This window comes from Dama dama, chromosome 2 (genome assembly GCF_033118175.1).
Source record: "Dama dama isolate Ldn47 chromosome 2, ASM3311817v1, whole genome shotgun sequence".
NCBI lineage: Eukaryota > Metazoa > Chordata > Mammalia > Artiodactyla > Cervidae > Dama > Dama dama.
The window spans coordinates 40,815,009-40,959,187 of record NC_083682.1 but is presented as its reverse complement, the minus strand read 5'-3'; the positions used below and the strand labels follow the sequence as shown (position 1 = coordinate 40,959,187).

Genomic DNA, 144,179 nt, shown 5'->3' with positions numbered 1-144,179 from the left:
AATTTATGTAGGTAACGGGATGTCCATGCAGAGCAATAAACACTTTTTCTACATTAAAAAAAAACTTTTTAGTGTCTGATTGTGTTAAGCCTATAAAACAGTACCTTTGCTAAAGACAAATGGGAGTATACAGATAGAAGGTTTGAGGGGTGAACTTTGTCTGGGTTTATAATGAGCTTGAAATGATTAATAAATGTCTTAAAACTATTGACAAAGTTGGTTTAATATGAGTGTATTCACAAGGCTAGGCTCATGAAACCATTACTAGATGCTGTTACACAGAGAATAAATAAAAGTGAAATTATAGTTTTTTTGTAAGACAGCAAAGCTATCTGTGCTGAGACAGTTTTCTTCTATCATGATTAAAGAATACCCCTGTAATATTTTGATATACTCAAATCATTTTTGAAAAAAATTCCCCACTTTTGAAAATACTGAAGTTCCTAATAGTCTCAATCACATATTCTTTGATCTTTTATGCTTGTGCACCAAAATTAACAAAAGTAGGCTATGTTTCAACAAATAGTTTTGGGACAATTGGATATCCACAGGCAAAAGAATGAAGGTGGAGCCCTACCTCACACCATTCACAGAAATCAACTCAAAATAAATCAAAGACCTAAATGTAAGAGCTAAAACTATACAACTCTTAAAAGAAAACACAGGAATAAATCATCACAGATTGATAGGATGTCTTTTTTTTGGATATGACACCAAAAAAGAAAAAAAGTGGCAAAAGAAAAAAGATAAATTAGACTACACCAAAATTAGAAACTTTTGTGCTACAACTATTACTCTTATCAAGAAAATGAAGACAATTCACTGAATGGAAAAAATATTTGCATAATCATGCATCTGATAAGGGATTTGTATCCAGAATATATAATGAACTATTATAACTCAACAATAAAAAGACAAATAACCAAACTAAACAAGGAGCAAAGGATCTGAACAGATATTTTTCCAAAGAACATAAAAATATGGCCAAGAAGCACATGAAAAGATACTCTGATTAGTCATTGCATGCACACCTGTGTGCTAAGTTACTTCAATCATGTCTGACTCTTTGTGACCCTGTGGACTATAGTCCCCCAGGCTCCTCTGTCCATGGGATTCTCCAGGCAAGAATACTGGAGTGGCTTGCCATTTCTGTCTCCAGGAGATCTTCCTGACCCAGGGATCAGACCCTCATCTCTTATGTCTCGTGCATTGACAGGCAGGTTCTAGCACCACATGAGAAGTGTGTATTAGTCATTAGAAAAGAAATTATTAGTCATTAGAAAACTGCAAATCAAACAGGAGATACCACTTCACATCCATTAGAATGGTTACAATCAAAAGACACAATAACTAGTCTTGTCAAGGGCATGGAGATATTGAAATCCTCATATACTGCTCATGAGAAAGTATAATAAAAGCTTTGGGAAACAGTTTAGCAATTCTTTAAAAAGTTAAACATAGTTACCATGTAACTCAGTGGGGCTTCCCTGATAACTGATAACACAGCTGCCTGCAATGCAGGAGATTCCAGCTCAATTCCTGGGTTGAGAAGATCCCCTGGAGAAGGGAATGGCTATCCACTCCAGTATTCTTGCCTGAGAATCCCATGGACAGAGGAGCCTGGTAGGCTACAGTCCATGGAGTTGCAAAGAGTTGGACATAACTGAGCGACTAATCATACATACATATATTGCTCATGGCAAAGTATAATAAAAGCTTTGGAAAACAGTTTAGCAGTTCTTCAAAAAGGTAAACATAGTTACCATAGAATTCAGTAATTCCTCTTTTAGGTAACTGAAAGCAAATATCCACATAAGAATTATACATGAATATTTACATGAGCATTACTTATAATCACCAAAAGCTGGAAATAACCAAAATGCCAACTGACATATGGACAAAATGTGGTATACTCATACAATGTAATATTATCAGCAATAAGAAAGAATAAAGCTCTGAAACATGCTATAATATAGATGAATTCTGAAAAATTATGCTAACTAAAGAAAGTGAGTCACTGAAGACCACACACTATATGATTCCATTTATATATTCAGAAAAGGCAAATCCATGGTGAAAGAAAGTAGATTCATAGTTGCTTAGAGCACTGGGGATCCTGGAGGCTGGAGATTAACCACTAATGGTCATGGAGTTTCTTCTGGGGAGATGAAAATGCTCTAAAATTAGATCATGATTATGGTTGCACAATCCCATTAATATACTAAAAAAAACACATTCAATTATACACTTTTGAGTGAATCTGATGTTATGAGAATTATATATTAATAAGGTTTTTAAGCAGGCAAATGTTGAAAGCAAGTATACACACAAAGGTTATATAGAAAATGCAAAAATGAGTAATTATTTGATCATTCCAATAAACCCATAAATCTAAAAATGAAAATGTCTTTCAACTATGGAGCTACAAAGACAGCCATTCTCCAACAAAATTATTAACTGTCAGTTTTCAATTAATGCTTCATGTATTGCATTTTGATGATGCAGTAACCGGATAGTAGTAAAGTAGAACCTATTAGATATACACCTGAAATCTAGAATCAGCATTTACAAGATGGATATGCCCCAGGTTCATACATGACAGCTAATGTATAGCTAGTTAAATTCAGAAGACAATGCCCTTATTGGGTACAGTTCAGTTCAGTTACTTAGTCGTGTCCAACTCTTTGCGACCCCACGAACTGCAGCACCCCAGGCCTCCCTGTCCATCACCAACTCCTGGAGTTTACTCAAACTCATATCCATTGAGTCGGTGATGCCATCCAACCATCTCATTCTCTGTCGTCCCCTTCTCCTGCCCCCAATCCCTCCCAGCATCAGGGTCTTTTCAAATGAGTCAGCTCTTCGATCAGGAGGCCAAAGTATTGGAGTTTCAGTTTCAACATCAGTCCTTCCAATGAACACCCAGGACTGATCTCCTTTAGGATGGACTGGTTGAATCTCCTTGCAGTCCAAGGGACTCTCAAGAGTCTTCTCCAACACCACAGTTCAAAAGCATAAATTCCTCGGCACTCAGCTTTCTTTATAGTCCAACTCTCACATCCATACATGACTACTAGAAAACCCATAGCCTTGACTAGATGGACCTTTGTTGAAAAAGTAATGTCTCTGCTTTCTACTATGTGTCTAGGTTGGTCATATCTTTCCTTCCAAGGAGTTAGCATCTTTTAATTTCATGGCTGCAATCACCATCTGCAGTGATTTTGGAGCCCAAAAAATAAAGTCAGCCACTGTTTCCACTGTTTTCCCATCTACTTGCCTTGAAGTGATGGGACTGGATGCCAGAATCTTAGTTTTCTGAATGTTGAGCTTTATGCCAATTTTTTCACTCTCCTCTTTCACATTCATCAAGAGGCTCTTTAGTTCTTCACTTTCTGCCATAAGGGTGCTGTCATCTGCATATCTGAGGTTATTGGTATTTCTCCTGGCAATCTTGATTCTAGCTTGTGCTTCTTCCAGCCCAGCATTTCTCATGATGTACTCTGCATATAAGTTAAATAAGCAGGATGACAGTATACAGCCTTGATGTACCCCTTTTCCTATTTGGAACCAGTCTATTGTTCCATGTCCAGTTCTAACTGTTGCTTCCTGACCTGCATACAGATTTCTCAAGAGGCAGGTCAGGTGGTCTGGTATTTCCATCTCTTTCAGAATTTTCCAGTTTACTGTGATCCACACAGTCAAAGGCTTTGGCAGAGTCAATAAAGCAGAAATAGATGTTTTTCTGGAACTCTCTTGCTTGTTCCATGATCCAGCAGATGTTGGCAATTTGATCTCTGGTTCCTCTGCCTTTTCTAAATCCAGCTTGAACATCTGGAAGTTCACGGTTCACTTATTACTGAAACCTGGCTTGGAGAATTTTGAGCATTACTTTACTAGCATGTGAGATGAGTGAAATTGTGTGGTGGTTTGAGCATTCTTTGGCATTGCCTTTCTTTGGGATTGGAATGAAAACTGACCTTTTCCAGTCCTGTGGCCACTGCTGAGTTTTCCAAATTTGCTGACAAATATGTTGAGTGCAGCACTTTCACAGCATCATCTTTCAGGATTTGAAATAGCTCAACTGGAATTCCATCACATCCACTAGCTTTGTTCATAGTGATGCTTCGTAAGGCCCACTTGACTTCACATTCCAGGAAATCTGGCTGTAGGTGAGTGATCACATCGTGATTATCTGGGTCATGAAGATCTTTTTTGTACAGTTCTTCTGTGTATTCTTGCCACCTCTTCTTAATATCTTCTGTCAGGTCCATACCATTTCTGTTCTTTATTGAGCCCATCATTGCATGAAATGTTCCCTTGGTATCTATAATTTTCTTGAAGACATCTCTAGTCTTTCCCATTCTGTCGTTTTCCTCTATTTCTTTGCATTGATAGCTGAGGAAAGTTTTCTTCTCTCTCCTTGCTATTCTTTGGAACTCTGCATTCAAGTGGGTGTATCTTTCCTTTCTCCTTTGCTTTTCACTTCTTTTCTTTTCACAGCTTTTTGTAAGGCTTCCTCAGACAGACATTTTGCTTTTTTGCATTTTTCTTGGGGATGGTCTTGATCCCTGTCTCCTGTACAATGTCACAAACCTCTGTCCATAGTTCATCAGGCACTCTTATCATCAAAGCATGAAAATATTAAACACATATTTGAGTTTGCTATTTTCTAACTATTTAAAATTCTAATAAAGTCCATTACTATCTTTTAAATTTTTTTATTCAGTATCCAGTGACAAGCATTTTAAAAAATGGATCCATTGGGCACAGATGGTAAATTATGTTACTATTTTCCCCTGTAAACCGATATAGATATTGGCTGAGACTACTTCTTGCCTTTGGATATTTTTAACTCAAGTTCGTATCTTGTCTCCTCTGAAAACTCTCTTATGATTTTCCCTTTCCCATATTGAGGCATAAAAACACTGTTGTTTTTCCTGCCTAAACTCTGGGTTGTTTTATGGAAAAATGGTAATAGGCAAAATTAAGTTTGTGTGGCACTCTACAAATTTTAAATAATTCAAAACTATTCTAAAAGCTCTTTTTAAAAATCAAACTTGAAAAAATCAAATCAAGAGTTCAGCTTTCCTAGATTAAACTGTAAGTAAAAATTAATAAAATGTTTCAATGTGTCTTTGTTCCTTCAAGCTGCTATAACAAAATAACCACAGACTCAACACCATGTAATCAATAGAAATTTGTTTCTTATAGTGCTGGAGGCTGGAAGTCCATGATCAAGATGCCAATATGATCAGCTGAGAGCCCTCTTCCAGGTCACAGACATCTCCATATATCCTCACATGGCAGGAAGGACCTTTGGGAGGAAACTGGTCTCCTCAGGAGTTTAAAGGAACAGTTATTTAATCTTTTACTTTGGAATTTGACTCTAAACCTGTCAAATTCCACCGTGAAAGATTTAATAGCTGTTCCTTTAAACTCCTGAGACCAATTTCCTCCCAAAGGCTCCTTCTTATAACTTGAACTTTCCTCATACCATTAGCCCCAATCTTCATTATTGCAAAAGCTGTACTCCAAGTCAGCAAAGTACTTCTGCTGTAATCATTACAGCTTCATCTGCTAAACCAAGCGCACCGGGGTGGAACAAGTGCTGGACTTATTCTCACTGTCCTGGTCATTTTTCCAAGACTTTCCAGACTTCTGTGCAGGAACTAGCTCCAAGAATGTGTCCACCTCAAGGAACAATTATTGGCTTACTCCTGTTATACTCTATTTCTGATATCATCTGTAACTCAGCAGGAATTGCAACATCAATACCAGGCTTTTGCCCACCTCTTACAGGTAAACAATCTGCCTGCCAATGCAGGAGACACAAGAGACAGGTTTGATCCCTGGGTTGGGAAGATCTCCTGGAGGAGGAAACGGCAACCACCCCCGTATTCTTTTGGGGCTTCCGTGATGACTCAGACAGTAAAGAATCTGCCTGCCATGTGGGAGACCTGCATTCAATCCTTGGGTTGGGAAGATCCCCTGGAGAAGGGAATGGCAACCCACTCCAGTATTCCTGCTTGGAGAATCCCATGGACAAAGGCTACAGTCCACGGGGTCACAAAGAGTTGGACATGACTGAGCAACTAACAACACTACACCCAAACTGGGTATGACTACCTATCCCAACAGCAAGAACAATATAATCAGAAAAGTAATCCTAATGCTCTGCTGTGGAAGCCCAACAAACCAGTTTAAATACACTACCCAGGGCTGTCATGGACAATCACATAGTCTTTTCCTCTTGGCAAGCCAAGGGATAGTTTGTATGTAGTTAAAACTTACTGTTATATCTCTGTAAAGATCACCAGACAGGTGAGATCCTGGTGGTATTTGGTCAATGGGAATCACCAGTGTAAGTCAAAGATTTTCCTCTGAATGAGACACAAGGCTTTATCTTCATACATAAAAGTAAGAAATCCTATATTCTGTACAAAAGTGCCTAACACTATCAATATTAAATAAAGCCTGAACAATAATAATTATGGGAGTTTTGTTAAAAATGAATGAATTTGCTGATATAAAAAGTAACAACCAATTTGTTAACTGAAAACGTTTTTTTTTGGCCGCACCATGAGGCTTACAGGATCTTAGTTCCCAGACCAGGGACTGAACTCCAGGCCACAGGAGTGAAGGCTCCTAGTACTAACCACTGGACTGCCAGGCAACTCCCTTGAAAAAACTTTTACTCTTAAGAAATACTAACTGAAAATAATTTCTCCATACGTAAAAATGTAGATTGGGTATCTTTTTCCAAAAATCTCCAAATTTTGGTATGTTTGATTTTCATTAATTATTCTAGCAAATTCCACTGTAAATATAAACAAAAGATTATAAATGCAATGCATTTGGCAGACTATTGTGAATATGCTTTATTTTTAAGTAAAACATGAATCATAGCCCAAACAAAATATTTTACCTCTTGAGTATTTTAAGCTTACGGGAAAGGAGTCATTAATGATGAACATGTTTTCATTTTTCAATGTTTTTAATTTTTTATAAAGATGTTAATTAAACTTCATAGTCACTAAGCAGTTTTTAAACTTAGGCTTCATGGATCCTTTTGACTTCATGCTTTCAAATAGTCATTATCTTCAAAACATGACAAATTTCAGAATCCATTAAAAATTATTTTATTCAAATTATGTTTTCCAAAAGAGAGGGTTCTGTGCTAGTCGTCTTTGAAAGTTTTCATACCTACAAAAGAAAAAACATCTTTATAAGAAATTTAATTAGAATCTTTCATAACCTGACAAATAACTCATCAAAAAGCAAATAACTTTACATGTCACTTCTAAAAAGCCAAGATTAAAAACCTAGAAAGTTAAAAAGTTAATTTGGGAGCTTAATTATTAATGTATAAGAAGACAGCAAGCATAGTGATTTAACTGGCTGTATCACAAAGCACACATCATAATACATTTTATTATCTTTGGCAAATATGAGAGCTAGAAGTGACCTAAGAAAAAATGAAATCTAACTCCCCCACCCTCATTTCATAGATGAGAGTGATTTGCTCAAGGTCACATAGCTACATGATAACAAAGCTCAAACCTAATACATTCCAGACCAGTCCATGCTACACCATGCTACCACTTCTCAACAGCCTCCTTATGTGTCTCCCTAACACTGGGATATTCAAAGTGAAAAGAAACATCTACAAAAGAGAAACAAAGGAAAGCTGAAGAAACAGATTTATTAATCATTTATGTACAGGATACAGTATAAACCACTCTGATGTATTTTATACATGTTTATTTTAGATCAAGGCTTTCTAAACTTAGGAAAAAAGTTTTCATTGATATTTCACGCCTCATATATGGTACTTAAAATTCAAGCATATAGATAGGTAGATAGATAGATAGATAAAAGATACAGACCTTAATTGTGGTCCCTAAAACATAAGTAACAGTATTTTCTTGTGTTTATAAAGCCAAAATGTCTACTGTATAACAGAATATTATTTGGGGCAGAAATTTTTCCTAATCTGAACTCTAAAGCACATACTATTTAATGGCATGCAAATGTTAATGTAGGCTGATATCCACTATAAAAGAAAATGTTTAAATGTCAAAAAAGAAATACATTCACAAGCAAAATATATATATGGTTACTCAAAGCCTTACTATGAGAGCTACATAATGCCCCATACCATTTCAGAACCACATTTGCTGGAATGAACATTTCAGATGGACTTGGTGTCATCTGGGCCTGAGAGACAGCAAATGATGAAGCAAAATTGTAGAAGTTGTCCAGCATCTTTTGTGTGAACTAAAAGTTAATAATAAATAGATTAATGGGTTGTACTAAACACTGCAATATTTTAAAATATTAAACTCTAATATTTTTAATTTAAAACGTTGTTGCACTCACTTGGTTTAAGGACTAGGAGTTGTAAGTCTAACGCTGACCACTGAGGAAGCCATAAAATGACACTAGTGCACAAAAGCATAACCATCTGCCTTTAGTACTATCCTTATATCTCAAAGAATTTCTATGACTTTCAACTGCTTTTAAGTTTCTAACAAATTCATTTTATTAAAAGAAAAAAAGATAAAATTTTTTTCCTTCAAATTATCTTCTTTTATCTCCACCTCTGCAGATTCCCCTCTCCTCAAATACCACCCTGGTCAAATCAACCTGTTTCCTCATCCAAAATAGTAACCATATTTAAAGTCTTTTTCTTGCCAGAAAAATTTTTAAAAAGTATAAAAAAGGAGCAACTGGTTACTTGCCATCAATTGCAAAGATGATACTATTCCACTTCTATCTCCTGGCCCGTTTGCTCTAACTGACCTTCAAATGGGCAAATCCACTAAACACCCTCCAGCTCTCCTTGGTAGAAGCCAGAAGCTCATGGATTTACATTTCTTGAGCATCAAATGGGTTTAAGCACTAAACCCAAAATTAATGAACTACTAACAATAGTAATACCTTTTATTCACTCAAAAATAATCGTCCGAACATCACTTTCTCAGAAACACAAAACTAGCCATGAAGATTCTTGCTGACTCTTTTCTACATGAGAAGAAACATGTTAACAGGGTTTTTGTTTAATAATATCGAGATAATTTAACCCAAGAGACTCTACTGTTAAGGTACTTGAACCAATATGAGAGTTCCGTAAGAACATGGACTAAAAGTTCAGTATCAAGAGAAAAAAAACCAACAGCAACCCTCCACACAAGCAACAAAAAATTTTAAATGTAATTTTAAGAAGATCCGACTCATGACAAAAAGTCTGTAAGATACCTAGGGGAAATGCAAAGACAAGCTGACAGTAAGATATTTGTGGGAAATATTTTAAAGTGTATTGACAGACAAGAAAGAAAACGAATGAAAGGACTTTTTTTTTTTACCACATTGAGTGGAAAGACACTATGTGTTCATGAATGGAAGACATAATGTAATAAAGGCTCATTAAAACCTATAAGTCCAACGTTATTTTCAACTACATTCCAACAAGATTTTTCACAGCACTTGACAAGTCGATGTTAAAATTATTATGAAAAATACTCAGGCTTGTTTTGATGATTATGAGGAAAGTCTTGGCCTACCAGATATAACTGGCAAAGGGACAGGCAAATAAACTAACTGGAATAAAATGGAGAGCCCAGAAACAAACGTAAGTATATGTGACACATGACATACAACAAAGATGCTATTACTGAATTAAAAAAAAAAAAGTATGTAGGGACTTCCCTGGAGGTCCAGTGGTGAGGAATCCGCCTTGCAATGCAAGAGACACAGGTTCAATCCCTGGTCAGGAAACTAAGATCCCAATGCCAAGCAACTAAGCCCACAAACCACAACTAGTGAACCTGCAAGTCTCAAGTGGAGATCCCACAGGTTGCAAGGAAGATCCCACAGGCCACAACTAAGACCAGACACAGCCAAATTAATTAATTAATTTAAAAATAGGGACTGGGCTTCCCTGGTGGTTCAGTAGTAAAGAGTGCACCTGCCAATGCAAGAGACACGGGTTCAATCCCTGATCTGGGATGATGCCACATGCTGCAGAGCAACTATGCTGCAAATGAGCCCACAATCTACAACTACTGAAGCGTGCATGCCCTAGAACCTGTGCTCAGCAACGAGAGGGCACCACAACGAGAAGCCCACGAGCTGCAACTACAGAAGAGCCCACTTAGCAACAAAGAGCCAGCACAGTCCAAGATGAATAAATAAAAAATTTTTTAAAAGATGTATTTGCTTTAAACTAAGAGTTCCAAGAGGAATGTTTCCAAGACAAATTTTAAATTGCTATAAATATATATAAAGATATTGAATGGGAATTTATATTTGGAAGAGTTTGGGCATAAATTATTAGAAATGGAAACATAGAAATCCATGCAAAGGAAAAAATGACAAATTTATTAACCAAGAAAAATAAAAAGTTATATAGGACAAGAAATATAATCATAAACTCATAACACATGGCTCAGCTCTGAAAAATATTTACCAGGTCATAATAATGAAAATTTGGAATCTTAACTTGAAGACCTATATTGGAAAGGAGGGGAGAAAAGATACCTGTATATGCCAGGGAGCAGAAGATTAAGAGAGCTAAACCATGCTGGGCTTCTGCTTATGCTCAGTCACGCAGTCGTGTCCGACTCGGCGACCCCATGGACTGTAGCCCACCAGGCTCCTCTGTCCATGGGATTCTCCAGGCAAGAATACTGGACTGGGTTGCCATGCCCTCCTTCAGGGGATCTTCCCAACCCAGGGATCAAACCCAGGTCTCCCGCATTGCAGGCTGATTCTTTACCATCTGAGCGACCAGGGAAGCCCTTAAATCATGTTATGTATTGATAAGTCAATGGAAAATACCTATAACAAATAAATCAATAAAGACTCAACAAGTTTCTTCTGACACATGGAAGTAAATACAAGAAGAAAAAGTGGGAGGTTGAAAGCGACTGCTGCTGAGGAGCAGAAGAAGAGCAGAATATTAAGAGGCACAACAGAGAACAGCCGTTTTCCATGTAAAACTGACTTTCTCAGTCATGTGCTACTGATAAAAACTAAAATCAAGTAAGAACAATTAAAGGCATAAATTAGAAACATGTTTAAACATACATACAAATTGCACTATACATATTTTGTGAAAAAACAAAATTTTTTAAAGTACTGAAATAGGAAAGATACATAAAGTTAGAAGATTAGCTACTTGGACAGGGAAAAAGAGAAGCAGAGAGCAGTGGATTGTAACACTTTATATAACTTCTTAACTAGTATAAAATATAGCAAAATGTAACAGTTAAACCTAAGTGGACGACTGTGTGCATGTGTGCCTGCTTAGTCCTGTGGGGCTCTTTTTGATCCCATGGACTGTGGCCCGCCAGGCTCCTCTGTCCATCGGATTTTCCAGGCAAGAATACTGGAATGGGCTGTCATTTCCTTCTTCAGGGGATCTTTCCAACCCAGGAAAAGAACTTGGGTCTGCTGCACTGCAGGCAGATTCTTTATCTTTTGAGCCATTAGGGGAGCCCAGGAAGATACATGGAAGTCTTCAAATATGCCCCACTATAAATAGAGCCCTACAAGGTCAGGTACTATTTTATTTTGATACCTGGTTTTATCTATTTGTTCTTTAAAAATGCCTGGCACACAAAATGTACACAATAAATATCTGTGGAATGTACTTTTCTATATATTAAAATATTTCATAAAAAATACATATGCTTAATAAGAAGGTCAAATAATTTATTATAGAGTTAAAATGTCTTCCTGCCTCTCTCCAGGGTTAACATCACTTTGGCATGTATTTTCCAGACATTTTTCACATACAATTTATATGGAATAACTGTTTAGTATTGCTTCGTAACTTGCTTTTTTCAGCACAGTTTTTTTTTTTATAATTGCTGACAAAAATTTTAAAACCCAGACTGTCTTTCCTAACTCGGCCCATTCTCCAGAGACTGAATGACAAGTTGCCTCTTAAATTCACAGCCACAGTTCTTAAGAGTATGCTGTCCAGCAAGCACAGAGGTTTCCTTAGTCCATTCATGCTCCTCCTCTCCTAGAGGACTTATTTAACAATTCTTTTGGTTTAGATTGTACTGGAGTGGGTTTCCATGCCCTCCTCCAGGGGATCTTCCCAACCCAGGGACTGAAACCAGGTCTCCGACATTGCAGGTGGATTTTTCACCATCTGAGCCACCAAGGAAGCCCTTGGTTTACATTTCCAATATTTCCTTTCCCCTCAATCTTGGCTGATGATGATCTTGCTTCCTATTTCACTAGAGAAGGAATTGAGCGAGAACCTGCACAAGTCCTCTTCAGCACGTTTGCTAACCTGCTGCATCTCTCTATCCATACTCTAAACATTGCCCATTATCCTTTCTATTCCTTCCTAATACAGTCTACTTCCTACTCAAGGATACCACTTTCACAAGTCTCCCCACTCTCCTGCATCATCAATTTTTCTCTCACAAATGCTTTACTGCTGTCAAACATGATATAATATCTATTAAAAACAGAAAAAAAAATTTCCTTGTCCCCACAGCCCTCAAGCAACCAGACCACCCATCTGCTGTCCTTTGTAACAACACTCACTAAGAGTCATCTATAGTCACTATTTCCATTTCCTCTTCTCCAAGTCACTCAACCTCACTCCAAACTCCCTTTCCACCTCTGTGAATTCTTGTCAAAGTCTTTAATGACTTCTACCTTGCCAAGTCCAATCGTTAATTCTTACCCTTTTTACTTGATCCATAAGCAGTCAACACTACTGATCACTTCTTCCTTCTTAAAAACCAGTCTTGAAAATTGTATATATCTTATGTTGAATTGGTTTATTGTGTTTTTCAGGTCTACTATATCCTTCTACTTCTCCGTATACCCATTCTATTAAGTTTTGAGTTTGATATTGAAACCCCAACTAAAAATCTTTTATCTACTTAAAAAAAAAAATCGTAATATACAGTGGAATTATATATAACTTTATTGTATGTATTTTCCAAATCTCCTGTAAATGTGCTATCATATCTTAATAATTTAAAGAGGTTAAAAAAAAAAGTACTTCTCTTCCAAAATATCATTCTGGGGGGTCTCCTACTACTTTAGGTGTTCCTTTCCTTTTATTCCTCCTGATCTCTTAAGCATCTCAACTTTGAAATGGCCTCAAGCTCTGTCACTGGCCAATTTTTCTGTTGATAGTTATTTCTCAGTGATCACATTTCCTCTACAACTTTAAATACCACCTCTACACTGAGGGCACCCAAATTTTTCTCTCTCATGAACCTGCCACCTCCAGCTATCTATCTAATAGGCATCCCAAACACAGTACAACCAAAACCCAACTCCTGATTCCACTCCCAACCCACACTTGTTCTTTGCACAATATTCCTGTGTTCTAGCTCCTGGAACCAGCATCCTTACAGCCACAGTTGATGTCTCTACCTCAGACTTTACATGTGATTCACACCGTGAGACAGCATTGGCCCCATATTCAAATTATCTCTAGAAAAGATATCAACTACTTTTCACCACGTCCATTTGTACTCCCCATTAAACTCTCACCGAGATTTTCACAAGAGACTCCTAACCGCCCTTTCTCCTTCCATCTTTGCCTCATTACAGTTTCTCTCCAAAGATGCAAAAGTGATCCTTTAAAAACGTAAGTTAGATCATATTACTCCCCTGCTAGAAATTTTGTTTTGTCCTCCAAAAAGAACTTAAGCCAAAGTCCCTACAAAAGCCAATGAGATTTCATATATGGAATCTCATTATGGGGGAGGCACTTCCCCATAATCTCCCACTTCATCTCCCATCTCTCCCCCTTGCTCACTCTACGCCAGCCACAAAGTTTCACTTTATTTTTCAAACGTAACAGATTTCTACCACTGGGCCTTTGTATTAGCTATAACTCTGCCTAAATTATTCTCCCCTTCAGGCCTTTGCCTTATAGGTTAAAAGTCAACCTTTATGAAATTATGTGATTTTAAGCAACATTAGGACCAGAATCTTCCTTATTATCAGGTTCACAACTGTATACCCACAGTCTAGCATATTAATTGTGGGAGGAAACGGGGGGGAAAGTTAATATTTAAATTCATTTAAAAAAAAAATCACTTTGAGCTATTTTATGACTGTAAAAACTAAGTATCATCAAAGCATTTATGAATTTTAAAATACCTATATAGAAAGGAGACAAACTGAAAATATTCATGGAAGCCAATAATTTATGTCATATGTGTTTACCTTCATTTACATGAATTCTACCACAGGCTGTTTCATGAAGTATAGAATGTGATCTGTAAGCTATTTTAGAAAATGAGAGGTGCACTCCGTTACCTGAGTGAACGAATCAACTGAGGAGACAGCAGCGTTGCCCACAGGAGTCTGCTGAGCCAGGCTGTCCAGCAACTCCACCGAGATCCCAATCTGAGCGACAGACGGAGTCCGGACAATGTTCATGGTTCCAAACGGGTGTTGGCTTCCTTCTCCTGAAAGAAATTAACGTGTGCCACATGTTTCCAACTTAACTTGTATAAATTCCTTCCTAAAGATGTGAAGAACCGCTGATTTATATGCACTAAGAAGTTCTGTCACTTGAAAGTTTGTCTTTTCTCAGATAAATGTAAAAGGATGCGTGTGTGTGTGTGTGTGTGTGTGTGTGTGAGTTGTTCAGTCGTGTCTGACTCTTTGTAACCCCATGGATCATAGACCACCACCAGGCTCCTCTGTCCATGGGATTCTCCAGGCAAGAAAACTGGAGTGGGCCGCCCTTCAAGGGATCTTCTTGACCTAGGCATAGAACCTGGGTCTCCTGCACTGCAGGCAAATTCTTGGCTGTCCGAGCCGCCCGGGAAGCCCAAAAGGATGCCTAGTTTTTAACCATAATAAGAAAACTGAGATTTTCCCCACCAGAAAAACAGCCTAAGTTATTATAGCTAGAAATGGAGATTAACAGAGTAAGACAAAAATAAGTGAGAATTAGATAAAGATTCTCAATGCTGTGACGAAAGGATATCTTTAAAGATTTTTAGAATTAGTTTTAATATTTTCTGATTATTCTACAAAGAAAGAGCTCTCAATTGCCACTATGAACAACAACATGGCATATTTTACTACATGTCATGACTCGCCCCACTCAACACCTGAGGATCTATTATCAAATAGGCAATAAAGAAATTTGCAACTTATTCAGAAAATAATAATTTTCCACTTTACAATATATCATTTATAAATAAATATGTCATAAATACATAAAACAGATTATATGTGTATTTGATATACCTGATCCTCTAAGTGTCAGCTAACTTAAACATGAAAGAATATAGATCAGTTTTATTAATCCACATAAAACAATCATGAAAGAAGAAAAAAATACAATGAATAGATTAGTGGTTTATCTGCTCTTTTAATAGGAATATAAAATGTCTAAACTAATACTACAGAATGAAAATCTGGGACAATATGCATTCCTAATAACCAGAATACTCACTCAAAGTATCAAAACTCTTAAATTTTCAGGTATATGAATACAAAAACCTGCAACTGTATGTTTTTGTGCTTTAAAAATACACATACACACTTCACTAAATGTGACTGGTTTAAGATATTTTTATTTTTCTTAATTTCCTCATATTTGTACATTTTCCAGGTTTACTTCTGTTATTTCTATCAATGTGGTCTGACAATATATTCTGCAATCTTTTAAAATATACTAAGATTTGTTTTGTGGCCTGTAGTGTCAAGGAAATGTTCCAGGGGCACTTGAGAAGAATGCATATTCTGCTGCTATTGAACAGAATGTTCTGCTATGTCTCATCAAGTTTATAGTGTTGTTCAAATCTTCTATTTCTTTGATGATCTTCTGTCTAGCTGTTCTGTCCATATTTAAAGTAAGGTACTGACATTCTCAATTACTGTTGAACTGATTATTTCTCTTTTCCACTCTGTCAATACCTGATTTATGTATTCCCAGGCTCTTTCAGGTACACACAAGTTTGCAACTGTTACATCTTTTTGAAAGACTGACCCTTTGATTTCGGTTTACATATATATTTTTTCATCCTTTACTTCCAACCCATTTATCTCTCTGAATCAATAGTTGAACCATGTCTTTTAATCCATCCTGCATATCTCTGCTTTTTAACTGGAGAGTTGAACTTTGTGTTAGATACTTGCCAGTGTATCATTTTAACTCCTTTTTCATAATTTTTGTTATATTCTTTAAATGACTGCACTATAATTACAATTAACATCTTAATTTATAACAACTCTAATCTGGATTAGTATCAGTTTCAGTATACAAAATTTAAATTTCAGTATACAAAAGAGTTTAATTTCAGTATACAAAATTCAGGATACAAAAACTTTGCTCCTATGTAACTGCTTCTCTTCCTTGTTTATTGTCACTAATTACATCTTCATACATAGTATGTCTATGTTGTGGTGTTGTTAGTCACTAAGTCATGTCCGACTCTTTTGTGACCCCATCAGGCTCCTCTGTCCATGAGATTTCCCAGGCAAGAATACTGGAGTGGGTTGTCATTTCCTTCTCCAGGGGATCTTCCCAACCCACGCATTGAATCCACATTCTCCTGCACTGGCAGGCAGGTTCTTTACCACTGAGTTACCAGGGAAGCCCACTGTATCCATAAGCAGACAATGTTTTATGCCATTATCTTTTATATCAATAGGAAGAGCAGAGTTACAAAGTATGTATTAATACTGACTTTTATAATTACCTGTGTAGTTACCTTTACCTGCGTTTTTACTTAACACGTATTTGAATTACGTCTCAGGTCTCATTTCAGCTTGAAGGACCCCCTTTAGCACTTCCTGTAGGGTTAGTCGTCTAGTCATGATTCTCTCAATTTCCGTTGATCTGGGAGTATCTTTATTTCACCTTCATTTCTGATGGCTACAGAATTCTCGATTGACCTTTTTTCAGTACTTACAATATGTCAGCCTACTGCCTCTGGACTCAATGTTTCTGATGAGAAAACAGCTGTAACTTCATAAGGACCCTTGTACATGATGAGTTGCTTCTCTAGTCAGTTTAACATGTCCTGAAGCTAATCCTACTTGAGTTTGTTGAGCTACTTAAGTGCAGATTAATGTTTTCATCAAATTTAAGAGTTTTCGGGTGGTATTTCTTCAAGTATTCTACCCACCCCTCTGTCTCTCCTCTTCCTCTGGGGCTCCCAACACTGACACGCTTGACAGTGTCTCACATGTCTCTAAAGCTCTGTTCATTTTCCATTCTTCTTTCAGCTCTTCAAACCTGATATTTTATCTATTTTCAAATTCACTGATGGGGGGGGGGGGGGGGCCCTACTCAAATCTGCTACTAAAACCCTCTAGTCAATTTTTCATTTCCATTACTGTACTTTTCCACTCCATAGTTTACTTCCTTTTAAATTTTTTTTTCCAATTTTTACTTCTTTTTTCTATTTGATGATATATCATTCTCCTGATTTCCTTTAGCTCTCTGAGCATGTCTGAGACATTTCCTTAAAGTCTTTGATGATTACGTCCGATGTCTCTACTTCCTAGGTAGTTTCTAGTCATTTCTTCTGTAAAGGGGCTTGTTTCTTGTATGCTTCATAGCTTTTTGTTGAAAACTAGATATTGAATAATTGACAACTCTAGCAATCAGATGTTTCACCCCTTCTTAAGGTTTATTGCCACTGTTTATTGTAGCTGTTTCCTTGTTTAATGGTTTTTCTGAACTAATACTATAAAGTCTTTATTTTTTTTTTTTTTTATCATTTGTGACTACTAAAGTCCCTTTTCAGCTTAATGATCAGCTAGTGAATGGAAAGAGATTGCCTTAGAAGCCTGGAATCAAATTCTCCCAATGTTTTGCAGGTGGGCTCCATGTGTTGAGACTTGACTTCAAAACTCATGCCTTCAAGGTCGGCCAGCAGTGAGACCTTAGGACCTTCTTAGATCTTTCCCAAGCATGTGCATAGCCCTGGACACCCATGTGGTCATTTAGATTCCTAGGAATTCCCAGGTCAGAGAATTTCAAAGCCCTTGTTTCCTAAGTGTCTTATTCCCAGCCTTCCCTTCCAAACTTTTTGATCAGTCTGATGTTTGCCCCAACTGTTGACACTTTCTCAGGCATCAATGACCTGTAAATATTTGTAATATATATTCAAATATTAATTTACCTGTAAACATTTTTGACAAACCCTTGCAAGAAGTCACTTTAGCAGTGGAAGAGTTCCAAGTTAAAGGACATAAAGGCAAGCCTTTTGAATCTGTCTTTCAAAGAATCACATAACTCAATAAGTTAATTACAATTAATTGTGAATGACATCCATTCTGCTCCTTCTGGTATCGGTACCAATACTGAGAACATGGTCTGTTACTTTCAAGGCTACCACTGAGCAGAGGAAAAAGGGCTGAGATCACGGTGGATTAAAATACCAAAAGCTCACTGTTTGCACAGAGATTCAGTGTTTTTTCTTAATAAACGTCCCTCTGGTTGTGACAAGCCTTTGGTTAGTTTCCAGGGGCCTGAAAAAGTTGATTCTGAGAGTTTCTGCCAGTTTTTTTGTTTGTTGTTATCGGTGTTGTTGCTTTTATGGAGGGATAAATTTTGGAATCCCTTTCTCCATCATTTTAACTGTTTTAAGCTGAGAATCATGCTAAGTCCAGAAAATGCACTGCTATTTGTCTGTGTATCAGGCTCAGGAAAATGACTCAATACACTTGCCTTAGTTAAAATCACCCAGGGAGTGATAAGCCCAAGCAGAAAGCCTTGTCATCTCTAATCTCCACCTTTTATTATACACAAGATCTTGGCAAATGAGTGGGGTCCTAACTAAAGCTGTCTAAGCCCCACTGTAAAAACTGGGGCTAAGCAAATATTCTGACTTTTTCATTTTAGAGCTCTCTGGAAACAAGACACTGTAAGGGGGGGAAATAAGCCTCCAAGTCTTCAATAATCTTTAATCAATATTTTCAAAGAAATCTGTAATTAAGCCATAACTGTGTAATTAAGCCATTCCTTTAGTCAATTTTATTCTCAAAACAGGTTTGACACAGTAGTTGATACCCTCCAAGTACAAAAGTTCTTGTTTGCAAACCATAAAATAAAATACTGGGAAGAAACATTGGAACATAAAATACAAACTTACAGTGAATGCTTAATTTTGTATATGAATTCATGATAGCCAAAGTCAAAAGAAAAACATGATCAGTTATATTGAGTCTTATAATAAAAAATTAAAAAGCAAAAACAGCAGGGAAAGTAAAACATCTGGTCTTCAAAAAAAAAAAAAACACACTTTGCATAAAGTCCTCAGTAACATTCCAACACTAAAAGCAGCAGCAAATCTTTTAAGGCTGTTTCTCAAAGTATTCCTCCTCACTAACCTAACAAGGCATAACTCAAGAGGAGAAATCATATAGGAAACTAGTGTTTTACTGTTAGTATACAAGGAAAAGCAGTCATCATCATTTACTATCTGGGTCTAATTGACTCTTTTAAAATATATATACATTTTAAGTCATTTCACAAAAAATGTTTGGAAGAATAGAGAGAGTAAAAAACAACTTTATTGGGATTTTCAGTGAGTAACCAAGCCCAGCAAACTCACATACACACTACAGATTTCCCACAGGTGCCTGTTGTTTAAGTCACAATGAAACAAAATGAGCCACATTCTCTGAATACAACTGTTCATCAAGGGTCACTAATAAATGTGGAATATATCCATTTTATAAACCTGACTCCTGACTTTAAACACATCTGTTAGGTTCCAGCTTATCATTACTTCTGGTCCTTCTTCTAGTAATTGTACTGTCAAAGCACAATACTTGACATTTTTAATGGCTCATAATTTGTTGAAGAACGGCCACCTTCTCTGACTTGTAATTTTCAAATCACTGTCATTTTTAGATTTATGAACATTTAGAAAAATCAATCCAATTAACTTTTCATTTCTACATTTATTTCCTTCTCATCATCTTTGCACTGTGTAGGCAAAAAAAAATCCCTTTAGATTTTTAAGTAAACATAGAAGATATATTTTCATTTTCACCAAGAACTTTATTGAACCATGTATTCACTGTTTTGTCCCACTACCTTCCACCATTTTTCAGGCAACTTCATAATTCTATCTTCCTGAAATTTTTTATCTTTTTGAGCAAGGAACTATTCCAGATGCCTTTTATAGTCTTTCACGGGACTGAAGTTTTTTCCCATTGAGAGAATTTTGTAAAGACAGAAATAAATGGAAATCTGAAGGAGCAATGCCTGTGAATACGGTAGATAAACCAGAATTTCCCAGCCAAGCTGTAACAGTTTTTGCCTGGTCAACAAAAAAAATGAGGTCTTATTATCCTGATGGAAGATTATGCATTTTCTGTTGACAGATTCCATACACTATCCATCCAGTGTTGTTTTCAGTTGTTCTAACTGGGAGCAGTACTCCTTGGAATTAATCGTTTGGTTTTCCTGAAGAAGCTCGTAATAGAGGACTCCCTTCCAATCCCACTATATATACAACATCACCTCCTTTGGATGAAGATGGGCCTTTGATGTGCTTGGTGGTGGTTCATTTCATTTGCCCCACAATCTCTTCCACTCCACATTATTATATAGTATCCACTTTTCATCGCTTGGCACAATTTGTTTAAGAATGGAACACTTTCATATGTCTCAGTAGAGAAATATGCAAAAATATAGTCAAGGTTTTTCTCACTTAAATTGTGTGAAACTCAAACATCAAAGTGATTAACATGACCAAAGCAGGGGCAATGTCCACTTACAAACTGTATTCAGTCAAATTTGGAGCACAAAGGTAAGAATACCAGCACATATCCTTCAACCACACGTCCAAGATTTTGTCACAAAATACATGATTAATTCCTCCTTGCTGAATGACTGAATGAGTAAGAATACCGTATATTCTTTTGGTCCTTAGAAATACACTGTTCAATCATCAACTTTTTAGTTAAGAAAATTCATTGAGATCATCATTCTTTTATTTAATAAGATTCAGTCCTGAGACTTTACTTATATGATCAACTGCACCACCATTATAAGAGTCTAGAATGCTGCTATTTGCCTCTTTGTATTTATTTTCTGATTCATGCAATAAATGCAAAATTTGTTCCTCTGTCAATTTTCTTCTCTTTGCCACTAATAACATAAAAAATTATTAATTCCTAATTCTGTCCAAAAAATCAAAAAGCAGAAAATGAAGATGGTGTCTCCAGTCTCCCTTTATACTTCGTGAAAGATGACTTAATTCTCTGGACAATACAATATGAAAACTGATTGAGGAATAATGCAATAGCAAACTAAGGTATACATGCAAAATCTGGCCCATAACCTAATGTAAGACCTTGAAGGGAAGGACAGTTTTTACATTTTTAAAGCGCTGTTTAAAGAATGTGTCACAGTGACCATTTGTAGTGCACAAAGCCTAGAATATATACTATCTTAAGCTTTACAAAAATGTTTGCCAACCTCAGCTTCAAGTAATTCCATCATTCTTCCTTTCTCTTATCATTTCAGTCTTTTTCCCCCATAGTTGAGAATAACTAATGAATAATGATAAATAATTCCTTGGATGAAATAGCAAAATGTTTCAAAATATAGACAAAATAAGATCATTAATATCCCCAAATGCATATTAGATGTATAAAATGATCCAATGGACCCATATGGTAACTGTAAGATAGAATGAACTTGAAAAACAGAATTAAGTAAAATAAATGCTTTCTCTGTTCTTTGAAAGACCCCTATAAAAAAATAAAACTTATGAAATATCCACCTAAGAGTTACAAGTGTCTCGTAAAAGAAACTAAAAGTGAGTCCAGTAGTTAAGATATTTTTGGTGTGCAAAGAGATGAGGACTGAAGAAAACTTATGGCAGAAATAAGCAATTTACTATGAAGTGACATTTGAAATCTGACATATGTTAAAAAGCTACAGAAAAACAGCCTAATTTTGCTTGTTGAAAATCCTCTTAGTATCGAATAGAAATATTTAGAAATCACAAATATGTATTCCTAAAACTTCTGCTTCATTTCATGGATAGCCTGACAAGCCTGAAATACCATTTTTCCTGAATGCATATTTTAAGAGCTATGTGACTTCCAAAGGTTTATCAACAATAAATCTCTTAAACCAGATAAAAATGTTAATTTACCTGACATTGAAGTATGGCTAGAATTTGGATGTCTGAAATGTATTTAAACAATCACTATTTACCAAGTATCTAAAGTCCATCTCTGTGCTCCTAAACACTCTAAAGAACATAAGGTAAAGGATACAACATTCCCTACTCTCAAGGCACTTTCATTCTCATAAAGCAGTAAAATTACTTAACCTTTCTGAACAGGTTTCATTATCTGGGTGACTTTTAAGATACCTCCCTAGAGCTGTCTATCTATAATATTATAAAAACATAATAATCATTTCTTGCGCACTAACTATGTGCCAGACAGGCACTATTATGCATTATCTCTAATGTTCCCCAAAACACATGCACTGTAGGTATTATTAACCCCATTTTACCTGAATTCTCCTCTAAGGTTAAAGAACCTGGTCACGACTACCCAGCTAGTACTGCCCTGGGATTCAAAGAGGTATAGTAAGCTCCAAGGCTGATACTTATTTCTGTTCACTATCCTGTTTATACCAAATTCTGTAATATGAACTCTATACTGACTTTCACTCATTACTTACTTTACAATAAGCATTCAAGACAGCAAGTCAAGAAGTAAAAGGTTCCATTCTGGCTGTAGCTCCACTGCATATGAGTAGACTGATCCTAGTGGTATCTTGGAGGGGGGGTGGGTAGCTGTCCTTTCTAATCCCCTTAACAAGCTCAATCCAATTTTAAAATGAAAACTAGAATCAGTTTAAACGTTTCTTCTTGGCAACTGAGCTAGATGCAAGAAGCCAAAGCAGTAACATTAAAATATGTCAGCAAGTCCCAAAAGAGAACTATAAAGAAGAAAGTCAAATGATTTATAACAAACTCTAATTTTAACATTCCTTGAAAATTCTTTGGTGCTAAGCCTTTCTTCATGAATGCTAAACCTTTTTTCATGGATATTCTTAGGTGCTAAGCCTAATTTCATGAAAGACAAAGGTTGAGCAGCAGTATAGAAGTGTGACAATTAAATGGAACTCACAATACTGACTGAACCCTAGACAGAGGGAGGAGGAAAGTGCTATAAAAGGCATTACTGGGAAAACTGGCAAAACTTTAATACAGAATACAGACAGGAGTACTGTATTAATGTTAAATTTGCTGAATTTGGTCATTATACTGTGATTATAAAAGAATATCCTTGCTCTAGAAAACATATGCTGATGTATTTAGAGTAAAGGGGTATGATATCTATAACATTTTCAAAATTTTCAGGGAAAAAAATATCCAGAGAATCATAAATAAAACGTTAACAAGATTAATGAACATGGCTCCTCTGTCCATGGAATTCTCCAGGCCAGAATACCAGAGTTGGTAGTTGTTTCCTTCTCCAGGGAAACTCCCCAACCCCAGGATCAAAACCAAAACTGCAGGCAGACTCTTTACTGTCTGAACCACCAGGGAAGCCCAAATGAATACAGAAGAAAAATGTAAAAAATTCTTTACACTATTCTTATAATTTTTCTCTAATTTTGAAATTATTTCAAGATATAGTTGCTTTAAATCTCTTACTGCACATATCTATGGCTGATTCATGTTGATGAATGGCACAAACCAACACAACATTGTAAAGCAATCATACTCCAATTAAAAATAAATTTTAAAAATCCCTACTGCAAAAAAAATTTTTTTAAGTATCAGAAATGATAGTTCCAGAATTTCATTCCAAACACTATCTCACAGCAGGGCCCTAGTCAAAAAAGAAAAAAGGTAAAGCCCCACCATAAGGTGCCTAATTGAGGTGCGTGAAACACAAAATACCAGCCTTCTTTCTCATCAGAGTATTCTAAAAAGCTCTACCACCTTCATTACTCTATTTTATTCACATAAATATATAATTCCTCTTTATAGCACAGGTGAGTTAACCAGCAATTTCTTATTCTATTAAGTACAATCACATATTAAAGTGCTAAACACACAATATAAAACATTTAAGTTCCACGTAAGTGTTCTTATTATATCTGACCTAGTGTCCTACTCCCCCACCTGCTCTTCCAATCTTGGCCTCTTCTGTTTCCCATTCTCCACTGCAGATGTCACTGGAATTCTCCCTGACTGAGGCACTGAGCCACTTCCTCATTGTATCTTGAAACACTTTAAAATAGTTAACCTACAGAAAAAAGGAAGGTTTTAGGTTGAACTTAAGTATGTGTATGAAAGAATATGTAGATGTGGCTTAAACAAACTCTTCAAATAGTATATGAACTCTACAAATATTTACCTTTAACAGACATATGCATATAAACACATATAAATATGCATAATATAAATTTTTCAGTTACATATATTTGGTAAGAGAAACTGTTTCCACCTTCCAAGTTCAGAACTAAAATTTTAAATCTTAAAAGATACTGTACTCATGTTCTTTATATAGCATGAACCAAAACTTCTTAAAGTCAACATTACATGGCATTTCACTATTCATATATTACAAGCTTTAACAGACGTTTACTACAAGTGAACACCAGCATTCAGTTGACTTTTGTATGAATGCTGAGTTTTTCGGTGCATCTCACAGTTTAATAAACGCTACTAAGGCTAGATACCAACTTCAGAACTCTTAAGACATTTTAAGAAAAACTTCCCAAAAGTAATGTAAAAAATATTCAAAAAGTACTGTGAGATCTGATAATCATTATACTGTACAACTAGAAATACTTACATGTATGTGGAAAGTAAATTTCTAATTCTAATTACAGATAGCTTTTGGGTCAATGAGATGGACACACATGACATAGTAGTCTATCTCCCAAAAAACCTCACTTAGAAAATCAGAGATGCAGTCCAGTGAGAAAATCCCCAGTACAGCCTGGACCCGACCATGAGATGCTTCTCTGGACCAGATCTGGTCCAGAGCAAAGGTGAGCAGATAATCCTTTGTCTCTGTATTCAACTTTAAGGATGTGAAAATTCTGAATTTGGGGGGAAAAAATGTAATTAGAGTATTTATAATAGATCTTCTGGCTTCCTATTATCCATATCTGACTCTCTCACATGCTACTAAGAGTTGCAATGGTGAACGTCAGTATGAAGATAATGAGAATGGAGGTAAATATCCTTAATTTAAAATAAATCACCAAAATATGATTTTGCTTTTTCTGAAATGTGATTTTTGCCATAAAGTTTTTGTTGTCATATTCCTAATTTCACTAAGTGGGCTAACACAGTAAGGAAAATTGGAGATGACATCCTAAAAAAATGACCAAATTCAGGTTCAGGGTTGTCAAATACAGATTTTATTTTGTCAGTATTAATTCATGGTACAGTGTAAAAAGTCAACAACAAGTATCATAATTCCTAGAGGAACCACTGAAAAAATACAAAAACTAGTGGAGGAAATATGAATTTTAAAAATAGTCAATCCAAAAGACCTCCTTCCCAAAAAAGGAGGAAAAACAACTAGCAGACAAAAGTTTAAACTTAACCATATCAGTAACATTAAGTATTAATGGTATAACCGCCTTACTGAAAAGGCAGAGACAGTAAGAGGTTAAAAAACAAGCAAAACTAACTATGTACTGTTTACAAGAGACAAAGATTTATGTCAAAGATAAAATTCCCGAAAAACACAGCATGTGAACACTAATCATAAGAAAGCTGGAGAAACTATATAAATTTTAGACAAATTAGACATTAAGACATTACTTTAAGAAGACTTTTTAAGAAGCTTTACCAGAGAGACAGGGTATTTCATACTGATTAGAGGATCAATTCATTACAAATCTTGGATACTCATAAAACAGAGCGAGGAAGAATAGAGAAAAGAGATATGGCTTTTCTTTCTTTTTCTTGCCCCACCACCCTCTTACTGCTCCTATTCAATATGGTGTTCAAAGGACTGAGCAATCCAATAGCCAATAAAAAGAAAATAAAAGGCATAAAAGTTAGAAAACAGTAAAAAGTCTTTTTCATTGATATTACAATCATCTATATTGAAAATTCTAGGACACAACCAGAACTATTAATAAAGGGAGTTTAGCAAGATACTCAATGTGCTACCCTTTCCTTCATCCTTCAGTATACAAAGTTAATAAACAAAAACCAATCGTATGACACCACCAAATGCTGGCAAGTATGTGGAGCAACAGGAACTCTTACACTGCTGGTGGAAATGAAAACTGGTATAGCCACATGGAAGAGAATGCGGCAATTTCTCACAAAATCAAACATGCTCTTACCATAATATCCAGCACTCATGCTTCTTAGTATTCAAAGGAGTTGAAAATGTCTACATACACAAAAATCTACACATGAATATTTACAGTAGCTTTATTCATAACTGCCCAAACTTGAAAGCAATCAAAATAACATTCAGTAGGTGAACCGATAAACTATAGTACATCCAGACAATGCAATATTGCATGCGTGCTCAGGCATGTTTGACTCTTTGTGACCCCATGGACTGTAGCCCACCCAGCTCCTCCGTCTATGGGATTCTCCAGGCAAGAATACTGAAGAGGGTTGCCACGCCCTCCTCCAGGGGCTCTTCCCCACCCAGGGACTAAACCTCCATCTCCTGCATTGGCAAGCTGATGATTTACCACTTAGCCACCTGGGAAGCCCTAAGGTAGTATTACTTAGCACTAAAAAGAAAATAAGCTATCAAGTGATGAAAAGACATGAAAAAACTTTAAATGCCTAATACTAAGCAAAAGAAGCCAATCTGCATGAAAAGATTTCACTTGTATAATGCCAACTATATGACATTCTGAAACAGACAAACCTAGAGACAATTTAAAAAAAGTCAGCGGCTGCCGGTGTGGAGGTGAGGCAATGTGGCATACAGGCAGAGCAGAAAAGATTTTTCAGAGCAGTGAAAATATTCTGCATGACATTATAATCACAGATATATATCCTTAAACATCTGTCCAAGCCTATAGAATGTACAGTACCAAGAGTGAACTCTAAGGTAAACTGTGGACTTTAGGTGATTATGATGCATCAATGTAGGTTAAAAGAAAAAAAGCATTCTGGTTAATGATGTTGATAATAGGACAGACCTAAGCATGTGTGGGAGCAGGGGTATGTGAGAAATCTATGTACCTCCCTCTCAATTTTGTTATAAACCTAAAACTGCTCTTTAAAAAAGCCGTTTTTTTCTTTTCTTTTTCTTTTTTAAACAACTGTACTTCTGCTGCTGCAATTGTACTTCTATATATCAGGAATAAGGGCTTCCCTGGTGGCTCAGCTGGTAAAGAATCCACCTGTAATGCAGCAGACCCTCGGCTCAATTCCTGTGTTGCGAAGTTTCCCTGGAGAGGGAATAGGTCACCCACTCGAGTATTCTTGGGTTTCCCTGGTGGCTCAGACAGTAAAGAATCCACCTGCAATGTGGGAGACCTGGGTTCGATCCCTGGGTTGGGAAGATTACCTGGAGGAGGGCATGGCAACCCACTCCAGTATTCTTGTCTGGCGAATCCCATGGACAGAGGAGCCTGGCGGGCTACAGGCTACAGTCCATGGAGTCGCAAAGAGTCGGACACAACTGAGCGACTAAGCACAGCACAGCATACCAGTAATAACTGGAAACCTAAAGTAATTTGAGAGGCAAGAAAAAGCCAAAAAAGGCAAACAATAAATAGTTAAACTATTACCTATCAACAAAATATAATTCTATACTACTATTTTAAACAAATAGGGAAAAAAGGACCATATACTTCACATCCGTGTTTTTGAAAACCTTTTAATGCATATCATCTTTTGTTTTAAAACACATGAAAATCTCATCCTATATTCCCACTTCAGCCCATCTAAAGAGCAGAATGTGTCTGTTTCTTACTCTACAGTACCTGATGATGGAAAAGGAGGGTTTAAAAAGAGAGAGAGAGAGGAGAAGGTTAAATAGTCAATATTTTTTAACACATCAAAATTTCATAAAAATTTAACTCCATGTGAAATAATATTAAGTGAAAATGGCAGAAAATAGCAGTTATAAACATATGAACTATATATACATAGAAAACAATGCATAGGAATGTGAATGTAGGTTTCTCCTTAAATTTACTTTGGGAAGTGAAAAGATCTGTATCATTTAGAATAGTGAATAAAAATCTGGGTATCTAGATTCTTCATCCCTGCTCAATTTTAGAAACTCTCCAAAATTTCCTAGATCTCAAGTGTCTCAAGAGTAAATTTAAGGACTGCATGAAATTATTTCTAGGGTCTTCTAAAATTCCATGGCTTATTCTCTTATTATACTTGGCAAGGATATGCTCTCTTAGTTTTCTGTGGTACCAACTACCTTTCTTATGATTCTCTAACAACTGCCAAGACAATAATGATCCATTATCCACACTCAGTACACTTTTTCCAGGCCTCCTACACATTTATTTAAAAGGTCATTTTAATCCAGGAATTCAGTTCCACTTGTAGGTGTTTCTTCTACAGAAATACAGTGCTAAACAATATGTACAAAAATATATGTAAGAGTATTTATTGTAGCATTGCTATAAACAATTTTTAAAAAATGGAAATAATCCAAATTTCCATCAATGAGGATTCAGTTCAGTTCAGTCGCTCAGTCGTGTCCGACTCTGTGACCCCATGGACTGCATAACTAATCAAAGGGGATTAATTAAATATTCATTTTGGTACTGCATAACATACAATTGTTTGAAAGAGGTACATCTACACATACTGCCTAAAAGTTAACAGTATTTCTAAGTGAAATATTTAATTTCTCTGACATCCAGTCTCTTAAAAGCCAGAGGCTAATAATATCCACCTCTAAATGTTGTTGTTAAAAAATAAAGAGATAATACACAGGAAAGCCTAGCAGAATGCACTGCATGAGCATATACTCAATGTTACCCTTTCCTTCATTCTTTCAACATCATAAAATCTTCCTAATTGGCTGCTCTGGCTCAAATCTCAACAAAATTTTCCAAGCCATCCCAGACAATGATTTTCCTAAAACACCATTTTTAAAACTATCATCCTCCTGCTCAAACACTTGCCTACCAGAGGGAAAAAAGGAAACCCCACACGGTACAACCGTCGCAGAGCAGCCCCACTCGCATCCCCGTCTGAGACTTCCCAAACGCAAGTCTATCAGGCCAGCTTTAGAAGTCTCCTCCTCACTGTCACCTGAAGGTGTGGTGTACACTACTGCTTTCATAACTCTGCTGACTTCCATATGCAATCAACTTCCCATCCTCCCACTTCCATCCCAACCAAATCTAGTCATGCTTCAAGCTCATGCTCCAGGCTAATTTTCCATTGAGCCATTTTCAATTACCTCAGTTCACTAATCTGCTTCCTATGAATACTGTCTTGGAGAGGTTTTTAATATTCACACACAGATATGGAGACCCTAAACGAAAGCAGTCATCAATTTGAAGTGTATGTGCTAAGGATGAAGTAGACATACAACAAAGTTTTTACATAAGCAAGTATTTTTTCGTCTTTATAACTTGCTTAATGGAAATGTCTAAAGAAATTTCTAGTATACTTCCCAAGTTTTTTAATAATTAAAAATTATAATACAGCAAAAGACCTATAGTGCCGATAGCTACCTACTTTTTAAAATCTAAGTTCCACACAAATTTTATTTTTGTAAATACTCCCTTTTATGTGCTGATCTGAGTTTGCATACAATTCCTGTAAACCAAAGAATTTCTTTATGTAATACTCCCAGTATTTCATAATTTTTACTAAGTTTTTAATTCAATGTCTCTTCCACACTAAACCCCAAGCACACTGTATCTAAAGATAAAAACTGCAAGACTGGTTAAACTTTCCCAATTCTCTAACCACCAAACTGTATCCCCTAAGCTTGTGCCTTTTACTTATTTACTATTTTAAGGATTTCGAGATCAAATGAAAGAAGGAAGAAAGAAGGGAAATTTCTTCTCGTTTAATATCAAACCTTCCTTTCTACATTTTAGGAGTTTAGTCCCATCCTAATTTTCAATCATTGTCTCAGATTGTTCCAGCATCAGCCTAAAAAATGTATTCAGTGTGTAAACTCCTTTTCAGAACCCAAGAGTCACAAAGAATCTTCTATCAAACTAAAAGTCACAGTAACTGGTTTTAAGATCCTCTACCCACTGAAATTTTCTCAACAGAGCCCTCTGCTCCTGACCTTCTCCAACCAAAATCTTTCAATGCAAAATTAAGAAATCTGTTCCTCATCCAGAAGAGAACCGCAAACACTACCAAAGTTTAACATGAAATCTGCTTCATTTGAACTCCCCTCCCTACTCCAAATAATTCTGCTAGATTCCCTAATAAATTCTCAGTTCCATCACAATTGCCTAAAGTTACTTCAACAAGTCTCTCTTCCACCCTGCTGTGCTAATTAGCTAGATTTGCTCAATGTAATAAAGTTTATAAAAGGCATCTCAAAGCTTCAAAAAGATAAATCCATTACAAGTCCACCTATTCTTAAATTGCAGTAATACACAATTCCCAAATATAAATTAAAATTCTAATCTTTTCTGTATACACTAAGAATTCTAATATTTTAAACACCCAAAAAGTACTTTTCCAAACATACTAGCAAAGAAACACCACAGCATTTTATCATTTGTCTAATGCTGATAATCACTCAGTTCAGTTGCTCAGTCATGTCTAACTCTTTGTGACCCCATGAACTGCAGCATGCCAGGCCTCCCTGTCCATCACCAGTTCCCGGAGTTTACCCAAACTCATGTCCATCTAGTCAGTGATGCCATCCAACCATCTCATCCTCTGATGTCCCCTTCTCCCACCTTCAATCTTTCCCAGCATCAGGGTCTTTTCAAATAAGTCAGTTCTTCACATCAGGTGCCCAAAGTCCTGGAGTTTCAGCTTCAGCATCAGTCCTTCCAATGAATATTCACAACTGATTTCCTTTAGGATGGACTGATTGGATCTCTTTACAGTCCAAGGGACTCTCAAGAGTCTTCTCCAACACCACCGTTCAAAAGTATCAATTCTTCAGCACTCAGCTTTCTTTATCGTCCAATTCTCACATCCATACATGACTACTGGGAAAAACCGTAGCTTTGACTAGACAGACCTTTGTCGGCAAAGTAATGTCTCTGCTTTTTAATATACTGTCTAGGTTGGTCATAGCTTTTCTTCCAAGGAGCAAGTGTGTTTTAATTTCATGGCTGCAGTCACCATCTGCAGTGATTTTGGACACTCTCCTCTTTCACTTTCATCAAGAGGCTCTTTAGTAGTTCTTCACTTTCTGCCATAAGAGTGGTGTCATCCGCATATCTGAGGTTATTGATATTTCTCCCAGCAATCTTGATTCCAGCTTGTGCTTCATCCAGCCCAGCGTTTCTCATGATGTACTCTGCACATAAGTTAAATAAGCAGGATGACAATATACAGCCTTGACGTACTCCTTTCCGGTACTGTTGGAAGCAGACTGTTGTTCCATGTCCAGTTCTAACTGTTGCTTCCTGACCTGCATACAGGTTTCTCAGGAGGTAGGTCAGGTGGTCCAGTGTTCCCATCTCTTTAAGAATCTTCCAGTCTGTTGTGATCCACACAGTCAAAGGCTTGGCGTAGTCAGTAAAAGCGAAAGTAGATATTTCTCTGGACCTCTCTTTGCTTTTTCGATGATCCAACAGATGTTGGCAATTTGATCTCTGGTTCCTCTGCCTTTTCTAAATCCAGCTTGAACATCTGCAAGTTCATGGTTCACATACTGTTGAAGCCTGGCTTGGAGAATTTAGAGCACTACTTTGCTAGCATGTGAGATGAGTGCAATTGTGCGGTAGTTTGAACATTCTTTGACATTGCCTTTCTTTGGAATTGGAATGAAAACTGACCTTTTCACAAGAGACTGACCCAGACTTGCCCATTGTGTCCACGAGTCTCCAGCAGAGGTGTGGGTCGACGGTGGCCTGCTGCAGGGTTGGGGGCCCTGAGTGCGGCAGTGTGTGCATGGGACCTTTTGAAGGATGTTGCCATTATCTTCATTACCTCCACCATAGTTTGGTCTCAGGTCAAACAACAGGGAGGGAACACAGTCCCACCCATCAACAGAAAATTGGATTAAAGATTTACTGAGCATGGCCCCACCAATCAGAACAAGACCCTGTTTCCCCCTCAGCCAGTCTCTCATATCAGGAAGCTTCCATAGGCCTCTTATCCTTCTACATCAGAGGGCAGACAGAATGAAAACCACAATCACAGTAAACTAACCAAACTGATCACAGGGACCACAGCCTTGTCTGACTCAATGAAACTATGATAATCACTAAGTCTCTATATATTTTAAGCTGCTTTATTTTTCTTTAATAAAGCATTCTGCTTTACTCAGTACAAATACTGCCTTGAAATTTCATTCTGTTTTCATAACTAAAACTATCAAAAGCCATGTTATAGTTTTGGAAATGATGAGAAATAATTTTTTAAAGATAAAAGAGTAAAAGAACTATTTTTATTATCAAAATGGAAATAAATTCATTTTCCTATAATGGATTAGGTATTATTCTGAGATTGTGTTTTGGACTGTTTTATCTAATTTCACAACAGAAATCATAATGTCACTGACTAATTACTATTGTTAAGGTTTTGGTTAAAGCAATTATATTAACTAATTTTTGATTGCTGAATTTTCTCCAGACTGGATGAGATAACACAATAAGGAAATGTCTGGCTTTTTATGATCTCTGAATATATGTCCACTGCCCCTCAACCTTTTGGGTGTCACAAGAGAAAAGGGAAAAAGATAGCCAAAGGCAATGAAGTATGACAGGAGAAAGCACTTTTCACTATTCGCAAGGCATCTCCTTCAGGGAATATAGTGATGATCATAAATGAAAAAGAGACGTTGAAACCCTTTCCAACTCAAAATGCTGGCGCAGCTAGAGCAAAGAGAAGAAAGGGTAAAGTGACAACAGTTGACCATTTATTAATAATTAGGATGTCTTCAAAAACAACCAAGGGTCCTGGTGTACTAGATGATGGCCAATATTAACCTTAATCAATGCATGAATCTGGGTACAAAATAAGTCTGCATTTTCCAGCTATGCAAAGGTTACAACTGGTTGACTACTAGCCTATTGCTATATAAACAAAACCCACCACTTTGTTTAAGGCATTGCTACCATGTAGGAAATGGCAACCTACTCCTAAATTCTTGCCTGGGAAATCCCATGGACAAAGGAGCCTGGGAGGCTACAGTCCCTGGGGCCCTAAAGAGTTGTACACAACTAAGCATGCATGCACACGCGCACACACACACACATGCATCAAGTTCCAAAGGCTGTTCACACCCAAACCAAAACTGTTCTTTCTCTCTTGCCCCAAGTTAGTTGCTTCTCCACTTATGCTGCTTATTACTATTAACATTTACCAGAATCCATGTAATCTTCTAGCATGTTTTCCAACTAGTGATTTGTTTAAACAAACTATATAATAGTATCTATTTCCATTTCTCTTTCCTTTTTAAATGAATACATATTTGTACAAACAAATATAAATATTCACTAGTTTATGCTTTACTTTAAAATGGAGCCGTTTGAGAGCTCCCAAGTGAGATGGATGCAGAAAAATGTCATTACTTCCTCTTTTTAACAAAATGTGTTGGAAAGGTTAGATATGCACTTGCAAAAAAAAAACAAATTGAACTTCAATCTGTACGGTGCACTAAATACAAGAATTTATTCAAGTTGGATCCCAGATATAAATGTAAAATCTAAAACTAAAAACATCTAGGAGAAAATTTTTATAAGCTCGCATTAGGCAAAGATTTCTTAGAGGCAACACCAAACCCACAATCCAGAAAAGAAAAAATTGAAAAACAACTTCACCAAAATTAAAAACATGCTCTATGTAAATCAACTATACTTGATTCAATCAAGTAAATTTTTTAAAAAGATGCAAAGAAAAAAAAATTAAAAATTAAAAAAATTAAAAGATGCAAAGGAACAAATCATTAAATAAGATATCTGTAAACAAAACAAAAACAAAAAATCCAACTTATGCAGTAAAGAGACAAACCAAAACCAGAAAAAAAATTTCAAATCACATCTCATAAATAACTTGTGTCAAGAATATACACACAACTCTCAAAACTCAATAATATCAAAACTACCCCATCTAAAAAAATACAAAAACAGATTTGAACAAACACTTCAAGGAAGATACAGAGAGGGCAAATAAGCAGTTGAAAAAATGCTCATATCACTAGTCATCAAGGAAATGCAAACTTAAAACCTAATGGGATACCATTATACAACTATTAGAACGCCTAAAACTGATAATGTGTGGGCAAGGCCAGGGAAGAACTAGAACTTTCAAACAATAGAGGCTGAAATGCAAAACAGTAATCATGTTGCAAAATAGTCTGGCAGTTTCTTAAAAAGTTAGCACAGAAGTACCCTAAGATCCAGTCATTCCACTCCTAGGTATTTATCTGTATTGTACTATGTGTACACGCTCAGTTGTGTCCAACTCTTTGCCACCCCATGGATTGAAGCCCACCAGGCTCCTCTGTCCATGGAATTCTCCAGTCATGAATATCAGAGTGGGTTGCCATTTCCTATTCCAAGGGATCTTCCCGACCCAGGGATCGAACCTGCACCTCTTGCATCTCCTGCACAGGCAGGCAGATTCTTTACCACTGAGCCAGCTGGCTAACAGAAATGAAACCATATGTCCATACAGACTTATACACAAGTGTTCACAGCAGTTTCACTTTTATGAGCCAAAAACTGAAAGAATCCAAATGTCCATCAACAAGTGAATGGATACACAATGGTGGTATACCACACAACTACCCAGCAATAAACAGCAATGAATTACTATTGTGGCGAGTTACTCCACAACATGGATGACTGAAAAAGTAATTGTCCTGACTGAAAGAAAACTCTAGAAAATGCAAGCATTACAGTGACAGAAAGCAGATGAGTAGTTTCCTGGGGTAGAGGGGGAGATAGGAGAAGGGATTACAAAGGAGCACTAGGAAACTTTTCAGGGTGATGGATATATTATCTTGATTGTGGTAATGGTTTTACAGGTATAAACATATATCAAAATTTATCAAAAGGTACACTTTAAATATATGCAGGTTAGCTGAACTGTGTGTGCACTCAGTCGTATCCAACACTTTGCACCCCCAGACTGTAGCCCGTCAGGCTTCTCTGTCCACGGGATTCTCCTGGCAAGAATACTGAAGTGATTTTATACATCTTAAATTTGCCATGACAAGTTTTAAAAATAAAGATACCTTATTGAATTCATTTTGTAACTCTCATTTATACATAAATATAAATATCCAAATAAATACGCTGGCTTAGGCCAAATTTCCTTTCATATTTTCCTTGTCCTTTTTGATAAAGAGGTAATATTAGCTTCAAAATCTAAACTGGTTAACTCTGCCTCTTTTCCTATTCTCTAACACATTTATATAAGATATAAAACAATCTGTTTCATAAAGGTGTAACTGAACTTTTTAACCCTTTCAATCTGATAGTTGTATATAGAAGGGAAAGGTATATTTTTAATTGCTAATTTTAATTTTTTTGATATTTTATCTCATCATGATTTAAATTTGAGTCAGTTTTGTTTAGTGTATTTTTCTAGAATATAGCCAATTTTATATGTTCCTTTGGGTTCTCAAATGTACTGGCATAAAATTTCTTGTAAATTTTACTAAACTGTATTACAGTTATAGTTATTTCTCCTTTTTCACATTTTCAAAAACACCGTGTCTTCTTTTTCCTAAATATACCTCTTCAGTAGCTCATTACTTGTCTTTTCAAAGGATCTGATTTTTATTTCATAAAGTCCCTCTACTGTTCCTTTGCTTTCTGTTATTAATTTCTATTCTTTAGCATTACCATTTTTGCATCTACTTTCTTCAGTTCAGTTCAGTCACTCATTCATGTCCAACTCTTTGCAACCCCATGAATCACAGCACGCCAGGCCTCCCTGTCCATCACAAACTCCCGGAGGTTACTCAAACTCATGTCCATAGTGTCATTGATGCCATCCAGCCATCTCATGCGCTATCATCCCCTTCTCCTCCTGCCCCCAACCCTTCCCAGCATTAGGGTCTTTTCCAATGAGTCAACTCTTTGTATGAGGTGGCCACAGTATTGGAGTTCTAGCTTCAACATCAGTCCTTCTAAGGAACACCCAGGACTGATTTCCTTTAGGATGGACTGGTTGGATCTCCTTGCAGTCCAAGGGACTCTCAAGTCTTCTCCAACATCACAGTTCAAAAGCATCAATTCAAAAAAAAAAAAAAAAAGCATCAATTCTTCTGCGCTCAGCTTTCTTCACTGTCCAATTCTCAATCCATACATGACTACTGGAAAAACCATAGCCTTGACTAGACGGACCTTTGTTGGCAAAGTAATGTCTCTGCTTTTTAATATGCTGTCTACGTTGGTCATAGCTTTCCTTCCAAGCAGTAAGCGTCTTTTAATTTCATGGCTACAATCACCATCTGCAATGGTTTTGGAGTCCAAAAAAATAGTCTGACACTGTTTACACTGTTTCCTCATCTAGTCCCATGAAGTGACGGGACCAGATGCCATGATCTTAGTTTTCTGAATGTTGAGCTTTAAGCCAACTTTCTCTCTCTCCTCTTTCACTTTCATCAAGAGACTTTTTAGTTCCTCTTCACTTTCTGCCATAAGGGTAGTGTCATCTGCATATCTGAGGTTATTGATATTTCTTCCGGTAATCTTGATTCCAGCTTGTGCTTCATCCAGCCCAGCATTTTTCATGATTTACTCTGCACATAAGTTAAATAAGCAGGATGACAGTATACAGCCTTGATGTACTCCTTTCTGGTACTGTTGGAAACAGTCTGTTGTTCCATGTCCAGTTCTAACTGTTGCTTCCTGACCTGCATACAGGTTTCTCAAGAAACAGGTCAGATGGTCTGGTATTCCCATCTCTTTAAGAATTTTCCACAGTTTATTGTGATCCACACAGTCAAAGGCTTTGGCATAGTCAATAAAGCAGAAATAGATGTTTTTCTGGAACTCTCTTGCTTGTTCCATGATCCAGCAGATGTTGGCAATTTGATCTCTGGTTCCTCTGCCTTTTCTAAAACCAGCTTGAACATCTGGAAGCTCACGGTTCACATATTGCTGAAGCTTGGCTTGGAGAATTTTGAGCATTACTTTACTAGCGTGTAAGATGAGTGCAATTGTGTGGTAGTTTGAGCATTCTTTGGGATTGCCTTTCTTTGGGATTGGAATGAAAACTGACCTTTTCCAGTCCTGTGGCCACTGATGAGTTTTCCAAATTTGCTGGCATACTGAGTGCAGCACTTTCACAGCATCATCTTTCTGGATTTGAAATAGCTCAACTGGAATTCCATCACCTCCACTAGCTTTATTCATAGTGATGCTTTCTAAGGCCCACTTGACTTCACATTGCAGGATGTCTGGCTCTAGGTGAGTGATCACACCATCGTGATTATCTGGGTCATGAAGATCTTTTTTGTACAGTTCTTCTGTATATTCTTGCCACCTCTTAGTATCTTTTTCTGTTAGGTCCATACCATTTCTGTCCTTTATCGAGCCCATCTTTGCATGAAATGTTCCCTTGGTACCTCTGATTTTCTTGAGGACATCTCTAGTCTTTCCCATTCTATTGTTTTCCTCTATTTCTTTGCATTGCTCGCTGAGGAAGGCTTTCTTATCTCTCCTTGCTATTATTTGGAAAATCTGCATTCAAATGGGTCTATCTTTCCTTTTGTCCTTTGCTTTTGGCGTCTCTTCTTTTCACAGCTATTTGTAAGGCCTTCTCAGACAGACATTTTGCTTTTTTGCATTTCTTCTCCATGGGGATGGTCTTGATCCCTATCTCCTATACAATGTCACGAACCTCTGTCCATAGTTCATCAGGCACTCTATCAGATCTAATCCCTTAAATCTATTTCTCACTTCCACTGTGTAATCATAAGGGATTTGATTTAGGTCATACCAGAATGGTCTAGTGGTTTTCCCTACTTTGTTCAATTTATGTCTGAATTTGGCAATAAGGAGTTCGTGATCTGAGCCACAGTCAGCTCCTGGTCTTAGTTTTTGCTGACTGTATAGAGCTTCTCCATCTTTGGCTGCAAAGAATATAATCAATCCGATTTCAGTGTTGACCATCTGGTGATGTCCACATGTAGAGTCTTCTCTTGTGTTGTTGGAAGAAGGTGTTTGCTATGACCAGAGTGATCTCTTGGCAGAACTCTATTAGCCTTTGCCCTGCTTCATTCTGTACTCCAAGGCCAAATTTGCCTGTTACTTCAGGTGTTTCCTGACTTCCTACTTGTGCATTCCAGTCCCCTATGATGAAAAGGACATCTTCTTTTAGTGTTAATTCTAGAAGGTCTTGTAGGTCTTCATAGAACCATTCAACGTCAGCTTCTTCAGCATTACTGGTTGGGGCATAGGCTTGGATTACCGTGATATTGAATGGTTTGCCTTGGAAACGAACAGAGATCATTCTGTCGTTTTTGAGACTGCATCCAAGTACTGCATTTCGGACTCTTCTTTGACCATGATGGCTACTCCGTTTCTTCTAAGGGATTCCTGCCCACAGTAGTAGATATAATGGTCATCTGAGTTAAATTCACCCATTCCAATCCATCTTAGTTTGCTGATTCCTAGAATGTCGACATTCACTCTTGCCATCTCCTGTTTGACCACTTCCAATTTGCCTTGATTCATGGACCTAACATTCCAGGTTCCTATGCAATACTGTTCTCTACAGCATCGGACTTTGCTTCCATCATCAGTCACATCCACAACTGGGTATTGTTTTTGCTTTGGCTCCATCCCTTCATTCTTTCTGGAGTTATTTCTCCACTGATCTCCAGTAGCATGTTGGGAACCTACCAACCTGAGGAGTTCATCTTTCACTGTCCTATCTTTTTGCCTTTTCATACTGTTCATGGGGTTCTCAAGGCAATACTGAAGTGGTTTGCCATTCCCTTCTCCAGTGGACCACATTCTGTCAGACCTCTCCACCATGACCCATCCACCTTGGGTGGCCCCACAGAGCATGGCTTAGTTTTACTGAGTTAGACACGCTGTGGTCCGTGTGATCAGATTGGCTAGTTTTCTGTGATTATGGTTTCAGTGTCTGCCCTCTGATGACCTCTCGCAGGTTGCTTAAATACTTAGCCCATTCATTTCCATCTCTTTTCAAATACACCCATTTAAGCCTATGAGTTAATCTCTTCAGTACTACCTTGAAGAAGGACTCACCCAGTTCTGTCCGACTCTTTGCGACCCCATGGACTATACAGTCCATGGAAATCTCCAGGCCAGAATACTAAAGTGGGTAGCCATTCCCTTCTTTAGGAGATCTTCCCAACCCAGGGATCGAACCCAGGTCTCCCGCATTGCAGGTGAATTCTTCACCAGCTGAGCCACAAGGAATGTTATGTTTTATTCTGTAAAGGCTTAGAGTGCTGCAGTCCATGGGGTGGCAAAGAGTCGGACACGACTGAGCGACTGAACTGACTGTAGAAGTTTAATTTCCACAGTTATTTCTTCTGTGACCCACTTAATTACTTTAAAATATTTTTAAATTTCTAAACATGACAATGCTTTATCTTTTGATTTGTAATTAGACTGCACTGTGGGCTGCACAGTGATAATGTCCCATTAGCTGCAACTTGCTTCATGACTTGCTATAAGGTCAAATTTCATAAATGTTCTGTGTACTTAAAAAATGTGTATGATCTAATTATTGGTTTCAGGGTTCTATAGCATCCCAAGATTGTTAATTCTTTATTCAAATTTTCATTCCTATTTTATTTACTTGATGTATTAACTATTGAGAAGTGTGTTAAAAATACTGATTATAGCGCTCGCTTCAGCAGCACATATACTAAAATTGGAACGATACAGAGAAGATTAGCATGGCCCCTGCGAAAAGATGACATGCAAATTCATGAAGCGTTCCATATTTTTCAATGTATGGCAAAAACCACTACAATACTGTAATTAGCCTCCAACTAATAAAAATAAATGGAAAAAAAAACACTGATTATAAAGTTCTCCATATTTGAGGTTATTTTTTTTATATTATACACAAATTCATGACATTTACTTTTTCCTAGAAATATTTAAGACTTCCTAGTGATCATCTCATTCTTAAGGAATGAACCTCTTATGCCTTGATAATGTTTTTGCATTAGTTTCATTTTTATTAAATACATCTATGACAGCTTCAGGGGGGTGGGGGTCCTTGCATTAGAATATTTTAGATGCTTTATTGATAAACATCACTATAATTATTTGTTTGCTGTTTTTAAAAGAAATCCCACCCCAGAGTCTCCCTGCTTTCTCTGGTAAGCTTATTCTGTTTACATTTATTTTGATAACTGCTTTGTTTTCAATATACCATGCATTTTCTTTTTCTTTCCTTTTTTTAAGTTTTCCTTACAATTTTAACAGAACTACTTGAAAGTAGAATCAATTTTATTAATCTTTCTAAACAATAGGACCTCAGAAAGCTTACTCAGACTACTACCCTCCTTCAATTCTTATGCATTTATTTACTGTATTGTTTTATATAATCAAACTGTCCCAATTTGTCTATATGTTTACCTATTTCTTTGCTAACTTTGCATCTTTCATCCTCTTCTACATTCTGGATTCAGTTCCCTTTTATCAAAGTTCAACTACCTTCAGCAGTTCCTTCAGTAATAGTCTATCAGTAGCAAACTCGCCATCTCCATCTGAAAACGCTCATTTCTCCTTCACTGTACAATGACAATAACCAATGATGGTTATGTTATTTTTTCTCAGCAGTTTGAAATACTAATCTAGAGATCTTTTACCTCTATTCATGCTGTTGATAAATCTGCTAAACTAATTGCTGTTCAGTTTCCAGTGACTTGTCTTCTCTCTCTGGTTCCTTTATTAGTTTCTCTATATATTTACCATCCAGTGATTTCACTACAGAGTTGTCCATATTTTTTCCTACATAAGTACATAGAGTGTCTAATTTTAGGCACAGTCACAGTAAGTGATTTTAGAATGACCATTTTCTTAATTCCCCCAAAGGGTTTTCAGAACCAATACCACACTATATATATAAGAGGCATTAAGTTACTACATACAGTGGATGCCCTAGGACAATGACTGTCAAACTTTAGAAGGCAACAGAAACACCTAGGAAACCTATTCAAAAACTTGGACTCCATCCAAGTCTTCTGATTCAGGACATCTGGGGTCCTACAAGGTATTCCCATTTCCAACAAGTTTCCAGGCTGATGCTGCTGGTAGTGGAATCATGCTTTAAGAACCACTTCCTTAGGGACTAGGAATAATTATCTCAGGGAACCCCCACTCAGGACTGCAGAAATTTGTTGTTTCTTAAATCTAGAGGTTAGTCTTTACCATCAATATAAACCATGTTTGGCTGTAAATATTACCCTTTCCCATTTCTCCTCACAGAAATCCAACTATATAAATAACAGCAGCTAACATTTCATCATCTGACCAGAAATGCTCTAGTTCATTCTTCACAGTCCTCAAGGTAAAAACAGAATTTGACCCTATCATTCCCCTATTCAATTGTTCACTGGCTCCTCTACAACTACAGGACAGTTCTTTATGGGGGAGAGACACATGGGCTTCAGAGTACATGCAAATTTTTATATTATACACACTTTTTATGACACTATCAAATAGGTCTGTAATCAAAGCATGTTAAAACTTGCTAACCTATTAAATTCAAATGAGTCAGCGTGATTCAAAAGCTTTTCAGCTTTTCATGACCCATGCCTGCATCCTATACCCCATGCCTTGTGCCATTCTGAGCACACCACAATTTCAAACTTTTACCATTATATCCATATTATCTCCACCTAGAAAAGAATGCCCAATAAGCATCTCATAGGCCTGACAAACACCTACTCATCTTCTCAAAAGGTTTAATATCACCTTCGCCCAGAAATTTTCCCCAACCTACTAAGGGTTGCCTACTTAGTTGCTCCTTTTACCGATTCTCTCAGCACTTTGTAGAAACATACACAACTACTTTTCAACCTTCTAAATAATGGTCCAAACATGTTGTCTAAAATATGACTTTTCCTTAGACTCTATAGACTATTTCTAGGAGAAGATATATTTATAATCTAAGACTTTCCATGTTTCTTTTCATCTATACTTTCAAAGGAACCAGACATTCATTGGGAGTAAATGTACCTAGTTCTATTTTCAGTTTCTACACAAAATACCTCAAGCATGTAAACAAGATTTGTTCCTCTAAGATCTAGCATCTGTAATGTGAATAAAACCAACACAACATTTAAGGGGTAATCAAATATAAGAACCCAAAAATTTTCATAGAAAAAAAGGACTCTCATATTTCCTACACAAGTCTACTCAGCTTACCTGTTTAAACACTGATATATATATACTACAAATTTGAGAAGATTCCTCTCATTATTCATTAAACACCCTCTCATTCAAAAATATCTCTTTATAAAGGTATACACCATATAAAGAGAATCACAGTGACTGGTTCTCTCCAGGGGCAAAGGATGGGAGTATGAGGTCCCTTCACTTACATTTTTCAAATGTGTATCATCTAATTTTTTTTTTTAAACAATGTTACATATTACTTTAACAATCAGAAAAATATAATGAAAAGTGAAAAATGCCATATTCTATGCTATGCCATTTAAGAAAAAAGTTTAACTATGAAACTATTTTAATATATTATTCTTACCAGATTTAAGACCTGAAATTTTGAAGATGGCACTTGGTTTCCCATTCGTGACAAATCCTAGGAGTTGCCATACTGGCATTCCATTTGAATCAGGATAGGAAAAGTAGACAGAGCCTCCCATTCCTTCAGGAAATGGGATTGTTCCCAGCATAAAAACCACAACATGGTTGATATTTTCATAATCAGGCAAGTCAAAAACAAATTTATCCTCTGCCACTTGCTGTGCAGCTGTTTGCACCTAGAAAATAAGAAACTCACCTTAGTTCAATAGTTTGATAAGTTACTATAGCCCTTTTAGCGTTGCTGTAAGCTCTGTTAACAGATACAGTTGACTACTGTCATCATATCAAGCCTAACACTGGGTGAATCTGATACTCTAACTATGGAATTACCAAATACACCAAAAAGCACTAACTTTAACAGAAAACCTAAAAATATACATCTAGGCTTAAAATGATTTAATGAATGCAATCTTTTAAAAACATGACTAAAGTATTTGAGAAGTGCCCAGAAAAGACTTTACTTACATAATAAATCACTACAGCTTCAAAATGTTATAAAAATGAAACACCACACCATAAAAGCTTTATCTTCTAGTTTGAAGGTAAAGAAACTCCAGGTAATTAAAATGAGTAAGCAATCCAGAAGTTGTTACTGTCAATCCTCATTATTTGCAAATTCCCTGTCATTTTGCCTACTCACTAAAATATATTTGTAACCCCCAAATTACTAACCTTCAGTTTAAACAGAATAAAACAAAAGAAGAAAGAACATAAACCAAACTGCCCATATTAGTATTATCAGTTTTTGGCATGCACACAATCTTAAAGGCATATAAAATTATGGTATGTACAAATCCTCAAGCAATATAAACATTTCTTAATGCCAACTCTGTCAAAAGCACCAGACATTCTGTTAATTTGTATTATGACACTCTAATCCTCAACTCGAGGTAAAAAAAGGACCTCTTTTACTTAAGAAAAGTAAATTTTCAAGGAATGAAAATTGACTTCATAATTTTAAATTAGATGGACTTTTTTAGTAAAAGAATAACATTGTTAAGTGTCAAGGTACTCTAGGTCTCTTTGCCCTTTATTTCGATTAACGTGTTCAAATATTGCAGAATTAGAGAGTCAAACACTCTAGAAAGTCAAACACTCTTTAATGGAAAAAATGTTGCCATCAACGAACCCCTCCTGGATATCCATTAGAGAGATGAGGTATTAGGTAAATACACAAAGGCACTGCTGTAACTAAATTCCTTGCAAATTAGTTAGCAACACGAATTCCATACGGCTTTTCTATTCTTCAGAAAAACACACATATTTTAAATGTCATTCATTAATAATTCATCTGAGTTCCGCGGGTCGTCTTGTCATTTTTCCTATTAGGGGCAGGTGCAATCCAAACTTATCTCACCTGTATTATCTACTACCATTGCCAAAAGGCATCTCTCTGCCATTTAAGGTACAGACAAATTTTATGAGGATAGCCATCTCCAATTTATGTCTCTAGTTCTTTACACTGTGTACAGACTACATTGTTTAAAAAAAAAAATTGATGAAAAACTTAACAAAGAAGCTGCAACATTTAACAAAGCAGGGAGAAAACATAAAAAGAACTCTTGGTGAAAAAAGAATCAGGTCTGAAATGAACCTGAATGGTTTCTACGGAGGCAAGCAAGATTCACCCTCAAGATTATTCCTCAACAATTCCAGGTACTTATTCTATTTACCTAACGATTCATCAAGGAAGACAATCTCCTTTTTTACCAATAAGCAAACTCGCTGCTCACATCACTTGGAGTCATCAGAAGCACGGCTCCCGATTTAAGTTTCACGAATTTCTACCAATCAACTTCAAATTACGTTAAGCCTATTTTTATTAGAGCCCTTCCAAAGGGACCCAGAAGTTAAACACTGACCGAGCATCTTAACCTTCGACAGGCTGGACGCTACAGGCTAGATTAAATGCCAGTATTTACCTCGAATTCCCTTTCTGAGCTCAGGCGAGTCTTTATACTGCCAACTGAGCTTAAGTTCCTCAACTGCAAAATGAAAATGAGAAGTACCACCTCACGAGTTACGGCTTAAGTTTGCGGTGTCAAACAAGCGCTACAAAGAAGGCTGAGATGAAGCGCTGTGAACAAAAGGCGTGCGCTGCCTAGGGTAAGGCACACTCAAGAAGCGGCAGTGAATACTGGGGCTGCTATCAAGAGCGCTGGGGGCAAAGAAGGGCGCAAACCCAGCCCCCACGCTCACGCTCCCCGCCGGAAAGCAGACGAAAGGGGTCTTCCCCGAATCCGGCGCACCACCCCCTATCCCAATCCCCGTGGCCTCGCCCTTGCGGTGTCGCCCTCTTCCTAAGACCATCCGACCCTTTCCTCACCAGCCTCCCCGCCACCAAGCAGCCGAACATGGCGGCGGCGACTCCGCTCGGCCAGCAAGGACCCGAGGCCAAGGACTAGAAGTCCTAGGGCTACTGCCGTGGTCGAGCCCAAGAACCTTCCAGAACGTGGACTAGGGCGCCTGCCCCTCAGCTACATTGCGACAAGGCCAGCGGCAGGACCGCCTTCTGCCCCCGCGACCTCTGAACCCCCGCTTCCTAACCAGCGCGCCTCTCAGGCGACGAGTACTTCCGGGGCTTTAGAAAGCTGGGCAGGATCCGGCTAAGACTACAAGTCCCAGGAAGCCCTGCGCGGGCTTCCGGGAAGGGAGCGCGGGGTATTTGCCCTTTGAATTGGTAGTCCGTACTGAAATGACCGGTTTCAAAGCAGGCTGGAGATGTTTCTCACGTTTGTGTAACATTTAAGCGATTACATTGCGCTTTTACAATCATTTCTCTGGATCTTTACAAAAATCGTGTGAGTTGGTTATTATTATCTGCATTTTGTGCTTGAGGAAATTGCCCAGAGTGACCAGCCCTAATTCTTCACACAGCACTCAAGGATGGAGTTTAAATCCAAGTCCTGATTCAAATCCTAGTTTCTTTCTGCTACCAGTCAGTCAGTCAGTCAATCAGTTCAGTCTCTCAGTTGTGTCCGACTCTTTGCGACCCCATGGACTGCAGCACACCAGGCCTCCCTGTCCATTACCAACTCCTGGAGCTTACTCAAACTCATGTCCATTGAGTCAGTGACGCCATCCAACTGTCACATCCTCTGTCATCCCCTTCTCCTCCCGCCTTCAATCTTTCCCAGCATCAGGGTCTTTTCCAATGCATCAGTTCTTCAAATCAGGTGGCCAAATATTGGATTTTCAGCTTCAGCATCAGTCCTTCCAATGAACATCCAGGACTGATCTCCTTTAGGATGGACTGGTTGGATCTCCTTGCAGTCCAAGGGACTCTCAAGAGTCCTCTCCAACACCACAGGTCAAAAGCATCAGTTCTTCGGCACTCAGCTTTCTTTATAGCCCAACTCTCACATCCATGCATGACTACTGGAAAAACCATAGCTTTGACTAGACGGATGTTTGTTGGCAACCTCTTGAGAAATCTTTCTGCTATATGGTAGCTGAAAATTACTGATTTTTAATCAGCTGTTTTGCACTTATTGACAATTTTATTGTAGTTCTTTCCAACTTCACTTGGCTCCTCCATTTATTTGCTGTAAAAAAGAAAATTGTAAGCAAGTTGTATAGTAATATCCTTGTACTTTAATGGCATCTTTGTATAATAAGAATAATTGTGTTTGTCTCCTAGGGTTGCTATAAGGGTTAAATGAATTTAAATCCTTAGAACTTGGCAGTACTTAACTAAAGGCTGTTTTGTTGTAAAATGTCTTTTTTGTTTGTTTGTTTTCTTTTGTCTGTGTATTTGCAGAAAAGGTTCATAACCAGAAGAACCAGTGTCAAGTACTGACTGCCACCAATACTGTTTCTGCATTTCACAACTTCAGTTCCCTTTCCTGTCCAATAGGAAGATAAGATATCCCCTTTGCGAAGGTCTCTGCTCAACTTGAAATATCTGAGCTTAGTCCATCAGGCGCCAGCAAGTCTATCCCAGGTTGTATGTGGAGGATCAGAGTGTTTGGAACAGTAGTCCTCTGGTCTCTACTCCAGCACCATAGACTTGGACCATCTGTTTTGTCTCAGATACTGCTTTGAATACCCAAGCCAAAGATTAATAAATAATCAAAATTAATAGATAATCAAAGATAGAAGAGGGTCTTTCAACCAATGTCTCCAGCTTTCTACCTAAGAAGTCCCAGAATCTTCAGACTAAGAAGGCCATTCATATGAGACTATTTCATGAGAGGCAGACAAACTGCCAGGACTCAGAGCCCATCTTTGTCATTAATTAGTTTATAATCTTAGGCCAGCTAACTTAACACTACCTTTTCTTCCTTTTCACCATGTATAGAATGAGATAGTAATAAGGTTCTTATAAAGGTTATTACATGTAAAGTAGCAAAGTAGTGGCCAGAATATTTGTTGTTGTTCAGTTGCCAGGTTGTGTCTGACTCTTTGTGATCCCATGAACTGCAGCATGCCAGGCTTCGCTATGTCCTTCACTATCTTCCAGAGTTTGTTCAAACCCATGTTCCTTGAGTGGGTGATGCCATCCAACCACCTCATCCTCTGTCACCCCCTTCTCCTGCCCTCAGTCTTTTCCAGCATCAGGGTCTTTTCCAATGAATCAGCTCTTCACATCAGGTGGCCAAAGTATTGGAGCTTCAGCTTCAGCATCAGTCCTTCCAATGAATATTCAGGGTTGATTTCCTTTAGGATTGACTGGTTTGATCTCCTTGAAGTCCAAGGGACTCTCAAGAGTCTTCTCCAGCACCACATCCAGAATCAGTTATTAGTTTTCTTAATTTTTCATGTATTCATACCCATTTTGTACATTTTGAAGTAATAAATTAATATATTGGTCTCTGCCTTCTGTTTCCTACACAGGGCTCCTGTAATTCCCAAGTAATAAGAGTGCTAGGAGCATCTTTTTTTCTAATGAGAGACTCTGGATAGGTTCCTGGGTGGCTCCTAGATGGCAGCTCATCACCAGAAACATGAAGCCTGATTAGAAGCTTGGAATTTTCAGCCTCTCCCCCCATTCTATAGAAAGGGGAGAGGGGCTGGAAATGGAATGGATCATGCTTACATGAAGAAGCCTCCATAAAATTCCAGTAGTATGGTGTTCGGAGAACTTCCAGGTTGATGACTATGTCCATGAACCAGGATGCTACACACCAACTCCACCAGGACAGAAGATCCTGTACTCCCAAACCTTGCCTTAGGCATCTACTCACCTGGCCATTCATCTTTATCCTTTATCATAACTGTTAGTAAATTGGTAAACATAAGTAAGTGTTTCTCTGAGTTCTGTGAGTTGTTCCAGTCATTAATCAAATCCAAGGGGAGAAAGGTATGGAAACCTCCAGTTTGTAGCCACGTTGGACAGAAGTTGTGGGTAACCTGGGACTTAACTACTTGTGATTGGCATCTGAAGGGGGGCACTGAGGGGCTGAGACCTTAACCTGTGGGATTTGAGGCTATCTCCAGCTGTGTCAGGATTGGGTTGACTGGTAGGACAGAGCTGGTGTCACAGAATTGCTTGATGTAGGAAAAACAGTGTGGTTGTAGTGTGAAAGTAAAGACCAGGTTTTTTCTTTTAAATACTGTGACTATGTATTCTGTGTATCTTGATTCTCTGAGCCACTTGTAGTTTTTAACCTTCATGTGCTTATGCGACTTGTTTTACCTGCCTGTCATACTTCCTTGGAAATTTCTTACAGACCCTTCCAATTGGCTCAAATATTTTCTTCAGAAATCTTTCTATGACTCACCTGTAATTAGTCATTCTTTCTTTTACATGACAATCTTATCTAATTGATTGAGAGCTAGTTAGATTTTTGTAAACTAAGTTGCTGTTTATTAATTGGCCCAACCTTTGTTATCTGAGATTTGAGCTTTTTCTCCATTTTGCTGATGAACTATCTACTTCTAGGTTGGACAAAGAGTTAGAGACAATGAGTTTAGTATCCTTTCTCCAGTCTTTGAAAATCAGCCTTTTATTCACACACTATATTTTTCTTTGTTTTGTTTTGGGTCACAGCTGCTCAGCATGTGGGTATCTTAGTTCCTGGACCATGGGTGGAAGCCACGCCCCCTAGAGTGGAGACACAGCGTGCTAACCACTAGCCCACCAGGAAGTCCCTTGTTTCTTAAATACAACAGTCTTAAATACAACTAAAGAAAGCAGATGTAGATACAGTGTATGGAAGTGAAGAAAAGTGTTTCAGAGGAAAAAAATCTTTCCAATAATCAGAACTCCCTGAGATAAGAATAGGCAGGCATGGGATAGTGAATTCTCCCATTCACACTGATATTTTAACCAATGCTGAAATCCACTTATATTGTTAAGGAGATTCGTAGAAAACTTGGGAAAACTGACCTAGGACCTCAAAGGTACCTACCAGCTTTCAGACTACATAGGCTTCTGTGGACTAAGAACAAATTGTAGTTGAGTTTTGGCCAGGGAGTCAGGAACCAAATCCTGGCTTTATCTTTTCCATTAACTAACCTAGGGATGAAGTGATTTATCTTTTTAGGGGTTAGGTTTCCATACTTCTAGAACGAGGACATTGAATTCTGATTTCAAGAGCAAAAATATTTTTCTCTTCTTCTAAGGAAAGTTTCCTCTCTAAAACAAGGAGAACAAGAAATAAAAGCACAAACTCCTTCGCCTTTGAACTAAGAGATATGTGTAACTCCAAGTCACAAAGATATCAGTGGAAAGGCAAGTAATTTAGCAAAGCAGAAGGTAAACTCAAGTACCTATAGAGAAAGATAATAAATACCAAAGAAGTTCAGGAACTGTAGATACCAGGGACCACAGAGGGCAACGGTAAGGCAGTAGATTGAAACATGTAGATTGCTTAAAATCGACATCAGGTTTTATATCTGACCCTCTTCAACTCCTCAGCCATTGGTATGAAATCTCTGGAAGAAATTGAGTTAGAGAGGCCCCAGGCACTAGGAAACCAGATACTGGGGGAAAAAAAAAAGACTGTGGGGCAAGACTGCCTTGTACAGATTAGGTGCTGAAATAGAGTACCCCGTGAGAGAGGAGCACTTAGCTCACACTAATGTAGGATTGCCACCCAGAGTGGGGGTGGCTTTTCTAAAACATCCAGTTGGAGGGTGTGGGAGTGCCTTTTTCTATATCATCCATGCAGAAAGAGGTATCTCTTACTGAGTTATCCATCAGGGAGGAGGGTCACTTTAAAAATTCATGTAACAATCCAAAACCCTTTCATGATTAAAAATTCAACAAACTTTTAGGAATAAAAGACAGCTTCCTCAAGCTGATAAAGAGCATCTATTAAAATCCCACAGCTAACATCATACTTAATGGTTAATGTTGAATGCTTTCCTCCAAAGATCAGAAACAAAACAAGGATGGCTTCTCCAGCCACATATAAAAAGAGAGAGGAGAGAAATAAAAGGCATCCAGTTTGGAAATTAAGAAATAAAATTATCTCTATTTGTGACATGATTTTGTACACAGAAAATCCTAAGGAATCTACTTAAAAAACTATTAGATGTAATAAACAAGTTCAACAAAGTTGTAAGATGTAAGATCAATATACAAAATTCAATTATGTTTATAAACACTTGCAATGAACAATCCAAACATAAAAATAAGACAGTTCCACTTACAGTAGCAGTAAAAAGAGTAAAATATTCCAGAAGCTATCTAAAAAACAAAACAAGAAATTAAATATCTAAGTAAGTGGAAACATCCCATGTTCATGGATCTGCAGACTTAATATTGCTAAGACGGCAATATTCCCTAAATTGGTCTATAGATTCAATGCAGTTTCTATCAGAATCTCAACTATTTTTGCAGAAGTTAGTAATTTGATTCTAAAATTTATAAGGAATTGCAAGAGATCCAGAATACCCTGAACTATCTTGAAAAAAAAGAAGAAACTAGGAGAACCAATGGCTTCCCAGTTGGCAATACTGGTAAGGAATCCACCTGCCAATGCAGGAGACATGAGACACTCGGGTTTGATCCTTGTATCAGGAAGATCCCTGGGGAAGAAAGTGGCAACCCACTCCAATATTCTCGCCTGGAGAATCTCATGGACAAAGGAGCCTGGGGGGCTAGAGTCCATGGGGTTGCAAAGAGTCAGACATGAGTGAGCGTCTGAGCAAGGAGAATTAACATTTTCCAATTTCATAAGTTATAGCAAAGCCATGATAATGGAGACAGTGCAGTGTTAGGACAAAAATCATTATGTCAATCAATGGAATAGAGCTGAGCACCCAGAAATAAACTGTTATGTCTGTGGTCCACTGATTTTCAACAGAAGTGCCAAGACCATTCAGCTGGGGAAGGAAAGGTCTTTTCAACAAAGATTCTGGGACAACAGGATAGTCACATGCAAAATAATGAAATCAAACCCTTTCCTAATGCCATATATAAAAATTAACTCAAAATGGATCAAAGATCTAAATGTAAAAACTAAAACTATCAAACTCTTTGAAGAAAACAGGCGTAAATCTTCATTAATTTGGGTTTGGCAAAGGATCCTTAGATATAATGCCAAAAGTATGAGCAAAAAGCCAAAAAATAGACCATCTGAATTTCATAAAAATTAAATTAATTAAAAAAAATCAAAACGCTGGTGCTTCCAAGGAAATCATCAAAAATGTGAAAAGACCACCACAGAATGGGAGAAAGTATTTGCAAACTGTATATCTGATAAGGGACTTGTATCTAGATCAGACAAAGGACTTTTACAGCTTAAAAAGACAACCCAATTTTTAAATGGACAAAGGATCTTGTATTAATTTTCTAGGGCTACTATAAAAATTACCACTAGATAGGTAACTTAAAACAACAGAAATGTATTCTCTTACAATTCTGGAGTCTAAAAGTCATGATGGGTGTCAGGAGAGCCATGTGCCTGTGGAGGCTTGAGGAAGAATCAGTTTTGTGCCTCTCTTCTAACTTTTAGTGGTTGCCAGCAGTGGTGGTTGTGGGTTAGTCGCTAAGTCTTATCTGACTTTTGCAACCCCAGGGACTGTAGCCTGCCAGGCTCCTCTGTCCACAGGATTCTCCAGGCAAGAATACTGGAGTGGGTTGCATTTCCTTCTCCAGGGGATCCTCCCAACCCAGGAATCGAACCCAGGTCTTCTGCATTGCAGGTAGATTCTTTACCCACTGAGCTTTGAGGGAAGCCCAAGTAGTTGCCACTATTCCTTGACATTCCTTGATTTAAGACCCTTCATTCCAAACTCTGCCTCCATTTCATATTGTGTTTCTCCTTCTGTGTCTTTGTGTCTCTTCTTATACAGACCTCATTCATTTTATTTAGAATCCTCCCTAATCCAGTATGGCCTTAACTTAAATTGATTACATCTGTGAAGACCTTAGTTCCAAAAAGATCACATTCACTGTTACCAGACTGACATAAATTCAGGGGCAGACTCTATTAAATTTATGGCAGACTCCCATAAATTCAGGGACTCTATTCAATTCACTATAGACATCTGAATAGAAATTTCTCCAAGAAGATATACAAATGGCCAACAAGCATATGAAAAGATGCTGGACACCACTTGTCATTTGAGTAATGCAAATAAAAACCACAGGAGAAACATGTCACACACTCTGAAATGTCTAGAATCAGAAAGTCAGAAGCACGGATCTGGAACCCTTATACACTGCTAGTGGGAATGTGAAATGGTGCAGCTGCTTTGGGAAACAGATTGACAGTTCCTCAAACACAGAGCCACCATATGACCTGTAATTCTGCTCCTAGGTATATACTCAAGAGAAATGAAAACAGATGTTCACTCAATAACTTGTATGTGAATGCTTATAGCAACATTATTCATGATACCCAAAAGGTGAAAACAAATGTCTACCAATGACTAAATGGATAAACAGAATGTGGTATGCAATGGAAAATTATTCATATAGTAAATGTGATTCCACCCATATGAAGTATGTAGAGAAATCTACAAAGACAGTATGTTAGCAATTCCTTTTGGCTGGGGTGGGTGTGAATGTGGAGATGGTGGTGAATAGCTAAGGCATATGGGTTTGTTGCTCAGTCGTGTGGGACTCTTTGTGATCCCATGGACTGTAAAGCTTAGCAGGGTCCTCCGTCCATGGAATATTCCTGGCAAGAGGACTGGAGTGGGTTGCCATTTCCTTCTCCAGCGGATTTTTCTGACCCGGAGATCGAACCTAGGTCTCCGGCATTGCAGGCCGACGCTTTACCCTCTGCATCACCAGGAAACAATAGTAACTATTTTAAGTGTACGGTACAGTAGTATTAACTGATAACCTTGTCCTGCAGCAGATCTGTAGAATTTTCTCATCTCGCAAAACTAGAACACTGTGCCTGTTGAACAATTGCCCTATTCACCCTCCCCTAGACTTTTTGAGGTGATGAAAATGATCGGTTAATAAAATCGACAATAGTGATGTTTGCATATATCTGTGAATATACTAAAGACCATTGAATTATGCTGTTTTTCTTTTAAAGGAACTCCTCTTTATTAAACCACTGTTTGTTGGATAAAATGCAATTGTTTTTTGTTTCTGACACCATTACTCCGCTTGTGGAATCTTAGTTCCCCGACCAGGGATTAAACCTGAGCCCGTGGCAGTGAAAATGTTGAGTCTTAACTGCTGGCCCATCGGGGAATTCCCTGAATTATACATCTTAAATAGATGAATTGTATGGTATGTGAATTATATTTCAATAAAACATCTAAGATGGATGAATTGTGTGGTATGTGAATTATATTTCAATAAAACCATTTTTAAAATCAATACCATTTACAATAGTATTAAAATAACAACAGCCTCATGTAAAGATACCTATAAGCAAATAGTTAGTCCTGGGGTAGGGACAGCGAGATTGCATGAAGGTCTTCCCCTGCCCGACTCTGCAATACTGACATCAAGGCTCATATTCTCCAGGTAGGAGACTGAAGCATCTTTCTCAGGAAAAACTGAACACCCCAGAGACACAGCTATCTTGAAATCTACAATGACAAAATTGACAGACTGCCTAAAAATAGTGAAACATTCCAGTAAACAGCCTCCCCACATTTTTTATTTATAAATAAATAGAACATGCCGCTAAGGATCAACACACATATGAGGAAATTCCCTATCATGAAAGAGAAAGACCGAGTTAAATAAATATTTGGGGCAGCGGGAGTAGGGGAGCTGATTCAGTAGAAACAAAATAGCACAAGGAGCAAAAGAAGCTTAATAAAACCCTGTAGGTTTTATCCAGAGAGAGAAATAGAGTGTGTCGCTGAAACAAAAACTGAATGCTATAAAAGAGGAAAATCAGAGAACAAGAAAGAACGCCACAGAACTTAAAAATAGGAGGGCTAAAAAGACTGTTTAGATTTTAGAAGGTTGTAAGATAAGGTAAAGGAACTTTTCCAGAGAAGAGAGGAAAAAGAAAGAAGTGGAAATAAAGAGAGAAATGATCAAATTAGAAGATCAGTATAGGAGGCTCAGAATTTGACTTAGTGGGAATTCCTGAAAGAACAAAGAAAACACTGGACAGTAAATTATTGAATAAATATTATTTATTAAAATCCCAGAGCTGTAGGATATGAATCTCCAGAAGGAAAAAGGCTCACTGACTACCCACCAATATAAACAGAACCCACACCAAGGCTCATCCTCATGAAATTTCAGAACATGGAACTAAATAGAGATTCCATGAAGCTAAAATAAAAAATTATATGCAATGGTTGCAGGCAAAAGTGAGTTGACCTCTGTGTAGCAACCCTGAAAGCTAAAAGCTAAAAGTGCCTTCATTAATCTGAGTGCAAATTATTTCCTATATTGAACTCAATATCCATCCAAAATTATAATCCAAGTACAGGACAGACTGGGCTTCCCAGGTGGCACAGTGGTAAAGAATCTATCTGACAATACAGGAGACACAGGAGCGTCAGGTTCCATCCCTGGCTCGGAAAGATGCCCTGGAGAAGGAAATGGCAACCCACTCCAGTATTCTTGCCTGAAATATTAGATGGACAGAGAAGCCTGGCAGGCAACGGTCCATGGGGTCACAAAGAGCCAGACATGACTGAGCATGCATGCAAGGACAGTCTAAAGATATTTTCAGACCTGCAAAATCTAAAAAAAAAAAAAAAAAAAAACATTGCCTCCCATATATCCTTTTCTCAGCAAGTTACTGGATGTGCTCCTCCCAAACAAGAGAAGAAACAATAAAGAAGAAGATAGGAGACAAGATTCAGATTCAGAACACTAGAGATTCCACTAAGGAGAAGGATAAAGAGAATTTCAAAAGTGACAGCAAAATAAGTCCCAGTAGATAACGCCCGGAGCACCCAATTCAGGAATCTCTTGAGAGGGATTTTTTTTTTTCAGTTAGAAAAAAATGAATCAATTATTTGACATGTCTGACAACATGAAAAGTTATACAGAGAGGTGTTTCCTGGAGCTTGTGGATGGAGGAAACCTTAGCCTAAGTCAGATATTCATACTAAAGCTGAAAAAGAGGCCGTTATCTAGGCCAGTGACAATAAAATGACTTAGCACCCAACAATATTTACGTGAAAGTATTTGTTCTGTTTGGCTGCTGTAACAAAATGCCACAAATTTGGTGGCTTAAAGCTGCGCACATTCTCTTACTGTTCCAGAGGTCAGAAGGCTGAAATCAACTTCCCCTGGCCGAAAACAAGCTGTCACCGAGGCTGTAGTTGTCATCCAGAGGCTCTAGGGGAGAATCTCTTCTCTTGCCTCTTCCTAGATCCTAGAGCTGAGGATCCTAGAGCTGAGTTCTTTCTCCATCTTTAGAGGCAAGCAGAGGGGCTTCTTGCTTCAGTCCTCACATTGCCTCCTCTGTCAGATGTCACTCTGCCTTCCTTTAAAAAGATACTTGTGATGGCATTTAACGTCCAGTGAAATAATTCAGAATAATCTCCCCATCTCAAGATCCTTAGCTTAATCACATTGGCAAAATCTCTTTTGCCAAATAAAGTAACATTCATAGGTCCTGACTATTTAGGGTTAGGGATTAGGACCTGGCTATTTGGGGAGAACATTATTTAGCCTGTCACCACTATCTTAATAAAAATTCCAAATGTAGGTTAACTAGACAACATTAAGAAGATGGGAGAACAATGGAAAAATAATGTGAATATGAATCACTTTACTATACAACAGAAATTAACACAACATTGCAAATCAACTATGCTTCAGTAAATTAATTTTTTAGAAAGATGAAAGAAAAAGAAAGGAAGTGTGGATAGCTAAAATCCTCTTCTAACAATCCTCTTCAAAATACGTCAAAACTAATGAATGAATCAGGATAGAACAACAATTGCATATAAGTACAGGGTAAATACAAGAAGAAACAGCTAAGAATGTTGAAAGTGCTTGCTTCTGGGGAATAGATCATGAGCAGAAAACCACTGTATTTTGCTTAAAACTTTTCTACCCTGTTTGATTTTTTTAAACTGTATATATGCCTATATTATATTAATAACAAAATCTGATTTTGTAAAACTGAGAAAAGGAAGTGGACTGTATAATCTTTAAAATTACCATCAGTGAATATTCCATGAGCCTCTACCTCTTTAACATTATTGTTTTCAGTAACAGCATCACAGCCTCTGAACTTCTGATGCCTAAAACAAATCATTAATAGCAATCATATGTACAAGAAGTTCAGCTCAGAAAAAGATATACTGGTGGTTTGAAACTTTCCACATGATAGTTCTGTCCTGAAGGGAGATCTGAGTGGCTTTCTCCTGTTACTCATCTTATCACCTGTGCATGTGCACATGCCAAGTCGCTTCGGTTGTGTCTGACTCTTTGCAACGCTGTGGACTGTAGCCTGCCAGGCTCCTCTGACCAGGGGATTCTCCAGGTGAGTATGCTGCAGTGGGTTGCCATGCCCTCCTCCAGGGGACCTTCCCACCCCAAGTAGATTGCAAAAATAGCACAAATTCTTCCTCTTCCTGTGTCCATGATCTTGCAGTATGACTTTCCAGAGAGAGTCTGTCTGTTTACCCTGTTAGCCTTCTTACTTGATTTGAGCAAAAGAACACAACAGAAGTGATGTTATGCCATTTTCACGCCCACACCTCAAAAATATTTGCAAGTGAATGCTCTAGTTCTTGGAACTTTGTCCATCTACTACAGGAACAGCCCAAGGATAGCTCACTGGATGATGACAGACATCTGGCCTCATTACCTCAGCCAACAACCAGTCAAACCCCAGGAGCAGAGCTACCTGACTTGAAGCTGATCAAACACCAACCGAGTCAACCAAGACCAGAAGAACCACTCAACTGAGCTCAGCCCAAATACAATCATGAGATAAATAAATTTGAGATGTTTTGTTATGTAGCAAAAGCTAAGTTCTATGGAGTTCTGTCACTATCTGTAATCACTTTTTATTGATTAATTTTCCTTCCCTATAATGGATACTGGTAGTTATCTATTTAACACCATTGCCCCCCGTTCTTCCTTGTTAACCACAGTTTGGTAGTTTGGTTCAGGAACCCCTCCTCTGTGAGACTCAGGAGCCCCAGAAGAAGACCCTGCTTAATCTAATTGACAAATTTCCATTCCTTTGGCAGTGACTGTTTTAGGGTCAATCCTATAACCCAATTCTGGTCAGCGAAACCTGAGAGGAAGTCTGCTGGGAGCTTTTGAGAAAGGTTTCTTGGTCTTAAGAAAGTCACAGGAAAAGTTGGTCACTTTCTCTCTCTATGTTTCCTATATCTGAAAGTGACACCTGGAGTTGTAGCAATCATTTTGAAACAACCTGAGAACAATTTGAGAAAAAAGCACAATCAGGTAGGCAGAGTAAAGAAATAAAAATAACTTTGTTGTTATAGCTGATGTTCTAGTGAACACAACTCTCACTAGAATATAAGCTCCAAGAGGGCAGAAAACGTGTCTGTTTTGTCTTCTGCTGTATCTCCGGTGCCAAATCCAGAAGCTACCCTCTAGTAAGCACCTCATTTGCTGAACAAATGGAAGTATATCAATAATCACTGAGTATGTCTGCATTTGACACTTGATTAGATGGCATAAAGATCTAATTAGGGAGACTATACTTTTGAATATTTATTTATTTGTTTGGCTGTGCTGGGCCTTAGTTGTGGCACGAGCGATCTCTTTAGTCAGCATGTGGGATCTAGTTCCCTGACCAGGGATCGAACCCGAGCACTTCGCATTGGGAGCGTGGGATCTCAGCCACTGGACCACCGGGGGAGTCCCCGAGCCTGACTACTCCTGACTGTGAACCCTTCAGAAACGGGACTCTGTGTTTGCTCCCCAGTGCCTGGCGAACAGTAGATTCTCTGCTCGTGTGTTGAGATGGTCTGTGTTCCAGAATATTCTGCCAGCTCTCCAGCAGAGGGTGCACACAGCCAGGTGTCCTGGAGCTCAGCACTCTCTTTCATCTCCTCACCCGCCCCTCCTCTGCCACCTTCCCCACTAGGAGCTAAATACCACAGCAATGCCTGAGGGAGAGCTTAGAAGGGACTTTCCCATAAATTCAGAACCTGTGCTGTCCCAGCTTCCAGCACCTGCTACAGAAGGCTGAGGATATGCTTCTGTCAGCTGAAAAAGTTCTCTTTAGGTCAAGGTCAAATAAATGTTTTTCTGTAAAAGGCCAGGTAGCAGATGTTTTGGGCTTCCTGAGCGGGAAGGTCTTTATGCTGACATGCCCTTGTAACACCAAGACTTGTGGAACCAACCAGCCCCAGAGACCACCCTCCCTCTGTGCTTCTGGTTATGCAAGATAATACATTCCTTTAAGCCAATTTCAGCCGGCTTCATTGTTAATTACAGCCGAGGATATAATTTACACAACCACCCACAACTAGAATATAAGTTCCAAGAGGGCAGGGAACTTAAAAGTATATACATAAGAGAATAAGGAAAATAAGTAAAATGAAGGGTGTCGCTGTGTCCTGAAAACTTGACCACAAGGACTGCTGGCCAGATTTGACTGAGCCTGCTTTAGCTCAACAAAGCAGTGGTTTTCAAACTTCCAGGTTTGCCAGAATCAGCTGTGTTCAAACACTGATGGTTGGGCTTCTAGACTTTATTCAGCAGGTCTGGAGTGAGAACATTTTAATTTCTAACCAGTTAAGAGTTGCCAATATCTTTAATGTGAATTTCAGATAAATGGTGAATAACTTTTAATTATAAATATGTTGTAAGTGGGGCTTCCTAGGAGGCACAGTAGTAGAGAATCCATCTGCCAACGCAGGAGACTCAAGAGACGCGGGTTCCATCCCTGGAGAAGGAAATGGCAACCCACTCCAGTGTTCTTGCCTGGAGAATCCCAGGGACGGCGGAGCCTGGTGGGCTGTACAGTCCGTGGGGTCACAGAGTCGGACATGACCAAGAAACTGAGCACACACACGTTTGTTGTTAAGCATTGCATTATTTATTGTTTTATCTGAAATTCAAACTTATTTTGGCATCCCGTATTTTATTGCTAAGTCTGGCAGCCCCTAGGCAAGTTCCCAAGTGATGCCAATGGAGCTGGTCCAGGAACCGCCCTTTGAGAAACACCAACCTGTGTAATCTCATACATGTTGGAGCTTTCCAGTTCAGAGGTCTTTTTTTTTTTCTTAAATGACGATTTCTTTTTAAATTTATTTATTTTATGGCTGCACTGGGTCTTCGAGGCTACATGCGGGCCTTCTCCAGGTGCAGGGAGCAGGGGCTCCTCTTTAGTGCGGCTCACCGCAACTCATTCCAGGGGTTTCTCTTGTTGCAGAGCACAGGCTCTAGGCACGTGGGCTTCAGTAGCTGTGGCTCTCTGGCTATAGAGTGCTGGCTCAGTGGTTGTGGTGTGTGGGCTTAATTGTCTCGTGGCCTGTGGGATCTTTCCGGACCAGGAATCAAACCCATGTCCCCTGCACTCAGGCAGATTCTTTACCACTGAGCCACCAGGGAAGCCCATTCAGAGGTCTTAACCCTGGAGTAAAGTAAATGCCTACCACCCCTACTCAAGAATCTGAACACTCAGTCTGTACAGGTGAACATGTTCCTCCTTTATTCAGAAAAGGATTTTTTGCCAAAACTAGATGCTTTAAATATGCACTAATTTTTAAACAAGTATCCATTTATTGTGCATTTACTACGGGAGAGCTTGTTTCTAGGCTCTAGATATAAAAAAGGAAAAAAGGAAAAAGGATGATCAGGCCCCTTTCTCCAGTAGAGCTGGTGTTTGGTCGTTGTCCAGGGGTAGATAGGACTGGGCATCTGTCTGAGAAATTACTGGTCTGCACATTGTCAGATATTTACTTAAAACAAACTATATTGTCTGTCAACATGCCTATAAACAGGGCCCTGGAGTTAGAAATTAGTTCACATCTCAGCCCTGCCTGCCACTTAAAACCCTGTGGCAGAGTATTTAACACCTTTACTCCTCCGATTCCTCATCTGTAAAGTTGGGACAATAATTTACCCTTCATGACATTGTTGAATGGTAAGTAAAATAATTTATATAAGGAACTTAGCATAGTACATGGTAGGGAATAAGATGGTCAGTACTCAACTAATAGTACAGCTACTATGATGGAAACTTCAGTGGTTTTCAAAGTGTGGTCCCTGGGCCAACAGCATCAAACAGACTCATGATCCTGTTAAAAATGCAAACTCTCTGGCCCCCACCCCAAACCTACTGAATAAGACACTCTGGGATGGGGCACAACAATGTGGGATTTACCAAACCTTCCAGATGATTCTGATGCATGTTAAAATTTAGAAAACATTGCTAAAGAAAATACAAGAAGCCAGGCATTGTATGTGCTAGGGGTTAAGAATATCAAGGCCAATGATGCACAAATCTTCTCTTTCTTTTCCCAGGACAGTTTAACATAGGCTTAGTGGTGTTCATGTCTCTGCTTATAGACTGAGTGTGTGTTTGTGTGTGTATGTGTTTGTAGCCCATATGCCTGAAACCCATCAGAAATTCACTTAAGCAAAGATTTCTTAGCTTGTTTTTCTTGGGTTTTGGTTTTTCTTTCAACATTTAAAAAAACTTCTACTTCTTATTTTTTGGCTGCACTGGGTCTTTCTTGGTGTGTGGTACATGGGCTTCTCATTGCAGTGGCTCCTCTTGTTGTGAAGCAGGGGCTCTAGGTGAACTAGCTTCATTAGTTGCATAGGCTCAGTACTTGTGGCTCGTGGGCTTAGTTGCCCCATGGCATGTGGAGTCTTCCTGGACCAGAGATCAAACCCCTGTCCCCTATATTGGTAGGTGGATTCTCTACCACTGGATCACCAGAGAAGTTTAGCTCATTTTTCATTCATTCCACATTTTGTTGACTGTCTACTATGAGCCAGTGTGTTGAGGCTGAGATTCAAAAAATAGGGAAACACTTCTGTGTTTCAATAGCTCTTTCTCTAGCACTGATTCCATAACACAGGAAAACACAACAGTACATGCATTTCTGTGGGATGCTAAAATGAGAGCTTCAACGAGAGATATTATGAAGGGAAGTAGAAGAGAGGCAGTAACTCAGAAAGGTAGAAATTCTTTATAAATGTTTAACCGAATGCAGAAAACAACTTGACTTCCTGGAAAGCCTCTGCCCAAGCCTTTCCAGGCCACCAGAAGAAAAAAGAAAGGGCATTGGCTAAGAGGGGGACCCTGGCCAGGGAGAAGAGAGAGACTCGTCTATGTGGGGCCTTGAACTGTCCCTGCCAACTTCCAGCCTATTTGTAGATGTCCTTTCTTGGATGTCCTGATCTTGGCTATGGCCCAGAAGACTAGAGAGAAAGGCCACAGAAAGAGGGGAGTCCTGGCAGGAAGCTGAGTCAGGTCCCAGTCTGAGACCTGGGACAGAAACAGTGCTAAATCCCAGACAGAGAGGTGACTCGGCAGACAGCAGAACTGTTAACAATTCTCCTCCACTCCCACCAGTAACCCTGAACATGCGTCTGGGAGGTACTAGTTAGCCACATGAGAAAGTTTCAGATGGCTATGGAAAGTTGTGGGGGCCTAGGTTAAGGTAAGCACAATCTGTGTATCAGGATCACCTGGGTGAGTTTGTCTTTTTTTTTTTTAATACTGAATTTGACTCTCTCAAGTTGACACTCAGAGATAAGCCATATACTCTCTAATGAGTCTGGGGCACACACTCTTTCCACAGGCCAGCATGCGGCACCCATTGCAGGGTACAAGTTAATACAGTGACCTGATTAATGAAATGTTTTGCACACCTGGCCAATTAAGTGTATCGATAAGTGATTCTCTCCTGTCTACTAGGAGTTCACACTTTAAGGCAAAGGTAATAAATTATTATTTAAGAGGGCGCTTCACGAAGGGTTTTGACTTCCAAGAGTTGACAACCACTGTGGCAACCAGCTTTATGCCGGGACTTGAGGCAAACAATGCAGTGACATAGGTAAGCTACTCAGAACTGGGATTATGAAATCTTGGTTTGCAATTAGTCTTTCAGAAAGATAAATATTTTTTTATGCAAAATTTTAGCAGTTTAAAAAGTGACGTTGTGGACTTCCCTTCTGGTCCAGTGGTTAAGAATTCGCCTGCTAACGCAGGGGACATGGTTCCATCCATGGTCTAGGAAGATCCCACATGCTGCAGAGCAGTAAGCCTGTGAGCTGTAAGTACTGAGCCTGGGCTCCTGAGCCCGGAGTGCAACTACTGAGCCCGTGGTGCTGCACCTACTGAAGGTTGAGAGCCCGGAGCCTGGCTCCACAGGAGAAGACACTGAGATGAGAAGTCCTTGCACCGCAGCTAAGTGTAGCTCCCACCTGCTGCGACTAGAGAACACTTGTATGCAGCAACAAAGACCCAGCGTAGCTAAAAATAATTTTTTAAAAGTGATTTTGCATCCAAAAAAAAAAAAATCAATAGCCAGAACAGTGCTAGATATTTCTCACAATGATTTTCTGACAACCCATGATTAAATGGTTTTAGAGTTAAACACAAATGCACACTCCCTCACTCATCACACAAAAATGTCACAGAAATCAACCCAGTTGTTATTGGGTTAGCCAAAAAAGTTCATTCGGGTTTCTCCGTGTGGCTAAAAAACTCGCAGGAACTTTTTGGCCATCCCAACACATTTCACATCAGTCTGGGGTGACTGAAGCGAGGACGGTGAAATGAGTCTGCTTTTACATCTGAAGTCTTGTTCTACATCAGAAAGTAACCACAAAATACCAAGAATCTCTTCAGAAATCCACCAGCTCAATTCCAAAATGATAGTCATCTTCTGCAAATCACAACAGGGGAAATCCACAGGTGATAAATAAAAGGAGGGGAAGTTACAAACTTTACAGGGTTAGAGACACGTTCAGTGGTTAGAGAGACCATGTAGCATTTTTTTACTTTTGCTTGTAAAATGTGGGTCCTGCTCCCAGTCTCCTGGGTAAAAGCCATCTAGACTCATTTCCTCTAGATCAGTGTGTTTCTAACTGTGGACTGAGATCCATTATTGAGCTGTGATATCAATGTAGTGAGTCTCAACAAAATTACAAGAAAAAGAAGAAAATTTCAGAATATATCATACATGTAAAATGTATCATTTAATGGAACTTCTGTGTGATTGACTCATGGAACTTATTATGTGTGTGTGATTGGGATATACTATATATAGTCTATCTCTTACTGTGGGTAGCATTTTTTAAGTTTAAAAATTACCATCCTAGATTACCTCATCCTAGCTTGAACATGAAGTTAAGCAGAATGACTACCCCCTTTGCCTCAAGTGAGCACTTTAATTCTTTAAGCATGTTTGGACAAGATGGCCATTAATTCTTTAGACCTCTGCCCTTCTCAGGCATTTGCTTAAAAAGAAAAAAAAAAAAAACCTTTATAATCATTTAATTTCTGTAGTGGGATGATACACCTAATGCCACATCCTAGTTCTTTCTTAACTTGTTTCTTGGGACTCTGGTCCGCTCCCCACAGAGCACAGTATGGTTTTCAACTTCTCCCCTATTCCCTACTGCTAAAAGAAACACAATTGTTTTTCTTTGGGGCAAATGTGGGACCACGGGGACATGGATTACTGTCCTATTCATTTTATTTAAATGGACCAAGGACGCCAACAGAAAGAGACTGGTAACAAGACTAAATAGTTTATAAGGGGTTCAGGATGGGGAACACATGTAAATCCATGGCTGATTCATGTCAGTGTATGGCAAAAACCACTACAATATTGTAAAGTAATTAGCCTCCAACTAATAAAAATAATTGGGGGAAAAAAAAAAGAAATGAGAACCTGTCAACAGAGGTGTCAGTACCACATGGAGCTGCTGGGAAAGAGGCACGGGATTTTAGGTCAGCCCCCAGCAGGGTCAGCTTCACGGGCGTGTGACAGATGCAGTCATGCAGAGCACTGAGACCAGAGAGATGCTTGGCTTAATGTTCTGTTGTCCCATCTTGACATTTGTTTTCAACAAAGAAGATACATTTTAGGAAAGTCAAACAACCAAGAAACCCTATTCTTGCTTGTCACTTACCCATATTAGCCAACTGTGTGCTCAGTCGCATCTGACTCTTTACAACCCTGTGAACTGTAGCCCTCCAGGTTCCTCTGTCCATGGAATTTTCCAGGCAAGAATACAGGAATGGGTTGCCATTTCCTTCTTCAGGGGATCTTCCTGACCTAAGGGTTGCACCTGCAACTCAATAGAGACTCAAGACTCTCTTGAATCTCCTGCATTATCAGGCAGATTCTTTACCGCTGCACCACCTGGGAAGCCCTTATTGGCCAACTACTTACACCAAAGTTTATGACATCGAAGAAAATGGAAAGATAGGGCAATCAATAGTTTATTTTCCTTTCAGTTTGTCCTTACACATCAGTACGTCAAACACAGGGAGTGTTGGTAGAACATGTTGTACCAAGAAGTGAAATAAAACACTGAGTTACTTTTGCCCAACATTCCCACTGTACTAGTAAATACACGTGAATGCATGAGGTACAAAATACCAATTATGTAATTTCAATGATTCCACAAAGGGGTTAAATGTTTTTGTTTGCACTTAAAACTGTTGCTATATACTATGAAGATGAATGATAAAATTTGTGTTGACGGAAGTTTAACTTGGAGTGGCGTTGAAAATTTTAAAAATACAAGTTAAGGAAACACAGAAGAAAAGGAAAAGCTTAGAATTTCAGCATCTTACATTTTTTTCTGCAGCTTAAACAAGAGGCTTGCATTTTCATTTTGCACTAGGCCCTGCAAATTATGTAGCTGACCCTGCCTTCAGGACTAGAAACAAAATCAATAGCATGCTGTCCCTCTTGGATTATTGCACATTTCTTTTCAAAGCTCGGGGAAGACTTCGTTCTGATCTCCATAGACAAGAATCATGTGTCCCTTACCACGCATGTCAGGACCTTGGCTCCCTTGGGGAAATGAGCAAAATGCTGGCCTGCAGGGAGCGTGTCAGTGCTTACCACCATCGCTGAACAGGGTTTCTTGTTCCTTTCTGGATTGGAGGTCCAGGCGAGACAAATGTGCACCTTCCCTTGCTATTGGAAGCGTAGTTGTAATCGAGCAAGAAAATGAGCTCCATGGTGTGGAATTAAAGGGAGAATTTGTGGCTCTTCACATTACTGGACTACCTGAGGCGAATGACAAAAGAGGGAGTTTAGATCAAGCATCAAGCCCTGGGTAGACGCATAGTGCAGGAGTGCCAGTCCTTGGATCCCGTTGTTCAACAAACCACACGGGGACTTCGTCTTGCCCTTCAAATTATGCTGTGGAAGGCTCACCTGTCCTAGTGAGCACCTTGCCTCACCACAAAAAAGCTACAGTAGGGATACGGCTGCAGTTGGCCGCTCGTCCAGCTTGAAATTAACTGTGGAAGCCTTTTCTCCGGACATGGATACGGATGGCGGTGAAGTTCTAGGGCTGGTAGAAACTTTAGCAGATGACACATTAGTGGCTATGACTGCAGTGGAAGCAGGAGACATGATGGTGTGGAAGATGTCGGGACCAACAGTGCTCTCCTAAGATACGTGCCCACGTGGCACTTAGATATCATGGAAGCAAGTAAAAGAATCATTTCAAATTTTTACTTATCCTTCATTTTTTTTCTGGATCTCCAGTTAAAAGTATCATTAGATCTTTTAATTTTATCCTCTATAGTTTTAACTCTGTATTCCCCATTTTGATTCTCTAGGTATACCATATTCTAAGTAACCAGGCTTTCAGTTCATTCATCTCTATTCAAGTTGTGTCTAGAATGTGAAGGTGAAGTCGCTCAGTCGTGTCTGACTCTTTGCCACCCCATGGACTGTAGCCCACTAGGCTCCTCAGTCCATGGGATTTTCCAGGCAAGAGTACTGGAGTGGGTTGCCATTTCCTTCTCCAGGGAATCTTCCCGGCCCAGGGACTGAACCCGGGTCTCCCACATTGCGGACAGACGCTTTACCGTCTGAGCCACCAGGGAAGCCCAAGTTGTGTCTAATCTACTGTCTAACCACTGAATTTATCTCAATAATCACACTCTTCATTTCAGAAAATTCAACTTTTCAGTTCCTCTTCGACCATCTCGGGAGTCTCTTACTGCTTATTTTTGTGACGGCATCTTTTATTTAAGTGTTCATTCATTTAACAAATATTTATTGAGCACCCACCAAGTGCAAGTTACAAGTACTGTAGTTATACCAGTGAAATGAAACAAAAGGAAAAAAAAAATCCATCTACTCTCAGAAAGCCTACATCCTAGTGGGACAAATACAACAAACCAAGTAGGTAAATCATGCAGTCTATTAGGTGAGAGCTGATGGAAAATAAGGAAGAGAACACAAAATTTGATTTTAAATGTGATTTTGTATTCTGGTAATTCTGAAATCTTTAGTGGTTTCAGTCACAGCGGCTTGCTTCATTTTCTATCTGGTGATCTTTGATTGTAAGCTAGTTAACCTAAATTTTTAGCCACCTTAGGGGCCTCGTTGAGGTTTCTTGTTTTAACCGCTAACACCCACAACAATGAATGGCTTGTAAGCTGAACATGGCCCACTGCCTGTTTCTGTAACTAGTGTTTCTGGCACCAGCCAGGCTCATTCGTTTATGTAATGTCTAAGGCTGCATTCACCCTACAGCAGCAGAGCTGAGCACACGTCATGGAGACTGTACTAAAACATTTACCACCTGGCTGTTACAGAGGTCAGAAAAAAGTGAGCTGACCTCTCATCTACAGAGATGTACAAAGGAACTAAAAACAGAAACCTCAGGAAGCACTAACCTATGCTGTTGGAGCAAATGCACATGGTTCCTTAACAAAAATGCCCTTTCACCTATTAATTCTGACAAGTGAGCCTAAGGAAATAATCAGAGATGTAGACAGACTTCTGTACTGGGCTGGACAAAATTCAGTCTTTTGTATTTTACCGTTTCATCTCACCTTCTACCTTATCTGTATGATTGCTCAGGTTTTCTTCTGCTTCTGGTTAAATGCTCCGTATGTCATCTTGGTCCTCTTTGGAGGATCTTTCTGGTCTTTATATTTTAATTCTACTCTTTATATTTTAATTCTGTTCTTTTCCATAAATATAACCAAAGTACCCTATGTTTGGAACAAAATCACTAAGTATTTCACCCCTATGATATCCTCAATTTGCTTGTTAAGTTTTAATCCCTCTTCTACAAACGGGGACAAGAACTCACTATACACACTCTCCATTTCCTTCATTTTTCAACCCACTGCATTTAAGCTTCTGTGTCCTCTCCTCCCTTGCTCTGATAATATTTCCACTAAGATTATTAATGACCAAGTTGTAAATCACATGGCAATGTTTTCTAACTGCAAAGATAAACATTATATAACTCTTATAGACTTTGCTTACTACAGTTAGTATAGAAGAAATCATTAAGAAATATATAACAATAGGAAATACAATTTCCAATAAAGGTAAGGGTTTGGTGAGTCAAATTCTGTTCAAATTGTTTCACATGTATTAAATCGAGTGATCCTTTTTAATTATCCAAGGTCAGTTAATGGCAGAGCCAAGATTAAAATTCAGTTTAGTTCCAGAGCTTATACTTAATCACTATGTTTTATAGCTTTTTCCATTAGGCAAATAAAACAATAATCATCACTGAAAAAAGATAAGGTGTAATTTTATTACTTTCAACATTGCATCACAATGAACAAAACAAACTAAAGTAACACGCAGCTTTACAAAAATAAATTTTTATTAGAAGCAGTAGAGTCTGGGCAGGAGACAGTACAAAGAGTGTGAACAATGTAAACATCACTACATTCAGCTCAGCCTGATGAATGCTGAAAGACAACTCTAAATGCGCTATGTGCCCTTATAGCAGGATACATTTGTTCTACGGTACACAGAAAACACACGTTACTTTTGATTGGGAAAAGCACTTTATCGCAGTCGGTCCCAGCGCCAAATGCTGGCATCATCACAAACAGCTATAAGAATGCTGCTGTCCCTGCTGAAACTGGTTTGTCGAATAGCAGCCCCGCATTTGTGATGAGTCAGCGTTGTGCATCTAGGGAGAAAACATGACAACAGGTTAACCACCACACACATATAATGCTGTATCAAACTTAAAAACACTGAATTAGAAAATGAATAGATGTTCTAAGTCATACATACAGAAAGCACTTGAAACCAGAATATACTTCACTAAGAGCCTAATCTCAAATTTCATAAATTTTGGGTGTATTTTAAATCAAAGAGGCACCATATACCTTATACAAAAAAAAGAGAAATAACTTACTACCAAAGTACTCAGGAAAAACAATTATTATTAGAATAAAAAAGAAATACTTTACAATATGCTGAGAATGTAAATGTTACAAATGATGTTAAGGATGGCACTCTAAGTATCAATTACTTACTCTATAGTGACAACACTCTGGAGGAAAAGTCAGAAATTATGAAGAGGAATTTCTAAATACTTACTTGGCTTTATGAGGATCTTCTACTTCTAAATCCCAAACATAAAGTTTGCCAACCTGATTGCCCAATGCAAGCATCTGTATAAATATATTTTAAAAACCCATCAAAAACAAAACAAAACAAAAACCCATCAAATTACTAATATAAGCTATAAAGACTTCAAGCAATCCTAAGATATCTTTCTTATTGCAAAAAAACCTCAGCTCCACCCTATGGCAATGCTCTTGGTTATTTCTTTGCATCTTATATTTCTGATTTGTAAATGACGATAAGAGCAACTAATGCTTCACAAAGGTGTCCTAAATAAATTAAGCCATTTTGCAAATTTTTGAAGAACTATACAATGTACACAATTAGCATGTATTCTTCATTCTGCCTTAAAGAACTGTAATAAAAGCCACAGAAAATTTCCAAAGCTTTCATATAGAAAGAAATAACCAAGTAATTTGTTACCATAAAATGCTAATACCAAACTTCTGTAAAACTTTAGATAACTAATATTTTGTCTCTATCTTCCATGTTGGTTTTCTATATAAGAAGATGAACATTCTAATCACCAAAACATTAAATCTTAGTAACAGATGTTATGGAAAGTAAACGCCTAACTGCCACCATTGACACCTGTCAATTTCATCTATAATAAGCACTGCAGATGGTGTGCAGAGTCACAAGGGTAGAATAAATAACATCAAAAGCCAAAGCAAGTAATACAAAAAAATCAAGGTAGATTACACTTAAGAGGAAAGAGGACACAGATACACTCAGAGAAAACTAAAATTGCATGGTTTTAAGTCAAATAATTTCAAAATGTAAAATATGTTGCTACCTTTTGCCAGAAATCCATAGAAAACCTCATGTACCAAATGTCACACTGGCTGTAATCAAATCGCCCAAGAATAGTCACATTAGACTCACTGGGTTTAATTTTATCTATATCATCTTCCATTTTGCCAGGTTTCCAGCATACAATGGCATTTTCACAAGACTTAAAAAAAAAAAAGACACGAGATAAAAAAGAAATGTTAATTGTAGAACTGAATTTTAAACATTACAAACAAAGCTTTTTCTCAACTATCATTTCAGAATTCACAGCTCTTTAAACCTGGTTATCCATCAACTGAATCCAATGATAAACATATTCATTTGTATTTACAGAATCAGTATCCACACTTACAGATGTCTGATTATCAACAGATTTTAACAATACAAAAGCATTACACTAACTAGAATATTCATTTTTGAAGTCACAATATCTCTTGCAAACCAAGTTTCAGCCTTAGATACTTCAGCATACAGAGACTTAAGTATTTTATAGCAAAGATAAAATTAAAAATATATTAGAATACACAGTTCTTCAATATGGCCCCTGCTCACTCCATCTTTCCCTATTTCACTTCTAATCTCCTGTGGTTCCCTTTATACAGTTAACTATTAATCCTTCGTCCGCAGTATCTGTACTACACGGCAGGTACTCAATAGATGTTTTAGGAAAGCTAATGAATTCATACAAGGGGCCTTACAGATCGGATTATACAGAAGGCAATAAAAGCAGTGATTCAATATCCCGACACTGGTAAGGGAACGGGAGTGAAATAGGCTGAGTTACACCTTCTCTGCCTGCAACAGTGAAATCTTTACATGCACTCTACTTTAGTAGCAAGTGGTGAAGAACACAATGGGAGAAGCAGATGCAACGCAGAGGGCACTGTTTCTATTACTGTGTAGGCTAGTGGTTTGCCACTGAGGGATCTTTGGCAATGTCTCTGGCTTCCAGTTAAGAGAGGCCAGAGAATGCTGAAAACTGCAATGTAGAGAATGGCTCCTCCCACAAAAAAGAACTGTCTGACCTCATTATCTCAGACCCAGGACTGAGAAATCCTGGTGGAGATGAAGGGTGTTTACTGGAATTTTACAGGACACATTCTACACAACCACATGTGGTAGCCCTGTGGGGTTCACTGGCATGTCAACAGCGGGGTCATAGGGAGATTAGGGAGTGAAGAACATGTTGCTTTCTTCTCTGCCATTTTTAGATTATATAAAACCCCAGGGCTACAGATCCATTATACAAGTTCTTCACTGTAAAGTACCTTAGCGAGCACCCAGTCTGCTGACTCGTTCAAGTGCACAGTTGGACTGACAGCCTGTAGAGCCTTCTTTAAAAACACATCTTGGCCCCAACCCCACTGAATCTCAATTTCTGAGAGAGGAGGCCAAAGTGGCAGAACTGTAACATAGCTCTTCAAGTGCTCTTACTGACTATACTGGTAAAGGACTTTTAGTAGAGTCCCCTCACGGCGAGCTGAAGCATAGGGAGGTATAAAGAGTCTACCCACACTGATGGATGGCTGTACTTGAAAGTCATCCAGAGAGTTTCTAACAGTTACAAATCCTCAGGTCCTTGTGCCAGATGTAGAATACCTGGGGACAAAGCTTAGGAATCTGTTTTTACAATGTCCTCGCAGTAGTTCTGATGTGGAGCCAGATTTGAGACCACCAATAGTCAGTTCAGCCTCTTACCTAAAATGCAGAAATCTTTTCCTATCATCTGATTAAGTTCTAAGAGCAGAAATTTTAGAGCTACTACTGCCTTTTTACATCTTCTAGCAATCAATGAAGTAGAGGTACTTTTCCCTATTCATCTCACTAAATACAACTTAAAAGTCTGAAGGGTAGGGAGAAGGCAGACAGGTTCAGGATCCTGGGACACGAGGGACACTGAGCTCCTTGATTTTCTTTTGCCTCCTTTCTGTATCCCAGACTGCATGCTAGAGAAGGTAGTGACTCAACAAAGCTAAAGACAAAACAAAGCCCCCCAAAGCCTCCTCTCTCTAAAGGACCAGGAAAGTGGCAACCCAGCATGAGAAAATTTTCAGGTAAACAATACCACAGAAAAAACTGTGGACCCGCCCATACATGAACCAGCAAAGTCCCAGTGGGGATCCCTTCTCACAGGTGGTAACTGAACACTTCAAGTACATAATACCCTGCTGACTCCTTCCTACCCCTCACGGTAATGAGGGGACTCCTCCTCCTCTCTGGCTGGGGCTGTATTAGAGGCAGCGTAGCAAAGAGTGGACAGAGGATGAGATGGTTGGATGGCATCACTGACTCAAAGGACATGAGTCTGAGCGAGCTCCAAGAATTGGTGATGGACAAGGAGGCCTAGAGTGCTGCAGTCCATGTGGCTGCAAAGAGTCGGATGCGACTGAGTGACTGAACTAACTGACTGAACTGAGCAGACAGCCAGGATGTTCACAACCACCTACCACAGTGTCAGGGAGACCACCCAGGGAGCAGTAATGCGGGCTCCAAACCCCTCCCTGCTAGGGTGGTGTCAGCTGAGTCCCCGTGAAAAGCCTGAACTCCTGCCCCACAGAAAAGAGACAACATCACCAAGTCAACCAAGTGGGGAACCTTAACGTCCTTTGCTACCTGCCAATCATGAAGCAGCATTCACTTTACAGCTGAAAATTTATCAAAGGAAGCCTGCTGTAAGAGAGCTAAATAAGAGCCCGAGTGTCCTAACAGTACCCAAAATATCCATATCTCCATCAAAATTCACTTGTCATACCAAGAAATGTTAAAATCTCAACTTTAATGAGAAATGATAACAAGAGACCCAAACAATGAGATGACACAGATGTTAGAACTATCTGACAAGGATTTTAAAGCAAAGAGTCGGACACGACTGAGCAACTGAAGTGAACTGATCATAAAAATGCTTCACCCTAATACAAAATTAAAAGTACAAAATTTGAAAAAAAAAAAAAAAAAGCTTCAATGAGAAATTATAAACACACTTAAAATACAGTCTCAGCAAAGAAAAGATAAGAACCATGTGGAAATTTCAGAACTAAAAATACTATAACCAAAATAAAAGAACAACTGAAGGGCTCACCAGCAGAAGAGAGATGAGAGTCAGTAAATTTAAAGTTAGAACATAGAAATTACCCAATCTGAACAAGATGAAAAGACCCTGATACTGGGAAAGATTGAGGGCAGGAGAAGGGGACAACAGAGGGTGAGATGGTTGGATGGCATCACTGACTTGATCGACATGGGTTTGGGTGGACTCCGGGAGTTGGTGATGGACAGGGAGGCCTGCCATGCTGCGGTTCATGGGGTCGCAAAGAGTCGGACATGACTGAGTGACTGAGCTGAACTGAACTAAGAAGTTACCAAGTGAACAAAGAAAAACAGACTTAAATCTAAAGTATCATTAGAGGAGAGCGGGGATAAAAAGGGCATAAAGAAGAATTTGAGTAATGGCTGAAAAATCCCTATATTTGGGACGAATTATGTCCCCTAAAGACAGACCTACAGATTCAAGACAGTAAATGAATCCCTCAAAGACATCAATATCAAGCACAGCACAGTCAAACTTCTGAAAACTAAAGATAAAGGAAAAAAAAAAATCCCCAAAGCAGTTAGGTCAGAAAGAATACCTTAGCGATAAGGAAAAACCAATTCCAACAGTGGCAGACGTCTCATTAAAAATGACAGCAACCAGAAAGACGGGGAACAACACTGTTCAAACGTTTAAAGAAAGAACTGTGAACACAAAATCCTCTATTCAGTGAATATACACTTCAGGAATAAACAGGAAATGAGGACATCCCTAAACTAAGAAAAACTAAAAGAATCTGTCACCATTCTAAAACAACAGCTACAGAATGTTCTATGAACAGAAAGGAAATGATAAAAGTAGGAATCTTGGAATATTAGAAAGGAGGAATGAACAACAGAAAAAGCAAAATGAGTAAACACAAAATTCTCCTTTCCTTCAAGTTTTTAAATTCTGCTTGATGGTTCAAGCAAAAATTGTAATATTATTTAATGACGTTCTCAATTGTAAGGAAATATTTAAAACAATTATAAGTGGAGGACAAAGTGGGAGATAAGCTTCCTATACTGCATTTGAAGTGGTAAAATGCTGATATACTGATGATCACATACATATATAGCAATTCCCAGAGCAAATATAAAAACAAAACAAACTACACAAAGAAATACACTCAGAGGTAGTACAGATAAATCAAATTAAAATTCTAAAACATGTGCACATAATCTACAGGAATTTAGGGGAGAAAACCCAGAGAAATGGAAAAAAAGAAAAAAAATTAAATGCCAGACAATGTAACAATTGGTAAGTCAAGTCTCAAACAGTCTAAATTTACAAGCTAAAAGACAGTTCCTCAAAGTGAATTAAAAAACAGTATGACCCAACTGTATGTTGTCTGTAAGAAACTCACTTCAAATATAAGAATACACATAGATTAAAGGTAAAGGGTTTGAAATAGATATACCATGTAAGCATTAATTAAAGAAAGAACGGCTATACTATAAGATAAAAGGAGACATCAAAGCAAAAAAATCTACCAGAGATAAGAGATGGACCTTCCATAATGATAAAAGGGTCAAGCTACCAAGAAAAAGCAATACTAAATGTGTATATGCTAACCAACAGAGCTGCAATATGTCACAGAACTGAAGAAGAAAGGGAAAAATTCATGATTATAGTTGAAGACTTCAGCACTTAGAGCAGACAGACATCAACAAAGACACAGAAGAATTCAACCACACTCAACCAACAGGATCTAGCTGATATTTACAGAACACTCCACCCAACAATAGGACACATTCTTTTCAAGCTCCCATGGAATATACCCAAAACAGGGTAATAAAACAGGCTTCCCTAGTAGCTGAGTCAGTAAAGAATCCGCCTGCAGTGCAGGAGACCCGGGTTTGATCCCTGGGTTGAGAAGATCCCCTGAAGAAGAGAACGGCAAGCCACTCCAGTACTCTTGCCTGGAAAATCCTATGGACAGAGGACCCTGGCAGGCTACAGTCCATGGGGTTGCAAAGAGTCGGACATGACCTAGTGACCAAACCACTATCAAAAACTAAATAGCACATTGCATATCAAAATTTTTGTGAGAAACAACTAAAGCAGTGCTGACTGGGAAATTTATAGCACCAAAAGCTTACATTAGAAAAGTCTTGACTAAATAATCTAAGCTTGCAAAACTAGCAAATAGAAAAACAAAATACACTCATAGGAAACTAAAAACAGGGAGACAGGAGGTGACAAAATAATTCTGACAAACTCCTAAAAAGACTGACAAGAGAGAAGACATAAATTACTGATTTCAGGAATGAAACGGGCTATCACTAAAGACCATGCAGATATCAAAAGGATAATAAGGGAATACTCAAACAGCTCTCCACACATAAATTTTGTATTAGATGGGATGGATCAATTCCTGAAATAGCACAAACTACCACAACTCACCCAATATGAAACTTAATTCGAACAACCTTTTCATTTTTAAGGAAATCAAGTTTTTAATTTTTAAATTCCTCCTCAAAAATTTTTAGGCCCAAATGCCAGTATTATTGATATCAAAACCAGACAAAGACAATAATACAAGTAACAAAACTTCAGACCAATAATACACATAAAATTCTTAACAAAAATTAGCAAACAGAATTCAGCAACATAAAAAAGAATTAATTATACAGCATGACCAAGTAAACGTATTCCAGTGATTCAATATTCAAAAATAATCAGTGCAGTCCATTGCATTAACAAGCTAAAACAGAAAAAACAACGATCATATCAATTGATGCTGAAAAAAGCATTTGACAAACTTCAACACTTATTCATGATAAAACTCCAAAAAAATTAGGAAAAAGAACAACTCTCAACTGGATATAGAACATCTACAAAAATCATACAGCTAGGACTTCCATGGTGGTCCAGCGTGTCTGGCAATACAGGGGACATTGGTTCGATCCCTGGCAGGGGAACTAAAATCCCACATGCTGCAGGGCAACTATGCCCGCGCACCACAACCAGAGAGCCCATGTGCCACAAGGAAAGATCCTGAATGAGGCAACGAAGGTCCCGAGTGCCGCTACCAAGACCTGAGAGCCCAAAAACAACTGCTACAAAAGAATCACACAGCTGATCTGTTTAATTGCCCAAGACTGAATGCTTTCCCCCTTTAACATCATAAACAAGTCTAGGAAGTCTGCTCTGTTTAACACATTACTGACCAGAGGCATATTAATATATCTTTTGTTGCCTGAATGCTATTGACTGGAGATGTACCAATATGTTTTTAGAGTGATACAATCAATATCACCATGTGAAGTTGTTAGAGCTTAAACTGCACCAAGGGTTCATCATACAACCTATGACTATCATCATCAATTACATTTTGCTCCATCAGGTTTTTGTTCCAATTCTGTGTATATTATAAACATAAAATTTCAGAAATGACATGTCACAAAATTTTGAGGAAGAATTTTTCAGTGAATTTTATGCAGATACGTTCTATGTCTAAGTGACATATATACTAGTGTCTCAGAAGATGATAGTTCTTCAGAATATAGTTCTAATTCAGATGATGTGAATATCAGACCAACAAAAAATCTTATTGATTGATTCTGATACAAAGTGAAAATGCAACAGTGCTGGAGACTGCTCCTGTACTTCTACAGAAGAGTGGACTGAAGACAACATTTCACAAAAATTAGAGGAATTACAGGTACGTCAGGTGTAACTGACTACAGGTAACTGTACAGTGTTAGTCAAATAAGAGAACTAATTTTTGACCGGTCAAAATAAATATCACCGGCCACAGGAGTTAGTTTCTGCAAAAATCCCCCAGTCATTAATGAGTTAAGACTGCTATTCAATGTAGCGCCAGAAGCCTGTCAGTGAAATGAGACAAGAAATGGAAAATTCTTTAAAAATTCAGTTCAGAAAGGAAGATATAAAAACAGTCCTTATTTAAAGATGAATGATTTATGTAGAAAATCCCAAGTAATTAGCCAACCCTTAGCCACCCAACAAACCACCCTTCTTGAACTGTAAGTAGTTAAAATAGATAGGATTCAAGATTAATACACAAAAGTAAATTTATTTCTATATATTAGCAATGAACACAAAGAGATGGAAATCAGAAATACCATTTATTATAGTCACTCAAAAAAGAGAAATGCTTAATGTATGCATTTAACAAAGTAGATACAGGACTTGCATGCTCAAAACTATAAAATGCTGGGGGATTCCCTGGTGGCTCAGTGGTGAAGAATCCATCTGCCAGTGCAGGAGACATGGGTTTGATCCCTGATCGAGGAAGATCCCACATGCCACAGAGCAACTTAGCCCATGCCCCACAATTATTGAGCCTGTCCTCTGCAACCAGAGAAGCCACTGCAATGAGAAGCCCACACACCACAACTAGAGTAGCCCCCACTCGCCACAACTAGAGAAAAGCCTATGCAGCAAAAAAACTCACCACAGCCAAAAAATAAATAAAATTATATTTTTAAAAACCCACAAAATGCTGATAATAAAAAATCAAAGGTCTAAATCAATGAACAGACATACCAGTCAAGGACAAGAAAACTAAGCAGAGTAGATATTAATTCTCTACCAAACTGATACACAGGTTTAACACAATTCCAATTAAAATGTTCCCTACCCCCAAAGAAATCCCAGCAAGATTTTCAGTAAATGTAGACAAGATAATTCTAGACCTTATATAGAAAGGCAAAGGAACTAGATGCAAATAATTTTGAAAAAGAATAAAGTGGAAGAAATTACTCTACCGATTCCAAGACTTATTATAGAGCTAGAGTAATCAAGCCTGTGTATGTAGTGCTGGTAGAGGGAACAGAATAGAATAACCAGAAACAGCCTCAAATAACCAGAAACAGCCTCATACAAGCATGGCCAAACAATTTTGAAAAAAGTGCAAAAGCAATTCAAAGGAGGAAAGATGGGCTTTCAACAAACGGCACTGGAACAACTGGATAAACTGTAGGCAAAAAATGAACTTTCTACCTAAATGTCATACAAAAACTAACTTAAAATGGACCATAAATTTAATATAAAACATTATAAAATCTCTTGAAGGAAACACGGGGGAAAATGTTTAGGATCCAGGGCTTAGTGAAGAGTTTTTCAAAATAATAGCAAAAGCATTATCCATAAAAAAATAATTTTTTTAAAAAAATCAATAAATTAAACTTTATCAAAATTGAAAATATTTGCTCTGCAAAAGACCCTGTTAAGAGAATGAAAAGACAAGCTACAGACTGGAAGAGAAAATTTGCAAGCTACTTATCTGACATAGGATTTAGAATATATGAAGAACTTTCAAAACTCAACAGTAAAAAAACAAAACAAATCCAATTAGAAAATGAGCAGAAGATACAAAGAGACATCATTGAAAGGCTATATGGATGGTAAATAAGCACATAAAAAAGATGTTCAACACCACTAACCATCAGGGAAATGTAAATTAAGACCATGATGATGTATCACTACACACCTATCAGAACAGCTAGAATAAAAAATAGTGACAATACCAAATGCTGGCGAAGATTCGAAGACACTGCATCTTTCATACATTGCTGGTGGGAATGTAAAATGGCACGGCCACTCTGGAAAATAGTTTGGCAGGTTCTTAAAAAACTAAACAAATGTAACCATGACCCAGCAATTGCCCTTCTAGGCATTTATCCCAGAGAAGTGAAAACTTACGTTAAGTCCACACAAAAACCTACACACGACTGTTCAATAGCAGCTTTATTTGTAACAGGCCAAAAACTGGAAAGGACCAAAATGTCCTACAATAGATGAATAAGGTTAAATAAACTGTGGTACATCCACACCATGGGGTACTATTTAGCAACTAAAAGGGAGACCTACTGATATACACAACTTGGATGGCATTATACTGAGGGAAAAATAATCTTAAAAGGTCCCATACAGAAACATTCTTGAAATGACAAAATCACATGTGATAAAATAACATACAACTACACATACACATACACTTACAATGTCAGTTTCCTGGATTTGATATTGTATATATATAAGGTGTAACCAATGGGAGAAACTGGGTGAGGGGCAATGTGAAACCTCTCTAAACTGTCTTTGAAACTTCCTGTGAATTTAATTTCAAAATCAAAGGTTAAAAGATAAAAAAGTAAAACTCTACCCTCCTTGGTAAGGAAAAAATAAATAATCAGGCTCTACCCAAGAAAAAGTGAAATGCCCTGAAACCTATACCAAATAGAAACTGGATAGCAATTTGTCCAAATCTGACAATCCTAAATGTTCAGATGACATCACCACCAACTTCTCTAAATTATCAGTAGAAAAAATATATATCAACATACTAGAGCAGGGGCTGGCAAACTAGAGCCCATGAGCCAACTCCATCTGTCTATTTTCATACATGTAAGTTTACTAAAATGAACATGAACATTAAAAACAAAACCCCAAAAAACCCTACTACTGGCTTTAGATATTGGTAATTTTACAGTAACACTGGATATCAAAGAATATCATCTTGCAAGTTAACATTTTTATCTTACCGGAGCACAAATTATAGTTCATCAGGATGTTTTATGCCTAAAATAAGTTTCTGAATTTTCAAAGTATCATGAGATTAAAAAAAAAAAAAAGCAATTTCCCGTCTGTTACACCATTTACCAACTGCATAAAAAACTGTGCTCCCTGCAGAGTTCCAACTCACACAAACAATGGAAATACAGCTTAACAGCAGTTACCATACCTTGGAAAGTATCAAATCACCTAACCATCGCACACAATCGACATAATTTCTATGTATGTCTCTGGTAGAAAAGTCAGGAAAATGAATTTTCTGAGAAATAAATGGCCTGAAATGGAAATATCAAAAGTTAAGAGAAAAATGTGTAGCAGAAGCTCACTAATTTTCCTTTTTATGATTTATAAAACTCTGAAAAGAAAAACAGATGAGTATTAGTTTGTCTGTGTTCCTATAAAACTAAATATCTTCTGATCTGTTTATTGGGAACTAAAATTTCATTCTGTTTTTGTTTCTACATTTTACTCCATTACTAGCTCGCAACTCAATTTTGTGTTCATCCTATGAAATTTCATTTATAAAAACTGCAACTTCCTGCCTTACTATATATAAACCAAAATCAATTACTTCAATTCTGGCTATCCTAACCAATAACCAAAGACATATGCTTAGAGCTGAAAATTTCTCATAGAAAATGCTAAGCTAGAACTCAATCCTTTCAAATTAACAATGGTCTATGAAAGTTAACACACCTACCTTATTTCAAAAGATAGTCATCTTTCAGAAACAATGACACATTTCAAAGTCTGGTAAAGCTAAAATTAGGTGCGAATCCTACCTAGAACAACAATTTTTGAAGATGATATCTGACAGGAATTTGACATTTGTTAGTTAGAACTTTTCCTGTATTTAGAAAAGTAAAATATGGCACAATTTTTCCTTAAAGATGTTTGTGACAAGACCATAAGCTAGAGAAGTTGCTACCAATTCTTCAGTTAATTAAATGTATACCTAACGTTTCTAATCTAGTAAGTGATTCAGTTTTTAAAGTGAAGTAACTGAAGCAGCATCCTATGCCATGAATTAGTTGTATCCTGGGCAACTCACAAGTCTTCTCTTTGGCTTTTCCCTCAAACATAAAAAGGATGTTGGGCTCAATCATTTCAAATACGTTTTCCAATTCAAACTGTGGGGTTGTTTTTTTTTTTAACCTTTTTTTTGTGGCTCACAGGATCTCAGTTCCCCAGCCAGGGACTGAAATAGGGCCACAGCAGTAAAAGCCTGGAATCCTAACCCCTCGGCTACCAGGAAACTCCCAGATCTTTTCTTTATTAAAACATTAAAATGTTATTAATGACTTGATATAAATTCTTAACTGCTATAGCTTTATTAATTGCTTTTTAGCCAAGTTATGTATTATAATCTATGGTTAAACCTCTTTCAAGAAGACCAGCATAATTCAGCTACTTTCTGTAAGCTGTAAAATACAACTTCTATTTATTCCAGAGCTCTAGAAAATACAAAAACATAAATTTAATATTGTACTAACTCCTGGTGTTTTAAAACAGAATTTGAAAGCTGTGCTAATTCTTAAGAGGTATGAGATGTGATCAGTGTCACTGCATTAAAATATTTACTTATGGTTAAAAATTCAACTAACAATCTACTCATAATGTGGGTTGATAATCAGGGAATTAACGGCTAAAATGAAAAGAGCAAACAAAGTTAACATTTACAAACACAGGATAGTCATAGTGAAAGAGTTAACAGATTGATAAGACTCTGAAAAAGACAGTAAATTAATTAAGAACTGAGGTTTTGCAAAAATAAATTAAGAAAACTGAGAAGTTCCCACATGTAGTCCCTTAGAACAAATCTCCTGCTTTTGAATTTTGTGTTTAGTGAAGTGAGTATCATTTAAAGGAAAGCATTTATCATGAGTTAAAGCTAAGAACCCCACTGAAAAAATTATGACTTACTGTCTTTAATTAGGATTTACAATGTTGACAAACGGTGTTAATAACATTAGCACATGCATACCTAAATAAAATACGTGAAATTGGCTACTAAATTAAGATAAAAACACAACCTGAAAGGGATTTTGAAAAATGAGCCACAAACATAATTAGATAAAAATAAAGGCTTCCATTTAAATTCATTGAGTTTTATGGCATATAAATTATACCTTAAAGTTATTAAAAGAGAGGGTTCTCAACTCAATACTGGAGACTAATATAACAATTTTTGAAAAAGTAAAACATTATTCAAAGGCATGAGATAGCAAATTGTTTTAAATACTACGACTGTTACCTGTTAGTTTTATTTGGGTTATAATCATAAGATTCCTTAATCGCATTCATCATTCTCTTTGAATTGATCCTCCAAAGTTTAAGAGAGTGATCCATACCACAAGACATTATTTTTTCACCCAAAAGATCATAATCCTGTATATAAAACAGAAAAGCTTAAATGAAATATGTAAATTATTTCCCAAATTATGCTGATTTTCATCTCATGTCTAGTATTGTGGAAATTGTATTTCAAACCACAACACTAATATTTTGGGTTTCATATATGTAGGCCATAAGTCACAAAGTGTTTACCACTTTCAAGATTTAGTTTTAACTGACTTGTTATCACCACAATATATGAGCCTATGCAATATGGCAGGTTAAGAAGTAAAATCTTTGAATTTAGTTTTATCTATTCAATTATCTTTAGCCAAATATTTCCTTTGCTTGATTTTGAAGGTGAATCTAATGCTGAGGTAAAACAATTATTTTATGACATGAAAACCTGAATGGTTGTTATTTTTCTTTGTCCAACCCAGATGAAGTAATGAAACTGGTATCTGCATGTGAAATTAGGAGTCCTTTAAACAACTGAAATTTACTTGTATATCTAAGTCAAAACACTTAGATAAGTCGGGTACCTTGGTTTTGGAGTTCACTTTTTAAATGAATAAAGAAAAACATGTCTTAAAAAAGGAAGCAACATTTCCTCATTTGCTGTTTAGTAATTTTTAATGAGCTCCTAACAGATCACCTATTGTAACAACCTTATTCCACCTTATCTCACAGATCAGACACTTAGGCTCAGAGATATTTACTTTAGTACATGGTACATGTGTCAATGAAAATCTCACACATCAATCCTTCTAGCAGTGAGCTACTATTGGTACAGAAGAGATACAAACTATTCCCTGCTTTCATTTTAAGAAGCAACAGTAGAGAGTTCTATTTAAGAAGAGTACTTCTCCTCACTAATCTAGATATTCTGTGTTAATCTAATCTTTCAATCAATCATGAACACAGTTTTACAAAAGCCTGAGAGCTTCAGATTTGGTGTTTATTGAATTCAGAAGTCTGGCGGCTGCTACTTTTCCCAACTACCTCACTGTGAATAGCAACAAGACACCTCTAGAGCCAGGAGCTCTCATTGAGTTTTTAAGGAAGGACAGTAGTCTTTGTTTTTTCACACATAAAGCCAGATGGAATTCTGCAAGTTCTAGAAAATCCTTTAAGGTAGGTATGATTCTCACAAAAGCATACAGGATTATTTAGTACCTCCAATTTAAATACCACATGCTTCAAAATATAATGCCCTTTTAAAATAGTTGAAAAAAAAAAACAAAAAACGGAAGAGCTGTAAGACTACTAAATAAGTAAGCTACACACAGAACATAAGTAAACCTAAACAACACATCTGAAACTTAACTAAAAACACTTAATATCACTACAACAGATCAACAGATTATAATACAAAGCATAGAGACAACACCATGCCATCAAAGGGAAGTTATCTAAAAGTCAGTGTGAACAATACTTCCTAGAAATGAGTAACTTATATTTCAACTTCAAATAAAAGATGAAAAAATTTCTTAATTGCCAACTAGGTTAACCTTTTCCTTTAATAATTGAGAAACAACAAAAGGTAACTTGGTGATTTTAGATTAAAAAAGCAAAAGAACAAGTTCATATAATTCTTTCATGAGAATCCAGGCGCTGGTAAAACATGTACAAGAGTACAGATAAAACACAAAGCGCCTACTTGCTTTATTTCTTCATTTTTAAGTTAAAACCTTGTCTGTCACAGTAAATGAAGTAACTGCCTGTCAAGCTACATGAAACAAACCACATGCTTTCTTATAGGGATTGTTCACAGCTCTGTAACCTGAAGGTCACTGCCCTGTAGCTTTCAACTTACAGCACTTAGAACTTCATCTCTGTGCCCTTCTACACCTCCAAATATTGCCACCAGAGTGTCCGTTTGGATATTCCATAATCGTAAAGCATGATCTAGTACAGACATAAAAAAATTAACATAAACTTTTATCATTCATTTACTGTGGACTTTTAATATCTCTTTAAAGAAAAAACTACCAAAGTTTGGACTTAACTCATTCACAGTAATGACTAAGAAGGAATCCATATCATATAGGAACTTAAAATATTTATATTACCTGTAGATTTAACTAGGTATGAGTTCAAACTTTCAAGGGTACTAGTTTTTCCCTCCACTATACCCACATTTACAAATTGAAGAGGACAAAGTAGATTTATAAGGTCTCTATAGTAAATCTAAAAATAGGACTGAAACATACACACATTGGGACATTATTTAGAGTAATATGGGACATTATTTAGAGTATTATGGGACATTATTTAGAGTATTATGGACCTTTCAAAAATTCTTTAACTGTAATCTGAGTAATTTCATTTTCCACTAAACATCAGCAACAAAATAAATAGAAAGCAATATTCATAAATATAATACCAAGCAGAGTTTGAAATATAACTATGTCTATACTGTGTAATATTAACATATTATACAATATATTGTTAGTAGTGGAAATAAACATTGCTACAAAAATGCTTTCTTTCTGTAGCCATGATTTCAATCTGCATCCAAGTTTTTGTGCAGACATTTACGTTTCTCTTTAAGATACATGTACCTAGGAGTGTAATTCTATGTTTAGCTTTTTAAGGAACTGCCAGGTTGTTCTTCAATGTGCTCACACATTTTGCATTCCCACCAGCAATGGATGAAGGGGCTCCATATCTTACTGTCTCTCTGACTGCAGTCATCCTAGTGGGTGTGAAGTGGTACCTCACTGTACTTCTGAGCTGCATCCCCTAATGATTAACAGTGAGTGCTTTTCCATGTATTATTAGACATTCTTGCCTATTCTTTGGAAAGATGTCTACTTAAAGCCTTTGCTTTTAATTTGGTTGTCTTTTTATTACTGAACTGTATGACCTCTTGATTTAAGTCCCTTATTAGATACACAACTTGCATATTTTTTTCCCCCTATAAATTGTCTTTTCCTTTCTTGAGAGTTTTACTTGCAGAAAAATTCCTGTTCATTTTGAAAAGCTGTTTGAAAAATGCTCTAACACAATGGGGGAAGAGCAAGGTTAAGAAACTGTGATATTAAGAACAAGTAAGCCATTATGGTCTATGTTACTTGTAAAAGAATATCTGAGCCCAGTTACTGTAACAGAAGAGAAAAAGTTATCAGCTCTCTTCTTAGGTGTCTATATCCAAACAAGCCTTGATAGTTGAAAAGTCACACTAAGATATTTTTCATGTAAGAGTTTTAATTTGAGGATATCTTTTAATATGGGGAGATTGTAGGGGTTAGGTTATAGGTGGGATAGCTGTTAAGAATACATTTGACTAGAATAATAATGTAGAAATGAAAAGAGAAAGGGCAATAAAAAACAGAAAAGTAGAAATAAGAACAACTTAAATCACTTTAGAGAGCTCAGAAGTGATTAAGAATGATTCAGAGGCCTGTCTGAACCCAAAATAAACTTACAATGCCAACATAGGCATACAGAGCAAGACAATGCTTTCTCTTTGTAAGGAAGGAAAACATTTAGAAGAGTTTACGCTAGATAACTTAGCATTTTAAGGAATCCTATAGGGAATCTTTTATAAAATAGAAGCTTTATATAGAGAGAGGCAAAAAAGAATTATGGATTTTCAGATACACTATTTCTTGTTACATGATTGGAAAGCATCAGATGATTTGCTAGACTACCTTCAAACTATTAAAAATGCTGCAACTTTGGTGACCTGCCATTAAAATTAATACAGTTTAGCATGATAATTCAATTGAGAATAAGGTTGTAGAACTATCATAAGGCAATATGGAAAATAAGGTAACACACACCTAATCCTCAGTGTCAATTATTTTATCTACATCTTACATGAACAGTGTATTTCATGGTCTCATTCTCCAGTTCTTGGTTTGGGGATGCTAATGTAGCCCAAGATTTTTCTAAAACTTACTTCTTTTTAAATTTGGAATTTTCCCTTAGATTAGTTTGTCCTGAAGTCAAACAAAACAAACAAAACCCAACTCACTCCCAAATAAATACAACTTAAGGAAATGTTTGTTTCTCTTACCTTTACTTACTGACAGGAGAAGATTTGGATCTCTTGGGTGGAATTTCAGCTCATTGATAGCATTTCCATGGCCAACATAGTGCTATAATAAATTTAAGACATTTCAACTTTCATATAAAAATCAATAAATTCATTTTCATTAATCTTAGGAGAATGGAAAAATAATTTCACTTGTAGTAGTGGTTCTCAACCTTGGCAGCATATTAAAATCATCCAGCTTGAAGGAAAAATAAAAGATTTTCAAGTCCTATTTGCAGATATTCTGAGCCACAGCAAGGATTTAAAAGATTCTCAGGTGATTCTAATGTGCCCCCAAGGTTAAAGTGATTTGTAAAATTTCTTTTAGTATCAACTTCCAAGGTTTCACTTTTCAATTCTTTACAAAGTACCCTTGATTCCATACCCCTATTTAGGGGTTCTTGAAAAATGAGTTCACTCTTTTTAGTTATTGTTCATTTAGAGCTTCTCAGGATAAAGCAAAAGAACAGAAATGATTTTAACAGAAAACAGGGCAAACGATAAAATTTTCTCATTTATTCTTTAATTTGCATTACCCAAATGTGACAAAGGTCTCAAAAGACTTGTCTAAAGGAAGCAGGAGGCAGAGTACAAACCAAATTATAAACTGCACAGAAATTGACTCGGTTTTAAACTCAACATGGCAAGTTTTCACAGATGTGCATTCCAAAAAAGCAGATCTACAATTTAACAAGAAAACCCACCTTTATGCACTGCATTGTTATGGGATTAATTATCCTAATTATGCCTCTAGATCCAGCGACGGCCAGCAAAGGATGGCTTGTATTGCTATCATATGTCCACGCACAAGTGTAAAAGTTTTCATCAGCCTAAGAAATTCCAGTTAAGAAATATAATTTGTTTTTTAAAAGGAAACACATCAATGATCACAATAATGTCCAAAGAATTGTTGAAGCTCTTAACAAAGAAGTTCCCATTTTTCTTTATACCATCAGGGTTGAAACAATGAAGGTTTTAGGTCTAAAATCTATACCAAGTGATCAAACAAACCAATCCTTCCACTCAATTTTGATTACTATTTTGCTGTTTGTACAACTATTTACCTGTCTTTTGAAAGCAGCCACAGCCAATATGTAAATGAATAAGCATAGGTTGTATCCTCCCCAAAATTTATAAAAACAGCTCTCCGGGGAAGGGATAGTCAAGGACTTTGGGAAGATTATGTACACACTGCTGTATTTAAAATGCATAACCAACAGAAACCCTTATATAGCACATGGAACTCTGCTCAAATTATGTGCCAGCCTGGATGAGAGTGAGGTTTGGGGGAGAAGGGATACATGTATATGCATGGCTGAGTCCCTTCACTGTTCACCTGAAACTATCACAACATTGTTAACTGGCTATTCCCCAATACAAAATGTATTTGGTATGAAGAATAAATAAATAAAATTAAAAGAACAAAAACAAAACCAAAACCAGGTGTCTAGTTCCACAGGCTGTAATTTGCTGACCCTGGCTCTATCTCAATAACTCTATGTGCCTCTAGATAAAAATCAGTTAACTACTCAGTTTTCCACTTTTCCTGTGTGAGACTTTCCCAATACTGCCAAAGGTCACCTCCTTCCTTATCACCTAAGGGAAAACTAAAATGTTCTTTTTCTTACTTGCTAGGTTTTTCAAATGGATCTGGAAGAAATCTTAACAACAAGCTTTGACTGCTGTATCCTTTGGCTTTCTTATCCTTAAAGCTTTCTTTTTCTTTATAAACCCATGTTTTATGATATTTCATTTCCTAAACAAACATGCTTATTTTTTTCCCTGTAGGCTCTGCTGACCAAATACTTGATATGACTGTCAGGCGCAGCTTCTGATAAACCCAAACTCACCAATATCCCTGCCCTGAAATGATAAAAATATAAGCAAGGTCAAAGAAACAGGACTACTTTCTGCTATCATTTTCTATTACTGGCTTTCCCGCGCTCATCTCTAGCCACCTGTACTGTCCTGCCTCATGCCCACCCTGACAGTGGCTTCCCGGGATCAGGAAAACTAGATACCAAGAATCTCTTGGGTAACAGTGAAGGAACAGCATTGGATAAAGCTAAGAAAGTAAGATACAGAAGTTTGGGATACTTATTCAAAGTCAATTTCTTTGGCCAATGGTACCGAAAACCCAGAAAAGGATACATCAGCGTCCACGTAAGACTGCAGCAGCCGGATCTCTCCTTGTGAGTGACACTCATATAAGGTGACCTAGTGAAAGCAACACCACAGGGTTCATCTCAAACACAGAAACACACGCTCCAGCTTTGAACATACTTTATTTTACTGTGCAATGCAGTAAAAAAAAAAAAAACTTTTTAAAAATAACTTAAACAATACAGAAAACTATTAAAAAAGGAGAACTTTAAGAAAATCATTATAAACCCTAATGCATTACATAATTTTCAGAGTATATTAAACACTGTAGTAATAATTTATGGTTTCTATTTCCAATGTTTTCAACTTATTCATATAATTGGACCAATTCTGCCAAGTAAATACAGTTGAGTACCTCACAGTAAAGTATAACTACTTTCTAAAACTGTGGTTTATCCTCTTTTTTGTTTTTTTTCGGTTGTGCCATATGGCTTGTAAGATCCCAGTTCCCTGACAGGGACTGAACTCAGGCCCATGGCAGTGAAAGTGCAGAGTTCCAACCACTGGACCTCCAGGGATTCCTGTGGCTTATCCTCTTTAAAGTCTTTGGGTAGTTTTAGAGCATTTTTAATTACATAAAAGAAAATCTAAAATTTGCCTCATGGACATTGTTCGTTAAATATTAACTTTCTATTGTACAGTGGCCCTTTCCATTTGTCATTTTCTAAAATTAATAACATATTCACTTTACTCAATTATGCACAGTGGTCCCTCAGTATCTGCAAGGGGACAGGTTCTACAACGCCCACAGATACCAAAATCTGAGAATGCTCAAGTTCCTTGTATAAAATGGCAAAGTATCTGCATATAACCTCACATAGCCTCAAGTATACTTGATCTTTAGACCACTAATACAACGTAAATGCTATGCAAATAAAGGTGCCGGCACAAAGCAAATTCAAGTTTTGCTTTTTTGGAATTTTCTTTTCTGAATATTCTCAATCCATAGTTGGCTGAATCTGTGGATGTGGAACCCCGAGGATACAGAGGGCTTACTCTGTAATACTAAAATTTTTTTTAAACACTTTTTGATGTGGACCATTGTCCAAGTCTTCACTGAATTTTTTACAATATTGCTTGTTTTATGTTTTGGATTTTTGGCCCCAAACAATGTGGAATCTTAGCTCCCCAACCAGGGATAGAACTTGCACCCTCTGCATTGGAAGGCAAAGTCTTAACCACTGGATCGCTAGGGAAGTTCCTGTAATACTACATTTTTAAACATTTCTTTCAATTTTTTTTACAGTTTAGTCATGGTAGCAATACTGTTACTAATTTTAATGTCTATAAGAACTCTATAAAAATCCTTTAAGTCACCTATTAATAAGATAATCTCTACATTAATATTTGCTTTATTAAAAAAAAAGAGGTACAAATAGCAGACTTTCTTGTAATTCAATAACCTATAATTCAATGTCATTTTAAGTGAGACTAGGGATTCTTTTTGTAGAAAGCCTGGAACATTACAGTAGGCATTCTGAAGCACAAGTTATACTAATTCTAATTATAGCAACACGACAATTAATAATAATGATGGTGAAGTTAGTGAAGTACGCTTATAGTGATGTCTTAAAAGTGAACTCAAATCAATTAATGGATTATATTCCCAATTTTTGGAAAAAAATAACCTTAATTTTTTCTTTGAACTGCATCAGGTTCCCTGTGAATCACTGTTTTTGAGCTACATATCACAACATACATTTGGCTAAACATAAAAAAAAAGCTGTTATCCAGGTTATCAACTTAAGTAGTGAGTTTCAAATTTTCAGAACTTTAACAACCAATAAAAGCATCTTCTCTGAATGCAGGGCAACTAACTAAGCCTGTGCGCCACAACTACTGAGCCTGTGCTCTACGGCCCAGATGCCGCAACGCTGAGCCCTCGTGCCACAGCTACCAAAGCCACAACGTTCCAGCCTGTGCTCCGAAACAAGAGAAGCCACCTCAGGAAGAAGCCTGTGTACCTCAACTATGCTCGCTGTAACTAGAGAAAAGCCCAGACAGCAACAAACACCCAGCAGAGCCAAATAATAAAATTATATATATATACATAAACTTCTTTGAAGACTTCCAGGAAATTATTTAAAGCCACATTTTACTTTTCAGAAAATAGGAAGGATTTAGCCCAGAATAGATGCACGCATGTTTCTAAGATTTTCAAACTTTCAGAAAATTAAAAAAAAAGAAAAGAAAAAAGTCTGGAAATATGCTGACATCTGGAAAATACTCAGCTGACAACTCCCAGGTTGGTTTTGATTGAAAACAGAATACTAACATTAAAAACATAAATACAGGAAACAGTGCATTCAAAATCATGGTCTCTTATTTCTCTAACAAGCTTAGCACAATTACTAAAGAAACATAAGATTTAATTTCACTCAATTAAAATAAGAAGTTACAGAATAGCTCCCAGATTCACTTCCTTCCCTTCCCATCTTGGGCTAAAACTAAAGAAAGTGACTTTACTGTCAATCCATACCAGTTAGTCAATTTCCCCCATCTTTCTTTTTCCAAATACACCAATCTGTTTCTCCATTATTCCTCATAACTCCTAGTACATTATTAATGAACAACCAGAATGTGAGTTAATAAAAGACTTATTATTAGGAGGACAACTTTTCTTAAATGATTTTAATTTAACAGACTCCTGAGACTCCCCAGTAGGCACCAGTAATCTTCCTTTTTCCCATTCATTTAGAAGTGAATGGAAATAAAGTTTTTGCGATCCACCTTTTCAGCCCCAGATTCATCTAAAGTTAATAACAGTTTACATGAAAACACGTCCACTACGGTTTTTTCCATGCATTCTCTCAGTTCAAGATACTCTGGCTTCCTTAAATAAAAATAATTCAAAACAAATGTTTACTGTGTATAATTAAAATATTTTCAGTAACTATTATACAAATCCATTGGATTTATGCTTTGCATTTATAGAGAGCAACTAATTACATTTATTATTTTTAAGAAATCACAGACTTGTTACTCCAAGTTGACAAACAACTATTACAGTCACTTGGAAAAAGAAAAGTCAATTTTTTCAACCACTTAGAACAATATTTATGAAGACAAAATATAAATAGAGACTTGTTTCATGAACAATTTTGTGAGTATATATGAAAAAAGATATATTTTCAGTCATGAATATTAGTTTTAATTTTTGACTATTTCTAGAATGTTTCATTTTTACATAAAGGAATGATAGTGTCAAATCAGCTATACAAAGTTTACTTCAAAATCATTGCACTTCAGTGTTACATTAATACCAGAGACTGGTAAGCCAAATGCCAAACAGCCCCTTAACACTCACTCTGTTGCTTCCTACAGTTGCAAACACTAACGGATCTCCTTCTTTACTGTGCCAGTTAAACTGAACTCCAAACAATGGTTGATTATGATCTTCCTATAAAATAACCAAGAAATAAGAAAAATCAATATATTTTAAAAACAAAAAAGGTAGTAAACTGATCATTACCATTAAAAACCTTCCCTTCCCCAAAATGCAAGCTGCAATTTTATGTATCATACATAAACTGACTTTTGACACTTAAAAGATACCTTAGTCCAGTTTTCACATTTTAAAATACTGGTGCATGATGATACTACGTAACAATTAAAGGCTTAGAGGTTAGGTAACAAGTATACATCAATGAAAATAATAGATGCTCTCTATCTTCTTAAACCCAAATGCCATGCTTTTTAATCAAAATATAATGGATAATTGTGACAAATGCATTTAATCTCTTAGGACACAATTTATTTTTCTGAAATAACAAATAAACTGAGAGTTAATACAGTTTCTCCAGTACTCATTAAATGTTTTCTGGTTGAATTCTTCCCTTGTGAAGTGAAGAAAATTGATTCCATTCAAATCACTGCTTTCCATTAGTTCTACAGAAACAATTTTAAATTACTTTGAATTTGGATCCTAAAAGAAAAACCACCTAAGAAGTTTTACAACGAACAAGAACACTTGAAAGTGGGGCCAGGGAGGCAGCGGGCTGTACCTCCAGTTATCAGGGGGTTATAAGGAGGCAGTTTCTTGGTTTTTAACTGGAACAGGACTGACTAACAAGGGTGTGCTAGTTTCAGGTGCACACCAAAGAGACTCAGCCACACACACACACACCTATTCTTTTTCAAACTCTTTTGCCATCTAGGTCACCACAGAGTACGGAGCAGAGTTCCCTCTGCTAAAAGTATTCAGTTCTGCTCATAAAGTTATTTCTCAGCCTTAGGATTTTACTGGCAATTTCCTGATGTTTAACAGTAACTTTCATATTCACTTTAAGGCACTTTAAAGTCTGACAACATTCATTTCTTATCCTTTAAAAAGCCACAGTTTTAAGCTTTGGAAATATTTAATCAAAATAATGCAGTTCAAACCACTTTCCAAATATACTACGTAAAAATAGTTAATATACCTAAATATTAACATGAAACTACAAAGAGACACTTTGCTTTAGAAGAAAAACACACATACAAAAACACTGAGATTAATTTCTCTCCTTTTAAGAGTATAATTTGACACACAGAGCAATGAATTTTGCTTCCTAGATAGGAAAATAATTTCCATATGGCCATAGCTTCTTATGCTTTTCAAAGACTTTAAAGGACATTTAGATATTTTAAAAGAATCTAACATATGCACAAGACACTATAATGTATATTTTTGTTCAGTATAGGAAAAACATCCCCAAATTAAAAAAACAGGAAATGAATGAATATATAAGACACTTAAAATAAATGTCAGTAAACATTTTTAAAAAATAAAGACTATTGAGAAAGACAGTAATCTAAGTAACTCCAACCTATTATTTCTCCCAAATATTAACTATGCAAAACAAATTTTCATTTATACCTTTTTTCTTGAAAACAATTACAAATAAGAGTTAAATTTTTAAAGACTGAACAAAGTAAGACATCTGTTTCAGTTTATGTTAACTCAAAGTTAATAAGTCACATTCAGTTCTTTTCAGTAACAGGTACCAGAAAATGGCTTACGCTTTTAAGTTTTACCAAAATATGAAGAGTAACATTTCTGGAAATCAATAAAAATAATAAAGAAAAACCAGATGCAATACTAATACTAGGTACTACCCATTTAAAACAAACAAAAAAAGCTAAACAAATGTGGAACGGATTATAATTATGTGGTCTGCCCTACAACAAAGCCTTCCAATTATTATAATTTTAAAATATTTTTAACTTGACAGAGAACCTTGAGCATAAAATGTTTACCATTGAGAACCCTGCAATTCTGGAACCCTGCATTCAGCCCACAGATCGTGTCTTTCTCCACATACCTTGAGACTATTTACACATTTGAAAGAATATTTGCATTTCTTTGATTTCCATTTTCCCTTCCCCCAACTCTTCCTTCCAGGTGCGTTTGGCGTATTTGTAGGTGTATCAGGGCGTTCTGTGTTGGTACCGCTTTCTATACTGACAGCATCATCCTATAAGCAGCAAATCAGAAAAAACTATATGAAACAGCAATACTGTACTTAAGAAATGACTTCAAACTGGAAAGCTGCTGACCAGCCTAAAAGAAGTAATTAAGAAATCCTGCAAGAAATGAAAAAAATGTATTCCTGCAAATGCATTAGGATTTGTGGATATTTGCTATTTCAGCAAAAATGTAAACAAAAAACGAATCCTGATGATGCTAATGGTAATAATACTGCCTTTAAATAACAAGGCACTGGTTTGTGCCAGCCATGACACTATACTGCCTCATTTCATCTTTACTGCTCTTCATACAAGGTACTGTTAGATAAGAAAATGTTGCTTAGCGAGCCTTGCTGGTTGGTTGCTGGGATTGAAAACCAGAGCTTCTGGATTTGAAAACCAGACTTGACTCCTCAATCTGACTGACCTACATGCCCTCATAGTCTGACTGCTTGCTGCTCAGTTTGGAGTATGGCAAGGGGTGGCTGTTTGAGGCCAGTGTGTTAGTACTTCCTATTTTAGATGAAAATCCTGATTATCATTCAAACTCTGCTTATTTATAACACTTACACCATTTAGAAATTTTTTAGGTTCTACATATTATGTGCTATCTACCAGTGAAATCTGACTCATGGCTCTAAAATACTCATGATTCAGAGTTCCAGAAGCTCACTATAAAGTAAAATCTTCCCAAATGTAGAAGTGACTACAAACCTTTAAAATTCACCTAATTTATATCCTGTCTCCTGTCCACAAGATATATGAATGGTCCTCTACTCTCAGAAGAGGATTTCACTACTTCTTCCAATTAAACATTCCAAAGTGTTCTTTGGAATAAAGAGATTTATTTAAACCTGTATCACCTTAGGGCAGTAACTACTAAATTCATGCCAGAGGAAGCTTTTTTCATGGAGTGCCACTAACATCTATGAGAACACAGACTAGAAACCATCACCCTAGGGGCTATTTTTAAATTATTGCTTCCTAAAGTTAGTTTTACAATATTACAGAATGTTAAAAATTCACTAGAATATAAAAAAGTATATTAAAAATTCACATTAATTTATTTAAAACCTGTAAGGTATTATATGGTAGTTCTTAGGGGTGGCTTCCAAAACTTCAAATGGTTCATACCAAAATGAAATGCTTTCAAAAAGTACACAAATTATTCTAACACTATAACGGGAAAAAGGGAATGGAGTGGATAGATGGCACATGGTAGTGCTCAATATCTAGACTGTAACCTAATGTAAACACAATCAGCTTTTAGATACATAAAATACAAAACTATATTTATCGAGTTCAGTTCCTAGGTTGAAATCACTGCTTTTAAATCTCCATTTCTTCCTTTCAGTTGAATTTACACAGTTAAAATCTAGTGTAGAAAACAATTCTGTGTTTCACTGGAAAACTTCATGTCTACCGTACACTCTTCTTCCATGTTATCAGATTCTAGTCTGCTTCACTGCCTTTGAACAATCTTACATCTCTTACACTGTGGACAGCCAAAGGCAGAGGTTCAAAATGTCTTCCCTTTCATTCTGAAGAAAAGTTTTCGTCTCCATTTGCCATTTCATCTCTACGTTCCTTTCATCTGTATAGTTTGTACTGTGTGACTTAAACTTCACCAGTTCCCTTACATGAGTAAAATAAAATGTTTCTGAAAATTATCTTTTAACACTTGAGAAATGAAACAACCTGGCTAAAAATTCAACTGCTAATCAAGAAAACATAGTAAATAACTGGGGCACATTACACACACACACACACACACCCCTTTTAACCATTTAATTTACACACACACCTTTTATCCATTTAATTTACCCATCTCCTCAAATAGGCAAATAAAGATAGAATCAAATGGAAATGCAATACACTCACAGTGCTTTCATTTTATTTGTAAATTCAAACCTTTCCTGAGCATCTAGTATGTGCACAAGCTGATTTCCACCTTGACACCTCCTCCTCAAAGTATAGAATGGTACTGTGTAACAGACATGGCACTACCACCTTCATTTGCTCAACAAGGAAACGGGGATAGTAATTTGTCCCTTAATCTTGCCACAGGTTCCTTAAGCAAAAGTCAAGTCTTCAGATTCAGCCTTCTGATCTTACTACCAGGCAACAATCAGTTTCAGAGGCCAATTATGCTGCACTTATATGAAAAAGTTAATAAAATGGCAGATACATACACAATGAACTTAAAATAGGTCAGATATTAACTACACTTACTGTGCTGATCATTCTGCAATGCAAATACTGAATCATTATGTTGTGCAGCTAAAACTAATAACATAATGTTATTAGTAAATTATATCTAAATTTTAAAAAGTTTAACATCCTATCAGTTCTTTGATTCACTTTAACAATATCAACTGCTGAGATTACCGTAACTCCAATTTACAAATACCACATTCTTTCCTCCACTTGCCTTTGGCCTTTTGGCTCCCTCAAAAGTTAAACCACTGCCTTTATTAGCTTTTTCTGAATTCATTTTTATACAGAGTTCTCTACTCCCTTCCTTTACTGCTTCTCTTAACCTATGTCCTAGATCTGGATCCCTGGATGGAATTCAGAGGGCCTGTGAACTTACGCAGTTGAATAAATTCATAAATAAATTTAAGATTGCATCTTAGTTTTCACATTTTTAACTAAAATCTATTACTTCCTTCTATTATAATACAAGCAGTATACGTGCTAATGTTAGTGTAGCTGTAACCTTCTCAGCAAAGGAAATCAAGAATTTTTATATTCCATTATAGTTGCTGCAGATCTCAAAAGCTGTCTATACCCATCAGTACTATCAGTCATTGTGAGGTCTAGTTACTTAATGTAATAAAGAAGTACTTTATTAAAACAAACCTGAAATTTGTTTTAAAACAATTTTATAACTTTCTTATAATTTTATCATTGATTTTGTTTGTAATCTTATATATTGTATTTTATACATTTGAATATATTACTCTGAAGTTTCACAGGATTCATTAAAGTGTCCAAGGCAGAGAAAAGGTTAAAAGTCGCCATCTAAAGGAAGGAACCAAAACAAAGGCTTAGTCCAACCATGTAGCTCTGAATAGTTTCAATATGCATCAAAGAATACATTCCTCTTAAGGGTCTGTAAAAACAAAATAACCTTTCAATTTATTTAGTTCCCTGAAATTTTCCTCAGTCTAAACTGGGTATTGACATCTTCATTACATTTCTGCCTGATAAATATCTGGAAGGACCAGAAACACAAGTCTAGATAATGTGATAACAAAATAAGGAGTAATAATTAAATAACACTTGCATGGTATTTATGAACGGGGCATTTGGTTCAGCACTTTACCTACATTATCTCATTTAATCCTCACAAACATCCCATGAGGTAAATACCATTATTATCCCCATTTTTAAGATAAAAATCCAAGGAAACTAGATAAAGTACCTAGATCAAGCAACCGGTAAAGCAGTAGAGTGGCGAATTTTAATCTAACACCTGGATCCAGGTTGTGCTCCTAGTCACTAATCTAATCTGCCAAGAGAAATTTAAGAGAAGGTGGAAATAGATTCCTACAGCTGAAGTGAAGAGGGTCGAAAGTGTTAGATCCTAATATATAATAAGACTGGAAAGCACAAACAGGAAAATAAAAAGATTTAAAGTAACAATCAACACCTACTAAGCCTTTCAGATTATTCAAGTCCAAATCCCACAAACTGACAACCCCCCAAATATCTTTCCTCTATCTGCAAAAAATTCTTTCCCATCTGTTCAGTGAAAATTTTGGTCTTGATACCATGCCATACATGTGCTTCAGTCGGTGTGTAAGATATACCATTTATTCTTAAAACTAGGCAAACTGAGAAAAAGAACTTACACCACCCTTCTATAATACTTCAGAACACATTCCCTCGGAAGGTTCACATTTTAGAGTATCATCTCCGAATGAACCGTCAAGACATTTTTTCCTGAACTTATTGGATATAAACTTAAAATATGAAACGGAAAATTAAGGTCAATTCGGTTATCACTGGCGTCTCACCTAAACACAGTGGGGTCAACTGTTGGGACGGACTAGGGTTATGACTAAAAAAAGTTAAAAAAAAAAAAAAAATCTGATTCCAGAGCACCTTTACACATGCGAGACCACGAGCCTACACCTAAAGCCATCTACCTTTACCACCGTTGCCTAGTGTCTTCCAGGTTGTCCCCGTTATCCCAGTGAAAACCGACGGAAGACTAACTGTCCCTTCTCATTCCTTCCTCAAGAGTCGCTCCCCCTCCGACTCTGGAGACGACTCTCGCAGCTCTCCTCCTCCAGAAGTGAGGCCGACTGTCAGGCGCACCCCTTCTCCACAGACGAGACAGGAGCAAACACAAAAGCCCCTTTAAGAGAGTCACCGAAATCCCTGACGTCGGAGATCTACTCTTCCCATCCTGGACAGCCAGGAAGGGTCTAAGGAGGACACGGTCCCTAAATCCCTTTTTTTAAAAGTCCGTAACACACGCTGGCCCCTCCTTCCAACTGTCTTAGGGGAAAAAAAAAAAAAAAAAAACCACCTCTAACTTGCCTTTTAAACTACTGGAATCTCAGATCCGCACTTTCCCCTTAAAGGCCCAAACTCTCCTCCACACAAAACGCTCTCAGGGCAGACCCCCTCCGACCCTCCGCCACCAAGCTCTGGCCCCAACCACACTCTCCTTCGCGAAGTTTCCTTTCGCTCTCGGCGCCCCAGCTCAAAAAAATCCCCTCAGAGACGAGTTCGATTTTCTCCTCCACGCCCGCGTTTTCCTCAGCAGAGCGGTGACACCTCTCCCTCCCCCCACCCCACCTTACCACAGCCGCCCGCCCGCCCCCGCGCCCACAGTTTAAAAAGAATTGAAAACTTTGACGGCCAAGTCCCGTCCGGACTGCCCCGGGGGGCTGCGCTCACATTCTCGTCTCCAGAGAGGTCCGGGTTGCTATTCTCGTCGCTGCTCAGCTTCTGCTTCTTGGCCGCAGGCATGTCTGTTCCCGCCGGCACTGTCGACACTTCCCTCTCGGACATATTCCTCCGCCTCCCTCCAGGTTCCTGCCGCCGGGGGCGGGGCCTCCGCCACACCGCCGTCAAGCAAGCCCGGCCAGAGCTTGCCGCAAAGCTGCCGCCGCCGCCACCGCCGCCGCTCCCCCCACTGTCGCAAACCGCGCCCAGCCGCCGAGGCGGGCGTGCGTGCGACCCCGCCACACTGCTGAAAAAGGGGCGCGCGCGCGCGCGCCCTCCCGCGCGGCTTCCCGGGTCCTTCCCTGTCCCCGCTCCCGTCTTGCCCTCTTCCCGCCGCCCTCCCGGCAGTTTGCACGGAGCGGGTGTGGGATCCGTCGGCTTCCGAGGGCAGTTGTTTCCAACGTCCCCCTTCCCCGCGACCGCCCTGTAAAAGGAGAGGCGGAACTCTGAAGAAGGGGTACCCCCTCACCCCCTTCCTCCTTCCAGAGACGATTCAGCCGCAATTGGCCCAATCCTTCGATCCCCCGACCCCGCTGCGAGGACTCGAAAGTCTGTGGAATGGACGGGCCGACTCGGGTCCCGGGGGACGGGGGGGACCAGACGAGAAGTCGCCTCACGGTTCGGGCGTCTGTGCCGAGTGTTCTTCATCTTGAACTCGAGGAGTAACGCTGTCACGTTATGCGCGGAACTGGTCACCACCTCACTTGCGGTTGAGAACAGAAATTCAAAAACTGTAGAGAGCTTCGCGCCTGCCTCCCCTGCCAGGCGAATGGAAGGTGCCCGCTAACAGGTGCGCATGCGCCGGGGCGTGTGCTCGCGCTTGGTTGTCCGGGCCCGCCTCCTCCAAGCCCCTCCTCTTGGAAATCTTGTTTTCCAACCAGGTAGTCTTCCACCGGGTGTCCGTGGCCAAGGATGGATCTCAAGGCACCACCCAATCGTCGTCCCCTGAGTGCGTCCTGATTTCTTGATGAATACTTATTCTAGTGAATATTGATCGCAAGGAATGATTGTCCTCGTCCAGTTAGTGCCAATATTGGATAGGGCTTAAGTAGGAATACCCTAAAATTATAATTCTAGGCTCCTTTGAATTACATTCCAAAGTGCTTCCTTTAGTTCTTAAAGAATGTTAACGGCCCTGAACAATGCCAAGGCCTGAAAAGCAATGTTCATCTCCAAGTATGTATGAGACTGAGAGACTTAAATGACGGACAGTTATTTTTTGGGCATGATTTTGACAAATTATAGGAGAAGTCAACAAAAACTGTGATGTTTTACAAAAATGTTTGTGTTATGTCTGGGCTCTTGACAGGTGCTAAGTGCATTGGTGAGCCTCGTGTAAGAAATAAAAGGCAGCTCCCTCTTATCTGCCTCTTTGGGAACTTAGCTGTGACTGCTTACATTTCTGGCCATATTGTCCTCATCTGTAGAAATGACGATAAAAGAAGGGACCTAACATTTCTTGAGCACTACTGGATAGTATCTACTTTTTTGTGTGTTCTAGGTCTCATTACATCACCTGTGAGATAAATAGAAGAAGGCCCCATCCATAAAATTCTAGTGTCCTTGAACTTCTTCTGCATGATGCCTTAACATACTGCAGATTGCAAGTCACTTCTTTTGGAGACAAGGAGAGAACTCTTGAGAATTAGAAAGGTAAGGCAGAGGCAGGGCAGAATTTAGATATTTTTGTAATGAAGATTCAAGAAAAATTAAGGAAGCTGAAAAAAAAAGTTTGGATTTAGTATAGTACTTGCACTTACTTGTTGAACTGCTAATGTGCCAGGCACTACTAATCAGTTGGTGAGAGAGAGATGAGACTAGTAAGTATTGAGTCCCCACTGAGAAATAAGATGTGCCTTGTTTGACATGTTCATGGGCAGAGACAAACATACCCCGTTTATCTGTTGAGAAGGATGTTTGTGAAATATAGTCCTACAAATAAAAGGGTAATCAACTAAAGCAATTCCAATCCAAATTGCTCTTTGTATCTGGGATCAGTGGGAGCTGGGAAGTGGGAATCAACTTCTACTCATAAAATTTAAGAAGTGCTGAACGACTGTGAAACTCAATGGTGTCGTTTCAGGGGGCTCCAAAGAGCTCAGTACCACAGTCCTTTATGTCTCAGCACAGGAAGAATTTAGTGAGAGGCAAAGTGATGAATAAATGATTTGTTAGAATAGGACGCTTGTGATGTTTACAAGCAGGTGGGTGAGGGGGTGCTGTACCCTGAGTACTTACTTAGTGGGTTACATTTTTATAGTCAGAGGAAGAGAGGGGAGGAGGAAAAGACCTTCTTTGTCTTTCTTGAGTAGACCTCATGCTTCCATCAGTTCCTCCTCCAGGTAGGACAGGGAGGTTTTCTTGTCCTTACATGGTCAAGCTAGGTTCAGAGTTATTGTTTTTTATGTGTGCAGAATATGTCCTAAGGATCATTAACCTATTGAGCTCACTGGGCAGGATTTTGGCCTCACGCCACCATGGTTTTATTGTTTTGAGTCATGCATTGTGCTTCTAGTGCATGGTTTTGTTGCTAAGCAAGCCTGCTTGGTTTTGTGGTTAAGTAAATGTGCTTTCCTGAGTAATCATTAATTTATGGGGTCTCCCTTATTTTTTCCTACTTACAATCCCCTAGTGGGATTAGCTATTTAATCACCTACTTTGTCCCTTTACTCTGTCCCTTTCATTTGGATAAAGGACACATATGGAAGGAAAATGTCTTTCAGCATTCATGATAGCCATAACAAAACAAAAATATTTTTAAAGAGTTTTGTTAAAACTTGGAGGGATATTTTTAAAGGTTTGTCCAATGAATCAGAGTCAATAAATAGAAATTAGTTAATAGTCATTGTCGCTAATGTTAAAAAATTATTCTGACGCTTGTTAAAACAGGAACTTTATTCAGTACTATCATGATAAATGTCAAGACTGTCAAAGTAGGAGAGAGAGAGGGCTCAACTCTGAATACAGCAAGGGTAGGTGGGGATTTATAACCAAGGAGAAGAGTAGGGGGTGAAGGAGTTAGACATGTCACTTGCAATGTGTTGCTTTGGTATATTTTTTAACATTTATATATAAATATATATTTATTTGGCTGTGCTGAGTCTTGGTCTTGACATGCAGGACCTTCAGTCTTCGTGGTGCCTGCGAACTAGTTGGGGCATATGGTATCTAATTCTCCAAACAGGGATTGAACTCCAGGCCCTGGCACTGGGGCTTGGATTCTTAGCCACTGGACCACCAGAGAAGTAATAATTCTGAGGTGAAGACACTTTGAAAAACAGACTTCTCCGAGCTCCACTTGTCTGCCTAAAGACACTCCTCCAAAAGGAACTGAACTGTCATAAATTCCCTCCCTAGGAATTTCAGCAATCAGGGAAGATTGACTCTAGTCACCAAAGAAGAGACTAGAAGTCAGGACTTAACACCACACCCAGAGAAATTTTGCAACACACTATCATTACCTCCCCTCTATTCTGAGCCCATTCATCTTTCTAAAACATTACTCTTGCCCAAGTAGCATATACCTCCCTTCCCCTTTCCCCTACTGAGATTGTTATAAACTCTCAAAGATCACTGCTTTTTTAGATATTCAATTTTTCCCCCGTGATGCCCCTGTGCATGTGTTATTAAAAAATAATAAATTTATATACCTTTTATTTTGGTAACTTGCTTGCTTTTAGTTTCTTAGGCATAACTATCAAACCTAGAAGGTTAGAGGGAAAGTCTTTCCTCCCCTACAGAGAAGTTAGTGGATGGAGATTTGCTAAAGGAGACATCAAGAATAGGGGGATTCTTCCTGATACAGCTCACCAGGGTTATCAGATATCAAACCTGGATAATTCTTTCTAAACCAACTTAGCAGAATTCTTGTGAAAACTGAGTTAGGAAAGTCCTAGGATAAGGTCTAGTTGAGGATAGGGCTCAGAGGAGCCTGATTAATGTTTAATTAAACAGTCTTTAGTCAGGCTCCTCTGAACCCTCTTCTAATTCAACATATAAAATAACACAGGTATGCTATTTAGAGTGCTATTCTTCTGATATTAGTTTAATAAATGCAAAAGACTAATTACCTATTAAAATCAAGTTTTTCAATACTGAATTCTCTTGCTGTGAAAGATTTCAGAAACCATTACAGTTGGAGAGGTCTTACTACCTACATTTTACAAATGTGGAGGTAATTCCCTGGTGATCCAGTGGTTAGGACTCCAACCTGCTGAGGGCCCTGGATTCAGTCCCTGGTCGGGGAACAAAGATTCAGGAAGCCGTGCGATGGCCAAAAACAAGACAGATGTGTAGAGCACACACATGCTCGTGAATTGCTCATTCATGTCTGATTCTTTGCAAGCCCATGGACTGTATCTCGCCAGGTTACTCTGTCCATGAAATTCTCCAGGCAAGAATAATGGAGTGGGTAGCCATTCCCTTTTCCAGGGGATCTTCCCAAGCTAGGGATCAAACCCGGGTCTCCTAAATTACAGACAGATTCTTTCCCTCTGAACCACCAGGGAAACCCCATGGAAAGAATAGTTCAGTGTAATTAAACAAGTTGCCCACAAGCACACACCTCTTCCAAGTGATAGAGCTACAGATCCTAATCAAGTCTGGTTGATTGGAAAGTACTTCTGCCTCAAGATGAAGGACCCCAGGCAACTCTAGATATGTGTATTTCTACTTAGAGAGCTTGATATCTAGAACACACAATCTTTTACACACCACTGAAGAATATGAGAAGGCTGTCTCATTTGGGTCAGAAAGAGGAGGTAACTGGAGAAACAGGAAATTCAAATGAAGTTTGAAGTTTTGTTAATAATTATGTGTTCCAATTTCTTAATTTTGGAAAGTGTACTGTGGTAATGTAAGATGTTAATGAGAAAAACTTTCCAACTTTTCTGTAAAATTATCCCCTATGAAAAACCTTATTTAAAAAAAAGAAATCTGTCTCATATCAGACTGTTGAGAACTCAGGTCAGAAATATCCGTTAACCTTCAAATAAGTACTTGATCTATTTTGGAAAACATTCAAAGATTGTTTATAAAGAATGAAATTTTTTCACAGCCTCCTTTTTTGTTGCCTTTTAGTATTTTGTAAGCTTCATATCAGGAACTGAATTTCAAAAGCTAAATTAAATCCTTACCATTTCAATTGAAGTCTATTTCTCATTCATTCAACATTTTTTGTCTCTTCTGCTTCATAAATAGCAGCTGTTCATCATCGCTCAGGCAGTGTGTAATCAGATGCTTGCAGATCCACTTTTCTAGGAAAAAAACATCATATGGCTTCTTTGAACATTTTAAAGTCAATCAGGAGGAATTTACTGAATGTCATTTATGTGCAAAGCAGTGTGGTAATTGTGGGGAGAGTCGGGGAGGGAAAAAGGGAAAATAAGAGGATCTACCTCGTCTTCCAACAATGAAAAATGTCTCATGCATTTCAGAAATATTTGCTGAGTGCTCCCTTATAGCTCAGTCCATAAAGAATCTGCCTGCAATGCAGGAGACCTGGGTTCGATTCCTGGGTCGGGAAGATCCCCTGGAGAAGGAAATGGCAACCCACTTTAGTATGCTTGCCTGGAGAATCCCATGGACAGAGGAGCCTGGCAGGCTACAGTCCATGTGGTCACAAGAGTCGGACACGACTTAATGACTAAACCACCACGACCAGCACTGTGTGCCAGGCCCTGTTCTAGGTGCTGGAAATGCTCGATAATAAATAAAACTAGACAGTGTCCTAGTGTCATAGAGCTTACTGTGTAGTGGGGAAAATAAACATTAACCAAATATTCACTCAGAGAAAGGTAAAACTGTGAAGTACTATGAAGAGAAAGTACAAAACCTGGACTGCTGTTAGTCTCTATAATGTCTGTGCTATTTTTTAAGAGGCATCTCCATAGGCAGAAACAACCCAGCTTGACAAGCAGACTGTGCCTCTGATGAATTAGAAAAAGGCAGCCCTTCAGCCAGGTGACACAGCCTTCATCTTTGTGCAAGGCATTGTAAGTGGACTAAAGTAGATTTCAGCCACCATTACCTCAGCTGGGAACCGTTCTTTAGGTGAATAACCTGCACAAGTGTACACAGCAGCCCTCCAGAAGGTTCAATGGACACACAATTAAGTAGGATTTGGTAAGGTTTCCCTGCAAAACAGGGAATGAGAACTGAAGGAGAATGGGAGTTAACCAGGTGATAAGAAAGACCAAGCAACATTCCAGGAAGGAGTAACAACATGTGCAAAGGCCTTGGGGCAGGAGAGTAATGTATACCATTGGGAAACTGGAAGGTCACTGCTGGAGAAGGACTGAGAAAGTGACAGGAGGAGTGGTGACAGATAAGGTTAGAGAAAGTAGGGAGGGGGTCAGATCCTGTGGGACCTTGTAGACCATCTTAAGACTACAATGTAAAAATAGATCTCCTGCTGATAAGACTCATACAGAAAGAATTCAAAGGGCATTAATTTATTTCATCTTAATTTTTTGTTGGTATTGCATTTAAATGCAGCAAAATTCACAGATCTTCAGCACACAGCCTGATGAGTTTTAACATAAGCATATACCCATGCAGTCTGCTTTCCTCCTGCCTCTTTCTGTTCAAACCCCCACCCCACCCTCCAGGGAAAACACTATTATGGATTTGTGCGCCTTATATTGGTTTTGCCTATTCTAGAACTTCATGTAAAAGGAAAACTTCTTTTGTCTCTGACTGCTTTTTATTTTGTTTATTTATTTATATTTGACTGTATTGGGTCTTTGTTGCTGTGCAGACTTTTCTCTAGTTGCAGGAGTGGGGGCTACTCTCTAGTTACAGTGTATGGACTGCTCACTGCAGTGGCTTCTCTGGTTGCAGAGCATGGGCTCTAGGGCACAAGGGCTTCAGGAGTCATGGCTCCTGGACTCTAGAGCACACAGACCTGGTAGTTGTGGCACACAGGCTTAGTTGCTCCGAGACTGTGGAATCTTCCTGGACCAGGGATTGAACCCTTGTCCCCTGCACTGGCATGTGGATTCTTAACCACTGGACCACCAGCGAAGTCCTGTCTCTGACTTCTTTTGCTCGGCATAATGTTTTTGAGATTTATAAATGGTGTTAATTACCTGGATCATCGTTGTTGTTTAGTTGCTAAGTCATGTCCGATTCTTTGTGACCCCATGACCCTCCAGGTTCCTCTGTCTGTGGGATTCTCCAGGCAAGAATACTGGAGTGGGTTGCCATTTCCTTCTTCAGAGGATCTACCCGACCCAGGGATCAGACCCACATCTCCTGCGTTGGCAGGTGGATTCTTTACTACTGAGCCACCAGGGAAGCCCAGTTATCTGAATCAGTGGTTCCCAAACTGTAAGAGGCCATCAAGTCGGCTGAATAGCTTGTTAAATCACAGTTTAACAGACGCCACCCCAGAACATCTGATGCACTATGTTGGGAAAGGGCCCTTTCGTGTACATTTCTAGTAAACTGAAGGATATGCCTAAGCTGCTGATTCAAGAACCACACTTTGAGAACCACTGGTCTAGATGATAAATTCAGAAATGTCTTATGAACAGTTTTTAGAAATTTAGCTCTTCACTCAGTAAACATATTTTTAAGCCCCTGCTATGTGCCAGGCACTTTCTAGGTCCTGGGGATTCAAAATTAACTAAAATATTATGCTTCTCCTCTAGTAACTGACAGTCTGGTAAGAAGACAGAGGTAAACCAAATGCATATTTCTGGCTGTCTGAGAAAGTCTCTTCACTCAATAATGGACAAAATATTTTAAAAGAGAAAGTGCTCTTGCTTTCCAAAGTCGATAAACCACTAAGGATAAAAGCAAGACTGTTTAATCATTCCCTTCCTACACACAGGGTTCCTCACCGCCATGCTGAATAAAAAGAGGATCACTTAGATTGACTTTACTGAGTGTTTTCTTTATTGAGTGCATCCAGTACTGTGGAAAATGTTTTCCATGCAGCTTGCCCTTTAATTCTGTCAATAACTCTTGTGAAACCAGTACCATATTATCTGCCTTTTATGCATGAGGGAAGAGTAGCTGGAGAGGTTAAGGTCCTAGAGAAAGGCCACTCAAAAAGCGAGTGGGAGAATCGGAATTCAAACCCACATCTGGCTGACCCATGTGCTAGTCCTTTTTATCACTAACACTTTCAGCTTTCTAGAAGAAAAAAAAACTTCATGAATTTTTATAGTGATAAAAATATGAATGAGTCCTATACTAGAAATTCCCAACACTGAATACAGAACTAGAATAGGATGGGTAGGGGGATGTGTAATATTAATTGAGTGGACATATGAGAAGTCTTCATAAAGAGGTGGCAATTATCTTGGAAAATACATCTTTATCAGTCTTTTCTAACAGAGTCTGAGAGGCAAAGACACCTCAGTGGATGCAGAACTGTATTCCAATCACAGGAAAAGCACACTCCTTTGTGAATAAAGGAAAGTTTATTGGGATCAGTGATAGCCTGAATAAAATCCCTGTCATGATTATGCAGTGACTTTGCTTACCAAATACTACCTTATGATCATTAGTTCAGCTTTCTGGTTTCCTTGATAACAAGAAGACAGTGCCCTAAAGAGTAGACATTTTTGTTTCTGTCACTGGAGAGGTATATTTTACAGCATAACTTGGGCATATCATTTATATGGGTGTCTTGTTAGTTGGTAAGGGGCCAGATTATGAAAAGCCTTCTGCCATTAGTCTATAAGTAATGGGTGGTCAAAGAAGAGTTTTCCCTTTGGCAGAAGTCAATGGGCACGACTGGAGGCAGGGAGATGAACTCCACGGCCACTGCAACACTGCAGACCTGAAGTCAGACAGTGCCAAAGAAGATGGAAGGTGAAGAGTTGTTTCCAAAGACATTTAAGAGACATAATCAGCTGGACTCAGTAATTCATGGAATGTGCGGGATGAAGAGAGAGGGGCATAGAGTGACTCAGGTTAACAGTCTGCCTGAATTCCTGGGTGGTGGTATCTCTAAATAAGATAAGAAAAAACAGGAGGAGAAGCATGTGGAATTTTTAACTTCAAGTGTTGAGCAGAGAGACGTGTGATTTTACTTCTCCCCAAATCTAAATATGGTCTTCAAGGGCCAGTGGAAATGACAATAATCTGTCCTTTAGCTAAGGGAAGAGTTAGCTAAAAAAAAAAAATAGAGTTAATTCTAATGTTTTATGCTGTCAAAAGAGTTTTGTGTGAGCATTAAATGAGACAATCTGTGTAGCAGAGACTGAAACATTTGTTACTGCATGAAAAGTTGTTGAATGATAAATATATTTTGTTTTTTTGGAAGAAGAGCTTTCTTGGGCTTTAAAATCACTAGCCTTGATTTTAGGAATAATGAGATTTTATCCACAATATCCCCCTTCTAAAATAAAAGTTTAAAAAAAGGTAGGACGAAATTGGGCTTCATTAGTGGTGCAGCAGTGAAGAACCCATCTGCCCACACAGGAGATGCAAGGGATGCAGGTTTGACCCCCGGCTCAGGAAGTCTCCCTGGAGAAGGAAATGGCAACCCACTCCAGTGTTCTTGCTGGAAAATCCCATGGACAGAGGAGCCTGGTAGGCTGCCAAAAAGAAGGACATGACTTAGCGACTAAACAACAGCAAGAAGGAAGAAAATATATTTTGATTATTACTATCTTCTGATAGTTGTAATCCCAGAAAAAGGCAATGCCAAAGAATGTTCAAACTACCGCACAATTGCACTCATCTCACATGCTAGCAAAGTAATGCTCAAAATTCTCCAAGCCAGGCTTCAACAGTATGTGAACCATGAACTTCCAGATGCTCAAGCTGGTTTTAGAAAAGGCAGAGGGACCAGAAATCAAATTGCCAACATTTGCTGGATCATCAAAAAAGCAAGAGAGTTCCAGAAAAACATCTACTTTTGCTTTATTGACTACAGCAAAGCCTTTGATTGTGTGGATCACAACAAACTCTGGAAAATTCTTCAAGAGATGGGAATACCAGACCACCTGACCTGCCTCCTGAGAAATCTGCAGGTCAAGAAGCAACAGTTAGAACTGGACGTGGAACAACAGACTGGTACCAACAGTACTGGGAAGGAGTATGTCAAGGCTGTATATTGTCACCCTGCTTATATAACTTCTATGCAGAGTACATCAAGCAAAATGCCGGGCTGGATGAAGCACAAGCTGGAATCAAGATTGCTGGGAGAAATATCAATAACCTCAGATACGCAGATGGCGCCACCCTTATGGCAGAAAGTGAAGAACTAAAGAGCCTCTTGGATGAACGTGAAAGAGGAGAGTGAAAAAGTTGGCTTAAAACTTAACATTCAGAATACTAAGATCATGGCATCCGGTCCCATCATTTCATGGCCAATGGATGGGGAACAGTGGAAACAGGGCAGACTTTATTTTGGGGAGCTCCAAAATCACTGCAGATGGTAACTGCAGCCATGAAATTAAAAGACGCTTACTCCTTGGAAGGAAAGTTATGACCAACCTAGACATCATATTGAAAAGCAGAGACGTTACTTTGCCAACAAAGGTCCATCTAGTCAAGGCTTGGTTTTTCCAGTGGTCATGTATGGATGTGACAGTTGGACTGTGAAGAACGCTGAGCACTGAAGAATTGATATTTTGAACTGTGGTGTTGGAGTAGACTCTTGAGCGTCCCTTGGACTGCAAGGAGATCCAACCAGTCCATCCTAAAGGACATCAGTCCTGGGTGTTCGTTGGAAGGACTGATGTTAAAGCAGAAACTCCAATACTTTGGCCACCTGATGCAAAGAGCTGACTCATTTGAAAAGACCCTGACGCTGGGAAAGATTGAAGGCAGGAGGAGAAGGGGACGACAGAGGATGAAATGGTTGGAAGGCATCACTGACTCAATAGACATGAGTTTGAGTAAACTCCAGGAGTTGGTAACAGACAGGGAGGCCTGGCGTGCTGCAGTCCATGGGGTTGCAAAGAGTCAGACACGACTGAGCGACTGAACTGAACTGAATTGAATATACATATGTGTATGTATGTATTTGAGAGACTTCCTTGGCAGTCCAGTTTGTTAAGATTCTGCACTTCCAGTACAGGGGGGACAGGTTCAATCCCTGGTCAGGGAACTAAGAATCCGACATGACATGTGGTGTGACCAAGAAAAAAAGAATAGGTATATATCTCCATATATGTGGACGTATAACTGAATCACTTGACTGTACACCTGAAACACTGTGAATCAATCATGCATATATATGTGTAGCTATAACAAGCTATAATGTATAACATAATGTATTGGGCTTCCCTTGTAGCTCAGTCAGTAAAGAATCTGCCTGCAGTGCAAGAGACCCGGGTTCGATCCCTGGGTTGGGAAGATCCCCCAGAGAAGGAAATGGCAACCCACTCCAATATCCTTGCCTGGCCTGGAAAATCTCATGGACAGAGGAGCCTGGTGGGCTGCAGTCCATGGGGTTGCAAAGAGTCAGGCACGACTGAGCGACTAACACTTACTTACAATATTTAACAGTATAACAAGCTATATTGTGCAAAGTTGGGTTAGGACTTTAGTCATGAAAGTATTAGGATTTTGGTTAACACACATGTACATTTTTGGTATTAAACTAAAAGCATGTATAATTTACCCCCAATTTTAAAAACCTTTTTGAAAAACTGTTTAGTTGGGGAAGCATTAACCCAAAATATATACACAAGTGTATTTGATGTTACTGTTGATGCTGAAAGGGAGCATTTTTGGGGTGACAGCTAGCCTTGTTTTGATTAACTACAATTCAGTCTTTCAATATGAGTTTAGATGTTACTTGCTCCAGGAAGTCATCATTCATCACTAACCAAACAAATGCAAGTCACTGACATCCTATATGCCCCCCCTCCCCTGACAGAAATCATTGTTCCAGATTGTAGTAGGCATTGCTGTCTCCCCACTCCCAATCCAAAACTGGAGGCTCTGGGAGTTCAGGGACCTCATAAAGGTTGTTTACCTGCCTTTGTAAACTTTTAACTTTGAGCCGAATGCCTGGCATGCAATTTGACTTTAAGAAAATATTTGTTGGGTGGGTAATTCAGAAAAGATGGCAAAGGAAAAGACTGCTATCTTTGCTGAACACTATGCACATTTCATGTTCTACTCTGAAGTCTGGGGAGCTGTAAAGTCTCCTCTTCTGTGTGTTCAACAAGGCCCTAACATTGCACCAGGCATGCCTAGTATCTCTCATTCTTTATTGAGGTATAATTTATATATAATAAACTGCATTCCTTTAGAATATGCAGCTCAATGAGTTTTGAAACCAGTGTAACAGCTGCCACTGAGATACGGAATTTTCCATCATCCCAGAACCTTCCCTAGCATCCCTTGGTAGTCATTTTTATCCTCTACCTCCATCCCATATAGCCACTGATTTGTTTTCTGTTGCGGTAGACTAGTTTGCATTTGCTAGAATTTTATATAAATTTGATCCCATAGTATGTGCTCTTTTATGCATGCATAACTTCTTGAGATTCATTCTGTCGTTGCATGCATATATAGTTTGTTTCTTTTTACTGCCGAGTATGCATTTCATTGTATGGACACGTAATAATTTGTTTACCCATTTACCTGTTGATAGATAAGTGAGTTTTTTATAGTTTGAGGCTATTATGAATAAGGCCTCGATAAATATTCATAGGTAAGTTTTTGGGTAGACATATGTTTAAATTTTCCTTGGGTGAATGCCTAGGAGTAGAATTCTTGATTATATGGCAAGTGTATGATGGTCAGTATAAGAAGCTATCAAATCGTTTTCCAGGTGGTTGTACCATATTTTTATTAGCAGCAGCAAATACATGAGAGTTCCATTTGCTCTGCAAGTGCTCTTCCCACCACTTGCTATTGTCACTCTTTTTAATTTTAGCCATTTTGGTGGGTGGGTAGTGGTATCTTACTATGGTTTTTATGTGCATTTTCTGATATTGAACACATTGTTTTATCCAATTATCTTCTTTGGTATGTCTTCAGTCCATTTTTAAAAATTGTTTGCCTTTGTTTTACTCAATTATTTGCCTTTGTTTTACTCAATTATAGGAGTTCTTGATATGTCCTATTTACAAGTCCTTTGTCTATTATATACAGAACTATGAACAGTTTTTTCTAGTCCATAACTGTGTTTTCACTTGCTTAATGATATCTCTTAAGTAGTAAAAAGTTCTGAATTTTGATTAAGTTCAAATGATCAGTTTTTAAATAATTTCTTCTTTTTTTTCTGTTCTCTGAGAAATCCCACTCCAAGGTCACAAAATTGTTTCTTTTATGTTTTATTCTAGAGTTTCATAGCTTTAGCTTTTATATTTAGATATATATGAGTTAATCTTGAGTTAATCTTCATGTATGATGTAAGATAAAGACTGAGGTTTAATTTTTTTTCTCATATGTATATCCAGTGGTTCCAACACCATTTGTTGTAAAGACTTTCCCTTCCCCATTGATAACTTGGCACCACTGTCAAAAAACCAACTGATTGCCAACGTGTAGCTCTAGTTCTGGGTTTTCTCTTCTATTTCATTGATCTGCATGCTTATCCTTTCATGAATAGTGAATTACTCTAGCTTCATAGTGAATCTTGAAATCAAGTATTATCTGTCGTGAACTTCTGTTCTTTTTCCGCGTATATTTTTTATGTCATTTAAGTGTTTATCCCAGAGATGATCCTATTTAACAGAACAAGCATAACCTTACTTCTTTTCATAGCCCTTGATAACTTGAAGTGTTTCTGAAGCCACTTGAAAGGATCAGGCTTTCCTTACTCTGCCATCTCTAGTTTATTCCCCTGTCCCAAGAGACCACTTAGCCAGGAGATTCTTTGTTTTTTTGTTTGTTTGTTTTGTTTTTTCAATGCTTGGCCTGTGGTCTTTATTTTTTTCTTTTTTAAAAAAATTTAAATTAATTTATTTATTTTAATTGGAGGCTAATTACTTTACATCACAATAAACTGTGGAAAATTCTTAAAGAGATGGGAATACCAGACCACCTGACCTGCCTCTTGAGAAACCTGTATGCAGGTCAGGAAGCAACAGTTAGAACTGGGCATGGAACAACACACTGGTTCCAAATAGGAAAAGGAGTATGTCAAGGCTGTATATTGTTACCCTGCTTATTTAACTTATATGCAGAGTACATCATGAGAAATGCCGGGCTGGAAGAAGCACAGGCTGGAATCAAGATTGTCGGGAGAAATATCAATAATCTCAGATATACAGACGACACCACCCTTATGGCAGAAAGTGAAGAGGAACTAAAAAGCCTCTTGATGAAAGTGAAGGAGGAGAGTGAAAAAGTTGGCTTAAAGCTCAACATTCAGAAAACTAAGATCATGGCATCTGGTCCCATCACTTCATGGGAAATAGCTGGGGAGACAGTGGAAACAGCGTCAGACTTTATTTTTTGGGGCTCCAAAATCACGGCAGATGGTGATTGCAGCCATGATGTTAAAAGACACTTACTCCTTGGAAGGAAAGTTATGACCAACCTGGACAGCATATTAAAAAGCAGAGACATAAAAAAATATATATATAAAAAGCAGAGACGTTACTTTGCCAACAAAGGTCCGTCTAATCAAGGCTATGGTTTTTCCAGTGGTCATGTATGGATGTGAGAGTTGGATGGTGAAGAAAGCTGAGCACCGAAGAAATGATGCTTTTGAACTGTGGTGTTGGAAAAGACTCTTGAGAATCCCTTGGACTGCAAGGAGATCCAACCAGTCCATCCTAAAGGAGATCAGTCCTGGGTGTCCATTGGAAGGACTGATGTTAAAGCAGAAACTCCAATACTTTGGCCACCTCATGCGAAGAGTTGACTCACTGGAAAAGACCCTAATGCTGGGAATGACTGGGGGCAGGAGGAGAAGGGGACGACAGAGGATGAGATGGTTGGATGGCATCACCAACTCGATGGACATGGGTTTGGGTAACCCCTGGGAGTTGGTGATGGACAGGGAGGCCTGGTGTGCTGCGATTCATGGGGTCGCAAAGAGTCGGACACAACTGAGCGCCTGAACTGAACTGAACTGAATTACTTTACAATACTGTGGTGGTTTTTGCCATACATTGACATGAATCAGCCACGGCTGTACATGTGTTCCTCATCCTGAACACCCCTCCCACCTCCCTCCCCATCCCATCCCTCAGGGTCATCCCAGTGTACCAGCCCTGAGCACCCTGTCCCCTGCATCGAACCCCCAGGAGATTCTTTGGCTTACCAGTGACTAAAACTTGGTTTTAACTAGAAAATGTATAGGATCATGAGGGGGAACTTTCACACATGCTCAGGTGAATTGCAAAAAGAGATTTCTGTCTATTTTTAAAAAAATGTTTATTTATTTTTTTGACTTAGCTGGGTATTTTAATTGTTATATGAGGAATCTTTAGCTGCAGCCTGTGGGATCTAGTTCCCTGACCAGGGATTGAACCTGGGCCCCCTGCATCAGGAGCGTGGAGTCTTGGTCCCTAGACCACCAAGGAAGTCCAAATTTCTGTGTAATTTTACAAAAGTTATTTGAGGATGAAAAGTATGACAAATAGATGAAGCATCTTTACTACACATAAAGCTAAGACTAAACTTCTTTACCTGGCATTCTTGTTTCCTAAAGGCTTCTTCATGTGTGTGATACAGCAGGAAAACTGTTCAACATTTATGTTCTGTAGCTTCTTCATCTCTGTGCTCTTACATTGCCATCACTTGAACTGACTTTACCCTTCATCTTAGAATATCTAAATTTTCTCCTTCTAGGAAACTTTTTGTTATTTTATCAACCAGGAGTGATTATGCCTTTTCTAGGTCTCCTGTGATACTTAAATTTATCTCTTCATTGCATTTATCATAGTAATATAACACCTTGTATTTTTTTTTCAGAGTCTAAACATCTAACAGTTTATTTATTTCTTTTTAATTTACTTTTTATTGAAGGGTAATTGCTTTACAGAATTTTGTTGCTTTCTGTCAAACCTCAACATGAATCAGCCACAGGTATACATATATCCCCTCCCTTTTGAACCTCCCTCCCATCTCCCTCCCCACCCCACCCCTCTATGATGATACAGAGCCCCTGTTTGAGTTTCCTGAGCCACACAGCAAATTCCCATTGGCTGTCTATTTTACATACGGTAATGTAAATTTCTATGTTACTCTCTCCATATATCTCACCCTCTCCTCCCCTCTCCCCATGTCCATGAGTCAATTCTCTATATCTGTTTCTCCATTGCTGCCCTGTAAATAAATTCTTCAGTACCATTTTTCTAGATTCTGGTATATGTGCATTAGAATATAATATTTATCTTTCTCTTTCTGACTCACTTCAGTCGGTATAATAGGGTCTAGGTTCATCCACCTCATTAGAACTTACTCAAATACTTTTCTTTTTATGGCTGAGTAATATTCCATTGTGTATATGTACCACAACTTCTATATCCATTCATCTGTTGATGGACATCTAGGTTGCTTTCATGTTCTAGCTATTGTAAATAGTGCTGCAATTAACAATGGGATACCTATATCTTTTTCAATTTTGGTTTCCTCTGGGTGTATGCCTAGGAGTGGGATTGCTGGGTCATATGGTGGTTTTATTGCTAGTTTTATAAGGAACCTCCTTACTGTCTTCCATACTGGCTGTAACAATTTACATTCCCACCAACAGTGCAAGAGTGTTCCCTTTTCTCCACACCCTCTCCAGCATTTATTGTTTGTAGACTTTTTGATGATGGTCATTTTGACTGGTGTGAGGTGATATCTCATTCTGGTTTTGATTTGCATTTCTCTAATAATGAGCAATGTTGAGCATCTCTTCATGTGTTTGTTAGCCATATGTATGTCTTCTTTGAAGAAATGTCTGTTTAGGTCTTTTTCCCACCTTTTGATCGGGTTGTTTGTTTTTCTGGCATTGAGTTGTATGAGCTGCTTCTATATTTTGGAAATTGATCGTTTGTCAGTTGTTTCATTTGCTGTTATTTTCTCCCATTCTGAGAGCTGTCCTTTCACCTTGCTTACAGTTTCCTTTGCTGTGCAAAAGCTTTTAAGTTTAATCAGTTTCCACTTGTTTACTTTTGTTTTTGTTTCCATTACTCTAGGAGGTGGGTCATAGAGGATCTTGATTTGATTTATGTCAAAGCATGTGTTCTGCCTATGTTTTCCTCTAAGAGTTTTATAGTTTCTGGTCTTACATTTAGGTCTTTAACCCACTTTGAGTTTGTCTTTGTGTATGGTGTTAGGAAGTGTTCTAATTTTATTCTTTTACATGTAGCTGTCCAGTTTTCCCAGCACCATTTATTGAAGAGGCTATCTTTGCCCCATTATATATTCTTGACTCCTTTGTCAAAAATAACGTGCCCATAGGTGCATGGGCTTATCTCTGGGCTCTCTATCTTGTTCCATTGGTCTATATTTCTGTTTTTGTGCCAGCACCATACTGTCTTGATGACTGTAGCTTTGTAGTATAATCTGAAGTCAGGAAGGTTGATTCCTCCAACTCCATTCTTCTTTCTCAAGACTGCTTTGGCTATTCATGGTCTTTTGTGTTTCCATATGAATTGTGAAATTTTTTGTTTTAGCTCTGTGAAAAATGCCATTGGTAATTTGACAGGGATCACATTGAATCTGTAGGTTGCATTTGGCAGTATAGTAATTTTCACAATATTGATTCTTCCTACCCCGGAACATGGAATGTCTCTCCGTCTGTTTATGTCATCTTTGATTTCTTTCGTCAGTGTCTTATAATTTTCTTTGTATGGTTCTTTTGTCTCCTTAGGTAAGTTTATTCCTAGATATTTAATTTTTTTTTATTGCAATGGTGAATGGGATTGATTCCTTCCTTTCTCTTTCAGATTTTTCATTGCTAGTATATAGAAATGCAAGTAATTTCTGTGTATTGATTTTGTATCCTGCAACTTTGCTAAGTTCACTGATTAGCTCTAGTGATTTTCTGATATTGTCTTTAGGGTTTTCTATGTACAGTATCATGTCATCTGCAAACAATGAGAGCTTTACTTCTTCTTTTCCAATCTGGATTCCTTTTATTTCTTTTTCTTCTCTGATTGGTGAAGCTAGGACTTCCAGAACTATGTCGAATAACAGTGGTGAAAATGGACACCCTTGTCTTGTTCCTGATCTTCGGGGGAATGCTTTCAGTTTTTCACCATCTAGAATAATGTTTGCTATAGGCTTATCATATGTGGCCTTTACTATGTTGAGGTAGGTTCCTTCTATGCCCATTTTTTGAAGAGTTTTAATCATAAATGTGTGCTGGATTTTGTCAAAGGCTTTTCTTGCATCTATTGAGATTATCATGTGGTTTTTATCTTTCAATTTGTTAATATGGCATATCATGTTAATTGATTTGCATATATTGAAGATACATGCATTCTTGGGATAAACCCGATTTGACCATGGTATATGAGCTTTTTGATGTGTTGCTGAATTCTGTTTGCTGAGAATTTTTGCATCTATGTTCATCACTGATATTGGCCTGTAGTTTTCTTTTTTTGTGTTGTCTTTGTCTGGTTTTGGTATCAGGGTGAGGGTGGGCTAGTAGAATGAGTTTGAAAGTGTTCCTTCCTCTGCAATTTTTTGAAACAGTTTTAGAAGGATAGGCATCAGCTATTCTCTAAATGTGTGATAGAGTTCTCCTGTGAAGCCATCTGGTCCTGGGCTTTTGTTTTGGGGGAGGTTTTTGATCATAGCTTCAATTTCAGTGCTTGTAATTGGGTTGTTCATAATTTCTATTTCTTCCTGGTTGAGTCTTGGAAGATTGAACTTGTCTAAGAATCTGTCCATTTCTTCCAGGTTATCCATTTTATTGCCATATAGTTATTCATAATAGTCTCTTATAATCCTTTGTATTTCTGCATGGTCTCTTGTAACTTCTCCTTTTTCATTTTTTATTTTGTTGATTTAGTCTCTCCTTTTTTCTTGATGAATCTGGCTGAATGTTTGTCAATTTTGTTTATCTTCTCAAAGAACCAGCTTTTAGTTTTATTAATCTTTACTACTGTTTCTTTCATTTCTTTTTCCTTTATTTCTGCTTGGATCTTTATTATTTCTTTCCTTCTACTAATTTTGGGGTTTTCTTGTTCTTTTTTTTCCCAGTTGTTTTAGGTGTAAAATTAGGTTGTCTATTCTATGTTTTTCTTATCTCTTGAGGTAAGATTGTATTGCTATACACTTCTCTCTTAGAACTACTTTTGCTCTATCCCATAGGTTTTGAGTTGTGTTTTCATTGTCATTTGTTTCTAGAAATTTTTTGATTTCCCTTTTGATTTCTTCAGTAACCTACCCTGCGTGCATAGATGCAAGACTTTTTGCCTGCGGCCGCTCTGCCCCAGTGAGGGTTGAGCGTGAAGGTGGCGCAGCTGCTTGGCTTGCGGGGACCCTGGCGGTGCCAAGCGTGCAGGGATACGGACTGCCTCCACCACAGGAGTTATGGCCCTATCAGAGTCTTTTATCGAGCCTCTTGTAGCTAGCGATCAGAAGGCCTCTTTGGCCAATCTTTCTCCATAACTCCGCCCATTCAGGCACTTAGAGGGCTCCCTTGCCTGGGGTCCTTCTCTATTGTTGGGTGTGTCAAGCACATAGAGAGGCCTCCTTGGCTGGGGTCCTGCTCTGTAGATTGGTGCCTCAGGCACTTAAAGGATCAGCCTGGGTGGTGGTGGGTCGGGCATTTGATGGCCCAGCCTCTCTATTGTTCAGCTGGGGCGTAGGGGGAGAGAGGCTATGGTGATGGCTCCACCCCCTATGCGTGACTCAGCAGTATTGCCTTGCTTCCATGGCTGTCTGGCTTTCCTCCCAGGCATTTCCCACCATGATCTCCTCCCTCACATCCCCTCAATCTGTCTCTCCGCAGTCACCAGCAGCCCTCACCCTGGGATTGCTCCACAATCCCTAAACTCCAGCTCCCAGCCGCTGCACCTTCCAGGGGACCTGCATCCCTGTCCTGGGTATGTATGGCTGCAGCAAGGACTGTCTGATTCTGATTCCATTTAGGCTGCCACAGATCAGCTGTTTCACTCTCAGCCTTAAATGCTTCTCCTCTGACTCAGATAATTGCCCTGCTGTGGGGATCGGACCCCTGCTTCAGTTCCCCCACCTCCGAGAACAGGTCCAGTCCTACTAACACTCCTGTTTCTCCTAGTTCCTTCATCCTACCGAGTTTTGCGTGTTCTATATATTCTTTTCTGCTGGTCAGGTCCTCCTGTCCGTTATCAGCTGGTGTTCTGCATGCACTTCTGTGTCTGAAGGTGTATTCCTGATGTATCTGTGGAGAGAGAAGTACTCCACGTCCACATACTCCTCTGCCTTCTTGTTCTCTCCTCTAACAGTTTATTTTAATGCTCAACACCTTGTATTGATTGATTATTTACTATGGGCCAGACACTGTTTTCAGTACTTAACATGCATTATTATTTTTAATCAGCATAGAAACATTATTTAGGTAGATAATATATTATAGGTAAATGTTATTATTGTGACAGATTAGGAAATTGAGACAATTAGTACATTTTAGTGTTAGGGTCCTAACTAAAGTCCGTTGACTACAGTGTCTGAATTCCTGACTGATACGATGTCCTGTCTCCAATTACAGCCTATTTTTGCCAGCCTCTCTCAGGAAATCTTAGATAACGACTGAAGGGCATAAATCATCCTATCTGCACATGGCCACCTAGTATACAGGAAGAGATGACGAGGAGTTTTGCATTACAGGGATACCATAATTTTAAAACTCCAAATAAAAGATGATGCAGGGAAGGACTTCCCTGATGGCCCAGTTGTTAAGAATCCACCTGCCAGTGCAGCGGACAGGAGTCTGATCCCTGGCCTGGGAAGATCCCGCATGCCCCTGGGCAGCTAAGCCCATGAGCCACAACTACTAAGCCTGCACACCCTACAGCCCATGCTGTGCAACAAGAGAAGCCCCGGCAATGAGAAGCCCATTTGCAGCAACAAAGACCCGCACAGTCAGAAATAAATAAGTGAAGACATAGAATGGTGTAGGAAGGATGCTCCCCACAGGTCCTGGGGGGTGTACCCCAGACAGCTTGGCAAGTGACTCTTTTTGCTTCTCGATTCAAGTGCTGTGAGTAATGTTTTGAGTTGGCAGAGTTGGCATCACTAAAATAGCCTTCCGTTCCAGCCCTTGGGGAGTTTGGTTAAACTTCTTTGTCAAAACAAGCTACAAAATCGGAAGAGCTAGACCGCTGTTTGGTCCTTCTTTTTTAAAATATATTTGTTTCAAATATTGAAAGTAACACATGTACATTTTGGATAATCTATAAAACACAAGGAAAACTACAAAAAGAAAAACTGTCTTATAATCTTACCACTCAGAGATAGTCACTATTAATATTTGAGTCTTCTAAGTCTTCTAATGTTTCTCTCTGCACACATAAACATGAATATACAAGCATATTTGGGAAATATAATTGATACCATGGTACAGGTTGTAAGCAATTTTTACAACAGCATATAGAATATTTTCCTTTGTTTTCCTAAAGCATTGTTTTTATGGCCACATAGTATTACATCGTTTCATGGTTGCATGTTGTCGTTCAGTCGCTCAGTCGTGTCTGACTTTGCGACTCCATGGACTGCAGCACGCCAGGCTTCCCTGTCCATCACCAACTCCCGGAGTTTACTCAGACTCATGTCCATTGAGTCAGTGATGCCATCCTACCATCTCATCCTCCGTCGTCCCCTTCTCCTGCCTTCAGCCTTTCCCAGCATCAGGGTCTTTTCCAATGAGTCAGCTCTTCACATCAGGCTGCATAGGATATTCAAAATTTATTTAACAACACCCCAAATGTTATTCATTAAAATGTTTCTGATCTTTTCATATCTATGTACATACCTGTTTATATCTGAGTTAATGTTTCTTTAGGAGAGGGAAAGAGGAGGAAGCTAAATCATTCATTCCAAGATACTGTTTCATTCTGGAAAAGGTGTACCAGTTAACATTCCCAGGGGACTTCCCTGGTGGTCCAGTCGTAAGAATCTGCCTTGTGAGGCAAGGGACACAGTTTCCATCTCTGGTCAGGGAACTAAGATCCCACATGCCGTGGGAATTACCCAAGTCCCCTTACCCGACTAAACCCAAGTGCCACAACTACTGAAGCCTGTGCTCTGCAACTGGAGAGTCCATATGCCACAATGAAAGAGCCTTCATGACTCAGTGAAGAGCCCGCGTGCTGCAGCTAAAGTTAAATACATAAATAAAACAAAAAAGCTGTCAGTAGAGATGGGTTATCATCTGATGACTAAAAGATTTGTAATGTGTTAGGGCCCAGACCCTGAAAGTGCTGTCAAAACTGTAAGAATCCTTCCACTGGGAGCAGGAAGCGTAGTGACGATAGTGAGAAAATAACCAACCAGGCTTTTCAACTTCCATACCAAAACTTCCATACCAGTTTTGCCACATGCCATCTATAGGATCAGGCCACCCAAGACGGCCTGTTCTCTTGCTCTCTATGCATCCCCTGCTCGACCAGTGCCTGCCTCACTTAGACCTTCGCCTGGCAGAGCTTCCTGCAGGCTTGCCCCATGCCCCAGCTAATGGTTGTTCTAACTTTAACCACCATGATGGCCTATTAAAGGGGCGATGGGGAGGTGTACCATTCTGCTAGGGTCCCTGATAACCCATGAACAGCCCGAAGCCAATTCCCCCTCTAACTGGTAAGCTTTCCCTGCTCCGAGGAATGAAGATGGCTGCCCTGTCCTCCCTGCCATCTGATCTGCCACATATTTGAAACCTGATGACCAAGTTCTATTCTTTCAGGTCAAATCCTGGGGGACAGATTTCACTTACAGAATGATTTATGGTGAAAATATTTCTAATCCTTTGCAGGCCCACAATTATGATGCTATGTTAATATCTTTAAAAGGAGATGGTTTACTTATCCCTAACACTCATTCATGTCATGCTAGTGAAAACTACATAGGGTATCCCCCATGACCAGTATATTTGCATGAAATCTAAAACATCATATGGGATAGAACAAGGCCTTAAGAAGTCCCAAAGTTCACACTCAACTGGTTATAATATAGAAAAGATGCTAGTTAGTTTCTCTTCTAAGTACATGTATCTTTATACAAGGGCTTCCCTGGTAACTCAGCTGGTAAAGAATCCGCCTGCAATGCAGGAGACCTCGGTTCCATTACTGGGTCAGAAAGATCCTCTGGAAGAGGGCATGGCAACCCACTCCAGTAGTCTTGCCTGGAGAATCCCATGGACAGAGGAGCCTGGTGGGCTACAGTCCATGGGGTTGCAAAGAGTCAGACATGACCAAGTGACTAAGAACAGCACATTACATTTAAGCAAACCATTAATGCCCTTTTGATTGTGAATGCTAGAGGATTGGGATTTTAGGTCAGTTTTGTAAGAAGTAGAGTTTTAAGGTAAGATGTTGTCAACATAAAAAAATATACACTCAAAGTTGGGAATTAGGTTTTGTTTGGCAGGCATTCTGAGCACTTCAAGACTGGGAGAAAGCTTCTCAGACATCTCTGAGGGATTCCTCCAAAGAGGCAGGGAAGAGCCAAGGTGTTTAGGAGTTTTTGCATCAAAAGCCAGGTAGATTACTGTTAATTATAGGAAACCAGACATCTCAAGTTAATGAATTTAGCGTTTTTTCTATGTACGGAAAGATGCAAGAGTCTGGGCTCATTGCTTTGTTTATTAAGCATAATAGAAAAGCTTTTGTATACATATATAAAATAGCATGTGTAATATATGTTTTATATATATATATATATATATATATATATATTTTTTTTTTTTTTTTTAGAAAACATATGAAGTTTTACCTAACTAAAAAATTTATAACAGTTTGATTCCACTCATTTGGCTTAGTATGAATAGAATGCTAGATTTCTAATTTTAAAAAAATAGATATGCAACAAGCAACAAAAGTTTACTGTATAGCACAGGGAACTATAGGACTTCCCAAGTTGCTCAGATGGTAAAGAATCCACCTACAATGTGGGAAACCTGGGTTCAATTCCTGGGTTGGGAAAAATTCCCTGGACATGACAGGAAATTATAGTCAATATCTTATTATAATAGAAAATAATCACAAAAATAATATATGTGTTATATGTATAACTGAATCACCTTGCTGTGTACTGAAACATTATAAGTCAACTATGCTTCAGTAAAATACATATATTAAGAAAAAAGAAAAAGAAACCATTGCTTTGATATGCATCTTAACCTTCTAGGGGCCAGTACTTGCAGTTTTTATTCAGAGTTCCCTCAGGGCTCACCGTAGGGGTGGGAGGAGACTGTAATGTCTGTAATGACTGTAATGTCCCAATGTGACACACTTTGTTTACTGATAAGGCAGGTAGCATCCTTAGTCCACAGAGTCCTTTTAAAAACTTTCTCTGAGCCTTAATTACCTACTGTATAAAAAGCATGGAAAGATAGGCTATTAGGAGAGGTTGCAATTGTACTAGCTTCATCTCTTTCCCACTTCTGGTTTCGCTAGTCTGTATAGCTATGAATCATAAGCAAATTAAAGTCAGCATGGAGGAATGAAGATCTGTAGAATCTGGGAAAGTCTTGGGTTATAGTTCCAGCAATACTATTTAAAAAGTGTGAAATCTTAGGCTAGTCATCTAAATCAGCCTAAGTTGCCTATAAAAAAAGGCACTCTGATAGTAACATCTTCTTTAAATATTATATCTTGGGGCTGTTGTGAATTTCAAATAAGATAAAATTATTTGAATCCGTTATTATGCCAATATTTGAATCTTCTGTTATGTCAATTTTATTGAATTTTTGAATGTTCATTAAAGGCCTTTTTTTTTTTTTTCCAAACTGCTTTTCTTATCTCCTTTTCTTCTACCTACCACTTAAATATGGTGTTCCCTGGTGGTTCAGACAATAAAGAATCTGCTTGTAATGCTGAAGACTCAGGTTCCATCCCTGGGTTGGAAAGATCCCCCGGAGAAGGCAAGGGCTACCCACTCCAGTATTCTTCCCTGGGAAATCCCATGGACGGAGAATCCTGGCAGGCTATGCCGTCCATGGGGTCACAAAGAGTCAGACACGACTTAGCGAATAAACTACCACCATCGCTTACATAGCTCCTTTCCTTAAAGTTCCATCATCTCTTCCTTTTGCTCCATCAACAAATGTGTAACCCTTAGGTGACCTAGTCCATTCTCGTAGTGTCAGCTATGGAATATATACTGATGACTGCTATTAGTGTGTGGGTCTCCTGTTGAGCTTCAGATCTACATATTCTACTGTTTATTGGACATAACCACCTACATGCTCTAGAAGGTCAAGGTCAAATGTTCAAAACTCACGAACTTCTTTCTCCTTTTTTTGTACTTGCTCCTTCTTACCTTGGTGACTAATACCAATCACTGAGCAGGCCAATCCAGAAGTCTGGTATTCATCTCATATTCTGTCCATTCAATCACATCCGTGTCCAATCAACCCAAAGTACTGTAACTTTTACTCCCCTAATAGTTCTCTAGGTCTAGAGGAAACCACTAGACCATTCAGGTATGACCTAAATCAAATCCCTTAAGATTATACAGTGGAACTGACAAATAGATTCAAGGGATTAGATCGGATAGACACAGTGCCTGAAGAACTGTGGATAGAGGTTTGTGACATTGTACAAGAGGCAGTGATCAAGACCATCCCCAAGAAAAAGAAAGGCAAAATGGTTGTCTGAGGCGGCCTTACAAATAGCTGAAGAAAGAAGAGAAGCTAAAGGCAAAGGAGAAAAGAAAAGATATACCCATTTGAATGCAGAGTTCCAAAGAATAGCAAGGAGAGATAAGAAAGACTTCCTCAGCGATCAATGCAAAGAAATAGAGGAAAACAACAGAATGGGAAAGACTAGAGATCTCTTCAAGAAAATTAGAGATACCAAGGGAACATTTCATGCAAAGGTGGGCTCAATAAAGGACAGAAATGGTATTGTTATAGCCACGCTTTCTGGGAAACAAACTCACTCAGAAGGACAATGCAGATAGTGGAGTGCAGTTTATTACACCGGCGGGCCCAAGGTAGAGTCTCCTCTTAGCCAAGGACCCCGACCAGCATTTGTGAAAATCTTTTATACCCCATGTGTACGTGTCCAAACCCACTACCCCAATTCCCTTGAGACTTACATAAACAAAGGAAGGGTAAATACAACTACAATAACCCCATCATTCACGTGTTATGTGTTCAAACAGTCAATAATCAATAAGCCCGCAGTTACATTCCAAATAGTTAATAACCGATAAGCCTGTGCTTACATTCTGATAGATAGTGTCCGGAGGCAGCGGTGATTAGTGTCTGTTTTCTCTTCTTCAAGATTCCCCTGCCCAGAGGGGGGTCTTATCCTTCCATTGTCATTCCCACAGGCGCTAAGCACAGAGCTCAGAGTCCATTGGAGAGGTGGCCGCGCACGATCAGCACAGACAGGCCTGAGATGGAGTCCAGGCCCTATGAATTCCTTCTTCAGTATGAACCTAACAGAATCAGAAGATATGAAGAAGAAGTGGCAAGAATACTCAGAAGAACTATACAAAAAAGATCTTCATGACCCAGATAATCACGATGGTGTGATCACTCACCTAGAGCCAGACATCCTGCAATGTGAACTCAAGTGGGCCTTAGGAAGCATCGCTATGAACAAAGCTAGTGGAAGTGATAGAATTCCAGATGAACTATTTCAAATCCTAAAAGATGATGCTGTGAAAGTGCTGCACTCAATATGCCAGCAAATTTGGAAAGCTCAGCAGTCAGTTTTCATTCCAATCCCAAGAAAGGCAATTGCAAAGAATGTTCAAGTGAAAGTGAAGTCGCTCAGTTGTGTCCGACTTATTGCGACCCCATGAACTATAGCCTACCATGCTTCTCCATCCATGGGATTTTCCAGGCAAGAATATTGGAATGGGTTGCCATTTCCTTCTCCAGAAAGAATGTTCAAACTACTGCACAACTGCACTCATCTCACATGCTAGTAAAGTAATGCTCAAAATTCTCCAAGCCAGGCTTCAACAATATGTGAACTGTGAACTTCCAGATGTTCAAGCTGGATTTAGAAAAGGCAGAGGAACCAGAGATCAAATTTCCAATATCCATTGGATCATTGAAAAAGCAAGAGAGTTCCAGAGCAACATCCAATTCTGCTTTATGGACTATGCCAAAGCCGTTGACTGTGTGGGTCACAATAAACTCTGGAAAATACTTTAAGAGTTGGGAATACCAGACCACCTGACCTGTCTCCTGAGAAATCTGTATGCAGGTCAAGAAGCAACAGTTAGAACTGGACATGGGACAACAGACTGGTTCCAAATTGGGAAAGGAGTACATCAAGGCTGTATATTGTCACCCTGCTTATTTAACTTATATGCATAGTACATCATGAGAAACGCTGGGCTAGAAAAAGCACAAGCTCAAATCAAGATTGCTATATGCAGATGACACCACCCTCATGGCAGAAAGTGAAGAACTAAAGAACCTCTTGATGATAGTGAAAGAGGAGAGTGAAAAAGTTGGCTTAAAACTCAACATTCAGAAAACTAAGATAATGGCATCTGCTCTCATCAGTTCATGGCAAATAGATGGAAACAATGGAAACAGCAAGAGACTTTGATTTTGGGGGCTCCAAAATCACTGCAGATGGTGACTGCAGCCATGAAATTAAAAGACACGTGTTCCTTGGAAGAAAAGCTATGACCAACCTAGATAGCATATTAAAAAGCAGAGACATTACTTTGCCAACAAAGGTCCATCTAGTCAAAGCTATGGTTTTTCCACTAGTCACGTATGGATGTGCGAGTTGGACCATAAAGAAAGCTGAGCACTGAAGAATTGGTGCTTTTGAACTGTGGTGTTGGAGAAGACTCTTGAGAATCCCGTGGACTGCAAGGAGATCCAACCAGTTCAACCTAAATGAAATTAGTCCTGAATATTCATTGGAGGGACTGATAGGTATTAAGCTGAAAATCCAATACTTTGGGCACCTGATGCGAAGAACTGACTCATTGGAAAAGACCCTGATGCTGGGAAAGATTGAAGGTGGGCGACTGAACTGAACTGATTTGAATTTATGGTGTTCCCTGCTTGTTGATGGTGCTCAGTCGTGTCCAACTCTTTGCGATCCCGTGAACCGCAGCACGCCAGGCCTCCCTGTCCATCACCAACTCCCAGAGTTCACTCAAACTCATGTCCATTGAGTTGGTCATGCCATCCAATGATCTCATCCTCTGTCGTCCCCTTCTCCTCCCACCTTCAATCTTTCCCAGCATCAGGGTCTTTTCCAATGAGTCAGTTCTTCACATCAGGTGGCCAAAGTTTTGGAGTTTCAGCTTCAACATCAGTCCTTCCAATGAATATTCAGGACTGATTTCCTTTAGGATGGACTGGTTGGATTTCCTTGCAGTCCAAGGGACTCTCAAGAGTCTTTTCCAATACCACAGTTCAAAAGCACCAATTCTTCAGTGCTCCGCTTTCTTTATGATCCAACTCTCACATCCATACATGACCATTGGAAAAACCATAGCTTTTTCTAGATGGATTTTTGTTGGCAAAGTAATGTCTCTGGTTTTTAATATGCTGTTTAGGTTTGTCATAGTTTTTCTTCCAAAGAGCAAGTCTTTTAATTTCACAGCTGGAGTCACCATCTGCGGTGATTTTGGAGCCCAAGGAAATAGTCTGTCACTGTTTCCATTGTTTCCCCATGTATTTGCCAGGACGTGATGGGACTGGATGTCACAATCTTTCTTTTTTGAATGTTGAGTTTTAAGCCAGCTTTTTCACTCTCCTCTTTCACCTTTGTCAAGAGGCTCATTAGTTCCTTTTTGCTTTCTGCCATAAGGGTGTGACACACCAATAGCAGTCATCAGTATAAATTCCCTGGTGGCTCAGCAGTAAAGAATCTGCCTGCCAGTGCAGGAGATGTGGGTTCAATCAGTGGGTCAGGAAGATCCCCTGGAGAAGGAAATGGCAACCCGCTCTAGTATTCCTGCCTGCAAAATCCCATCGACAGAGGAACCTGGCAGGCTACAGTCTATGGGGTCACAAAAGTCAGATGTGACTAAGCAACTAAACAACAACAATATGAATCAATGTAAAACAATTTCCAAAATACATTGAGGAAAAAGTTATGGAAATAAATGTATATGTGCTGATTGGGCTTCCCCAGTGGCTCAGCAGTAAAGATTCTACCTGCAACGCAGGAGACACAGGAGCTGTGAATTCAATCCCTGGGTGGGGAAGAGCCCCTGGAGGAAGGCATGTCAACCCACTCCAGCATTCTTGCCAGGAAAATCCCAGAGATAGAGGTGCCTGATGGGCTAGAGTCCATAGTGTTGCAAAGAGCTGGACACAACTGAAGTGATTGAGCACATGCACACACACACATTGCTGATTAATTTGAAAGGAAATATGAGAAACTCTTAATAGCAGTCACCTCTCGGTAGGAAAACTGGGGGTTTAGGGTGAGATGAAGACTTGTTTTCTACTGTATATCTTTTTAAACTATTTGGATTTTTAAATATTTACAGTGTTTGCTTTAAAAAAAAAAAATCAGTCTTTAAAACCACAAACCAAACATGCTTTTTTCTCCTACCTTCTAATAAAGTGATCTTTTCCTATAGAGCAATTTTCACTATGTTGAACATGTGCCAGGAGAAGTAATGCACCTCCCTGATGACAACTGCAAGTGGGAAACTTGGGAGCTGGAATGCCGTTGAACTACGGAATTATCTGTGGCTATGTCAGAAGTTCTCACAGCAGCATTTTTATCATGTTCAGTCTTTAAGTTCCTAAAGCAATGCTGGTCTTTGTCCAGAATTAACTTTATTTAGGCATTTGGCATTAATGTCTGTTTTCTGGTTGCACGCTTGTTAAAGTCTTTCATCCTAACAATAACTTTCCATTCCTTTTGCTCATTATTGCTGATGGCATCAGTATAGGCATGATTGAATGACCAGATCTTTGTTCTTCAGAAATGTCATTATTGATGAACAATTTATCCTATAAATACATATATTTGTCATTTTCAATTTTTTACCATATCTATTTTTGTTTCCATACTATTTGTATGTCTCTTCCCTCTAACACTTGCTGATATTCTAATTGCATTTGTTTTTACTGAACATAATTTGTAGTTTCTGTGAAAAATTGGAAGCTAAGATTAAACACACCAAATACACAAAGATCGAAGGTTATTAAGTGGTGGGCAGCAAACGGAATTCAGACTGCGTAAGTAGTTTGTTTGATCTGCATAACATTTAAAAATGTTGAGTTAGTTATCAACATTTCAAAATTGTAGGAGGTTCCTGGTTTGCCTCGAGAGAGGAAAGGCAAGGCAGCCTTGTTTTCATTTTTGTTCTTGTTTTTTTTTTTAACCTTATCCTTTTTATTTAGCTCATCCTTCAAACCTTGACCTGCTGGGAAATCTTTTCTAATTCCCCAATATGGTTGCCTTTCCCCCATATTTCTGTAGAACAATTGTTTTATCTTAGTATTTAATTATAGATTTTGTTATATAATCTTTTGTTCTAGCAAGATTGGAAGCTTCTTGAGGGCAGGTCGTACACTGACCTCACATCACATCCTCTAGGCCTCTTATTCTCACTTTATTCTAGAGGTCTCCTATATGCCTAGTGTCAGGCTTGTAAAAGGCATTGAACAGATACTTGAGAGAATGAATGACTTAATACCTTAATCTATATGTTGTATATGATTTGCTTTCTATTACCCTGTCAGTAACAATTTTGAGCAGCAGTGTGTAGATTGACAAGGTCTGATTTTTTTTCCCTTAAATTATCGGCTTAATTATAGTTTATACTGGAAAGTATTTTTTGATATGTTAAATATTTGAGTATAGAAGAAGTAAAGGAAGTTTAGGTCTAAACTCATGATTCTTGTGTGGGGCCCAAGGTTACTAAAAGGCATCCACCCCTCTATTCCTAGAAAGGCTATCACAGTGCCAGAATGTTTAATTCAGCCACACATTCTCATGAGTGTGTAACATCTAATTATCAAATAAATGACTCAGAGTAAGGTGGCATTGGGGCTAGATGAAGTGGGGAGGGGAGTGCTATAATTAATGAGTGATGTCATTAATTTCCCTAGTGAAAAAGTTAGTGGAAAATAAATTGCAATGAAACACCAGTGTAACCTAATGGCTTATTACTACCTTTGAAACTTTGAAACCATTGTCGGCATCGTAATTACAAACTATTTATTCACTGTATATACCCTTAAATTTATGCCCTTAAATTAATTCCCACACTGTGATATCATGGAAGGATTTTTTTTTTTATCCACAATTCTTGGCATCGCGCCTAAGACCCTTGGAATTTCCTGAGTGATAAGGGTGATAGGAATGTCTTTTAATGAGGCCATTCTTGGCAAGCCTCTCGGTAGCTTCAGGATGGGGGTGGTGTCCAGAAAGACCAAACCTTGATTGGAAGGATAGAATTTTTAGCTCCAGCTCCTGGAAGGGTAAAGGGTCTGGAGATAGAATTTAATCACCAGTGGCCAGTGATTTAATCCATCATGCCTACATAATGAAACCATCATAAAACCCCTAAATGATGGAACTTCTAGGATATTGAGCACATAAAGATGATGGGAGGGTAGCAGAGGACAGAAGCTCCTGGTGAAACCATGCAACTCAAACTTGAGACTTGAACCCACGTGCTGGGACTTGAACCCAGTCAAAATCTGGATGGGGACTTGAACCCACAGTCTTTTGATTGAGATCACACACCTGTTCTCAGGACTTAATGAAGTGCAGGTTCTTGATATCTCATTGCTGAAAGAATTCAGTGAGAGGGACTTCCCTGATAGTCTAGTGGTTAAGAATCTGCCTTCCAATGCAGGGGACATGGGTTGGATCCCTGGCTGGGGAACTGAGATCCTATATGCTGCAGGGCAGCTAAGCCTACGCGCTGCAACTAGAGGAGCCTGCACACCGCAGTGAAGACCCAGGACAGCCAGAAGAAAAAACTCAGTGAAACAAAGTGACAGGTAAGTAGTGGGTTTATTTAGAGAGAAAGACACCCCACAGACCGAATACGGACCATCTCAGAAGCTGAGAGGTGCTGAAGTATGGGAGTGGTTAGTTTTTATGGCCTGGGTAATTTCATAGGCTAATGAGTGGGAGGATTATCCCAACTATTTGGGGGAAGGGGCGGGGATTTCCAGGAATTGAGCTGCCACCCTCTTCTTGGCTTTGTAGGGTTGCCCTCAGGACCGTCTTGGCACTGGTGGGTGTGTCATTTAGCTAATGTATTACAATGAGCGTGTTATAAGGCTCAAGGTCTACCAGAAGTCCAACCTTCCACCTTCTCAGACCTAGTTGATTCTAACCAGTTTTTGTCATGTCCTATGGCTATGTCATGGAAAATAGATGGGGAGACAGTGGAAACAGTGTCAGACTTAATTTTGGGGGGCTCCAAAATCACTGCAGATGGTGATTGTAGCTATGAAATTAACAGATGCTTACTCCTTGGAAGGAAAGTTATGACCAACCTAGATAGCATATTAAAAAGCAGAGACATCACTTTGCCAACAAAGGTCCATCTGGTCAAGGTTATGGTTTTTCCAGTGGTCATGTATGGATGTGAGAGTTGGACTGTGAGGAAAGCTGAGTGCCGAAAAATTGATGCTTTTGAACTATGGTGTTGGAGAAGACTCTTGAGAGTCCCTCGGACTGCAAGGAGGTCCAACCAGTCCATCTTAAAGGAGATCAGTCCTGGGTGTTCACTGGAAGGACTGATGCTGAAGCTGAAACTCCAATACTTTGGCCACCTCATGTGAAGAGTTGACTCATTGGAAAAGACCCTGATGCTGGGAAAGATTGAAGGCAGGAGGAGAAGGGGATGACAGAGGATGAGATGATTGGATGGCATCACCGACTTGATGGGCATGAGTTTGAGTAAACTCCGGGAGTTGGTGATGGACAGGGAGGCCTGGCATGCTGCGATTCATGGGGTCGCAGAGAGTTGGACATGACTGAGTGACTGAGCTGAACTGAACTGACTGATGGCTGTGTCATCCTTTTAAAGGTTGTGCCTGCCCCCTTCCCTCCTGTTTCACTGGGACTCTTCCCGACCTTGCACCATGGACCTCTTCATCTGGCTCTTCATCATATCCTTTTAATAACCAGTAAATGTAAGTAGTGTCTTCCTAAGTTCTGTGACCAATTCTAGCAAAGTAGCCAACCTAAGGAGGGCGTGACAGTGGTCCTTGATCTGTATCCAATGGGTCAGGAGCACAAATGACTGGAGACTTGCAGTCAGCATCTAAAAGCAGGGCCAGTCATGTGGGAGTGAGCCCTTTAACTTGTGAATGTGTGTGTTAAGTCGCTTCAGTCCTGACTGATTCTTTGTGACTGTATGGACTGTTGCCTGCCAGGATCCTCTGTCCTTAGGATTCTCCAGCAAGAATATTGGAGTGGGTTGTCATGCCCTCCTCCAGGGGATCTTCCTGACCCAGGGATCAAACCCACACTTCTTATGTCTCCTGCATTGGCAGGAGGGTTCTTTCTCACTAGAGCCACCTGGGAAGCCCTAACATGTGGAACTTGATGCTAATTCCAAGTGGATAGTGTTAGAGTTGAAACTGTTGGACTCCCAGTTAATGTCAGAGAGTTAGAAAAGACATCAAAATATATACAGTCAGGAAGAAATAAGCCTCTCATGAGACTTCCTTGGTGATCCAGTTGTTAAGACTCCATACTTCCACTGCAGGGGGCATGGATTCAACCTCTGGTTGGGAACCTTAAGATCCCACATGTTGCCTAGTGTGGCCAAAAAGGAAAAAAGCCTCTCCTGCCCTCTCACCTAGACCTCATACCTTTAACATTCTGTCATTGATAATGAGCAATATGCTAAGTTACTGTAAGCAGCCCCTTTAAATCTCTGTCAATGCCCTTTACCCTCCTTTCGGTGGCTCAGATGGTAAAGAATCTGCCTGCAATGTGGGAGACCTGGGTTTGATCCCTGGGTTGGGAAGATCCCCTGGAGAAGGGAAAGGCTACCCACTCTAGTATTCTTGGGTTTCCCTTATGGCTCAGCTGGTAAAGAATCTGCCCACAATATGGGAGACCCTGGTTCAGTTCCTGGGTCAGGAAGATCTGCTGGAGGAAGGATAGTCTACCCACTCCAGTATTCTTGGGCTTCCCTTGTGGCTTAGCTGGTAAAGAATCTTCCTGCAATGCGGGAGACCGGGGTTTGATCCTTGGGTTGGGAAGATCCCCTGGAGAAGGGAAAGGCTACCCACTCCAGTATTCTGGCCTGGAGAATTCCATGAACTGTATAGTCCATGGGGTCACAAAAAGTCAGACACAACTGAGCAACTTTCACTTCACTAACCTACTGTCCTTTTGTGCAACAATAGTCATTTACTTTACAAGTGTTGAAATCCCATTATGTGCCAGGCTCTATGATAGGATAGGGCCTAGGCAACAATGGTGAATAAAATCAGAAGAGTCCTTCCTCTCATGAACCTAGTGGTAGACTCAGACACCCATCAAAGAATCTCATATACAGGTAGATTTACAATTACGGTAAATGCTGTGAGAGGTACAAGATGCTATGATTGTTCTCATTAGAAACAGCATGAGATGCTTTCCTAAGGAAGCTGAAATCTGAAGAACTGTAGGAGGATTACTAAGTGAAGATGTGGGAGTGGGTAAACTTAGACCTTACTTATTATAAAGTCTTCTGAGACTGAGCATTCTTTATCTCCACCCTCCTAGTTCTGCACCCTCCTCCTCTAGATATTTCCCCCCACAATTTGGCTTCTCTGAAGAGCCACTCCGAATACACTCAGAGCAGCATCAGGAGAAAACATTTCATAAAGTTTTTTTTTTTTCTTCAAAAAATAAGATCAGAGTATATATTAGATGCTCAGTACAGTAAGGTGTCTACCTTCTCATAATTGAGTACTGACATTCTAATCAGTTTCCTCATCACTTTCCACACTGATCCCAATTGCATGCACCTGCTCTCATACGGCCAGAGCCCAGTGATTGTGAAAATAATAGAGCTCTGAGCCAAGACCGAAGGACAACAATGGGAGCAATGTGCTTTGCTGACTGGAGTCTGGGAGGTCTTCCCAGAGATCTGAAAGGGTTTTGAAGGATGGAGGGAGGAAGGAAGATTCTAGGAGGAGGAGATACAGCATCCACAGTGGCACAGAGGATCCGGAAGAACATCACCTATTTGCAGGACAGTGGGTAGTTTGGAATTCTCTTAAATAAAGTCAGGAAAGCAGCATAGTAAAATATTGAAATCTATTCAGCATTTTAGAAATCAAAAGAACTAACCGTTTAGTGAACTCTAAAAGTCCCATAAATAGAACTCATCATTTTATAAAATCTTCTCTAAAGGAATTGCTACTACATGTATTAATCTGAATTTCTGCAGTTGTCCTAGGTTCTAGAAACTTAGTTTAATCCCTCAGAATCTGTTTATTTTCCTGGCATATCTTAAGTTCTTTTCCATTTTGTTTTATTGGCTTCCAAGTGTTACCTTTCTCTTTTCTTGCTTACTGTTTAGGATCTTGTCAAATGATTTTCCACATCTTCCCAGACTATGATGTAGTTGACTGAGAATTTGTTTTGGCACAGCTCTTTTTCAGTTTCCCTTTATTTTCTGCAATGGAAGCTTCTACCTACAATGACATATGGCAAGACCTAGAGGAAAAAATGATAAGAAAATAATTTCAGCCTAATGAGAGACCAGCCACGGAAAGTTCTTCCATAAAGTACATATCCAGAGGGGAAAACAAATATTTCAGGAATATGTTTGATTAAACAAGTGTACTGTTCTTTATTACCAGTTCATCAGACACATAGTTTTGCATGCATTCCTCCTCGATGGATAAAGGCAAACTTTTTCCTTCTTAAAATTGAGAATGTTACAGAATGTTCCCATCATGTATGGGGAAAAAAGAACAACTGCCATTTATTAGCACACATGTTTTGCTAGGCTCTGTTGTAGGCTAGTTTGAATGGTATCTTGTTTAGTCAGCTACCAGTGTGCTTAAATAGGGAGATGGTCAGTGAGTTTCAGTGTGGTGATAACTACAGAGTACATACAACCCACGGCCTTGGTTCTTTAGAGGACAGTTCAGTGGTCATTTAGTTCATTAACAGCCATGTCGGATTAGAGCCCATGTCCTTGATTTTCAATCCAATGCTCTTTCTACAACAGACTGAGATTCTCAGGACATTTTTCTTCATGTCCCTTTTCTCTTCTTTCTCTCTCTTCCCCTCTTTCTTTTGTAAAAGTGTGATTTTCTCTGTTCTCTAAAAATGGGATGTTTGAAATCATCCTTCAACAACCTAATTCAACATTTATCTAAGGACCATCTTCTGCACACTAGTGATCATGTTGGGCATTTGGTTGGATACAGTAAGATAAACTATACAAAGATAACTAAAATACAAAACAGCATACACAAGGGCTTTGTAAACAGGTTGTACAGGATTTCAGAGGTCGGTATGAGCATCGTGTCGTGGGACTTGGGCTTTTAAGAGATGAAAAAGATTTTCAGAAAGGAGATAGGGCTGAGGGTAAGGAAAAGAATTCTAGGTAATGTGAAGAGTAATAACAAGGATACAAAGGAAGGGAAAACGTTGGGGAGGTGTCAAGTAGAATCATAAGATTAACAAAGTGTTTCTGTTAGAGGATAAGACAGGATGAGATGGTTGAATGGCATCATCGACTCAATGGACATGAGTTTGAGCAAGCTCTGGGAGTTGGTGATGGACAGGGAAGCCTGGAGTGCTGCAGTCTATGGGGTCGCAAAGAGTCGGACACGACTGAGCGACTGAACAACAACGAAAACATTAGAGGAGAACTGGGAAACAGGGTGCGCTGTTTGACGTGCAACTGCGCGAGGGACTGGAGTAGCTGAGATACAGGGAGGGTGGAAAGCCCGGGCAGATGTCGTGGAGGCTGTAGACAGGTCACCTGGAAGGGGACTTTAAACGGGCAGAAGTCAGCAACCATGTTAACTAAGGTGGCTGCTAAGAGGAAGCAGGTAGAGTGGCTCGGGAGCCCCAGTCCACGGAGACGCTTACTAGCACACTCCTGCCTCCAGGGGGAGCTCAAGGTTTCCATCCTTCGTTCCCAAGTAAAAGGAACTGGTGTCAATCTAGAACAAAATAGATATTTTAGAGAAAAGAGTCATTCTGTGGGAGATTCTGTCAGAGGAATGAATTCATTGTAAAGGAAAGTGGGCTGAGAGAATATTTTCCCCCATCAGTCGTCTCTGGCGACTCTTAGCTTTGGTTAGTTCTTGTAATGTTCTTATCTTGTTACCTCTTCTTTGCCTGTGATGAGTGTCTGGTCTCAGTCACTTGTAAGTCAGAAGGGCAAAAACTCCTGGGGGAGTCCACATTGTCCTGCCCAGCTGCTGAGCCAGAGGCCTGATAGGATCTGGGGCCAGCATGAGCTGGTCGTAAAGAGTGGGCAATGGGCCCAAGGGTCCTTTGCGTATGTGTTTGGTGAGATGCGTGTATAGCCACATGCATGATGCAGCACATGAATGAGGCAAGGTTCTGGCCAGACTGCTTCCACCCAACTGTATGTAATTAATATCTGGTTGTGGTCACACAGGGGAGTAGGATTTCGCAGGTAGGATTTCATAGATGGGATTCTTGTTGAGAGGGAATTTGGCTCAAAGCTTCAGCAGGTGATTATCAGTAGGCAGAGATGTGTGTGTGCTCTCCCAGTCTTGTCCGACTCTGCGATCCTATGGACTGTAGCCCGCCAGGTTCCTCTGCCCAAGGAATTTTCCAGACAAGAATACTGGAGTGGGTTACCATTTCCTCCTCCAGGAGATCTTCCCATCCCAGGATCGAACCCAAGCCTCCCGTGTCTCCTGCATGGACAGGTGAATTCTTTTCCACTGAGCCCCCTGGGAAGCCCAGGCTGAGATGGGGAACTATTATTTCTGAGAGCGGTGAAGGCTGAGACTACAAAAATACCCAGCTGCACACTGGTGCAAATTCATCCCTCGTGGTGGCAGCAGGATCCAGCCTGGGCTCGCGTTCACTTCTGGGACTAGAATATTTTCATCAACAGAAGCCTGGAATTTGAAGAAATACAAAGCCAAATGTGAGGCATATACCACCTCTAAAATCAAGTCTGTCTTCTTGGACAGAGTTGGCTGTCACCTAATTTACATGCGAGGAGCTGGAAATGCTGAAGCAATGGTGTGAGTCTAGGACCCTGGAGAGGTATTTAATCTCCAGGAATGAAGGAGACCTGTGAATGAGCTAGGGGAGACAGATGCCAGTGTTGAGAATTCATAGTTTTGCTACTAATCGTTCACAGTGGTATTTAGGTGCAAGTCTCTGGGAGGGCAGGCTGTCTGCACAGGTGCTGGACTTACCCTAGACCGTGAGTATCAGAATGTCACAACTTTAGCCTTATTGTTTCTGCATACCTTCAGAGGACAGTTTTGCTTTTGCTTTTTTACTCCCTTTTATGTTTCAGTTACAGGAACTGTATTATTATTCTAACACACGATCTGACATTTTAACATGAAAACCTATGGGTCCTAATCCAAATGATCTCTTATTCTATCATTTATGTGCTTCTGACTTTTCTTATTTAGTAATATTTCTATCTCATTATAGAATTTATAAATGACTAATGCAGAATATTAAAAAAATACAATCTAGAACAAATATTAGCCATAATTCAACCACTTAAAGAGAAGCCCTGTCCTCTGTAATGACAAGTATGGGGACAGTATCTAAAAAAGAGTGGACACGTGTTTCTGTATAACTGACTCACTTTGCTGAACGGCTGAAACTAACACAACACTGTAAATCGGTAGCCAGTCCGCTTTGGATGCTTGCTGCTTTGGGTCTTTGCTGCTGCACGTGGCCTTTCTCTAGTTGTGGCCAGCGGGGGCCACTCTTTATTGCAGTGCGTGGGCCTCTCATTGCAGTGGCTTCTCTGGGGCACAGGGCTTCAGTAGCTGGGGCACACGGGTTCAGTAGTGCGGGCTCCCAGGCTCTAGAGTGTGGACTCAATCGTGGTGCACGGGCTTAGATGGTCCGTGGCAAGTGGAATCTTCGCGTACCAGGGATGGAACCCCTGTCCCCTGCACTGGTAGGCGGATTCTTATCCGCTGTACTACCAGGGAAGTCCCTACATTTTGTTTTGTATTTTTTTCACTTAGTAAGCCATTTGTGAAGCTATTCAACACTGATAAACAATCTACATCATTATTTTTTCTTTATATGTATTTTTTATTACACAAGTTCTATCTGCGCACCGGGTGAGCTTAGAAAATAGAGAAAAATTATACCAAAGGAAATAAGTCATCTAGAATCCTATCATCCAGAGATTAATTGCTTGTGATAATTTAGTCTATATCTTGGCAGTTTGTTTTTTTAAAGTTCCATAAGTAATAAGTAAATGCATTCTTGCTGTAATATTTCAAATAACATATATATATGTTAGTCTTTTTTTATTAATAAAAAAGTGGGGTTTTTTTATTTTTTGGAGTAAAATATAATAGGTTCATGTATATATGTTTTAATTAAATACAGGAAAGTATAAAAGAAGGCATCAGTTCAGTTCAGTTCAGTTGCTCAGTCATGTCTGACTCTTAGCGACCCTATGAACCGCAGCACGCCAGGCCTCCCTGTCCGTCACCAACTCCCGGAGTTTACCCAAACTCATGTCCATTGAGTCGGTGATGCCATCCAACCATCTCATTCTCTGTCATCCCCTTCTCCTCCTGCCTTCAATCTTTCCCAGCATCAGGGTCTTTTCCAGTGAGTCAGCTCTTTGCATCAGGTGGCCCAAGTATTGGAGTTTCAGCTTCAGCATCAATCCTTCCAATGAACACCCAGGACTGATCTCCTTGAGGATGGACAGGTTGGATCTCCTTGCAGTCCAAGGGACTCTCAACAGTCTTCTCCAACACCACAGTTCAAAAACATCAATTCTTCAGTGCTCAGCTTTCTTTATAGTCCAACTCTCACATCCATACATGACCACTGGAAAAACCATAGCCTTGACTAGACGGACCTTTGTTGGCAAAGTAATGGCTCTGCTTTTTAATAAGCTGTCAAGGTTGGTCATAACTTTCCTTCCAAGGAGTAAGCCTCTTTTAATTTCATGACTGCAGTCACCATCTGCAGTGATTTTGGAGCCCAAAAAATAAAGTCAGCCACTGTAAATCACACCAAAACCCATCATCCAAAGGCAAGCAAGCATTATTAAAAATTTAGTAATCATTCCAGACAATTTTCTTTGCCATTACTGACAACTTTGCTTAAGTTGGTTCTCTTAATTTTCAGAGCCTCCCTAAGGGGCAGATATTGTTACCATCCTGAATTTACAGATGAGGAACTAAGGCTTAGGTGAGTGATATGATGTGCCCTAGCTGTTGCTGCCAGTAAGTGGCAGAGCTCAGAGCTCTGAGTGCAGGTCGGCCTTGAATTCGGCCCGCTAAATAGCACTGCCTCTCAGATTTGTGTACCTGAGCTCATTTGACATAGGCTGTTTGGAAACTTTTTATAATTTGACAGTATGATGTAGAGATCTTTTCATGTCAATGAATTATAGAATATTTCCTTACCATAAGTTTACATTATTACCTTGTATGCTATCCTAACATTTACTCAATCAGTCTCTTAGATTTAGATTATTTCATATTTGCTCTTCCTATTATAATTAAGATTGTAATATAAATCATGGTACATTGCTAGTTCTGCTGAATTATTTCCTAAGAATAAATTCCTAAAGGTAGAAGTGCTAGTCAAAGAGAATACGTATTTTAAGGTTTTTGATGTGCGCTGAAAAATTGCCCCATGAAAGGTCTTAGTCATTTATACAAGGACAACCAGTGCATGGGCTGCCTTGGTGGCTAAGTGGTAAAGAATCCATCTGCCAATGCAGGAGACAAGGATTCAATCCCCGATACGGGACGATCCCACATGCCCGGGAGCAACTAAGCTCATGTACCACAGCTACTGAACCTGTGCCCGAGAGTCCATGAGCTGCGACTGTTGAAGCCCATGACCTTCGACTGCTGAAGCCTGCCTGCCGAGAGCCCCGTTCTGCAACAAGAGGAGCCGCCCCAGTGAGAATCGCATGCACTGCAACTAGAGAGTAGCCGCCGAACGCCACAACCAGAGAAAAGCCAGCGCAGCAATGAAGACCCAGCGCAGCCAAAAATAAATAAATCAGATAAATAAAATAAAAAAGAATGAATAGCGTAGGAGAGTGCCCACTGCCCACACCCTTCAGATAAGTGAGTATTGGCATTTCTTTTTTATTTTTTGGATTCTTACTTAGTTTGAATGCAAACTGCCTATTTGTGTTTCTTCTTTTGTGAATCCGCTGTTCGTATTTGTAGTCTATTTTTTCTGTTAGAAAGTTTGCTTATTTCTTCATCAGAATATAAGATCTCTGGGACTTCCCTGGCGGTCCAGTGGTCCTGTGCTTCCACTGTTAGGGGGCAAAGAGTTCGATTGCTGGTCCCGAAACTAAGACCCCAAAAGCCAAGTGATGCTGCCAAAAAAAGAATACAAAATCTTCTTTTTGCAATGAAGATTCCAATCCTTCAGGTATCATATTGTTGCAAATTTATTTTTCCAAAGTTCTTACCATTTATAATTTTGCCCTTTAAAAGACATTAAGTATGTTGGCATATTAATGTTTGTTTCACTTTGTTGTTTAATTTTTTATTGAAGTATAGTTGATTTACCATGTTGTGTTGGTTTCAGATTAGAGCAAAGGGATTCAGTTCTATATACGTGTATACATGTATTTATGGGCTTCCCAGGTGGTGCAGGTAAAGAATCCACTGACCAGTGCAGGAGATGCCAGAGACACAGGTTCGTTTCTGGGTCAGGAAGATCCCCTGGAGGAGGGCATGGCAACCCACTCCAGTATTCTTGCCTGGAGAAGCCCACGACAGAGGAACCTGGTGGGCTACAGGCCATGTGATCGCAAGAGTGGGAAACAACTGACCACACACACACACATGCGCGCGCGCACACACACACATATTCTTTTTCAAATTCTTTTCCATTATATGTTATTACAAGACATTGAATATAGTTCCCTGTGCTATACAGTAGACTTTGTTGTTCGTCTACCTCGTATATAGTAGTGTATACCTGTTAATCCCAAGCTCCTAATTTATCCCTCCTGGCCCCCCCCTTCTGTTCTTCTCTGGTAACCATCAATTTGTTTTCTATGCCTGAAATTTTTCACATTTAGTATTCTTCAATGATACTTTCATAATTCAGTTTTTCCACTTGATGGATAATTCCACTGTAAAAGTCTCAGATTTCTGCTTGATATTCTGGAAAAATATGCATCCAATTTGATCATAAATCAATTGACTCCACATTTGAGGGATGGAGTCAATTATTGTTGTTTGTTTTAAATTAATGGATTATTTTTTGAGCCCTTTCGGTTTGCAGAAAAATGTTGCAGAACGTAGAGAGTTCCCATATACCACCCCACTCCCATCCTGGCCTGAGGGCCCCCTACCTATTACTAACATCTTGCATAATTGTGGCGCATTTGTTACAATTGATAAGTCAATGTTGATACATTATTATTAACAAAAGTCCATAATTTTACACAAGGGTTCACTCTTTGTGCTGTACATTCTTTGAGTTTTGATAAATGACATATCAAATGACATACGTCTACAATTACAGTCTCATGCAATAGCTTCACTGACCTAAAAATTCCCTCTGCTCCACCCACATTTTCATCCTTTATTTCCCCCTAACTCCTGGTAACTGCTGATTTGTTTTTTTTACTGTCTGCATAGTTTTGCCTTTTCCAGAATATCATAAAGTTGGACTCGTGCCCCTGCAGCCATTTGAGATTGGCTTCTTTCATTTAGTAACACACGTTTAGGTTTCCTCCAACTCTTTCTGCAGACTGATAGCTCATTTCTTTTTTTCCTCAGTCTATGGGATTCTCCAGGCAAGAATATTGGAGTGGGTTACCATTTCCTCCTCTAGGGGATCTTCCCAACCCAGGGATCAAACTGCAGTCTCTTGCATCTCCGGCATTGCAGGTGGATTCTTTACTGTTAGAGCCATTGAGGTATCCCCATTTCTTTGTGCTGCCAAATAATATCTCACTGTATGGCTGTACCACAGTTTATTTATGTATCCACCTGTTGATGGGCATCTTGGTTGCTTCCAAGTTTTGGCAATTATAAATAAAGCATCTATAAATATTTCTGTGCAGGTTTTTGTGTAGACCAATTTTCAACTCGTTTGAGTAAATATCAGGGAGTGTGAGTGCTGGTAAGAGTATGTTTCGTTTTGTGAGATTTATCTTATTTTGATTGTAGTGTTTATGGTTAATTTTTTTGTATTTCATTAAATAGCACAACACTGTTACAATTAATTTCTTGATAGAAATTGTCTTTGAGTTTGTAGAAGATGAAACCTCAACCACCACCACAGACTGATGGGAAATCTGGAGACACCAAATTTATAAAGACATTTCTCTTTCCTCTTCTGTTCTTGTCTTCTAAAAAACATGACCAGTAAGGTCGTGGGTAACCAATTAACCTGGTTTGCTGAGATGTGGAACGTTTAGTGATGTAACTGCCTTGTGACTGGTAACAGCAATGTGGTTCTAGATATTATAAAATACAGTGAAAATTGGATTCTGGGAATTCAGCTTTTGCTTTGAAAATTCTGTCAGCCAGGCAGTTGTAAGATATTGGCAGTTGTTTGTGTTATGGTTCTGTGATTTCATTGTATTTATGTTTTGGTCTTAAATTTACTGGCAATGTGGGCCTTGTATGAAGGAGTACTCTGATGGGCTTTAATTAACTGCCTGGATCTTTGGATAATAATGGAAACTTATTTTTCTCTTCAAATTAATTCTCTAGGTTGCCAATTCATCCTGATTTGCCTGGAACTTTCCTAGTTTTAGCACTGAAAGTCCTGCGTTCCTGGAAGCCCCTCAGTCTTAGGTAAATGAGAAGGGTCTTGGGTCACTTTCTTTTGGGTAGTTTACTTGACTCTCTGCCTGTAGGATTTTGACCAACGGAGTGACATACTCCCAGTACATTTAAGGGAAATTTTTCTAGTGTGGCAGTTAGGACTGGAATGAAGTGAGGTTAGAATCAGGAAACCCACCTTCAACCAAGGCAGCAAAAGCCTGAACCCCTTTAGAAATGGAAAGGAAGGGGGAGAGACTTAGAGGATATTCTCTAGAACACTAGCTTTTCTTCTTGTTGTTTAGTTGTTAAGTTGTGTCTGACTCTTTGCACCCCCATGGACTGCGGCACGCGAAGATCACAGCCTTGTCGTGGTGAACGGCTTTGCGTATCTCCGTGAAGCTTCGAGCCATGCTGAGCAGGGCCACGCAAGACGGACAGGTCACAGTGGAGCGTTCTGACAAGATGTGGTCCACTGGAGGACAGAATGGCAAATCACTCCACTATTCTTGCCGTGAAAACCCATGAACAAGAACAGTACAAAAAGGTGTTTTTTAATGTGGGGTAACTGCTTTTCTGAAGTTCATTAATAACCTCTTTACCACAATTGCAGCAGTCTCTTTTGAAATTCTCCGTAGTTTCAGTTCTCTAATTCATTTCACATTATTTAAAACCCCTTTTGAATCCTCCCCCGCCCCCTGCCTAGCATCCTTCAACATCCTCACTTACTGAGGCTTTTTTTTTTTAAATCCTGGTCACAGTGCTTCTTTCTTCTCCCTCCTGTCTATATCCTGGATTCACGCATCCCAGGCAAACAGCGCCCAGGCGGAAGATCAACCCAACACCCCAAGCTCCCAGTGTCATGCCTTCCCAACACCAGTGCCCTTTGCCATCAGCTTACTTCAGGTACTTTGGTTCTCCGCCAGGATTTTGACATCACCCACATGGCGCCAACCCTTACACTACGTCAAGTCTTAGACTTCTCTGACCATCTCTTTCCACTCCAGCTTCATTCCTCAGCTTTTACGATTATCTCATTAAGATCTGCAATGCCTTCGTTCTGTTTCTTTTAAATCTGTCAGTCTGGGCTTCCCTGGTGGCTCAGTGGTGAAGAGTCCGCTTGCCAAAGTAGGGGACGTGGGTCTAATCCCCTGGTCCGGGGCGATCCTGCATGCCACAGGGCAGTTGAGCCCGGGGGCTACCACTCCAACTACTGAGCCCGTGTGCCCTCGAACCTGTGCTCTGCAACAAGAGAAGTCACTGCAGTGAGAAGCTCGTGCACCGCAGCTAAAGGGTAGCCCCTGCTCGCCCCAGTCAGAGAGGACCCTGCACAGCAGTGAGGACCCAGCCACAGCCAAAAATAAATAAATAAAATAGTAAATTAAAAAAATGTTGGTTAAACAAAAAAAATCCGTCAGCCTTCTGGTTTCAAGACCCTCCCTAAGCCCAACAATCCAGAGAGGTGAAATGGCCATGCCTTTCTAGAGATATGAGAAATTGGTAAATTTAACCTTTCTTATAGTGTCTAGGAAAAGTTTTCAGGCATTTGCTGCGTCTGAAGGGCGTCGTTTTGAAAACCATCATTGTACTGAAGACCTTAGAGATATTGATTAATTAATGGAGAGTTTTGGTTGAGAGAGGACCAACTATACTAGCTTTAACAGCACTTTCTTTTCCATGAATTATTTAGAGTAAAAGAAAACAAAGAAGAGAAAGTAGCGATCCAGCAGCCTAAAATTTCTAAAGAATTCTTGGGAAATGACCTATGCTGTTGTTGGCAAAAATGGCTTCCTTTCCTGGAAAAGAGAGGAAGAAGGGAGTCGGTCATCAGAATTACTTGCGTTAGATGCAATGGAAAGATGCTTTGGGCGTGGCCACTGTATTCGTTTCCTGCAGCTACTATCACAAACTGCCACATGCGGGTGGTCCAAAACAATCACCCAGAGAGTAGACGGTTCTCTCACTGTTCCGGTGACCAGAAGTCTGAATTCAGTCTCACTGTGTTGAAATCAGTTTCAGCAGGGCTGCTTTCCCTGTGGGAGAATCAGTTCTGTGCCTTTTCCTGCTTCCGATGACTTTCAGCAATCCTGAGCACGGGCTGTGGCCCTCTAATATTCAAGGCCAGTAGCTTCAAATCTCTCTATTTTCACATCACCTTCTCTGAGTGTCAAATACCCACCTGCTGCTCTTT

The 144,179-nt window shown here is 38.8% G+C and overlaps 2 protein-coding genes, 2 long non-coding RNA genes and 1 other non-coding gene across 6 annotated transcripts; 2 read left to right on the top strand and 3 right to left on the bottom strand.

The window, feature by feature from the left end:
• Window positions 1–6,975: 6,975 nt before the first annotated feature.
• On the bottom strand, window positions 6,976–45,404 carry HIKESHI (heat shock protein nuclear import factor hikeshi). The gene is made up of 5 exons (XM_061120186.1): window positions 45,180–45,404; window positions 42,792–43,029; window positions 14,308–14,459; window positions 8,159–8,277; window positions 6,976–7,203 (listed from the first exon to the last, which is right to left on the bottom strand). Exons 1-5 carry the CDS (start codon window positions 45,207–45,209, stop codon window positions 7,149–7,151), a joined length of 594 nt encoding a protein of 197 aa, XP_060976169.1. The 5' UTR covers window positions 45,210–45,404; the 3' UTR covers window positions 6,976–7,148.
• Window positions 39,915–40,021, top strand: LOC133041075 (U6 spliceosomal RNA). Its single transcript, XR_009689132.1, has one exon. It is a non-coding gene; the product is annotated as a U6 spliceosomal RNA (small nuclear RNA).
• Window positions 45,405–64,580: 19,176 nt separating the features above from the next.
• LOC133040453 (uncharacterized) lies at window positions 64,581–66,967 on the bottom strand. Its single transcript, XR_009688965.1, has 2 exons — window positions 65,546–66,967; window positions 64,581–65,395 (listed from the first exon to the last, which is right to left on the bottom strand). It is a non-coding gene; the product is annotated as an uncharacterized LOC133040453 (long non-coding RNA).
• Window positions 66,968–67,955: 988 nt separating this feature from the next.
• EED (embryonic ectoderm development) lies at window positions 67,956–98,431 on the bottom strand. Of its 2 annotated transcripts, XM_061120161.1 has the most exons (13): window positions 98,035–98,431; window positions 92,976–93,128; window positions 90,980–91,072; window positions 87,661–87,726; window positions 86,214–86,339; window positions 85,492–85,573; window positions 83,284–83,375; window positions 81,388–81,521; window positions 79,303–79,408; window positions 78,089–78,163; window positions 69,528–69,686; window positions 68,705–68,778; window positions 67,956–68,288 (listed from the first exon to the last, which is right to left on the bottom strand). In XM_061120161.1, exons 1-13 carry the CDS (start codon window positions 98,146–98,148, stop codon window positions 68,162–68,164), a joined length of 1,401 nt encoding a protein of 466 aa, XP_060976144.1. In that variant the 5' UTR covers window positions 98,149–98,431; the 3' UTR covers window positions 67,956–68,161. The 2 variants fall into 2 exon arrangements, with proteins under 2 accessions (XP_060976144.1, XP_060976148.1); XM_061120165.1 differs by lacking the exon at window positions 78,089–78,163.
• Window positions 98,432–98,519: 88 nt separating this feature from the next.
• On the top strand, window positions 98,520–139,294 carry LOC133040447 (uncharacterized). Its single transcript, XR_009688962.1, has 5 exons — window positions 98,520–99,031; window positions 99,584–99,735; window positions 129,904–130,051; window positions 131,092–131,197; window positions 138,961–139,294. It is a non-coding gene; the product is annotated as an uncharacterized LOC133040447 (long non-coding RNA).
• The last annotated feature ends 4,885 nt before the right edge of the window (window positions 139,295–144,179 follow it).

Coding starts and splice junctions, on each gene's coding strand:
- HIKESHI (XM_061120186.1), bottom strand. CDS start 45,209: ATGTTCGGCTGCTTGGTGGCGGGGAGGCTG. Junction 43,030..45,179: donor GCTTGGTGGCGGGGAGGCTG/GTGAGGAAAGGG, acceptor CTTATTTTCTAG/GTGCAAACAGCTGCACAGCA. Junction 14,460..42,791: donor AATTTCAGGTCTTAAATCTG/GTAAGAATAATA, acceptor AATTTCTTTCAG/GAGAAGGAAGCCAACACCCG.
- EED (XM_061120161.1), bottom strand. CDS start 98,148: ATGTCCGAGAGGGAAGTGTCGACAGTGCCGGCGGGAACAGACATGCCT. Junction 86,340..87,660: donor AGTCTTACGTGGACGCTGAT/GTATCCTTTTCT, acceptor GGAATTTCTTAG/GCTGATGAAAACTTTTACAC. Junction 85,574..86,213: donor TAACAATGCAGTGCATAAAG/GTGGGTTTTCTT, acceptor AATTTATTATAG/CACTATGTTGGCCATGGAAA.